This window comes from Dermacentor albipictus, chromosome 3 (genome assembly GCF_038994185.2).
Source record: "Dermacentor albipictus isolate Rhodes 1998 colony chromosome 3, USDA_Dalb.pri_finalv2, whole genome shotgun sequence".
Taxonomy (NCBI): domain Eukaryota; kingdom Metazoa; phylum Arthropoda; class Arachnida; order Ixodida; family Ixodidae; genus Dermacentor; species Dermacentor albipictus.
In genome coordinates, this window is record NC_091823.1 from 96,218,677 (window position 1) to 96,362,855 (window position 144,179).

The 144,179-nt window shown below is 47.4% G+C and overlaps 1 protein-coding gene and 5 non-coding genes across 8 annotated transcripts; 5 read left to right on the forward strand and 1 right to left on the reverse strand.

The window, feature by feature from the left end:
* Positions 1-369: 369 nt before the first annotated feature.
* Positions 370-95,683, reverse strand: LOC135901298 (proton-coupled zinc antiporter SLC30A2-like). 3 transcript variants are annotated; one of them, XM_065431036.1, is made up of 9 exons: positions 95,082-95,683; positions 34,107-34,163; positions 26,209-26,374; positions 15,255-15,372; positions 14,531-14,677; positions 10,166-10,319; positions 6,170-6,440; positions 3,422-3,662; positions 370-2,403 (listed from the first exon to the last, which is right to left on the reverse strand). In XM_065431036.1, exons 2-9 carry the CDS (start codon positions 34,133-34,135, stop codon positions 2,258-2,260), a joined length of 1,272 nt encoding a protein of 423 aa, XP_065287108.1. In that variant the 5' UTR covers positions 34,136-34,163; positions 95,082-95,683; the 3' UTR covers positions 370-2,257. The 3 variants fall into 3 exon arrangements, with proteins under 3 accessions (XP_065287108.1, XP_065287107.1, XP_065287109.1); XM_065431035.1 differs by lacking the exons at positions 34,107-34,163; positions 95,082-95,683 and having other exon boundaries at positions 26,209-26,683; XM_065431037.1 differs by lacking the exons at positions 26,209-26,374; positions 34,107-34,163; positions 95,082-95,683 and adding an exon at positions 23,717-24,035.
* A 19,261-nt stretch (positions 95,684-114,944) lies between these two features.
* On the forward strand, positions 114,945-115,061 carry TRNAL-CAA (transfer RNA leucine (anticodon CAA)). The gene is made up of 2 exons: positions 114,945-114,982; positions 115,016-115,061. It is a non-coding gene; the product is annotated as a tRNA-Leu (tRNA).
* Positions 115,062-120,240: 5,179 nt separating this feature from the next.
* TRNAL-CAA (transfer RNA leucine (anticodon CAA)) lies at positions 120,241-120,357 on the forward strand. The gene is made up of 2 exons: positions 120,241-120,278; positions 120,312-120,357. It is a non-coding gene; the product is annotated as a tRNA-Leu (tRNA).
* A 4,948-nt stretch (positions 120,358-125,305) lies between these two features.
* Positions 125,306-125,422, forward strand: TRNAL-CAA (transfer RNA leucine (anticodon CAA)). The gene is made up of 2 exons: positions 125,306-125,343; positions 125,377-125,422. It is a non-coding gene; the product is annotated as a tRNA-Leu (tRNA).
* A 4,187-nt stretch (positions 125,423-129,609) lies between these two features.
* On the forward strand, positions 129,610-129,726 carry TRNAL-CAA (transfer RNA leucine (anticodon CAA)). Its single transcript has 2 exons — positions 129,610-129,647; positions 129,681-129,726. It is a non-coding gene; the product is annotated as a tRNA-Leu (tRNA).
* Positions 129,727-133,867: 4,141 nt separating this feature from the next.
* On the forward strand, positions 133,868-133,984 carry TRNAL-CAA (transfer RNA leucine (anticodon CAA)). The gene is made up of 2 exons: positions 133,868-133,905; positions 133,939-133,984. It is a non-coding gene; the product is annotated as a tRNA-Leu (tRNA).
* The last annotated feature ends 10,195 nt before the right edge of the window (positions 133,985-144,179 follow it).

The window sequence follows — 144,179 nt, forward strand, 5'->3', positions numbered from 1 at the left end:
CTATTGCGGTAATTAATCATGCACCGACTATAGCCCAGAAACGTGTTTTATGTAACCATAAGATGTGTTTCTTTAGGCTGGCGCAATACAATAAAGGCTTACCTCAGGCAACGGTTTGCTCGCTGTATGTATGAATTACGCTAGTATGGAAAAAGTAGGGCATCGCGACACGTCAGGTACTCGCAAGTTAGAATTTTGAACACGCGCTACATGTCCGCTTTCGGCATCTTGTCTTTGTTGCGCTGCAAACAAAAGCGAATGTCAACCAGATTACCGAACGTTCCACCTTGTATGGAAGTACCATTTCAGTGGTGCAGTTAAGTTTGAACAGCGCTGAACGGTGCGAGTTCATGACAATGACGCAGACAATGATAAAAAAAGAACCTTTATATCAATTTATGTACAAAGACACATAATGTAAACACGGCGAATATATACAGGAGGATGCACGCCCTCGCTACACACGGATGCAAGGCATTCTTGCATTGATTCAACATAGTTTGCAGTGCAGTAACAAGTGAACAATAATCTTCGGGGCACAATCACAGTTCACATGCCTAAGCGATCACAACCCATCGTCACACGTCGAAGCGTTCGTTTTTGTTGCTTTCCTGTGGCTTTTATGCGAGAAATAGAGCGATGGTGCTTCTTCGCGAACTTCAAATCCTAAGTAGTCACGGCAAATATGATGCTAGAAAAGAATATAAGCCACAGCTAAACCGTAAACGAAAGCCCACACTTCAAAGCAGGCACGAAAACACGAAACGAATTGTGACAAGGATCGTCTCGAGACTTCAGGGATTTGGTCTCACGCCAGCTGTGTATATGCAAACACCGTAAGCCTTCACAAGGGGTACAAGGCTGTAGTCGTACGGAGTAAAAATCAAGCTAGACCGCGGGGGTCGTGGATCAGAATTTCACACACGCGAAATGGCAAGCAACCTATATGACCTTAACAGCAGTAACTATACTGGCAGGACTTACGCTCTGCGTCGGTCTTCAACTAGAGCCTGAGTGTACAACGAGACTGGAACAGCGACTTTCTGACACTGACTACGACGTAATGGCTCAAACTAGGCATGCATTGTTAATCTATGAATCAATCATTTTTTGCATTTCGGAGATAAAAAAGCTAATTCCAGGAGTATTCAAGTTTTACTAGGATAAACATCGCGTCCTAATCCCAATGACCAAAAAAAGTTCACTGCACAGCTGGTCATGTAACTGGAACTGCCGTCTCGACAGTACAGTACTGCAGCCCACAGCTTATGACAAATACTGAGAAATGCAGGGAACGCTTCTACTTTTAGGATATCACAATGAGCGCGCAGCTGTATAAAAACAGAAAAAAAAAAGCCCGACGAAACTATTTATACTTTTATTCTAGCCTTTTATACCGTTCACTTAGCACGGAGCAGACTTCCATTAGCAGATAGAGTATGCTTCAAGTTTGACGCAGTGCCTGCAGCAAATTATGTGGGTATATAGAACTTTTCTAGGTGCACCACGATTTTATTTCTGTAACGAGTAAGCTCAAGCCGCAACATCTATCACATTAAGACCCAGCTTCGTTTTATCGTAAGCTGACACGATCCAGATAACTGGCGCACACACAGACCAAGTTATACAAAAGCCTCGCACATCATGAATAACTTTTGATAGCATGGAAGGGCTAATGACTGCTGCAAAGCAGTGCTCGAAATGCCATGGTAAGGCACAGCGACCTTCAAGCTCCCCTCCTTGCCTTGTGACATGACTGGCCTTAGCAGCCCAGGAAGGACAAAGCTACACGCTGTGCCCTGTGAAACTAGCTTCGCAGAACAAAGGGAACAAGAAGCGCACGAAACAGTCCGTGCATCATTGCGTCCTGTCTCCTTTTCGTTCAGGTTCCGCGCTTTTAGCGTTGGTTACTACGTCCCAATCCTGAAATAAGTACCAACCGTCTTATTCGCTAGCTCTACCACCCGCCGCAGTGCCAAGGCCAGGTTTCGCGAAACTCGAACAACAGCGATGAATTATCCAACAACGTTGCGATTTTAAAAATATATAAAACACCTAAACACATCGCGTAAGCCACACTGAACTTTGTGAACATTCTTCTGGTCCGCACTTTTTTCCATCCGTGCTCGAAGATGGCACTTTTAGAAGCGGTGCACTGCCGTACCAGTCCAGCGTCGCCGGCGCATCTCTTTGATCGCTACCCGCAAAAGAGGTATTGGCGAAGAACGCCCGGGATTTGGGCGAGAGTATGAACGCTTCAGTTCCGCAGGTCGTTGCACTTGGCGCAATCGTCCATGACCTCGTGGTACTCCTCGATCTGCAGTGTCAGCTCGAAGATGTCGTAATTGGAGCGGATCATGCGAGAGCACGACTTCAGCACTTGCATGGCGTCTTCGTTCGGCCCTGCACGGGTGGAAACGAAAAAGAGGTGCAACAGAGGCACACAGCGTGCGTTCTGAGGAAAACTGTGACAATCTGAAGACTAATGAAAGATTGACAGGCTTGTTTTACTTATTTATGAAATGGTGGAAGTTGTACAGGTAAAGCAGGGAGCAACAGGAAAATGCGCAAGTAAATACAAATAGAGGCGCATTCAGCCATGCCGCAGTGGATGCTGAAAAGACCTCAAATAGTAGATGACGCGCATGTGCGCGCAATGTGGTGCCTATGCTTTATGACAACTGGGCATTACAGTAGAGTTTAGTGATAAGTGCATAGTTTTGTAACCTTTAATAACGAAAACAACGATGTTCAATTATATGTTGTTAACAGAGCTTTTATTTTAATCATTACTGAATAATCAGTGAGGTTTAACGCCCAAAAGTAGCATCCCAATGAGAGACGCCGTAGTGAAATTGAATTGAATTCTGTGGTGTTACGCGCCAAAACCACGATTTGATTACGAGGCACGCACAAGGAGGGAGGGGGGGGGGTGATTCCGGATTCATCTTGACCACCTGGGGATCTCTAACATACGTCTTAGAGGTGGGCTTTGAATTAGCTTCCGTGAGCTGTGCTTTTCTTAAAGCAGCCAGAAAACCTCATCACGTGGGTGTTATGTATTCGGCCCCCAACGGAATGCAGTCGCCGTGGCCAGGAGTCCATTCCCCAACCTCGTGTCGAGTGGATGAACGTCCTATAGACGGTGAGCCCCCCGTGACAGGTTACTTGATCTTGATTAAAAAGCTTATCTCTTGTTCTACCCGCGCCTTTTAACCTGGCGGAATGAGTACTAAAACGACACGCGCATATTTTTTTTTACGGAAGTGCTCTTGCTTCCTCTGCTTGGCTACTCGTATACATATGCACAGTTGCACGCAACGTTAATAAGGCATGTGTATCCTTTCTACATATGTGCACATAGCGAAAGCTATCAGCATGGCGATATCGTGACGCGCGAGTCGAGGATAAGTATACTCACGGATGACGATGTGCGCGGAGAGCGCGATCTTGTCCATGGACAGGGCCCAGATGCGCAGGTTGTGCACCATGTGCACTCCGGGCTGCTGGGCGAGCAGCGTGAGCACCTGGCGGAAGTCGATGCCGCTCGGCTTGCCCTCCATGAGCACGGTCAGGGCTTCGCGCAGGATCGCCATCGTCGACAACAGCACCAGCACCGAGAACAGGAACGTGCACAGCGGGTCCGCGATGCGGTAGTCGGGCTGCGCAAGCACATTCAGCGCTTAGCTGGCTGGTACGATATATCCAAGGTAAAAGGGGTAAGCGCATCCACGCCGGGCAACCCGTCGGAGAGAGGGGTTCTTTCGAATTGTCGGAAGCAAGTGAAAAAACTGGCTGTGGCTTAGCTAAGGTTAAGCCCAGGATACGAAGCATACTAGCCTTTATTTTAACGCGACAGCGTTAAGAAGCTCGTGTCGCAGAAAAGCCGGTGTCATCGGCGTCGGCTCAGGCGTGCGTCGCTTGCTCAGGCGCCCATTTCGTTGTCGCGCCGAACGCTGCGTTGCTCGACGCTCACCGCGTCCGATGCGGGGCGCGTAGTCGCTGCGCCGTAGCAAAGCCACCTAGAAACAGTCTCTGTAGCACGCCGCAACCTTCGCTTCTCATTCCAACGAGCAGCTCTGTCTCCAGGAGGCATCTCACCTCGTGAGTGTCTAGCAGAGGCAAGCGCTGCTGCTTATATACCACCGCGACGCCGCGAGCGACGGCGCGAGTTGGAGCCCCGTTTCTCCTCTGTCGTGACGTCACGGTGTCACGTGGTCAGCCTTGAAGGCGACGCCGCGAGCGACGGCGCGAGTTGGAGCCCCGTTTCTCCTCTGTCGTGACGTCACGGTGTCACGTGGTATTGAAGGCGACACCGCCGCGCCTGAGGAGCTGGGTTGAGCTCTAGTAATATGCTTCGCATAAATTTTTTCTCTAGAAGCTTGGTGGGTATCTCGTTGGTATAATACGACCAGATATGAACGACGAATCGGGCGATTTCGGCGTACCGCGCGGACCACTGTTAACGGGAACACACACGTGTCGATTGGCCCCGGCTTTGCAGCAGGTGACTTGTGGTTGGAGGCACCAGCACCTTTCTCCGCCCCTGTGCAGTGAGTGCACTGACATAATTTCGGCCAGTACTTGCAGCTAGAGCACAAACTAAGTGAGAACCGCGCAAGAATGGTCCCATTAACAGCGGCCAGGACTGTACGTGTGGTTTTCCGAGGCATAGCAACGAGGCATAGCACGAATGAAGGAGACAGAGGAAGAACGCACTACACCCAGCGCGTGTTCCGTTTGCGTCACTGTTCTGGGTCCTTTGGTTTTCCAGCGTTCGCTGCTACGAGTTTGTTCGGCGGATCGTAGTTTTCACGTTGCGTCATACTGCAAATAACAGAGTTACCGAACTGAGATCCAGATGCTCAACGAAATGAAATAGTGCGGCTTCCCCACGCAAACGAACACAGATAAAGAAAACAGCATTTCGTGTCTGTCGTTAGAAGCTGAAAACAACACATTTGTAGACTAATAGCAAAGTGCGACAGAAACCAATAGCTTGGCGGCCGATAAACCATACGGTCTCAATGTTTCCGTGTACTTTAGTTTTGAGAGCATTTCTTTGTTTCCATGCCTCATCAAGCGTCAATTTCCACGTCGTGTGGCATGCATTCATTAATCTGTCATACTCCATGCCTACACGTTGATACCATCCACGAATATGTAGTGTTTATGCGTAATTAATCGCGCAGCACGCAGGATCGAGTTAAAGTTAGGAAAAGTTGTCGCCTGCGTAGTACTAATTCCCGACAAATATTTTAAGTATCCAGCACAGCGAAATAATGAATACGCTGCTCCGAGTCGATCCCGGCGATTCATTATTAGGAACATAAATGCTGGCAAGCTTCGTCCACCCAACCATCTTGCGATAAGTTACAGAACGTGAAGGCAAAACCCTGCACGAGCTAATCTCCGAAACAGATGAGATAGAATACAATGCACAACGCGAGCAACATGCGTTCGCTTCGTTTCACCTCGCTTCGTTTACACTGTTTCAGTGAAAGAAGCGTCTTTCTCCTTGGCATTATGACATTGCCATTCACAAAATACTAAATGGGCGGACACATTCAGAGTTGGTACATTCCGCCTGCTCGTTTGGTATACTACTTAGGCGTAACATTTGACGATCTCTAAATTTACTTCAACTTATATATACGTCGACAAAGTACTATCTTGACCCAAACCAACCAAACAACCACACAGTCTCCTCCGTGAAACGAGGGAAGAAAAATGGCTGTGGCTTAGCTAAGGTTAAGCCCAGGATGCGAAGCATACTAGCCTTCATTTTAGTTGTTGAACCACTGTTTAGCCTGGTGAACTGCTGTTGCTTGGCTATATTTGGTTCGGCTAGACGAAGAAACAACTCATACAGGCGAGCGCACAAGCTGAGACCCGGCTATGTAGCTACGCGGCCGCAAGCGAGCGCACGAGTTGAGCCTCCGCTTTTGCAGCTGTTATGACGTCATATGGTAGCTACGCGGCCGCGCGCGGCGCAGCAAGGAAGAGTTAGCGTGGTTGTGCGGCTAGTATGCTTCGCATAAAATGTCTGACGTTATAGAACAGAAATCAGAGCTGCGTGTGCTTGTGCACTTTCCTGTGGGCCGCTGGCGTCCTTCCGCTTGCCCATGGAGCACGCCTCATCACGGGCGCCCCCACGTGGTGCACTCACCCTGAAGAAGATGATGAGCGCGGCCACGAAGACGCCCAGACTCTGCAGGAAGTCGCCGATGACGTGGATGAGCGCCGCGCGGACGTTGATGTTGCCCGAGCCGCGGCCCGCGGTGCCGGGCGAGCTGGGACGCGAGCCGCCGTTCTCGATGACGGCCACGCCGTTGGCGCGGTGCTTCAGGTGGGCGTCGTCGTCGACGTCGTCGGTCGCGTGGTGCGTGCCGTGCGAGTGGCCGTGCGGCACGCCGCCCACTTGCAGCGCCACGCCCATGCTGCGTGGAGAAGGCGAACAATTAATTGGCCCGTGCAGTGGATGCACAACCACACGGAGCGTATTTACAACGTAATTTCGGCGTCCTATGGCGTCGGCGCGTACAGTTCTGGCCGTGCGACGGCCGCGCTGTTACCGACCCAAAAATGCGTGTTGCATACATTGTGCACGCGTTAATCGGTAGTCTAACGGCTAACGAATTTCGGCCTGCATAGACAACGCGGTCGCCGAAAAGCGTAGATAATGCGCGCGCTTATACATAAGGTGATGCCACCGTGTCGAAAGTGCGTCGCAAATACGTTCCATTGTGGTTTGACGTTTAATGAGGTCACTGGCGCGCTTGCAAAAGTTGTTATAAGTAAGCCGCCGTGCTATTCACAAAACCTCTGGGTCATGTTACGATGTATCACTATGACGTGAGAAGAAAAGAAACCTCGATGGGTTGAAGAGAACGACGTTTGGTTCGCGGGCTTTTAGTTATCTCGCTATAGAAAAGAGGTCAGAACACTTTTGACCACGCTGCAGATGCATACCGTTTACACCACAGAGCTCAAACAAGCGTGCCCCCTCTGGACTATTTTGTAACCAGCTACAGAATGCTATACTGCTATAACCCGTCCAATATGGTTTCCAGCAGGTGCTCAAGACGCCCAGTAGGGCTGTCTCGGAAAATGCTGTAGACTAAAATTTTACTCTCTAACCGGCGTTTACAGCAAAAGCACTCAATCTCGACTCCATAATCATCATCATCTGGCCTCGCGATCGAGCGCGCAGGGATTGTGGGCTCAATGGCACGGCGCAGCCGACAACAAAGCCATGACAAGCGAACGCTGCGACGGCAAACACGCGAAAGGAACAGGTTGAGCGCGATCTCGGCCACTCGGCCATCTGTTCCACCATTTCCCACAGTGCACCCGGCAAAATATGGCTACCACCTAAGAGGACCGCAGATTATCTTCTAGGGACGCCCACCCCTATAAAAAAAAAATTTTAATTGGGTCTTAACGTCCCGACACTGCATAGTGGGGCAGCCGCGACCGGGAATCGAACCCTCAACTTCGTGCTCAGCAGCGTTACGTCATAACCACTTGTGTGTGTGCCCACACGGCGGGTACACACACCACAAGGTCAGCTGTTGTTATGGCGCAGCAACGCCAGCAGCTGCAGAGAATGCGCTGCGGCGGCGAAAACAAACTGCCGAGCGATGCAAGGTGCGAAGAATATAGAAATGTACCCCGCGTTCTTTCCGCCAAGCGTGCAACGAACCGTGGCTGGCAGGCGACGCAGCTTGTGCCGTTGCGCGTGCTCTCGACTGTTTGCATTTCATTTGCGCTCCGAGTCTGTCAGCTAGGCTGCATGTCTGTGTGCTTTCCTGTGGTCGCGTTAAAAAAACCACGCGGCCTTGGCGTTGACGAAATCATCAGTGGTAGCTGGCACACGTGGTTACGGGAGGGTAGCTGACTTCGGCATGTGATGTGGGTTTTTTTTTTTTTTTTTTAGAAAAGCTAGTTCGCCTCACTCACCTCCAGCGTACCGGAATCTTGGAAGAACGCTAACATAATCTTAATCCATAAGAAAGGGGACGCCAAAGACTTGAAAAATTATAGACCGATCAGCTTACTGTCCGTTGCCTACAAAGTATTTACTAAGGTAATCGCAAATAGAATCAGGAACACCTTAGACTTCTGTCAACCGAAGGACCAGGTAGGATTCCGTAAAAGCTACTCAACAATAGACCATATTCACACTATCAATCAAGTGATAGAGAAATGTGCAGAATATAACCAACCCTTATATATAGCTTTCATTGATTACGAGAAAGCGTTTGATTCAGTCGAAACCTCAGCAGTCATGGAGGCATTACGGAATCAGGGTGTACATGAGCCATATGTAAAAATACTGGAAGATATCTATGGCGGCTCCACAGCCACCGTAGTCCTCCACAAAGAAAGCAACAAAATCCCTATAAATAAAGGCGTCAGACAGGGAGATACGATTTCTCCAATGCTATCACAGCATGTTTAGAGGAGGTATTCAGAGGCCTGGAGTGGGAAGAATTGGGGATAAAAGTTGGAGAATACCTTAGCAACCTGCGATTCGCTGATGATATTGCCTTGCTTAGTAACTCAGGAGACCAATTGCAATGCATTGTCACTGACCTGGAGAGACAAAGCAGAAGGGTGGGCCTGAAAATTAATCTGCAGAAAACTAAAGTATTGTTTAACAGTCTCGGAAGAAAACAGCAGTTTACGATAGGTAGCGAAGCACTGGAAGTGGTAAGGGAATACATCTACTTAGGGCAGGTAGTGACCACGGATCCGGATCACGAGTGAAATAACCAGAAGAATAAGAATGGGCTGGGGTGCGTTTGGCAGGCATTCTCAAATCATGAAAGTGTATATAAAAAGGAAAGTGTATACAGCTGTGTGTTACTAGTACTCACATATGGGGCAGAAACCTGGAGGCTTACGAAAAGGGTTCTGCTGAAATTGAGGACGACGCAACGAGCAATGGAAAGAAGAATGATGGGTGTAACGTTAAGGGATAAGACAAGAGCAGATTGGGTGAGGCAACAAACGCGGGTAAACGAAATCTTAGCTGAAATCAAGAAAAAGAAATGGGCATGGGCCGGACATGTAATGAGGAGGGAAGATGACCGATGGTCACTAAGGGTTACGGACTGGATTCCAAGGGAAGGGAAGCGTAGCAGGGGGCGGCAGAAAGTTAGGTGGGCGGATGACATTAAGACGTTTGCAGGGACAACATGGCCACAATTAGTACCTGACCGGGGTAGTTGGAGAAGTATGGGAGAGGCCTTTGCCCTGCAGTGGGCGTAACTAGGCTGATGATGATGATGATGATGATGATGATGATGATGATGATGATGATGATGATGATGATGATGATGATGATGATGATGATGACAGTCATTCAAACGCCTTTTGAAGTAACGGACCACGAAGCTGTGCTTCGAATGTGATTCTACATAGGAAAACATAGCACAGCTGTGCATCGCAGGAGCGAAAATACAGATATTGCATTAAGCAAAAAAATCATTTTCTATAATTATCTTTGTTTTATTCACTTTGTAATAAGCATACTACATTCTGTAGGTTATCTTTGCGACAACTGTCAGTTTTCATCCTGATAGTAGCTCAAATTCTCAGTATATTATGCGTTACATGGCGTCTTTACTCTTTTCTTTTTCCCTCTGAGTGACAAGTCGTACAGTGACAACCTCTTCAACACACCCTACAGAATATCTCGAGCTCGTTGGTACATGTGTGTTACTGCGTACACTTTCAGCCTGTGGCCACGACATGCACAAGGGAATCGGGACACAAATAGTTCATGACACGGGCATATACACAGAGAAACTGGCTCGGAAATACAATTATATTTCATACAACGGAACAAAAAATAATGGCTGACGGCATGGGAAGCCATAACATGTTTTGATGTTCATCATTGAGCGCATTTAGACGCTGACGAGAGAAAGAATGTGCTGTCAAAGCACCATTCCCTTTCTCACCCTTGACATTCATTTCACATTCCTATCTGCATGTTATGTGCCCTGCCTTTATTAAGGTTTGGATTGCCGGCGATATGCCGTTGTCATATTCCGTACCTTGAGCGTCAAACTATAGGCATATGCTGCACACCGAAATAGTTGGAATTGCGGTTGCTAAACGCTTTTGCACGGGGACAGGCCTTGCGCCGACTCACATGATGTTGACGAGTATTCCGATGCCGGCAGTGATGAGCATAATGGTGGCGTTGATCTCGTACTCCTGCAGGACTATTCGCTGCACGGCCATGTAGACGAGAACGCCGGTCACCACCCAGATAAGGAGCACTGACGTCACCGCACCGATCACCTCTGCGCGGAGAGGAGGTGACAACAAGAGAAGGTTATCACGATCGCCCCGAGCTCTGAAATTATGGGGTTTTACGTGCCAAAACCACTTTCTGATTATGAGGCACGCCGTAGTGGAGGACTCCGGAAATTTCGACCACCTGGGGTTCTTTAACGTGCACCTAAATCCAAGTACACGGGTGTTTTCGCATTTCGCCCCCATCGAAATGCGGCCGCCGTGGCCGGGATTCGATCCCGCGACCTCGTGCTCAGAAGCCTAACACCATAGTCACTGAGCAACCACGACGGGTGCCCCGAGCTCTCCTCTCCACAGACTTCAGAGCGCTACAAGCAGCTATTACAAAGGGGAAAACTGGACAAGCTCTCACTAGCAGCTAATACCTCGTCAGAAACGTGCACCATGTATGTATCGATTTAAAAGAAATGTAAGAACGCGAGGACGCTGCCACGTCCGTGGTTTATTTTTTGTCACAAAAGAGAAAGGACACGTCTCGTCGGGCAGAGAAAAAATAAATCAGGGGGGTCGCACCTGCGCGACTCAAGTTGTTAAAATTATTGGGTCGAGAAGAACACCTCAGAACTAGCTCAGCAAAGGTCTCCTTAATTGACGCAGAATGTCATACTCGTAGATGGCAGGCTACCAGGGCATCCGATAACGCGTTTACCTTCATGTCGTCCTAGTGGATTACAATATTCAAGCACATTTCTTTTTTTTTCATTATAGCGTTGGTATTAGGAGTGTCGAAGGGTAAAAAAGTATCTGTGTGAAGTGTGGGAAGCCAGTCACGTGGTAGAATAATCATATTTGAGTGAGTGAGTGAGTGAGTGAGTGAGTGAGTGAGTGAGTGAGTGAGTGAGTGAGTGAGTGAGTGAGTGAGTGAGTGAGTGAGTGAGTGAGTGAGTGAGTGAGTGAGTGAGTGAGTGAGTGAGTGAGTGAGTGAGTGAGTGAGTGAGTGAGTGAGTGAGTGAGTGAGTGAGTGAGTGAGTGAGTGAGTGAGTGAGTGAGTGAGTGAGTGAGTGAGTGAGTGAGTGAGTGAGTGAGTGAGTGAGTGAGTGAGTGAGTGAGTGAGTGAGTGAGTGAGTGAGTGAGTGAGTGAGTGAGTGAGTGAGTGAGTGAGTGAGTGAGTGAGTGAGTGAGTGAGTGAGTGAGTGAGTGAGTGAGTGAGTGAGTGAGTGAGTGAGTGAGTGAGTGAGTGAGTGAGTGAGTGAGTGAGTGAGTGAGTGAGTGAGTGAGTGAGTGAGTGAGTGAGTGAGTGAGTGAGTGAGTGAGTGAGTGAGTGAGTGAGTGAGTGAGTGAGTGAGTGAGTGAGTGAGTGAGTGAGTGAGTGAGTGAGTGAGTGAGTGAGTGAGTGAGTGAGTGAGTGAGTGAGTGAGTGAGTGAGTGAGTGAGTGAGTGAGTGAGTGAGTGAGTGAGTGAGTGAGTGAGTGAGTGAGTGAGTGAGTGAGTGAGTGAGTGATGCAAATGACGGTAGTCTGCTCAGGCCCACCGTCAGTTACACTTTGGGCCTCGAAGAGGAAGGAAGTGCGTCGAGCGAGCTCCTGAATAACATTTCCCATGGTTTCGCATGGTTATACTGCGCTTAGTTTTAGTTTTAAACAGGACAGGACGTGGACGTTTTTACTTAATATCGTCACTGTAAAACTAAGCGCAATATAACTATGAACGTTCACCAACTAGCCCCTACTGCTTTACTAAATTTACCCTATTGCTTTACTAAATATTATTCCCAATGTGGTGAATGTGGTTTAAGTCATGCATCCGACACCTCAAACCGGTGCAACGAAATGCTCACGCATTTCTCTCGTTTTTACCGTTAAATTTCTAGTAACAATTTATTTATTTATTTATTTATTTACATAGAGAAGCGCACCGACTTGGCTTCTCTTTCTTTTTCACGTTTAACAAACCCTCCCAATTTTTTTTTTTCATGAGACTTAATGCTTATGCTGTACCTACTCTATCCCATAGCAATGAAAAGCGAACGTGGAAAAAATTAAAATAAGTAAGTCCAGTGGAACAGCTCTCGCCATGAGTTATTTGAAACTTCCACGCATATACGTTGGCATAATTGGTGCCCTACACAGTGCCACGCAGGCACTGGTGGCCAATTACAAAGTGCGACCATGGCAACACTGTTGTCCTGAAGATATATGAATGAACGTAAATGAACACCTCCGACGTCGAACATGGCGACAAATGTGGAAAGAAAAATAAATGTGCTAGGTTCATCCGTCGGCGTGCAGTACTTTGCAATTAATGAACGTGAACTTCAACAGACCTTCAAGTTCACTGTATCTCTGCAGATGAATTTGGTAAATTTTGGTATCCTTTATCAGCGTCTACAGCAATATTTTCATGGAAGCAAGTCCCTAATGCGACGGGTAGCACTGAGAACGAAAAGACATGACCTCCTCAGGTTGTGCAAATACCTTAAATTTACGCAGGCGCCATTAGAGGCTGCGCCAGAACTGTTGAGGAGATAAGAAGTCTGTTCAATAATTTATGTGGTTGAAAGTTCCAAAAGTGAAATTACGAAACACGTCACGTTGCAGAGGTCATGATTTCTGCCGAGCGTAATACCATTGCTCGATAGCAGGAGGAATGAGGACATGCCCAACTGCCTTTTTGATTTATTGTTCACCATGCTCGGCGGAACACCCAAGCGTGTACTGTTAGGATCTCGAGTAATTACGTTTCGGGGAGCTGTAAATTGGTCAGGGGCGTTACGCAAGCACGCGAACCGGCAGAACGCTGTCTTTTGCCTGTCTTGTTGTCTTTCGCTCATTTCGTCCTCCGCACTACGCGAATGTTGTTCCTAAACGATGCCACCGAGCTTCATAGCCGAGTTGCGGACTTTAGTGATTCATGACAACGCGAAATGTTAGGTAAATGAATCAGTCCGTTTTAAATCCCCAACACCCGCCGTGGCTGCTTAGTGACTGATGAAATCCCAGCCGTGGCAGCGGCGTTTAGATGGGAGCGAAATGCAACATCGCCCGTGGGCTGTGCATTGGGTACATGTCAAAGTCCCCCGGAGTCCGGAGTCCCGGAGTCCGGGGGACTTTGACCCGGACTTTTTATTCCGGAGTCCCCCCACTACGACCTGCCTCACAATCGATACTCGTGGCTTTGGCACGCAAGGCCACATTATCTTTTTTTTTATCCCCAAGATAAAGGAATACTGATGAAACAATTGTCTTCCAGTCGAAAGTAGCCTAATTGTACTACTACGCGAAGTTTCGTAGTAGCACGAAGCTACTTTTCTTTTCAATGTCTTCGATTCACTTCGAGAATTTCTGCAGTGCAGACTTTTTATAGTGTGTTCGCGCTTAAATCTCTCGGTTGAACTGACCGCCTGCTGTTATATGCTAGCCTGCTGGTTAGTTTAGATGGTAGAGCAACGGCGCTATAGTGGCGGGCTCGATCACCTCGGAGAAGGACGGATTTTGATGCGACTGCAAAGCTTTCTGTCCGAAACACCCGTCGGCCTTTGTGATTCTTTCTAGCCCGGGGCTACTGAAGGGTGGGGTTCTTTTAACGCGACAGCGTTAAGGGTCTAGTGTCGCAGAAAATCCGGTGTCGGCGGAGTTGTCCGTGGGCAAAGATTTTCGTATACGTTTAGCTATATGAGTACGCCACGCCTTGCTGTATGACATGGGGTACACGCGGGTTATATTGCCGCACCATTCTATGACTAAAGTTGCTCACACCTTTTCTTACATTCTATACAAAGTTGTTTCTCGTAATTTTGAGTATGACAGCCCACAAACAAATATCATGAAACAAAACACCGACAACGCATGCCTTTTATGTTAAATCTCCTAAGACTTAAAAGTGCGAAACAACAACAGAAACCTGAAAATGATGTAATATTGTCCGGCGTGCGCTGTGCACTACCACAGGGATCGTCACGCGCAAGAGGCCGCGTTTCTACCACAGAGCTCGCTGTGCATAGCGTTCGCCGTCAGCGTTTAGCGGTAAGCATTATGATTACATAAGCTGCATTTGCCGGGAAGCGTGAGAAGCAGTCAGGGATCGTTGAACGTTATCGCGTATACCACTCTTAAAGGCGAAGCTTAGACGTCCTGCAATTTCTTTTTTTTTCGTGAACGATGAATGTTAAGACAGCTTGCGGACCACCACTAGCCCGTTGAAGGTCACACTACCACAAAGACCAGAGAATTACAAACAAATTTTCGCGAGAAATACGCACCCGCTCGGTACCAGCCGAAGCTCATGCGCTTGGTGGGCGGCCGGTGCGCCAGCCAGATGGAGAACAGGCTGATCATGAAGCTGGCGAAGTCTGTGAGCAGGTGCGCCGCGTCGGTCGCCACGGCCAAGCTGTTGGCCAGAAGGCCGCCTGCGGCAAGCACGCGAGACATTGCGAAACGGCGACGGTTATCCGCGAGCCGCGACTGCATAACAGTTATAGGCGGAGCGAAGAGTACCAGCGTTCGCTTACAGCTAAGTATTCGCAAAGCAAGGTAGTTTCTCCCGCAACTGAAGCAGCGTGAAATTACGAAAGTTATTCTCCGCTTCGTGCTTTTTTTTTTTTCTGTGGTAAGTGTTGCAGGAAAGCGTGCTTTATCGTGTGTTTAATGCACGCGACGCCACCTTTTTCTTAAGTTCTTAATACAGAACGCGAAACATGAAGCGCAGTTTCTCATGCATTGTAATATAGGTAATTTATATAACTGCGATCAGCTGCAAACGATAAGTACTGGCTATCTGCAGGTTTCTGCATGCTGCGACCTGCATGCTTAACTTCGTAGGCTATTTCAATGGACATATTCGTGAACGGCGAAAGGTTTTTGTCTGGCTGATGCCGAATCGTGGCGGTGCCATAAAGAAAGCTATGTTGATTGACGCATTCACTCACTCGTCTCATTTCCCTCTTACCCCCACATTCCCTCCTCGAACGGTCCGCGCCTACCCACCTACGATTTCGAGGATCATGAAGACTAGGCAGAGGATGCTGGCGAAGATGAGCTTCTTTCGTGCCAGGTGGTCGACCTCGACGCCATCCGGTGAGTGACAGTGTTCCTCCTGGCTCGCCTGTGAAGCAACAGAAATCTAAACTCCTGAAACAAACTGTCGCGGACAGAGTGACTGGCACATCGCAGCCATGAGGCACTGTCATAGAAGATGCCACAACACCCGCCGTGGTTGCTCAGTGGCTATGGTGTTAGGCTGCTGAGCACGAGGTCGCGGGATCGAATCCCGGCCACGGCGGCCGCATTTCGATGGGGGCGAAATGCGAAAATACCCTTGTACTTAGATTTAGGTGCACGTTAAAGAACCCCAGGTGGTCAAAATTTCCGGAGTCCCCCACTACAGCGTGCCTCATAATCAGAAAGTGGTTTTGGCACGTAAATCCCCGTATATTATTATTAAGATGCCACAACTGCTCATCATCATCATCAGCCTGGCTACGCCCGCTGCAGGGCAAAAGCCTCTCCAATACTGCTCCAACTACCCCGGTCATGTACTAATTGTGGCCATGTTGTCCCTGCAAACTTCTTAATCTCATCCGCCCACCTAACTTTCTGCCGCTCCCTGCTACGCTTCCGTTCCCTTGGAATCCAGTCCGTAACCCTTATTGAACATCGGTTATCTTCCCTCCTCATTACATGTCCTGCAAATGCCCATTTCTTTTTCTTGATTTCAACTAAGATGTCATTAAATCGCGTTTGTTCCCTCACCCAATCTGCTCTTTTCGTATCCGTTAACGTTACACCCATCATTCTTCTTTCCATAGCTCGTTGCGTCGTCCTCAATTTAAGCAGAACCCTTTCCGTAAGCCTCGACGTCATCCTCCTCGTCAGTAAAGCTTTAATATTGTAATATGTATGTTATATGATGGGCATCTCCAGACAATACCTGACCAAACGGAACAAAAATACCATAAAGAAGCACTTTAAAGCAACTTCAGCCATTTCGGTTTCATTGCTATGGCGAATCATAAGTACACTCCAGGCTCATTTCTGCCGCCGTCGTGGCCATCGGCGTCGCCGTGATGTTCCGTGTAAAGTCAAAGTGCGATAACACCGTAGCCGCGCGCCTTACGCTGTAGGTGCGAGCGAAAGCGTGCGAGGGTGAGGCCATAATAGTGGCTTGATCTCGCGCGTGCAAATGGAGGAAGGCGGGGAGGAAGCACAACGTCTTCCACCGCGCGCAAGACACCGGAGTGCAGGGGAGAGGGGGGGGGGGGTCACGTTCTACTACGGCGTCGGCTGCGTATGACGCGGTCTGAAAGCGACCTGCGATGAGCACAGAGTCTACAGGTGCGCCGAGGACTCATAGCTCCGTGCGCGCGGTGTCCTCGCCGCTTAGTTCGCGTTGAAGCGAGAGGCAGCGGAAAGGTCAGTTCGCTCGCTGCTGCTGCTTCTCTTCCTCACGCCAGCGTTTTGACAGCGAGTGTCCGCGGTCATCGAGTGAGATGTGTTCCTGCTTTACCTGTGCCTGCGTGACGCCATGCTAATGAGCTTAGTTAGTAAGCGAACGTTTACGAGTTGATACGGCCGACAAAACTATATTTACTGCGTATAGTTGTCTGCTGATTCGTTATTGCAATCGATGCTTCGCCTTTCGGGCGAAACTGCGACATTTTTTTTTAAAGCTGCGCCGCAAACGCGGAACGCGGGCTCTCACTTATGGTTTTCTTCGTTGCGCACCACACCGCCTCCATGACGATGCAACTGCCGCATTCGGGAGTCGAACCTGCGGTCGCGCCGTCTGTAGTAGAATTGCTCAGCTACTCTGGCGAGCATACTGTCGAGCCTAATTATGCGATTAAATTATCTTAAAATCACAGATGCGCGTGCTCTTAGAAATGGTCGCTGCGTGAGGTCGGTGGATGCACATTGTAATGCCTCCAGTGAGAATACTTGCACGGGACAGCAAGAAAGGACACGCACGACACACTGCAGGTGATGGTTTAATATTCGTTTCGACACACAATGTAGCCGAAAATGACCAATGCTGTGCCATTATTGCTTGTAACGCTGCAGTCTGTTTCTTAACCTAACCAGCTAGTTTGCACAGGTCTACTTTTTTTTCTGTTAGTAGAACCGATGCATGGTTGTGCACTCCCGTCAATGACCATGGGTTCTCGGATTTCGCCCGTCAGCTTGCTTATGTTCTAAAAACATTGACGTCTTCAAATTGCACAGTGCAGAGGAAAAACGGCCTCGATAAAAAGCGAGATGCCCGGCGAGAAGGCCATGTAAAAAAGATGTGCGTTCTCCGGTCCTGTTCTTTAGATCACCTGCCTGTTTGTCCGGTGGATCGCCGGCAGCATGATGCTGCAGCTACATCGTAAGTCGCCCCTTCTTGCAGGCAACTCTCTTGTAATTTTGTGTGCATTGGTCGCTTTTATTGGCATTAATGAGCCGCGCACACACTGATTAATCATTGTTTGGTGTCGCTGCGGCTGCCTGTGCCATAGTTTGTAGCGTAACTGTAACTCAGCGTTCTTTTCTGAACCTTTTTTGCAAATATGTTTTTTTAGCGTTCTTGAACATGGAAAAAAGTACCTATGCCTCGAATATAGCGTTTAATCCGTATTCGAGCTCTAGGGAACGTTGAACGCATAGACACGGTTGCTAAAAAACTGCCGCTAAATAGAGCGACGAAAAGCAGAGCAAGTTGGTAAAATGATTTAGGCTTTGAAAGAGTAGCCGTAGAAAATGCGGAAACACAGGGAACCATGGGGGTATTGTCAGGAGCGAGCTGGGTATCTGTCGACAGAGCACGTGTGTTCGTGACTGACGGGTTGGCGGCCCTGCTTTCGCCAGACCATGCACACATAGACTTCCTATTTTTGTGCATCTGTGCTTTAGTTCTTTTCCGAAGCCTTTGTGCGACCTTCCAAGTTGATAGAGGGCGTTTGCGTTATTCTTTCGACGCCTATTTTCTACACGTGGCTTTTCCACACCACGAAGCCGTTTGCTCAAAGTATGCATTGTAAACACCGAAAAAACAGGGTGGGACGAATTAAAACCACACAAAAAAGCACACTAAGCAGAGCAAACGACAGGACAGAGCGCTTACTCAATTCAACTTTATCGAAAAAAAAAAACAGATATAGCGCTTCAACCATGTCATCTAACGGTTAGAAAGCAAACCGAGAAAGTGCAAACAAGGCCGAAATTCATATCTACTCCAGGACAAACCATGTGTCCACATTGTCGCATATCGTCAAGATTTATGTCCACAAGAAAACTAAGAGGTAAGATATTTGCTTACTTGCTAATGTGATATGCTATATGCGTAACAACAGTCTTTTTGAAAGGACGCACCGTTAATGTCATCATTCTCACGGCCCAAGCCGATGCGAGGGGGTTTTGAGAGGTCAGTGAATTGGTTAGAAAGCGAACACGGGTTTACAACTCTGTTTAATTTGGGCGCTTGACTCGACCTAATTCGATCCAATGATGTCCCCTCCGGTCACGGTGTGCACATTTGCGTAAGCCATTTGTTTCTGCCAGTTCAGTTCAGTCGTAGCAAGAAAAAGAAGAACGAAGGGCATTAAGCTGAAACATCTTTCCAAATTCCGCTTTTAACTAAACATTGTGAAGAATATACGCTGCCACACGACTTCCTTACCGATATTACTATCGCTAAAGGATTTACAGGAAGTTCACCAATAATTAGCTTGCGCGGTTGCTTTTAACGTATCGTTCTATTCCTTTTATGAAGAAAAACTGTACACTTGATCAACATTTAATGCTGTAATCACGAAGACTCACTATAAACAAAACAAAAAATCCTACCACCTTGACTTTCAGTGTGCTCTGCAGCATCTTGGGACAAAATAATGTAACTGACACATTTCCCGGAGAGCCCATCATAATTCCCGACTGAAAAAGACGTATTAAAATCTGACGTCGTTCGCCGCAAGTTTCACCTAGCGCAAGCGGTACGTGCAAAACCCGATGCACGCGCTTTGTGTGTGTATTGCGCTAGCACACAGCAACGTGACTGCCGCTAGGTTCGAAACACAATCAAGTTGTATACATAAGAGCCCCGTACGTTAGTTCAGTGTTGCACATACGGTTCCTCAACCTAGCCCCAGGCCGGCGTTTCTCATTTCACGTGTGCAGAAAAGTGGCGAGTGGCTGTTGCTATGCAGATATCACCGCGCTAAACCACGTCGACTGTTTGCAGGTAAACACGAAAACAGGCACTGCGCGATTCTGACCATTTTGTGGAAGAAACTCGAAGGATCGCCCTCGTGGTGGGACACGGCGTAAGCAAATGCGCAGGTTTCGCTCCACTAATGTGCGACGCGCAGACATTCTTGTTTTCCTTTTTTTTTTCTTTTTACCTTCGATACGTCGCGCGCGGAATCAACAGCTTTTTATAGTGGCGCCTTGTACCATTGTCATTACGCGCGTGTAGGAACACGCGCGCAATGACTAATTGCGATCCAAACCACTAATTGCGATCCGCGCACCGTGATACACCTGACTGCGAGGCCTCACTACGGAGTTTCCAGAGCTGGTCCCCGCACGGCCAAAACCGATGAGGCATTGGCCCATTTTTTTTTTTTTCAATTAAGGATTCTTGGCGCGTACTCCGGACCCGGACAGTCGGCCAATGGAAACTAACGTTGGCAACGTGCAATACACGAACGCTCGCGAGTGAAGCTAGCTGAGCAGGACTCTGAGGAATTACCAGCCATTGTTTGCGTCATCATTTGCCTTAGTGAAGTTACAGGAACTGGTGAGGCTTATACTGTGCCTACTAACGGCAACGTCCTCCGCTATAGAGGCCTCCCAAATAAGAAGAAATACGGGATAGGATTCCTAATCCATAAGGACATAGCGGGCAACATTGACGAGTTCTACAGCATTAATGAGAGGGTAGCAGTTGCCATAATAAAGCTAAATAAGAGGTATAGAATAAATATAGTACAAGCCTGCGCTCCAACCTCCAGTCACGATGGTGATGAAGCGGAGCAGTTTTACGAAGATGTTCAATTAGCGATGAGATAAGGGCAAACTCAGTATACTGTATTCATGCGCGACTTCAATGTAAAAGTGGGGGGAAAGCAGGCTGGTGAACAAGCAATTGGCAACTATGGTGTCGATTCTAGGAACGCTAGAGGAGAGATGTTGGTAGAATTTGTGGAAAGGAATAAGCTGCAAATAATGAACGCCTTCTTCAGGAAGCGTAGCACAACAGAAAGTAGACCTGGAAAAGTCCTAATAGTGAACCAAGAAATGAAATAGATTTCATACTTTCTGCAGATGCCAGCATAGTGCAGGATGTGGAAATGTTAGGTGGGGTAAAATACCGCGATCATAGACAGGTTAGTGAAGTCAGGATTTACCTCAATTTGAAGTGAGAAAGAGTGAAATTGTTCAAGAAGAAACAGGTCAACCTAGAAGTAGTAAGGGTAAAAGCAGACAAATTCAGGCTGGTATTTTGCAAACAAATAGGCAGCCTTAGAACAGAGAGATCAAGATGACATAGAAGTAATGAATGGAACACTAACTAGGCTGGCTTCAGAGGCAGCTATTGAAGTGGGAGGCAAGGCTCCTAGGCAAACAGTAGGCGAGCTCTCCCAAGTAACAAAGGACCTAATAAAGAAACGACAAAGAATGAGAGTGGCCAACTCAAGAGATAAGATAGAATTTGCGGAACTGTCAAAACTGATCACCAAGGAGAAAGTAAGGGATATTCGAAATTATAACGTAAGAAAGACTGACGAAGCAGTAAAAAAAAAAGGACGCAGCATGAAGTCAGTGAGAAGTAAACTTGGAATAGGACAAGCCAAGATGTATGCACTGAAAGATAAGCAGGGTGATATCAGTAGCAATTTCGAAGATGCAGTAAAAGCAGCGGAAGAATTCTTTACTGACCTGTTCAGTACCCCAAGCAGCCACGATACCTCCCTTCGAAGTAGCAATGAACACGTTAGAGAGGCTCCTTCTATAACTAGCGATGAAGTTAAAACACGGAAAATACACTGGAATTAGAATTAAAAAGGCATTGCAAGACATGAAACGGGGAAAGGCGGCAGAAGAAGATGGAATAAGAGTCGATTTAATGAAAGTTGGAAGAGACATCGTGCTTGAAAAGCTAGCGTCCCTTTATACGAAATGTCTCACGACTTCAAGGGTTCCAGAGAACTGGAGGAATGCCAACATTATGCTAATCCACAAAAAGGGAGACGTTATAGAAATGAAAAATTATAGGCCCATTAGCTTACTTCCAGTATTGTATAATATATTCACTGAGATAATTTCCAATAGCATAAGGGCAACACTTCACTTCAGCCAACCAAGAGATGAGACTGCCTTCAGGAACGGACACTGTACAATGGATTTAATTCACGTCATCAATCAGGTAATCGAAAAATCTGCAGAGAACAATCAGTCTCTCTATATGGCTTCCATAGATTACGAAAATGCATTTGATTCAGTTGAGATACCAGCAGTCATAGCGGCCTTACGCAATCAAGGAGTACAGAACGCTTACGTAAATACTTTGGAAAATATCTACAGAGGTTCTACAGCTACCTTAATTCTACACAAGGCAGGAAAATACCTATAAAGAAAGGGGTCAGGCAAGGAGACAATCTCTGCACTGCGTGCTTGGGAGAAGTAGTCAAGCTTTTAAACTGGGGATGCTCAGGAGTGAGGATCAACGGCGAATATATCAGTAACCTTCGGTTTGGAGATGACATTGTCCTGTTCAGCAACACTAGGGACCAGTTGCAACAAATGATTGAGGACCTTAATAGAGAGAGTACAAGAATGGCATTGAAGATTAATATGAAGAAAACAAAGATAATGATCAATAGCCTGGCAAGGAAACAAGAGTTCAGGATCGCCAGTCAGCCTCTAGAGTCTGTGAAGGAGTACGTTTACCTAGGTCAACTAATCACAAGGAACCCTGATCATGAGAAGGAAATTCATAGGAGAATAAAAATGGGTTGGTTCGCATACGGCAGACATTGCTAGCTCCTTACTGGAAGCTTATCATTATCATTGAAAGGTAAGGTGTACAATCAGTGCATTTACCGGTGCTGACATATGGGGCAAAGACTTGGAGATTGACAAACAAGCTTGAGACCAAGTTAAGGACCGCGCAAAGAGCGATGGAACGAATGATACTAGGCATAACGTTAAGAGAGGGAAAGAGAGCAGTTTGGATCAGACAGCAAACGGGTATAGCCGATATTCTAATTGACGTTGAAAAAAATAAAGAAGGTGGGCAGGTCACGTAATGCGCAGGTTAGATAACCATTGGAACATTAGGGTTACAAAATGGGTACCAAGAGAAGGGAAACGCAGTCGAGGACGGCAGAAGACTGGGTGGAGCGATGAAATTAGGAAATTCGCGGGCGCTAGTTGGAATCGGTTGGCGCAGGGCAGGGCTAGTGGGAGATCGCAGGGAGAGGCCTTCGTCCTGTGGTGAACATAAAATAGGCTCATGATCATGATGATGATAAGAACTACGATATCTGCCACAGGCACCTCTCAAAAATTATATCTCATGTAAAAAATAAACCCACCCGTTACATGTTCTTCTGTCTGTTTCTTCTCTTTTCTTTTTTTTTCAGCTAAGCTTAGTTGCAAATCAGCGCTTTGGTCGTCTTCTTCTGTCCGGTATTTAACCATGTTGCTCTGAGCATTACTTTCACAGCAAATTATAGGCCTCGTTCAGCGAAACATTCTGCAGACCAGAGGACTCCGGTCTTGGCCTATACAGATAGCCCTATTCGCGACGAGATACCGCGACTTCGGCAACCTCAGCCCTGCGTCACAAGGCATGCCGGAGTGGCTCAACCAATCGGGCGCTTTCTAGTTTGCGGAGAATTCCTTCGAAGAAAATGGAGAAGAACACGCAAACAGCTTCCAAGACGCCATGGTGACTAAACGAACACGCCCCGCATAAAAGTGTTCATCCAGACTTTATAAAAAAAATTTCCGCGGGAAAGGCCACTTGCGACGTATTTACATGTCATATTAGAATCCACACATCACGAGAAATCGTTGGTTATTCCCTCAAACGCCCACTGCATATTTTTTTTTTTTTTTGCGCTGAGCTGGCTACCTTAAAATGCTGCTTTAAGAGCAGGAATTTTACGCAAGACCCATATAGTAGCATTTCGGACACACTGAAGCAGAGCTTCAGTTGGGCAGAGTGCACGAAACCAACTACTCCCTAATTAATTCGCACGCTAATTAAGTTTTGACCAACAAACTTTTATGATTTTGGTACCAAAACAAGTTGAACGAGTTTGGTGTAATCTTCATTTCTGTGAAGGGGCGCGTCGGGCTTCTGGGGTTCAACTAAATTCGATGTTCCCTCTTACACTGCCAACGACTTTACACAGTCGGGTAGCAAAGAAAAACAGACGACGGAAATAGCAAAGTGGACTCACGGCAGTCATGGTCGCTATACCGACGGTCGGCTTCCGGGCCGAAGACAAATCGCAGTTGATTCCGCGAGGCAAAAAAAAAAAAAATGAAATTGCTGACGCAACAGCCTACAGTGCAGAAACGCACCGTTTCGCAAAACTACGGACTCTCCGTCGGGTCGAGACGGGAAGTTACACAAAACTACGGCGTGGCAGCGTCCCAGACCCCTTCCTCGTCCCTTCGGTCTCGAAGCATCTATGAGGCCGGAGTCGCGCACGGAGCCGTTCTCCGGTCCACGTCCGTCGCCCGATGTGACGCACGGCAACGCGATGCCTCCGGTGCGGGCGCTATGCGCGGCCGAGCATGTGAAGGGACCCGCGCCGGCGAAACGGGACACGCCGTCATTGTGTGCGCTCGCACGCGTGCACCGTTACGCGACACCGCCCTCTCCCTCCCTCCCTCCCTCCCTCCCTCTCTCTCTCTCTCTCTCTCTCTCTCTCCATGCACGAGGACATTGCAGTTCCTTATTGAATTCACTAGAGCAAACTAGAAGGCGCTACGATTAGTAAGCTCCCATGGAAAGGGTGGTTAGTACAGCTGGATGCCTCTATAACGAAGTGCTTTGGACCTGCAGAATCATTCGTTACATAGGTCGCTTCGTTGAAAAAAGAAATCGCACACCGTGCTGCTCACTACAGAGCAGGCTAAGTAGGTTATACGAGAACAATTGTTTGCCGTGAACTTTGCAGACGAAGTAAATTGAGCAGGGTTTCTTTTTCCTTTCTTTTTTTTTTTTTCGCGCGCACTTCATCCGACGAAATGTGCGACTGCAGGAGACCTTCTTGCACCGAGATATCACGGCGTGCTCCGCAGCCAAACGTGGCAGCGACGCAAGGTAGAGCTGCAGACCGTCGAATGCCGCTATCGCCTCGTTTGCCGTCGGAAGTCTTGGTTCGTCTCTATCATCGGTCATTGGTCCTCTCTATCATCGTTGCCTCATCGCTGATAATTTGCGTCTTTTCCGCTTTGTAGATGGCTCTTTAGGACGTCGTTAGTAGTCTTATTATACACCGTCATCAAGTCGTCATTACGGTGACGCATTGGTCAGCCGTCGGTGCCTGCTGCTGTGTGACAACCAGCACATACGAGTTCAGCGCTTCCTGGAGCAGTGCAGGAGGACTGCGACGCTCACTGACATCTGAACATGTTCGTCAAGTGTGTCGCTAGCGCAGCTCAATGGCACCTGCAAAGGGCAGTGGTATCGCAGCTATATAGGTATACGCATAGAGTTCGTTGCTTTATGAAGCAACAAATCAGTTGGCAGGCAACTTCGTTGCAGGCGCCTTGGTTATAGAGGCTCACACAATGCATATGAATACATGAATTATGCCGGGAAATAATTAGTCCTTCGTTATACATGTCTTTTTTTTTATGTAGGCGTCCGTTGTAGAGGTGTTTGACTGTACATGGATGTGTCTGGTCATCGTGGCTTTGTTTAGTATACGCTTTATCTGTCTTTATGGGCCTAAATTTCGAAGCAATCCTACTTTTCTAAGTGCTGAAGGCAAAAAAGTTCTGTTCAGGTATACTACATAAGGAAGTAGAATAGTGGTGCCATAACGCAATGTCTTGCTAAATGTGATCACGTTGCACTATTGCAAATCTCCTTGAAGCTAGAACAGCAAAATTCAACCATATGCTTGCAGCTCTTACAGAAGCTAGTGCCAGAGTTTCCTGTAGTAATTTTTGCAGGAAACTGTATGCATAAGACGGTCTTCTCCACCATCTTACGTGGTCGGCCACGTATTTGCGTTCCAGACACGCACCAAGGAGCACCGGACCGAAGTGAAACGCGTCTTATGTTTCACCTATTCTCGTTCAGGCTTTTCTTTTTTTTCTTTTTTTTTTTTGCTTCCGCGTTTACATATATGACATTCTGCAACGCACGAAACTCCGCTATAGCACGAAGTGGCTTCCGCCGAGGTCCATAAACCTATCGCCAATTGGGCGGACCAGCACAAAAGCACGTTTACCTACACAGCGGCAGCAGACCATACGGAACACGAGGGAAAGACGACGAGCGCGCCTTATGTTCCGATTTGCTCGCGCTTCTCCATAGGCAAACATGGCATAGCACAGAGTCAGCGTTGCGTTTTACGAATGGGCGATTGAAGCAAACGAAAACCCACAAGAAGTGCCTTTGCGTGCGCAGGTGTACACGTCTCCTTTCGTCTCTATTGTGGCGCTGTCCGTCGCAAAGATGCTACACCGATCCGCGCCCAAGCTTCGACATTTATGAAGTTCTAAACGCAAGGAAGCCCGCAGACCGTGCACACGCTTCGTGCCAGCCCTGCGCAAGCATGCACGCTCCCACACGCGCAGCGCAAGCTTAATATCGTTCCACGTAGGTTTAACGAAACAAGCGAAACATCGTGCAGACGTGTCCCATTCTCTTAGCGGAACATACACGTGGAACGATATCGAAGGCACTGCAGAGAGTGCGCGAGCATCTGACCTGCGAGCCGGAGTTGACGGGGATGTGTACGGACGGCTGTCCCGCGCCAGGCTCATCGCGGCCGCCGCGGGCCGAGCAGTAGATGATGGACGAGCCGGCGTTGACGATGGACTCGTAGTGCCGCGGCGCTCCGGCGGTGCCCAGGGTGGCGGTCGGCTGGTGCTTCCTGCACGACGGCAAAGGCGCGTAGCCGGCTGAGGACGAGGAAACGGAGCTGCGCCCGCGGCTCGAATTGCAAGGAGACGCCGCACCACCGGCGACTGCAGCCGCCAGGTCGCGCCCCAGCCATCGCACGCACAAATCGTCCCACGACCCGAACGGCATCGTCCAAGCCGTCGTGGCGTGGGACGACTTCGAGCGGCGCGGTCGGCTGCGCTTCGGCGGCGGCGACTGGAGAGCGCGTCACACCGTGAACAACCCCGCGGCCCTCGCAGGGGCCCGGGGCCCCTTCTGTGCGATGATGCCAATTTTTACTATTATTATGATGATGACAATGACCTCGAATACAATGGCGCATACCCACTAAGGGGGACGTTGGTGCGCCCCGGCCACAACATTCGGCGCTGCTTCCTGTATCGTATTGACATCAGAACAAAAAGTTGCCAGGCCGCGGGTGCTCCAAAACAAGCTCCGCGCAGAAGGTTTAATTCGCGCTCCTCAGAGTCTCGAGGTCTATGGACCTTCATGACATATAGACTCCGCCCGCTACCGCTCTGTAGTGCACATGGTTACTTGGTGGTTCGTGATCGTCTCTCTCTCTCTCTCTCTCTCTCTCTCTCTCTATCTCTCTCTCTCTCTCTCTCTCTCTCTCTCTCCTTCCGCTCTTTCTCTTTTTATCTCCCCTAGTCTTTCCCCAGTGCAGGGTAGACAACCGGTGCTACCTCTGCTTGTTAACCTACCTACCTCTCTATTCACCATTTATCTTTCTATTCTTTGTTGTCCTTTCATTTTTTCTATATTTAGTGTTCTGATATTTCTTTACTATATATAATGTTTAGTTATTCACTTCATATCTGTACCACTAAAGCTTTATTTCACAATTCTGCTTTACTAATTTTCTTTGAAATTTGTCTCAAAGTTTTCCTTTCCTTGGGCCGTTGTACCACCCGATTTATGGCAGATACTGGACAATGGTTTGCGCCAACTCATTGAGGAATAACCAACCAAAAGAAGTTGCAAGGAATGCTGCCCATGTTACCATATAACGTTTCAAATTAAGGCAATGTGATGAAAATGTGGCTCTGCGGTCATTAAATCTCCAGGGGTATCGTTACTAGCACAGGTTACTGCACGATCTGGCTCGGTTATACACTGAGAAAACAAATCGCGACTTCCTTTGTTCTCCCGTCTGGTTCAGTTCTATTGAATGTCAATCTTGCAGCATTAATTTTCCTACAATGAGCAAGTGTGCATGACATTCAACGCTAATTCAATTCATCGCGTCGTTATAGTTAAGTACACGAAGAGAACCGCACGTCAACACCATCGGGATCCTGCCTAGGCACTCCATAAAAAATGTTCTATACTTACGCTTTGTAAGTGAGCAACAGACGATGAAAAAAAAAAACGCATGACTATAGCATGAAGGACATATACGTGTCGTTCTTTATTACAGATGTCAAGCTCTTTGTGCTCATTCCACTACTCCGTTTGCGAGCTTTATTGGCTTATTTTCCCTAATGTTGCTGCAAACGTTGCTCACATTCCTTTTGGTATTATCAACAAAAGAGATATTAGTCATCGTCTTGGGGTGAGCAACACCCCGAGAACGTATTTCCAGAACGTGACTCAACCAGACGCGATTATCGACCCCGCCGCTTAGAAAGCCTTCATAAACACCGTCCACGTGCCAAGAGTTTCTACATCCGGGGTGAAGAGAAGCGTTGTACCTAAAGTGATGGGCCATGGCGATTGAATAAAGCTCCTCGAGGATTTATGAGGCAAAACATTGTAACCGAACACTCTCGACAGCCTACTCGAAAGCGCTGATTTCCATAGATGTTTCTCAAGCAATCTCTCCTCGCGGAAATCGCCGGCCGACGAGCGTTGTGTTAAGAAAGATAAAGAAAGGTACACCACACACCGTTGCTTTCTTTCTGTTGCCCGTCTTCTCCACGTTGCTCACGGTGCAAGTACAAATGTCATTCCAGCGCGATATCGCGGGGCACACGCAACTCTTGTATCTATGATCACAAATAGCAACTAAGTGCATTATATACTATGCGATGAAACGAAGTGCCTGTCTATATACGACATATATGTGCTTACTATGCTTCACGGTGTTAGAGATCGGGATAGTTGGTATCCCACGATGTAACTTCGTAGCACGGCAACAAAGGACGAGACAGGAGGGAATGGCATACTCTGCTTGCACGAGAGAAACTAAGCAGGTATTACGCGCTTGTAACAAGCTTTCTTTTTAAGGGAGGGGGTAAAGGGAGGGGGACTTCGTTTATAGGTGATAGCCCGCCATGTGTGGGTCCAGACACACAGGTAATAGCGTTGCCCGATATCGCATCTGCCTCCAGTCACTCAGGCACAGCAGGCGTTCTTCTCGTATACAGCAGAAAGAGCCGCATTCCTCCTCGCGCATCTCTGTGTCCTTGTGCTACAACTAACAAGGTCGCGCGTGCGTTTCTACGCAGTTTAAATGAAATCTGTATCGAAGCCGAATGACATAGGCAAGAGTACCAACATGTCGGACAAAGGTATAAAGAATCACCAGGTGACCTATAACAACTGTACGACTCCATATATGATGACTGTCCAGTCCGAATGCCTTTGACTTTGTGGCACCGTTCGGCACGTGCACAGGTGTTCACCCTCCTCGCTTTCTGGCCTCCTTATTCACCCGATGCTTTAACCCTGCGTGAAGGCGACAAAACAGAACTCAAAAGCTTGACATCCCTTTCTTCTCTCTCTCCTATCCTCCTCTCTCACGGCATTTCTTATGGCGTAAGCTGAGTTTTGAGAAGCTTCACAAATAATTCGATCCTCCAACTACATTCTTTTAGAATAACTCAACAGACTTAAGAACTCCATTACGTGAGTCCCTCAAAACGCTTCGAAGTGCAGGTACATCTAAGGGTAGGCTGATTAGCCTTAGCATACCAAAACTGCGTATCCGTCGATACGAACGTCTCTTCTGACAAATTCTATGTTAGCAATGTGCGATACATTAGAACTAGATTTCATCCCGAATGAGATGTGCTTACCGACGTCACGTGAAGATATTCAAGATGGGAGCAGGGCGTCGACTTCATCTATATATAGGATTTAGAAAACAGGTGCATCGTGGTGGTAGTGGTGGTGATGTTATTACAGGCGGTTTTTAGCCTAGCAGACGAGGCTGGCAATTGTCCGCCTGTGGCGCCTCTTTCTGGAAACAGCTGCGCTGCGTCATCTACACAAGTGCACGCCAGCAAATATCGTACGCGTTCGTCGTTTCATTCTCAATGCCTGCAGCAGCTGGCGAGGTCAACAAGCAAACTTAAATTCAAACGAGCGTCTATCACGTTGCCTCCAGAAACTCCTGCCAGCCTGGTTGGAAATCCCACTCGTTTACACGGCTATCACATTTGTTGCTAATGAACTGCTCTGGTGCAACACATGCGCGAGTTACTAATAAAGAACGACATGCGCGAGATGGGTTGAAGCACCTTTTTCACTAGCTCGCTCACAGGTCACCCTGCCGGTCTCCTAGAAAACAAGCTCATAATCAATGCAGTCCGTCACTACTAACTCATACTTGCAATAGTAGAGAGATAACGAAGAAAATTCAGACGAATGTCGCAACGAGACAGGCAGACACCGCGTGTATGCATGGTTTAGAACAAAGCGCGTGTTGCCGATGTCTTAAGCGATATGAAGCACAGTGTGTGGGGTGGGGCAGGCCATGTAAGGCGTCTTATGAAATCTCTATTAACAGTGCAAGAAAACACTCGCACAAACGCACGCACTAACAAGCACAAAGGCAAATTAGCCACGCGAGACGCACGTAGGATATAGGAATGCGGTGAGGCTGGCCATGTTGACGTGTTACAAACATGTTTTGGTTCCCAGCACAACGGAAGCTCGCTTTGCTTTCTGAACTGTTCGCCCGTCAGTCACTCGTCGAGGGCACGCGACAGTCTGCAAGGGTACACAGGCAAACGGAATGCTTGTTTTGCTTTGCCCTTCTACGACCTCGTATACGAATTTGTATACAGTACGCTATAGAGTCAAGGGTGCGCGGCCTCGCGTGCGCTGCATAACGCCATAGGAAATCGGATATTGTTTGCTGGCGCGCTGATGCATTCTTGTTAGGAGTGTTACAGCGCGTACAAACTAAGGAAAAGCACAAGAAGGGACCTTTGTCCTGACCCCCTTGGTTTTGTTTTTTCACTTTTTGTGCGTGCTCTAAACACTGCTACGTAAAACGTGAGGTATTCGCTGCAACGATCCGTTGTTCCGAAAGCCATTCCAGCTGTATGCAGCGAAGGAACGTACTACTTTTTTTTTTCAACATGAACACAAGAGCGCGTGGCTTCAGTGCTATCAGCGCAGCCTGACGGCCCCTCAGAATGATTGTACGCATGTGCGGCAAGACTTCATCTGCGATCATAACGTCATCGGAGCGCTCCCATGTCGTCTGCTAGGCGGCTTTTCTTTCTTTTCAGCGCAGGTCAGTTAGCTAACAAGCGACGCTAGGCTGCTGCAAGCTAAAAAAGTAACAGTGTGTTCCTTGCCATTCGTATCTGGGCCCATATCGTGGGGCCCAAATCGTGGACTCACTCTTCGCTGTCATCTCTGCCTGATGTTGTATTCATTTATTGATATTTAGTTAATATCGCAATTAAATATATTGACTCGCCCTCCCGGCCCTGCGGAAGTGGATCTCCAGCGAAGCTGTTGAAAATCCTCGTTACAACTGCTGACGGCGGTACGCACAGCTTTATTGATTTAAAGTAATGACAGTAATGGGAGTAATGGTTTTTCGACAGCACGCCGCCGCTGGTCGTACTGTAGCCTATTTTTCCCTTTGCCGCTCCTCGTGTTCACGCTGCTCCTCCGGAGTCCTAACTATGCGTGGCATATACCATAGTGGTGCTGCAGCAACAATGAAATCAGTTGCTAGGCTGGTTTATATATGAAAGGCCAGTGACGTCATTCCCACGTCGCAAGCTGCCGTCGCCGGGGCAGCTTGAGCGATCAAGGCAGAAAGCTGGGCTAGTTGGTGTGTCATCATTATTCAAAAGACTAGCGCAAAATAGCAGGGACAAAGACAGAGAGGACGACAGGACGAGCGCTAAACATCAACTGGTTTTTTACTGTGAGCGAAGGTACATATATACATTTCGTTGGTGCATGCGCACACAGTTAAAATAGTACAATCTCATTCTAATCAAAATGTGGCAGACTGTTCTGTAAGTACATTTTTTCTTTTTTTGGACAAGGCAAGTGAAGCCATGCTGACACAGCTTTCACCCTCCCTGTCAATGTGATATGCCTCACAAATCTCGCGCCCCCACCTTGTGCTTCCCCTACCAAGCACACACGTGGCGTCAAACGCAGGCACGCACCCGCATCACTTACAGTGCATGGCCAAATGGCCGCCCCCCGCTAATGAATCTACCAGCGTTCGGTGCTCTCGTAGCCGTTCATTTAGGCAGCGGCCAGTCTGCCCCACGTAGCATCCGCCGCATGAAAGAGGTATGCGGTATACGACCCCAACAATGCAAGGTACAAACTTGCATGCATGTTTTATGTCGCAGACCGGTTTTTTCTTCTCGTTTACGGCTTTGCACATGCGCACCAGCTTTTCGGGGGCAGTGAACATCACGTCCACGCCGCACTTCTCACCAACTTTTCTCAGCCGGTGCGATAGCTGGTGCACGTACGGTATAGCTGTACGTTTCAGCTTCTTGCAGCTTTTTTCGGCTGCTATGCCAGCTTGCGCGCATTATCAGGAGCGCCTTATAACTTATGCGGTTCGGTGTTTGTTTTACGCTTGCTCTTCACTGAAATAACTGCTGTTCTATATGCTGTACGTGTGATTCCAAAGAATGCATGCACTTTTAATTCGCTTCACTTTACTGAGTGCGGGAAGTCTGTTTCACCGCCGCCACGGGTCGGCCCGGTACTGCACAACTGCCGGGATCGGCCTACATTTTCGCCCACGAACGACGACACGAAAAATGCCGACCAAAGAGAGGCTAACAGTTCGCCGTAAAAGATGAGCGGCGTCAAAGAAGTGGCAAAACATTTTGGTCACGCTTGGCCAAATATTTGAGGCGCCCTTATGGGCCCTCAATAGCTGCTAACTACCATTTACCGCTGCTAAAGTTGCAATGAATACTCGGTCATACATGCTTCTGCCGCAGCCACTGCTACCATTCTAGACGGCAGTTAATTGTAGAAATCGGGCGCCAAGTTTACGCCTTCTATCGGATTCACCCGCTCTTTGCAAACATATGCTCGTCGCTCGCTCGCAGTGGCAGCGTAAATTCACTTTTCACCCTGGCTGCATTCGTGCGCCGCTGTAAAATCTCCAGTCGCAACCGCAAAAGGTTTCCGACTAGCAAAGGCGCAAGAAAAAGTTCGCGCTGCTTCTCAGTTATCTTGCAACTTAGGGGCGTGACGTAGCGGCCTCATATAGAAGTGTACGCATGCTTCCACTTTCGATGCACTAGATGCCGCAATACTTGATCCTTTCAGAAAACATTTGTACCTAAAGGAAGGTTAAACTGACCGAGTTTATATACGTATTCATGTGGAAATTTCATCGCCAATATAAGCCAGGACGAAATGGCTTCTACACTACACGAGTGCGGACGGACGAAGCGCCTCGTCTGTCCGCGTCCTTGTTCCCTTCCTTGATTTTTTTTTTTTTTTTTTGCCGGCGTAAAACTCAGCGCAACGCAATCATGAATGCAACCTTTACTTGAATGGATGGGTTAAGTTAAAGGTTGTAATTTTTTTTTTACTTTATCCCATCTTTTGAAGTAAGCGCTCAGTTGCTAGGCGGCGCTCCTGTCGCGTGGTGGTCTCCCTTTCGCCATTGTTTATTATTCTTGGCGTTGAAACTTCGTCGCTCTCAAGAAGCACACCATAGCGTTTTTTTTTTTTTTGCAATCCCTCTTCGAAGGAATGCAAAATCCATGGCTGACAATGAAACCTGCGACCTCGCACAGATCGCTTGAGCGCAGAGGAAGAGAGATCCTGCTGCAAAGGCGGGACACGATATCTGACTAGCTAGGCTAAGAGCACTTTGTACAGGTTGTTTCACGTAACTTGAGCCAATGATTGAAAAAAAAGTGGTTAACCGCAGCTGGGTGAATGCAACGACGGATCGTTTACCGTCATGTGGCGCTCCTCAAAACATTTTTTTTTATACTCTGCTTAATTAGTTAATTAACTGAGATCAATTAGTCAACCTATTTAGTATTCACTTTAGGGACAAGTGCGTTTCGTTACGTTGTAGAGGCTGTTCAGAAACGACCGATCCAACTTTTTGTGGCAACATACAGGCTGCTTGGTGATTTTTTGGGGGGAGGGGGGGGGGATGAAAAGAAGTCCTCGAAATATGAAATAAAACCACGTGACTGCGCTCATGCCCTAACTTATTGCAGCGCTTTAAACCGTCCTTCGAGCCCATCGCTTGTCAGGGACGACAGGGCTTCCTTTCCGTGCGCCACCGTCAGAGATGCTTCCGCAGTATGAAGGCAGTGAAGGCAGTGCGAAGGTGCGGTGTGACGTCACACAGAGTCGCGGCGGCTCACTTCGCCCCAGTCTGCGCGCGCGGTTCTTTTGCTCCAATCACGGTTGAGAACGCTGCAATACAATAGCGTATGAGCGCAGTCACGTGGTTTTAGTTCATATTTCGCGGGCTCTTGAAGAGCGAAGAAACAACTACTCACAGCAGCACCTTTTCGTCGTCCGCAACCATGGCAACGTGCGGAGGGTTCGGTGCGCTCCTGCAAAAGTGGAGAGAAAACAGCGAACACGAACGTCAGCTTACGAGCGCGTATACAGCCCCCTCACGATAAAACAATTGCTACAACTACAGATTAACTCGACAGAAAAGCAACAGACTTCGATTTTCAGAACGTTGTTCGGAGACCGACTGCTCGGGGCTTGTGCACTTAGACCTAAATGAACATAAAACAGTGCAGCAGTGCTGCTGGTTAACCATGACGTCCTTGCTTGGTTTTTGCCAAGATCGCACTATGGTTAACCATGATTTCCTTGATTTCTTTCTGGTGGTGCATAGCCCGCTCAGCGAACATCGGCTTCGAAATAGTCCCACCCTTTAAAGCTGGCTTGTCCACGGTAACGGGTTCCGCTGGGAGAAGACCACTTTTTTTTATTTCCCTTGGTTTTATAGCCGATAACGATAATATTGAGAGTATTTATTTAGTTGCGATGGTGCTACGGTGACAACAGTAAACGCTGTCGTAAATTAAAATTTTAAAAAATAACAAGTACAGATGTGTCAGTTGAATTGGAACCTGAGCCTCTCTCGACTTCGACACTGGCGGTCCACCGAGTGCGCCACGTTAGTTTGAGGGCTGTTCCACTGCGGTGACGAAAACGAGGGCACACTGCCAACGCAGACATCTTTTTTTCTTTTCCGGCACTTCTGAACTGAACGGTATACCTTCCAACTGACACGCTCTCCAGCAATGCATTTGAGTTAATTTATTACCATTCAGCAATGATATAAAATAAAAGGCAGAAGGAAAAAGATGCCGGCGATTATTAAGAGCGAATGTATTTTTTTCTTTTCTTTCCTGATGGCAAGGAACACAGCCACTTGACTACGGTATCTCAGCCATTGTACTTAGTCAGCCACCTAAGCATTGTACATATTAAAATTACCCCGTGCTGCTAAGTAACAACCGGTTTGCGTTAGCTTCTGAGCATCCATTACTGAGAAAGCCATGGGGGAACCGCGGCGTTGAACTCTTGCGCCTTTTCCACCGGTGCGTTAACTACGTTTGGTTACGAACTTCCGCACCCCGAATACAATGAAAATTGACGCCCTCTATGTCTATTACAGATGTCTATAGCTACTTATGTGTGCGGGTTCCCCAGCATGTCAGTGTTAATCATTCGTTTGCAGATATCAAACCTAAACCACTTGTAATGGGACAGTCAAACAGAGTAAAGACCAAAGACCATCGGCTTGCATGACGCCTACTCATATCTGCTTGGTCCAGTTCAGACTACCCGAGTGTCAGAAACCGTGAATAAAGGCCCAAAAGCGGTTCGCGATTGGCTACGAGGCTGTATGACATATGTCACTACTGTCAGAGCTGCGCTCCTCCGCGCTGTACTCACTCTTCATTTCGTCGTACCTCCGCACGCCATATGTCATAAAAAGGTACACGAACAAGAGAGGCGAGCCATTTCCTTGATCCAACTGCAGCGCGCCAAGTTACAGCGCATCACGCAAATCTCCTCAGTGACCGCGGAGACTTCCGCATGAAAAGGGAGCAGAGTAAGGGCGGATTTACGCGCGAGCCGCCCATCGCCGCAAGCCGCACCGCACGCTTGCGGTCGCGCGAAAAATTGCACGTATCCAGCACTTGTGCACAAATTACCATTTACACTTTGTGCACAGTGTATACCTTACACATTGTGAACCGAAATTTGAGCACAAGTGTTTGATATGTGCAATCTTTCGCGCTACCGCAAGCGTGCGGTGCGGCTTGCGGCGATGGGCGGCTCGAGCGTAAATCGGCCCGAAGGGGTACATCTCGAGACGCAAAGGATGCCCATGACTGGGGCAGGGAAGAGTTCAATGAGCTCCTCTGGCTATGCAAACCGATTAAAGGGCACCCCTCGTCTTACCTCAGCGAGAGAAATGGACTGAACACTTTCAAATGGTGTGCTCAAGTGCGCCGCCTGTGTCTAATGCAATGAAAGGGGACGTCACGCTGCAGTGCACTCATCCATGCGAATGAGATGCGGACAAAGGAGTTTTGAACTATATATACTCGAAACACAAAACAGACAAACTGACTTCATCTATAAGAAAAGAACACGACGACTTTTTTTCAGAAGTTAGGAAGAATACAAAAGAACAAACGCCTCAGTTGTTCTTCCAAGCGTTCATAAAGACCAAAAGTATACTAAACGACTGCTCCGATAAGCTACTTGATTCCGATGACGCACGACAGCTATATAGAGCAGCTTCATCCGCTTCTTCCATCCAGCATGCAGCTGCGCAGACATTGTGGGCCACTGCAAACACGACCTGATAACCTATGCAGTTGACGGAAGTTTTACGGTGCACATCAGCGACAGTTCTCACAAAGGCTGCGTCGATCGACGTCTTGGTTGATATATACGGCTTACGGACCCGGTCGGATCGTCGAGAAGGTTCACAAACGTATCTTTCGACACCTTTATAGGAAACGAATGTTCTCCGGTTTCTAAATGATAACGTTCAGCTCACTGGTGATCATCGCCGTGATGAACGAGCCGATGTTTCTGAAAGAAATGGCGATGCGAGACGCCTTGCGAGAAACGCCGAAGCCGCTTTCGTTCGACAAATAGCGCGTTGTCTGCGGGCGGCAAATTTGGTGATTTGCGTACAAAAACCAGTTGAATAATAACAAGCATGTCCTTTGACGACGGCGGCAACGCGCTCAAACGGACCCTAATATCATTTTGACGATTGTGTCCAAAGTTACTGAGTCTACAGGGTAGGTATTTCTTATCATTTAGAGACATACGTGAGCGCTCCACGTAAAGCGTGTAATTTATTGTAAGGTTTTAAAAATGTGCGTCGCTGCCGATCGCCGCGGCGCCGCTACCCCGAATTTTGAGCCGCCCCTTCTGACGCTACGTAGCGCGGGTGTGTGATGTCACTCGGGCGAGCGATCCGATTGGCTACTCACGCATCGTCATCCGCAGTGCTAGGAACATGTAGCTTAATTAAAGTTCTTTTTAATACAATACGTATGTTAAGCCGCCCATCTCTCAAACGTGCAGAGTAGGCGACATGGCGCACTAAACTATGCAAGCACTCTCTCGGCTCCCTCCTTACCCCTGAATGCGGGAGCGTTGACACCGTCACCAAAGATAGAGGGGGAGGCGAGGGAAGGGGGGGGGGCGAGAGGGTAGGGGCTATGATTTCGCACGCCCCTTTTGCCAGGTCGAAATGCCTACGGCAAAGAATCCAAATGGCCAAGCACTTTTCACTCGGTCTACGACCTGCGCGGAGACAGGGCCGAGGAAACAGCCAAGTCGTCGAAAGCTCATAGAGGCCAGCATAGTGACAGCGTAGCATTTGATAAAAACGCTCCTGAAAGAAGGACTGCTTGTAAACTTCCGGTGCGCGTGTCACTTCTGGCATTCTACGAGAACGGCACCTGCGGACAAATTACGCAGAAACGTGGTGGCAGAAATTAGAGGCACTCGTGCAGCGAGGAATCACTAAGCGCGTAGAAATAGGAGAGAGAGATAGAGTCATGATGGGAAAGAGTGATGGATGCTTGCCTAAACCCTGACAACTGTGCTGAACAGATTAGGCCCAACCCAGTAGGTGGTGGCTTAAGTTCAGTTGTAACCTCATTGGATAGGGGAATGACGAGGCGGGCCAGTAGTTGCACCCTCCCCTTTCCATTTGTTTCCTAAAATTTATTTAAAGGTTGTATGGAACCCATTCCTTTCAGTCTATGCTGTAATCACTAAACTGATATATCAGTAAGACTCGTTACGATACAATGCTAGTCTGGGCCGTAACGACTTGGTGATCGCACATTAAGCTCAATCAGTCGTATGTAAGGACAGTAGTCCTACAGGCTCCAAATTAGAAAAAGCAGAAGAGTAAGGCGCTGTTTACTTATGTGTTTATCAGTGTCCTTCCGGAAACTCTGCATTTGATTGTAAATATTTTCGGTGCAATATATCCAAATTTGCTACCTTCAACCTGCCTCCTGCTTCATCAACGCCGATTATCACTTTCAAGAGACTTGATCAATTTCAAGGAGAAAGAACAGCCTTAACTACGTGTTCATAGTGATTCGCGTAATCGTAAAAATAAGTACACAAAGGTAATAAATCTAGGAGCTTCCTCAAACCAATGGTTCACTTCCGTCTGAAAACATGGATCGTTTGCTACAGCTCAGGCAATAGGGCAGCCGACGAGGCACGGAGGGTTCCTTGCATGAAAACAGGAGCAGCAAAGTCTTCGTTGGCGGCAAAAACATGAATGGTACCAGCGCTTCATTTCGCTGCTCTATCTTAGAATGTGAGAAAACTTCCGCCAGAAAGTCGCCGTCTTGAGTTAGACATTAGTTGGTAAGGTCTGTCTTCAACTAAAAAATGTCGGCTCGATTCACACTTTTTTTTTATTATAGAATAAATGAAACTTCATAAAATAGTTCATTTTAACCCATTCACACGTTAGCAGCTGCTCTAGCCTAGCTGTGGCAGCGCTTTTTCTTTTCTCTCTTTGTTTTTTTGCCGCTGAAGGTTACAAAGATGTCTTACGAGCATAATACATAGAGAATGGTAAACGAACGTGTTTAATATTTGCATGGTATTAGGCTATTATCAAACCGAAATAATAATAAACGCTGCGGCTTGAGGGGAGGGAACTGTTTATCCACTCGTACCTGGGTTATTAGAGCACGCTGCAAGGAAATGCTTGAGAAAACATTCTTTGAGAGATTCTCTCGGTGTCTAGGCGGGAGACAAAAACAGTTTAAAGGACCCTTTAACAAACGGGCGCTGTATACCTCCTACGGCGCTATGCGGTGTTTAGCATTTGTGCGCCGGGTTAATCAATACAGCCATGAAATGAATTAATACAGTGCTCGCTAACACAAAGCCAGCCATATAGCTTAAGTAAGCAAGGTATTTGCGATTAACAAATCGGCCAGAAGGCTTCCTTTATTTCTCTTCCGCGTGCAGCCATCTATGCCGTCTGTCATTATTTAGAATGAACATATTTTTTTTTTCTTTTTTAAGTCGCACAGAGCATGCATCGCAATTTGGTCTGTTTAATTGGGCTACCTGAAGAGGGGGACGTTCCTTGCGCAACATGTTGCAATGTACAGGTGGCTAATTAAAGAATATTCACTGATTAAATTTTTTATTGGTTCACTTTGGACACACGTTCCAATGGCGAGATTTATACCGAGCAGTAGTGGAGCCAGGTCTGCTTCGCAGAAATCTTTACATAAGCGCTACATACGATATATATACCTAGCCAAAACGTACTACAAGTTCATTTGCGCGACTGATTACGATAATCCCGAACTGCTCTGCACGCGGTTTCGGGAAACTGTTAGCAGGGACGGCAACACATCTTTGTAGCACACTTTCAGGCCGCATATCTCGAAAATTGTGCTTCCCTTGTGATTTCCGTTTTTTTTTTTTAATGACGTCTAGCAATCTACGTTCTAGACGAAAATTGTGTGCGATGTAGACTAGTGCACGTCGTCTTCCTGCGCGGAAGGTGGCCCTTCCCGATACAAACGGAAAGGAGCAGGGCTTCTTTTTCTTTCATATTCTGCCTTTCGCTTCTTACCGTTGTATTCGTTTAAGTTCTTGCAACTCGGTGCTCCTTTAAATATTAGTTGCTCAGCGTGACGTCAGACGATCATCGCTCTAGGAGTGCACTGTTCTTTTCTGTTGCATAGCATCGGCAGAAGCGCAAAATCATGAGCAAAAAGTGTCGCCGAGTTCCCGAGTGGTATTGGCCGAAGTAAACAGTAACAGATGCGCGCAGTGCAACCTCCTGTCGACAACAAAAAGAAAAATTATTCGTTGTGAAAGTTCCGTAATTCATCTATTCATTCCTTCATTTTATTCTTTCATTAAGTTTTTTTAACCCAGAAATTTATTATCGCTTCACATTTCTGCATTCGTTTCTTTTTTCCCTCAAACCCACGCTCTATTTAGTTTTATTTCCGTTAAAATATTATTAAAAGCGCTTGCAATCCCCCGCTGTGAGTGCACGATATTGTTGAGAAACAACAAGTAGCATTCCCCGGTGGTAGAAGAACAAAAGAAAAGAGAGAGAGAGAGAGAGAGAAAAATTTGTTTGCAGAAAGGCAGATAAGTCGGCCTGATCCACAGCGGTTTTTTCTGGTGATAGATGTAGCCCCCCGATGTGAGATACGAATACATGTTGAAAAGCGCTCGCCGTAGTCGCTGCTGAGTCACTCGACAAGATCGCGACGCACTCCCTATGTAGGTGTCATCAGCGTACAGCACGATACGTACCCCAGTTGGTGGACTCTTATTCAAATGAACGAGAGTGATGTTGAATAGCAAAGGGTTAAGGACTGCCTCTTGTGGAACTCCTTTTTCAACAGCATAGCAAGATGTCAGAACTTCTGCAGTTACTCTACAAACCTGCCGTCCTTCGAGATATTTGGATAGCCATGTATAAAGGCATCCTCCAAGGCCTACAGCGTCAAAGGCCTACAGCGTCAAAGGCCTCAATAACTGAGTGATGTAAAACCGACTCAAAGGGGGCTTTGATGTCAAGGAAGATGACGATTGGAATATGTCTAGTAGTTAGATGCTCTCTACGGTGGAAGTCAGGGATATTACATTGTCCAGTGCTGAGCTATTCGGCCGAAAGCCATTCATTTCTTTGGGATAGATGCCACGCGTTTGAAGAAACCATGTCATTCGCTTATGAATCATTTTTTTCCATTAGTTTCCCAGCACAGCTAAGTAGGGCGATAGGTCGGAAAGTTGCGTAGCTGGTCGGCTGTTTCCCAGGCTTGATGACAAGTGCAACTTTAGCGAGTTTCCATATGGCAGGCACTGACTGTACCACTTGTCCACGAAGTATTGTACTTCCAGCAGTTGGAGACGGCAGTGGTGGGAAAGGTGCGCTATAGCTAGATAGATAACTTCGTCGAGGCCGGGAGAAGACGTTTTGTTGGTGTCAGCCATAGCCGCTGAAAGTTCTTCCGTGGCGAAGGGCAGCTCCATTGCATCCGTAGACGTTCTCGAAGGTTGTCTATCAGCTGGAGACACGTTGCATGTACCGCGATGCCCAGATTCTGATATAAGCCTACAGTATTCTTCTGCAGTTTATTTCACGGTTAGTCCTTCGTGTAACGAGAGCGCGATGAAAGGGTATAACTGCTGGGCTGGCATGCGCAATCGTGTGGTGACATGCCAGATAATAGCCACGGGTTCACGTACATCCAGCGTCGCGCAGAAATCTCTTCACCGTTGTCGACACAATTTCATAAGATAGCGTCTTATTCGACGCTGTGCTTGTCGAGAAGCACGCAGCTCTTCAAGGTCCTTAGTACGCAGTGCTTTTCGCTCCGCACGTCTTCGGATAGCGCGAATTAGGGTGCTCATATTCTTCATCATTAGCAGCAATATCTGCGTACCGAAATGTAGTACGTGATGTTTTCTTCATGCAATTGGTTATTGTCGGTACAAGTTCACTGTCTCGAATTGCAGCTGTAATAGCTCGGCTAGAGGTATCTCTACAAGCATTCCAGTTTGTGCATTTCGTCTTTACGTTTAGTGAAGGCATTTGCAAACCATAAGCCGATATCAGAATCGGGTAGCGGTCACTGCCCCTTGTCTCTAAGTCACTTCACCAGCTAAACCTTTGAACAAAAGATCTTGACACAAAGGATAGATCAATGCAGCTGGTGACTCGTGGCCCCCTTCAGGTAAGTAATGCTACCATCGTTCAATGGTTCAATGCGATGGTCCGCGAGCAAATTACCCAGCCTATATCCTCGCCTACATGTGCGCATGCGGCCTCAAATTATGTTATGGGCGTCAAAATCGCCACAGATAATTAAATTTTCCAATCTTGGCACATCAAATACTGCCCTGGCTCCAAGTAGGCAGCTATTAGAGTAAATGTCTACTTGCCAATGATTGTCACTGCGCAGATGTACTCACCCGTGTTACTAAAAAATTAAATTATGTGGTTTTACGTGCCAAAACCACTTTCTGATTATGAGCCACGCCGTAGTGGAGGACTCCGGAAATTTCGACCTCCTGGGGTTCTTTAGCGTGCACCTAAATCTAAGTACACGGGTGTTTTTGGCATTTCGCCCCGATCGAAATGAGGCCGCCGTGGCCGGGATTCGATCCCACGACCTCGTGCTCAGCAGCCCAACACCATAGCCACTGACACTCGTGTTATGTGGGGAGACAACAGTCTCGGCTAAAGGAACGTCGTTGCGGAAGCCGACCAGCAGACAGCTGATACCATTCGTCCGCTGCGAATGGAGGAAATGATAACGACTTATCCGGAAGGTCTGGTCTACACGGGGCTCGTATATTACCACAAAAGGAAATTTGTAGGTACGTATAAGGTTCTGAAAATCAGAGTTTCGAACGCAGACCTCGGGCATTCCACTAAAAGATAATACACGATTTTAGATTATTGTTTGTGGTAACCGCTGGCCTTGAGGCACCCGAAGAAGTAATTGTTGGTTCAAGGAAGATAATAATAATGGGGTTTTACGTGCCAAAATCAATTTCTGATTATGAGGCACGCCGTAGTGGAGGGCTCCGGAAATTTCGACCACCTGGGGTTCGTTAACGTGCACCTAAATTCAAGTACACGGGTGTTTTCGCATTTCGCCCCCATCGAAATGCGGCCGCAGTGGCCGGGATTCGATCCCGCGACCTCGTGCTCAGCAGCTTAACATCATAGCCACTGAGCAACCACGGCGGGTAGTTCAACGAAGAAATGTGGTTTGACGAGTAAGAGGCTGTCACTAAGAGCTCAAGAGCCATGACAGCCTCAACCTCAGAGAGATTACTAACTGCAGGATTAGCACGAAGAAGAGCTTTGATTGCACCGAATAGCATAGGTACAATCAAATTTGCGATATTAATTTCACTTGTTGTCGAGGGCGAAGCATGTATATGAACTACCCTGGTGTTCCGTAGTGTGGTGGTAGGTTGACTAGATGTTAGGCTTTGTGAAGTCACGTGCACTGACTTGGTAGGTTCTCGGGATTCCCGAATAGATGAAGCATAGATCATTTTTGGCGTTTATCCACGTTGTGGTGTGTAAGAATCGACAAAGCTCTTTTTCGGTGTCGCTCCGCGGTGGGAAGCGTTATGGTCGACAGACGTCGGGCTCATAAATACCAGCTCTGGATTCGATGGGGGCTCTCGCAGCGATGGGGGTTTTCCTGGTACTTGTTCAACTGCATGTGCAAGTGTAGCTGCCGTTTTCTTCGGGCACCGCCCGTACAACGCCGGATGAAATCCACCGCAGTTAACATATCGTGGTTGAGCTCGAGAAACGTAATCTTCGCGTGAATGGGGTCCAGCACATACCCTGCAGCGTATAGTATCTTTGCGGTAATTTGCAATGTGACCATGCCTTTGGCAGTTGTAACATTGCGTTGCAGATTCCATGTACTCAGTCACAGGGTAGCTGCTGAGTCCAAGTAACACGTTTTGGCATGGGAGAATCCTTGGTGAATTCTAGAATCACTGATCTACGTGTTTCTGTGATGATTTCTTCCTCATTGGGGATGTAGGAAACTTGCCTACGAGCTGGCAGGATGCCTTGTCCCGAGAGGTATTCCTGCAACTCTTTGTCAGATTACTCAACAGAGACTCCTTGAATACGTCCATAAGTGGCCGAGTACGAAGATGGGACGCGAGTTTGCACGGCGGTCCCTCCTAACGTAGTGACAGTGAGAAGGCGATTAGCGGCGGTGAGCGACGACACTCTCACCATGAGGCTGCCGTCCTTATTGAGGTCGATAACACGATCGATGATGCTAGAATCTTCGGGTTTACTTTACACAGCGTACACTAAAGTACACGAGGATCCAGGGCTCTAATTCTATTCCTAATCTTTGTGTGTTGGACCCGGCTATACGCTGGCTTCAATAAAGCGCCTCATCCTGTCTTATCTCTTCGTTCTCGTCTTTGTGTACTTTCACAGTTACAAGACCCTAAGGAGACTCGTCTGATAGGGCCTCTTATCGACGTTTGCGATGCAAAAGACCAGTTTCCATCGTTCTCGCGCGGAGGTGGGACAAATGCAAAATATGTGATCAGCTTCGCTTTAAAGTATGTCAACACGGAACGAAGCATGTCCGGCAGAAATGCCCTGTAAGGACGCAGCGACCAGGACCATGTAGTTTGCCGTGAGACATGGAATGAATGCAGACGAAGACGTCGTGGAGCTTTGGACTGGCTTGATGCGATACAAATGTACCCGAAGCCGTCTCCACGGGCGAGCGGAGACAGATGCTATGACGCTAGCTGCCCGCTCACAACCCCAAACAGGCGGCCTGCCGAAAGACTTGTGATAACATCACGCCTATCAAATAACTCGCTTCCCCACTGTCCCTGTCCGTTAAGTCCTTCCATAAATATCTAGGAGCTACGTTGTTCAGTGAGAGCGAAACCAGCATTCCGTATACAGCAGGTGTTTCGAGAAGGGCAGAGTCAATGCGAGACAAAGGAGAAAAATAAAGAGGGAAAAAGAGAGACACAGAGAGAGAGAGAGAACTCCCACCTAACCTTGCGCTCTATTCATGGCCCTAATCAAAGTACAAAAAGAGAGGTAACCAAAAAACAAAAGCTGAATGACGCAGCATACGTTCACATTTACGAACGGTGTTGATCCGTTGGTTTCGCGCAGTTGTGAGCTTTGTTTGTGACAGAGTTTCAACATCCTGGCCACGTTTATGGCACTGAAGTGCACACCGAGTAGTTCTACCTTCTGACTTCGTACATTCGCATAGAAGCTATGCTGTTATGCTCTGCAGAATGCCTCAAGAATACCACGCAAACATGCAGAATATCGAGCTGTACGTTAAAAAGAAAAAACGCAGTTCCGCCCGAAAGGCGAAGCACCGATTGTGATAGCAAGTTAGCAGATAGCTGAACAAAGTAAGGATAGTAGTTTTATCGGCCGTATAAACTTGTAAACATTTGCTTACTAACTAAATTAACAATTATAGAATCTGTAAATGTGACTAAACGAGGACGTAGAAAGAAACAGGCACATAAAGACAACGCTGTCTTTGCGTTTCTGCTTCTTTCTACGTGCTTGTTCAGTCGTGCTTACCCATTCTATCATTGGTTCAAACCAACTAGCCCGTTAACGTGTTTTAACTAAATTAACCAGCATGGCGTCACGCGCGCACGGGCAAACATGAACACATCTCGCTCGATGATAGCGGAAACTGTCTGTGAAAACGCTGGAGTTATGAATCGCGGCAGGAGCCGCGAGCCAATTGACCTCCATGCATCTGCCGCTTCAACGCGAACAAAATGTCGAAAGCACTGCGCATACGAAGCTACTGGCACTACGCGCACTGTGCAAACATCGCGGATCGCTTTTAAGAATAGGCCTACGCGGGCGCGCACTTTGGCCACGTCTCAGATTGCTTTACAGACACACTAGTGCCTGCAACGCGTCCCTATGGCGTCCGCGATTCGTGTGGCCAACGCCGTAGTAGACGCTGCAGTTGCATCCACTCTATACGGAGCGGCAGGCGACGAGGACATCGAAGCACCGTAGCAGCCACGGGAGAAGAACGCCCTAGCTCCTCCTTCACCTCACCCCCTGACTCGCGCCCCACAGGAGAGGGCACGTAACCGGGCCGCGTTCCTCGCTCGCGCATGCGAGATTGAACCAGCGGACGTATTCTGAAACGTTCCCCGCCGCGAAAGTTTCGCCCCGGCCACGCCTCCACCGTTGCGGCGCGCGCTGAATGGCTGCATTGACAAAACCGAAAATTCACTTGCGCCACCTGAATTTCCGGTTTTGTCAAAGCAGCCATTCAGAGCGCGCCGCAACGGCGGAGGCGTGGCCAGGGCGAAACTTTCGCGGCGGCGAACGTTTCAGAATACGTCCCCAGGTTCGCCGTCTCACCCTCGCACGCTTTCCCTCATACCGAACGTCACGGCGACGGCAGAAATCCTCCTGGAATGTCCATATTATGCGAAGCATATTACGAGAGCTCAACCCAGCTCCTCAGGCGCGGCGGTGTCGCCTTCAATACCACGTGACACCGTGACGTCACGACAGAGGAGAAGTGGCTTTGGCTCAACTCTTGCAAGATGGGCTGGGTGGGAATCGAACCAGGGTCTCCGGAGTGTGAGACGGAGACGCTACCACTGAGCCACGAGTACGATGATTCAAAGCGGTACAAAAGCGCCTCTAGTGAATGCGGTGTTGCCTTAGAAACGAGCTGTTTCTAAGGCTCAGGCGTGCGTCGCTTGCTCAGGCGCACATTTCGTTGCCGCGCCGAACGCTGCGTTGCTCGACGCTCACCGCGTCCAATGCGGGGCGCGTAGTCGCTGCGCCGTAGCTCATTGTCTTAGCGGGAGAACATTGTCTTGGCGGGTCGACGGGAACGCTGTCACGTTCCACTCTTGAAGGCGAAGCAGAGTAACGCATGAGTTGTTTCTTCGTCTAGCCGAACCAAATATAGCCAAGCAACAGCAGTTCACCAGGCTAAACAGTGGTTCAACAACTAAAATAAAGGATAGTATGCTTCGCATCCTGGGCTTAACCTTACCTAAGCCACAGCCATTTTTTTTAATTGTTATCGCAATAAAAAATTACCGACGATTACGTTACTTCCTAATGCGAAATTTGAGCGCAGCAAATAAGCTGTTTCACCTTTTCGATAGATTGATGCAAAGAAATCGAGCAACACATGTATGCGCTATCGCAGAATTTTTTTTTTATTTTTCACACGTATTCCTTTAACAAAGACTCCACTAACAGTTCTTGACAGTCATGAAGGAAGCTTTGTGGTCGGAGAAATAGACTGATATATGTTCGACTTGGTACACCAATGCTTGATTCTCAAAGACGAGATCTATACAAGTGCCTCGCGAGGTTGTCACAGCCGTGGGACGCGTTACGAGCGAGAGGAACGGGATGTTCTCCCGCATAAGTGTTAGGAAATTGCTGTTTGTCTTTATGTCAACATTAAGGTCCCCCACTACTAACATCGGTGTGGATCGATGGACGGTTAATGCGAGTTGCAGGAAGTGCACGACGTCTTTCGTGAGTGCGGTAGGGGCGAAGTAGGCAGCTACTACCAGCAAGCCGTTGGGCAACTTTGCGGCGCACAGTTCGCCAACTTCAAAGTTCGAGCCGGCGCTTTGACAACCGGAGACTCGCAGGAAGAGGTGGGAGGGGGGCGGCGTGTACACCCAGCGGCAAACGATGGGGGCAGAAGCGCGTGCAGCAAGCGGACAACACGATAAAGGGAGGAGGGAAGAGATAGCAGCGACTGACTGATGCCGCTGACGCCGATAGTGAGTCAACCCCAGCTGCGGAGTTGGTTTCAGGGACAACGCCGCCGATGCCGACACAAACTATACGATACCCTCGCTTCCGCAGCGCTAAGAACCAGGGGGGGGGGACCCTTTCCTCCTCTTTCTGCATGGCGGCGACGGTGTTCTATGCAGTCACGTTATCTTGACTCTCTAGCGGCGTCAGCGGCATCCAGCGGTATCAGTCGGTCGCTGCTAGCGCTGGGGGGATGAAAGGGGGGCGGAGCTGGTTACGAGGCCGACGACAACGCCGACGACGACGCGAAACCCAGGAACGGACGCCAAAGAGCTGCGCTCTAAAAAGAAAAGCGCACTGTGCACTGCAGGACTGAAGGCGGAGATAGCATACCTGTAGCACTGCGTGAGGTCGACATTCGCAGATATGTTAAACTGTTACAACTTTAGTACTACGACGAGAACAGTATTGTTGTTGTTGCGCACACATGCGAAGCAGCAACAAAGGTAGTTATAGCGCAATGTCAAATGGAATAAAACTTGTGATACTTTGCGCAGTATCCGTTACATAAAACATCGGAAGCGCCACGTAAACAACCTCTTGATGATGGAGCTGTGGCTTGGTACTTGATCAGCAACAAGTTTTAGAGAACTACAGCTTTAGTTTCGTCTCTTCTCCCATCCTGCCTCTCACTTCGTTCCGCAGTCCTAGCTTTAGTTATATGCTAGATCGCTGTACTGGTGAATTTCACTAGAGTAGTAGAAGAGAGGCCGAATGGTCAGCCCAGCCTATACTTGTTGGATCGGAATCCGTTTTGTGGCACAGGTATGTCCCCTTGGTCAGCTCCTGCTCCTCCACACGGGATGCCTTTCAGATATCCCTGCCGAGCGACGTGCCTTTGATTCCAGTTGCTCTGGCACACACCAAGCAGTTGAGAACCAGATGAAAAGTTCAACGTGCTACGCCGGCTTGGTGAAAGCGATTATTCCTCCTCACTTAGTTTCAGCAAAAGGACGTTTCAGTGTTCAAGTGGGCACTTCAACGGGCACTTCTGAACTGCTTGAGAGATTTTTTAAAAGCAGGAAGGGAATGGGGCGGGGGATAGGCGGGGCACTGTTGTTTATTGCCGAACATCGCATATTCTAGACAAATGAGCTCAACGAGAGAATGATTGGCTCGTTTGCAGGGACCGCTTGTAAAGATCGACTATCAGTGAGAAAGTGCTTGCGTAGAGATGTACCCTATGGTTGTGCGTACGATATATAATTTTGGTATTCCTTTTTAGAAATGCTTGTTTTGCACGAATTCAAGAGAGAAAGCTGGAAAGGCAGGAATGTTAACCAGATGACGCGTCCGGTATGCTACCCTGCACTGGCTGGATGGGGATATAGGGACGAAAAGAGAGTGAAGGAGAGAAAGAACACTAGTTATGCGCACACTTGAAAGTGCTCAGCGAGTGCATAAGCAACGAAGGTCGCAGAGGTCTCCAGGAACTGGAACAAATAAATAGTTGACGTACGATGCGCCCGGTTGTGGTTCAAGGATCTCTCGTTTCCGTAAATGTTCTTGCGTCCAGGCTACAGTTAAAAAATTGGAGGACGCTTAAGCTTCGCCTTCAAGAGTGGGACGCGACAGCGTTCCCGTCGACCCGCCAAGGGGTATAAGACAATGCGCTACGGCACAGCGATCACTTACGATGCGCCCCGCATCGGACTTAGCGCCCACCTATCACGCGGTGAGCGTCGAGCAACGCAGCGTTCGCCGCGGCAACGAAACGTGCGCCTGAGCGAAAGAAACGAACCAAAGAACTCGGTGTCTCGGAGGGGCCAAACGTCGTCTCAGCCAAACGTCGTGATCGGCACGGGCAGAGAGATAGATAGTAATCTAAAGCGGGAGCACGGCGAAGCGTCGTCAGGGGAGAGGGAGTCCCGCGACGCGCCTGGCAGCGGTCCCAATGCGCGCGCGGCGCGCCTCCTGTCGGGGCAGCGCCGTACATTGAGAGGAGGGGGTCTTCTGTGTTTGCCGCAAGATGGCTCTGCGTGTGCGGAAAGCGAACCAGCAGAAATGCGAACCAGGAGAAATGCAGCGGAAACGCACTTCGCAACTCGTGTAATTGTGACTTCTGTACGTTACATGTTCATAATTACCGATATACACCGCAGTATAACTTTCCACGGCTCGTTTCAAAGGCAACACCGCATTCACTAGAGGCGCGTTTGCACCGCTTGGAAGCATCGAACTCGTGGCTGAGTGGTAGCGTCTCCGTCTCACACTCCGGAGACCTGGGTTCGATTCCCACCGGGCCAATCTTGGAAATTGCTTTTTATTTATGAAGCGCCTGCCGTGATTTATCGCTCACGGTCAACGCCGCCGACGCCGACGCCGACGACACCGGCTTTTCTGCGACACGAGCTCCTTAACGCTATCGCGTTAAAACATGGTCAATGAATGTAAGCCGCGCCAATGAGCCGTGTAAGGAAGAAGTATAAGAAGAAATACAACGCCAACATCGGCGCTCGATTAGGCGTTGGACTAAAATTCACTGTTGGGCAAAATACGCCCATGTGTGGAAGACGCTGCGAGCACGTTTATTCGGAAACGTTGCGAACCGTGTTTTGTTTCGAATTTCGTATTCTACTTTTAGGATCTTTTCCAGGCTGGATACTTCCAAGCTTAAAGGGCACGGTCAAAAACGATGCTACGTCAGGTAATTTTTCCCGGTGTTTACTTGATGCGTAGTGTTCCTAACGTTCCGGTTATACTTATAAACTATGCTAACTAATGGCATTTTGGTAGGGTTGATACTTCCCGCTCTAAATGCTTTGTTCATTGTTTTTCTTATTGATATCGTGGATGCCAGCAGCCAATCGCAGAAGTAGGGAACGGAGAGCATTGAAATTTGCTGCTTGCATTCTTTCTGGGAAGTTCCCTACCAAATTTTTCTAACAATTGCAAACAGTCGAAAAATAAGGGCTTCGGACAGTACACCAATCATTTATTTTGCTTTTTGAAAGTTAATGCAATGCAAGAAGGTGTACAAAATGAATAATTATTTGAAGAAACGCTGCACTAGTCAGAAGCCTTCGACAGAGCGTCTTGCATGTGGCCCCAAAATGAACATTCACCTCAGCTCCTGGTTGGCTTACGGCGGACTCTTCCTACGAAGCCACTCCGCAGTAAAGAAGCCAATAAAGGATACGTTTTCTATAAAATGTCTTTGCTGACTGCAGCCATTGTGCACAAAGTTCCGGTGGATCCACCCGTCGAAGTGCGAAGTTCATGACATCGATAGCGCGCAGGGGCATGGGCCCAAGAACATACACCTTCTGTAATTTCTGGTCGAGCCACTTCAATTCGTGGCCGCAATAATGTGAGGCTTAGGCAGTTTGACTATATATCCCAAAATAGTTCGCCCGCGGCCTGTTGCTGCGTTTCTTTCAGTGTGCTAAGAGTGTGCAGGGCACAATAAACAGGACATGAAGGAACACAAAGCACGTCGTTTGTGCCGCTGCAAAGTTTGCGTCGTTGTGTGTTGCTTCATGTACTGTTTGTCTTGCGCTGCGCAAACTTAGTACGGAAATAAACGCCGTGTTACGTTTCGCCTATGACGCCCGGTGTAGCCTGCGCGGATGCAACGGACGCCGGGGCTTCATTCAAAGCGGCGGACATTTTGGCCCGTTCGGAGCGGCCGCGACGCATCCCCGCCGAGCGCGTCCCGGCATGTTCAGTGCCACGTGTCTTTGTGTGTGCGTGTGTGTGTGTGTGCCCACGCTTGTCAAAGCGCGGCAGCTGGGGAGAGGAGCTCCCCCGGTGTGAAGCGAGGAGGTCTGACCGGCGCCGGCCCGGCTGATGCGTCACCTCCTTGTCTCTACATGTCTCTCAGTCCGTCCGTGCCTCGCTGTCACGTGGTGTCATCTCGTGACCTTCCTTCTTGCCCGCGACGCCAAGAGTATAAAAGCAGCTGCACCCGGACGCCAAGAGAGAGGTTCCGATTTCATCTGTAGAGCTATGTGCTCTCCCGTCTCTCCACTTCGGTCGACCTGACCGGCCGCTCTTTTGCGATACTAGAATAAACAAGTTGTTCTGTTAGCAGTCGACTCATGCTTTGCCGAGACCTTCGGATGCTTCCAGTGTGCCCCAGGCCGCCAGGCCAACGCTACCCTTGGGGCTTGCGACCCATTTGCAACAACGGGTGTCAGCACTGAGGTTCCAACAGCCGGTGCCACCGGTGAGGTTCCAACAGCCGGTGCCATCGGTGGGATTCCAACAGCCGATATACGAGGTCTAAAGGTAACGGCAGGCACCTATACCACGTCATAAATCCTGCATGAGGTCTATTAGGAAAAGTCTAAAAAAAAGAAACACCGGGTCTTTGTAGCAATATGAGCCTCAGTGCAGCCACCACTGACAAGAAATTTTGAATGAAGATAGCCGCAACACTGTTTCTCGAAGAACCTTCCAAAGTTAATAAAAAAGCTCCTCTACTAAAGTTTGGCAATATATGAACTCCAAAAAACACCAGACAGCCCAAAAAACGCGTGAAGAAAGTGCGAATTATGCGAATACGTTAACTACTTCGTTTGTACTGCAGACGAGGGAAATCCGCCGAACGTCAAAAACGGGGTGAAAAACTGGATCAAACTGCTAGCAGAGGCTGGAGTACTATACCTATACTTTTGAACTTCGATAGTTATAAAATCCCCGGACCAGACAACAAACCTAACGCGTTAATTAAGTCATATGCAGAATGAATTTCTCAATGCATGTGCTTGCTATTTACCAAATCATTTTTTTACTGTGCACCATTCCAAAATATTGAAAGGTAGCTAAAGTAACACCTCTACAAAAGTCGGGAAGTAAAGGCCCAGCCTTCGAATTACAGATCGATCTCATTAAATAGCCCAGTCGGCAAGATCCTCGTGCACATAATCTTAAAACGCATAACGAACCGTCTTGAAGAAAAGCAAATTTTAACGCCATTTCAAAATGGTTTCCGTCACTGCATGTACGTATTTGGTAACTCGACTCGCACACGTGCTCTGGGAGTGCAGAAACGCGCCGCCCGGCTCTACCTCGGACAAGATGTGATTATCAGAGAAGACCCTACGAAGCCCGCTCCTACAAGACCAGCAACGGGCCGTCCAGCAGGCTCGCGCAGCGGCCGCCAGGTACTCCCTGTCGGTCCCTGCGTAGGAGATGCCCACTGCGCCCTGACGTGCGTCCTGCAGGACCTTCATTAAAGTTTGTCCAATCCAATCGACTCTGACTTAGTCCATTACCTCACATCAAGCACCGATCATCAAGGGAAAGTCGAGCTTATTCTGCTGGACTTTTCCAAAGCCTTTCACCGGGTCTCGCATAAAAAAACATTAAAAAAAACTAAGTTACGCGGAGTGAGAGATCAGTTTCTAGATTGGATGTGTAACTTCCTCAAAGGCAGAACTGAATTCGTAGAAATAAACCAAGTGAGGTCCTTAGTCCTACCAGTGGCTTCAGGAGTACCACAAGGGAGTATTGTGGTACCGGTGTTATCTTTACGTTTTGTCAACAATCTGCCCTAAAATATCAGTTAATTGCGCGTTATTCGCAAGCGACTGTCTTTTGTACGAAGAAAGAAATTCCCGCGATGACCATGCCACAATAAACACGGCTTTGGAAGCAGTTTTCAGACTGTATACTGCTTGGCAAATGGACACAAATATTAAGAAACCCGTTTTGTTAATTGCAGCCAGAAAAGAGAACACCCATCCGACTTCAAAAATTCTGTTGATTCAATTGCCCTGGCTAAACTTAAGGAGCACAAATACCTTGGAGTAGTATCGCAAGACTTGACATGGGATTCTCACATGCAGCTTTTATTAGATCGTTCGCGTTGAAGAAATCACTCTTTTCGAAAAGACGCTCGCAAGTAACACCACCGGATACAATGTTACTTGCCTATAACACTTTAGATTCATCCTGTATTATCCCGACATTGTTTGGCTTCCCTTCACTAAAGATCTAACCAACAAGCTCGAAAAAGTTCGAAGTGTTATGCCCCTGTCACACGGGCGCCCACGAACTCCATTTAACTCCTTCGTCTTTACGTCAATGGGGTTGCGCTCTGCGTCACACGGTCTCCCTTGCGCCAAGGAGAGTTTAAGACCACTTCTTGCTGGACAAGTTGCTGGGCAAGCGAGTTCGGCAATAACCCCGTAGCTCGCAGGACCTTTCACTAAAGTTATTCCATGCATCCATCCATCCATCCATCCATCCATCACGGCTGGATGGAGTACTCTCGTTCCCAGACAGGTACAGCTGCGAAGAAAGCCACGCTACTGAAATCATCGTAACCAGCTGACTCACATATTTTAACATTATTATTGTTTGGCTTGGCTTATACGCCACACAATGAAAGTTCGTCATTTGTTTTTAATGGCATAGCGCCTGTACCCTCTACACCAACGCTTCGCCATGTCGCATGGGGGCATGTCGTTCCGCCATTTCGTTTGTTCATGTGCTTCGTCAGTCACCTGGAAGCAGTTGAGCTCACCGCGACCACACGCACGATTACACAGCGCAGAATCGCATCTCGAAGCGCACCGGTCGAACAACGTGACCCACGCTGCCCACGCACGAAAGCAAGAGCGCAGTGCGGCCAGCATCGCTTTCAACTTCCCTATGCTAGGGGAAAACAAGTCTTGCGGTAACGTGCAGCAATCTTTCTCGCTGTGATTTTGTCAGACTACATACTGGGCTAAAAAAAAAGAAGAAATGAACTGCCTTTAACGGCGACTTTATAAGTGAGCAGTAGCACGCAAAAGTAAGCGCAGCAGCGCCGTTTCTGTCCCATGCGGCCCCCGTCTAAAGCTCGTCCTGTGCCCTGTAGCACGGCCGCAGGGGCGACAGGGGTGTGAGAGTTATTTCCAACAAGTACAACCCAATATATTCCACCAAAGAATTATCATAGAACGCTCGATTTCTTACCATAAAGGATAGGGCGAAATTGACGTGCCTAAGCGTTCTGCACAAATTACAACATAACCAGTTAAAAATATACATATCTTTATATTGCAATATATGAATCATGACCCACGCCCTAGAAAAACACTCCCATGTTCTTATTCTTTATACCCGTTCAACATGAATGCGTTCAAATGCAAGTTTTCTTCGTCTATATATTTTTTATTTGGTGGCCCGAGAATGGAACGATCTGACTTCCTGCACTGTCCGTAGCGCGTCTTTAGACTTCTCTTCGATAGTTGAAACTGATTTTCTAGCCTTGCAATTTTAAACTGCTATGTTGGACTCGTTTCTTCTTTGTTGTCATTTATATATATCCAGTTTACTGCAAGCGACAGTAACTATTTTATCCTTGTTTGTAAATGAGTTCATTGCCTGGCTACCAGCCGGAAATTGGCGGCCCTTTTCCATGTAACGTTTTCCCGGCTTCATCCTAGTTTTTATGTTACAGCTTTGACTATCATATTACTCTCTACACTTATAGAAAACGTTTCTGTTCGTGCCGACTTAACTGCACCGCTTATCGTAGAATGCAGTCATTGACATTCTATTTTTGTTGTTGTTGTTGTTCGCCCTCGTGTTACAATGTGCATTTCAGTGACGAATTCAGTGCCATTCCACTGTGCAGGTGGTCGACCAGCCAAGTTGTTTATAGTGATGACTATATTGTGCAAGGATTGCGGGCTCAATCCCACCGTTCGTAACCCGTTGTCAAGATTGCAGTCGGGCATGAATTAGATGGTAGCTGGCCCATGCCGTCGCACAACTTATCCACGCTGACGACGTTGTTGAAGGCAAGGACTGCTTCTCATCGAGAACGAGGAATGTAGGTTTATTTACAGTATCTACATAAGGATGTTGAAGTTCATCAGTCTAGCATGACTGCGAGAGAAAAGTGCCTGAGCAGCCGCACAACAGCGGTTGTAAACACTCGGTCCTCCCTCCATCCTGAGGTGAGGGAAACGTTCGACCAGTCATCGTAAACAAGCCGCCTCTCTGCGCGAGGGATTACACACACACACACTTCTTTGCGCGAGGTTCACGGCCCTCAACCGACGTCAGACGAACCTCGTAGAACTCGGGGTTTACTTCAGGAAAGGCACCTTTTATTCCCCGAGCTGACCCCCGCAGCGCGCCGCCAGGCGCCCATTTGTCTTGCGTTTTGAACGGCACGTGGGAAGGGTCCTCGAAATACGTTCCCTCGGGCACTCCCCCGCTCGCGGCGTACCGGGTAGGCGGTGTCGTGTTCCGGCACAAAGCCTGCTTCGTCGAACTCATCTTGGCTCCAGCGACGGAGATCCGAGGACGCGCGCATTGTTCTCCACGCACAGTCGACTTAGCGACGCCCTGGCTAGAGGTTTGCGGTGGCATTCCAGGAAATATGCTTCAATAAAACTTGGTGCTGGGCTAGTTGGTGATGATCCTTTAAAACTGAAGGCAGCGCTAAAAAGGACGAACACACGCTGAAAAGACGACACACCGACGAAGAAACGCCACTGACAACTGGTTCGTTTTTTGAAAAGGGTTCAATATTTAAGAGAATCACAACACATGCGCACAACCGAACTGCGCCACCCTTCTTTGTCGCAATATCGCAAACAGTTAAGGGAAGTGAAAAAAAATGATAGAATACCTAAGCAGCAATAAGTGAGCACATGACCAATTGAAGAAAAGCCATATGTTACAATTTTTCAAATCTCTCCAGAAGTGTGCGCTCAGCCGAGTACAAATTTATTAAAGCATCGCTGATGCGCAGACCCGCCTTTTTTTGTATGTGGAAAGCTTCCAGCAACACTCTAGCTTTTGCGCTTGCACTTCTTCCCCTCACCCCCCCCCCACATTGCTGTCCTGGCTCTACCAAGGAACCGAATAAGCAGAGCTAGATAGATTTCTTGGCCTACGTGAACCTCTTCTACGCACGCAGAAAAAAAAAGAGCGGAAACCTAGCCATACACAGCTTCGCTGTAATAAATAAATATATCTAATCAGGAAAAATAGAAATCAGGAGCGTCTTACGCATCTCTACTCTTTTCCGTTTCGTCGCCCAGGCACCTGTCTTGCGAAGACGAACAAGCCGGTCCTGGGTCAGACATCGACGAAAGGCGCCCGCAGCTCGTGTGTGTCAGCAAACGCGTCGCGGTTGGCACGGACGAAAACTTCGGTGTCGAAAACACGCTTTGGTCAGGGCGCGTACAACAGGGCCCGTGCGGCCGTGCGATTCTCAAGTGGTTCGATAGAAGGGCGGGTGGGCGGGCGGGGCGGTACCGCACGGGACGCACAGTAAAAAACAGGACTCAACAAATGCGACAGAATATAATAGCGGTCCGAGCGAGCAATCAGCGGGCTATTCAGGCCAGGTAGAAGCGTACGGAGGTATGTAAACGGTTTGTAGATGCGCCGGCTGCTCCGGCATACAGCTGGACGCTGCGCACGACACTACACACATTGCGCCACTCCGCCGCCGGAAACGAGCGGACGAACCAATGCGGGGGAGGGGGGGGGGGGGGAGGGATTTGGATTGTGGAGGGACGAGTGTGCGTGTCTGCTTTCTTCACTTCTGCACGAGAGCCCATTGCGTGCACTACGGGCATATAATTGCCCGAGTCCGCTCTCTATACAAACGAGTGATATGAAGTTTATTACGCATGCTTAGTATATAGCACAACCGTAAATACACTGCGAGTTTAAAGCCGCAAACACAGGTATGTAGTGTAACGTCACCGTGCTGGCAGCTGTGCCTTGCTGTGACCTCTGCGTGCACATGCCACCTACGCTCCCCCCCCCCTTCTCTCTCTGTCTCCTTGTGATTCGGCATACCGCTGCACACGGCACGCCCCAGAGGTGCTGACGCGACTGCTTTACATGCCGCGCAGCCTAGTTTTCTTGTTTTGCCTCGTTCGATATTATGTGCCCTTCGTTGTTAGCTCCTAAAAACAGCGAAATATGCGATGTCATAAAAGGAGCGGATCGACAGGCCCGGACTGTTGTGGAGGTAGCTATAAGTAAGCGATTTCCTCGAGAGAGCAATAAAACAAAGGGTGAAAACGCTAAGGCGAGGCTATATAGACTTCCCTTAGTTTGAGTTGCGATGAACGTGTGGAATGCGGCGAACTTGTTATTCGCCGAATTGGTACACATTTGCGAAGAAAAGAGATAATTAACGCTAATGAAAAGCATGGCTCAGCCATGCGTGAGGGTCAATGGTGGTGATCATAAAATAAAAATCAAGGAACCATAGGAAACTACACTTTCTTAACCCACCGGTCAAGCCTGCCTCGCGCACAAACCCTCATAAAGAGGTCATAGTTCGCCAAGCGCCGGCCTGAGGGGCTGGTGTACGTTGTCCATGCCCCCGGTGAGGCAATGCCGCGTCCCTTGTGTCAGGGAGGCAAAGAAATACATAGAACTGGAGCAGGATAAAGGGCTCCAGGGCTGTTCCTCGAGCAGCCTTTCCACGAGCGATTAGCGCGTGCATATATCGTCATCTTATACACCGGCGGCGAAGCGTTCACCTCCCCTGTGGTTTCTGCGCAGCCTCAAGTGAAACCTACTATTCCCGGGTTCACAAAGAAGGCGAATCATCCGTTGCCGGCTCTGAAGCAACTGACGCTCCTATTATTGCACCACACATACCATGACCGCACACTGTCTGTGCCACGTAACTTTACCCAAACATTAAAAATGTGCAAATGCCACGTAGCTGGACAGAACCAACGTAATGTTGTTTGCCGTCGCTTCTAGATACTAACATCTTTTTTTTTGCATTCCGCCTAATCGCATAATCATTCTTGATGATTCAACTTCTCAAGTATTATAATTAGATGAAAAGTTTCAATGAGAAAATTGTAGAGCAACTCGAAAAACTCCCGATACAGCTTTCTGACGGTCAATACGGGCTACATAAAAGTTTTTCCGAGCGGGAAAGAAGCCCGCGAATACTCGTAAAACTGCCGCGTGACTGGCTCCTCGGTGCACTCAGGGCAAACAGTTCTTTGGTATTTGAAGAAAAAAGTGAAACAAAAAAAATGGATATACGACAGCGAGAGAAAAGGCGGGCACGACCGGTCGCGATGTGATAAAGTCAACTGCAAATACGATTGTAGCATATATGCCAGGCCTTTCGCTAGGCTAACGTCTCAAGCTATTATTAAACTTTCACTGTATCTCTCGCGCTCTCTCTCTATAAGTGATGAGGCTGTTCGTAGAAGTAGTTCAACGATCTCGCGTCTTAGAAAACACGTACGCAGACAATTCTTAGTGGGCGAAAGAGTCACTGACTTCGACTCTCTGTATCAGTCAGTTGAGAAATTAAATTTTACAGAGCCCCTCAGAGTCTTGCGCGTCCGAAGGAGCGGTAGCTGGCTAGAGGGTAAAGGCGATGGCAACGAGCATGACGACGAGCATGATGGCAGCACAATGACCGCAACGTGGGAGCAGCACGACGTTGTCATGACAACGACGCTCCGAAATCATCAAGAATGCTCGCACGCTGCGGACCCAGGAAAGAACATTGGGTACGGACAAATTTGCCGGCGGCTTCTTTGGTAAACATTAAAGTGGCCTTCTTTTACGTGTTCACTGGCGTGAACTTCCTGCGCTGCCTGCAGTGTCTGTCATTGCGGTGTTCATCTCCGTCGCTTCCGTCAGGATGACGGGCTGGTATTTGACATAACCGCCCTATCACCAATATCCCGTCCTAACGAGCTTCGCGATCCTACGTGTGTGACCCCACGAAAGGCAGAGCGACTGCAAGGAACACCTGTGCTTCCAAAGATGCCAATTTCCGCTTCAGGCGGAAAGCCGCGACCCAGGACCGACACGCTCTAACAGCGACGAGGTTAACGAGGCTGATGGCGCTGTTGTGCTTGGCTTGTTGCGACAATAAGATGCCCAATGTAGGAATGTGGCTTAGTAAGACGTTTTCTTGGGCGACTTGGTTCACGATGAAGTAGGATAACACAGCAGCGCGGAATAAACGAGGCCGAGACGAGTCCACAGAAGTGACGCTTATCTGATTCTCGGCCTCGTTCAATCCGCGCTGCTGTGTTATCCTACTTCGTTGCGAACCAACTCGCCCAAGAATTATTTTTTATCCATATTAACTTTGTGAAGAGTCTACATTCCTTGCAAGAAATTGGAATGACAAAAGCCGCGGATCACCACACCGTCAACAGCGTGATAGAAGAATCTCCAACTGTATTAAGCTTGCTAGGCCGTAGGTACACTTATAAGAAGTTCCATATCTCACAAAACTATCGAATTATCTGCTCCTTCTCACTGCGTTTACTTCAAATCCGCACTCACTCTCCTAGTCTGAACAGGGCAATTCCAACGAATTACGCGCTTCAGATGATGGCCTGGCAGACTTAAAATTTCAATTGTTTATTTCATCCACTTGAAGAAGATGAAAAGCGGCGGCCTTTTTACGAACTGTGTATCGACTTGAAGGGTTCCAGAGAAGTGGAAGAATGTCAACATTGTACTAATCCATATAAAGGGACGCATTAAAGAACTGAAAAATTATAGGCCCATTAGCTTACTTCCAGTACTATATAAAATATTCCCCAAGATAATTTCCAATAGAGTAGGTGCAAAAGTGGACTTCAGTCAAATAACGGAACAGGCTGGCTTCAGGAAGGAACACTCTACAATGGATTACATCCATGTCATCAATTAGGTAATCGAGAGATCAGTAGAGTACAATCAGCCTCATTATATGGCTTTCATAAATTACGAAAAGGCATTTGATTAAGTATATATACCAGCGTTCATAGAGGCATTAAGTAATGAAGGATTACAGGACGCTTACCTAAATATCTTGGAAGATATCTACAGATTCCACAGCTACCCTAATTCTCCACAAGTAGGAAGATACCTGTAAAGAAAGGGGTCAGACAAGAATACAACCTTTCCAATGCTACTCATTGCGTAGCTGGAAGAGGTATTCAAGCTATTAAACTGGAAGGGCTTAGGAGTGAGGATCGACGGCGAATATCTCTGCAATCTTTGGTTTGCGGATGACATTGTCCTGTTCAGCAACTCTGGGGACGAGTTACAACGAACGATTGAGGTCCTTAACACAGAGATTGTAAGAGTGAGGTTGAAGATTTGTATGCATAAGACAAAGATAATAATCATTAGCCGGACAATGGAACGAGAATTCAGGATTGCCAGTCAGCTTCCAAAGTCTTTGAAGGAGCACGTTTACATAGGTCAATTACAGGGGAATGTGTACAATCAGTGCATTTTATCGGTGCTAACATATGAGGCAGAAACTTGGAGACAAAGAAGCTTGAGAACAAGTTAAGTACTGTGCAAAGAGCAATGGAACGAAGAATGTCAGGCGTATTTATAACGTTAAGAGACAGAAAGAGAGCGGTGTGCATCAGAGAGCGAAGAGGGATAGCTGATATCCTAACTAACATTAAGAGAAAAAAAATGGAGTTGTTCAGGTTATTTAATGCGTGGATTAGATAACCTGCGCACCATTATGGTTGCGTAGTAGGTGCGAAGATAAAAGAAGCGCATTCGAGGACGGCAGAAGACTAGGTCATGCGATGAAATTAGCAATTTCGCAGGCGCTAGTTGGAATCGATTGGCGCAAGACAGGGGTAATTGGAGATCGCAGGGAGAGGCCTTCGTCCTGCAGTGTACATAAAATATGATGATGAGGATGACTTAATCCAAAATCACACTGCCTATTGCAAAACTCACTCATAGAGAGACAAGTCGGGGCAAATCGAGCGGCTAGATTTTTGGTAACGTCCATATGAGGCCGTGGAATCCCACTGTAAATTACCCTCCTTTAATGCAAACTTTGTCTGCTATACGTTGAAGGGCCTGGCGTGGGCATGCGTGTGTATATTTCTCTCCGAGTAGAAAGCGGTACTGTGGCGAGGCAAACGAGTCGGTTTGTATAGATGGTTTGCACTGACGTCATCGTCACCGTCATGCTGGTGCGCCGGCGCGGTGATAAGCTGAGTCCGTAACGTGACGCGAAAGCTACCAATAAGATGGCTTGCACTGACATCATCATAGCCGCCACGCAGATGTGATGGGACGGTGATAAGCTGGGTCCCTAACGTCAGGTAAACGCTCTCGGTACCACTCGATATAGTGGCCCTACAAGAGGGGCCGGTGATCAGATCAATTCTCTACGGAACGGCGCAGCGAAGCAGCAAACGGTACCTCACTGCAACAACTGTGCACCTTCGAGCACATTAATTCCTTCATTGAAACGAAGCTTTCTTCGACTACATCACCGTGGTTTGGTGTAGCTGCTGTGTAGGTTCCTTGCCGGGTAAATTATGTGGACCATACAGGCAGTACAATAGTAAATGGGCCATGTCTCGGAGGCACAGCAATGGCAGACTGTGCCGATCCCCGGGACTAATCAACAGTTACGTGTATGCCGTGTGTCGCGAAAGCATAGATAAGGATGAGCACGCAAAAAAAAAACATTGCGAAAGTGTGTCATTTGCACCTCGCGTCGTGGGGCCGAAGCGCATTCTAAGAGCTAAGAAGAAGCGCCTTGTAGAGCAGGAACATGTTCGCCTGTGCTTCAAAACGCGGTTCGGAAAACGAAGTGTTTCGTGAGCCTGCACCGCGAAGGCACATGACGCATTTAACGCAAGCGATGGGAGAACGTGGGCAGTTAGCTGCACGGAGTTGAAAATAAGATTGCAAGCATCGTGTGTACTTGCCTAGAATTTATTTCAGTGTTTCAAAAATGCTTCACTTAGCCCAGATTGCAAAAAAAAAAAAAAATGTGCGTTGGACCCGACATATATTTCTTACTTAAAAAACGGTTGAATATGAATCAGGCTTGCATTGGTAATAAATTGCATATTCTTAAACAAGAAGTGGAAATAAAGCCGTAAGAAAGGCTGCTGTAACTTTTATTTCCCCCTTTTTCTCGTTAAGAATCGTGAAGTAATTATTAAGCAAATCTGGGCCTCATTCACATGCAATTCTACACTCGCAGTTAAGGAAGGAACACAAAAGGTGAAAGGCAGATAGGTTAACCACTTTAAGTATGCTAATTAACCTATATGTGCTTCTCTCGGCTTCATATGAAAATTATACTTTGCCGCTTTCTAGGGTTGCCTATAATTCTTTTGGCTGATAAAAAAAAATGCGAACTTCTTTTATGACTTCTTTGGCTACACGGTGTGTTGGATTCATGCAGAAATCAGTTTGCTTTACATTTGGCCACCTCAATTTTTGAAGCCTCGACTTACTCGCTCAGAAGGGGCTGTGCTGTTGCGAACTTGGCACGTTCCAGCGAAGACCCGCGACAAACAGCTGCGCACTCGGAAGGAACGCATACGGCGATGCTGAGCGGCACGGTACACTTCGCCAGCCACGAAACACCCAGCATGCGTCGTCCCATGGCGCGGATGGGGTCGTAGTGCATGTCGCGCCGTGAAGTCGCCATTCACCGTCTCCCGACCCCGTGTCACCGGCCTCTGCTCCGATTTCGGTGCGTTTGATAGTCGGCGCAAATCGAGGAGAGAAAAAAAAAGAAAAAAGCTGCGACGCGGCTGACTCAGCTGCGAACGTGTCCGATGCTGCGGAAGAGCATTGTCCAGGCGGGCGAACCTTTGAATAGGAGGCCGGGCACAAATAGGAAGCGAAGGATTCATGTACGCGCTGGACAATAACTGCGTGGCGATTTTTTTTTTTTTTGCCGCTATATAGCTCCAGCTGCTTTAGCTGTGCTAACGACATCTGTGCTGACTATCCACACAGAAAGAGAGGGCTTTGCCTCATACTTACGTGAAAGTTGCGAAAGGAGCATGAGGCGAACACAATTGTGACGAAAAAAAAAATCTTTAGGGAATGGCACTGTGCAACGAGAGGCGTTGTGTCCGCAGCTTCTTGCTCAGTTCATTATCTTGCAATGTTCTTGTTTGGTCTTCTAATCCGTTTTGCGTCACATTGAGGTGAGCTTAGGTCAAGTTGCACACGTATGTGCGTCCAGTCATCACAGGTCTTGCCCTGTCGATATTAGGGAGCCGCGATGGGCTCCCTCTCGCCGCACATGTAGCGGGGGAGGAGGAACGTGGCGAGGCATCTTATAAGTCTTTATGCATCCTGCTTATGTAATTCCCTTTAGGGTGCAGTCTCTGCGTCGTTATTTCAAACAGAAAGATTTGTGAGAGCGCAGTTACCGTCTCCGTCTGCATGCACAGCTGCACTCGCTTAGAAATTTTCAATGCAGCGCTCGTTCGTGCCAGGTTCTAATGCAGATGCCGACCGTTCTCGCTCATTTCATTTGCATCAAAAATGAGCCGCGGTGTCACTGCAGACGTCACTGCAGTGTCACTGTCACTAGACGTCACTGCAGTGTGACATGGAAAGTTAGCGTCCACGTTCACTTTTGTACATTTACCATAACTCGGCTAACAAAATTCAAATTAGAACCTGAAACTAGCATACAGCTACGAAAGGAACCGATACATCATTTCTCAGATAATTAAGCTTCGCAGTTATACAGCATTTGTTCTGGTTCGGGAGTATAAGGACTGGTTGCGCTGAATTTGCGGGGCCATCACCTTAAACAAAAGTAACCTAGAGACTAGCACATAGCACGGCAACAGCAAGGTAATTCACAGTGTGCGGCAAGATAATATTCAATAACCAAAGGAGTTCCATGGAAAACATTTCTGAACCGCCGAGTATTTTGAAAGCCAGTACCCGTATTGAACTTCTTAGAGCTGCAATAAATTACCCAGTTACTTGATTGAAACGACAACTATTACGGACTAGAAGAACCGATAACTTCCGCTGCACAAAGGGTTACCTACTAATGAAAATAACTGCGACGTCATTTTAGGCAAACCTGTCGAATTGCGCGTTAGCTTATTACGCGTGAACGCATGTTTAAAATGCCTCCACGGACGAAACATTGTATCCCTAATACTACACGCGACCTTGTTGCGGTGCTGGGATGACACTAAAGGCAATTGATTACTGGCGCTTCCTTAATGCTGGACGTAAATTATTGCGATGACGATGGTTCGCTGTTCTTCCCCCACTCTCGACTTCCGGGACGCAATGGCCTTGCACAGGCTGGTTAACGGGTGACACCGGTTCGAAGGGCGCAGACGCTGATGTATGGACGATGAAAGCTTGTATTTTCGAATACTTTACAAAGCTTGGTTACCTGATTGCATGGTTGCAATGTTACATCTGTCACAAAGAGTTACAACATTGGTTCGGGCAGCATAGGACAACCCTATGTCAGCAGAGCCGATGGTGCTTAGCACTCGAAGTCAGATCCACAACGACGAATCGGAACGCTGGCGCCGCATTTTCTAGACCCAAAGCTCCGCCCCAGATGTTTATTGACGAATCAATGTTATTGATTTTATGACTGCACAGTCCGTTCAGCAACTCTTAGGTTTGTTAAAACATCAGTGCCTGATTGGTCGGTGCGTGATATACGTGTTCGCAGCGTGCGCAAATAATTCTGTACACAACCCTCGGAAAAAACCTTGCTCTCCAATTCGTCGTTGGCGTAGATATAAAGGGGAAAACGTGAATTTCAAGAGAAGGCTTCGGAAACATGCTAATGGATGCAACGAAGAAGAAAATGTCGTCTAACGCTCTTGCAGAGCATGCTGCGGCTACTGGGCGTGTGATCAACTGGGACGACGCGTGCATCATCACCGCCGAAAGAAAACTGGTGTCCCGTGCTGGCAGTTGGGATCATTAGTCATTCAAACTACTAAGCTGGCGCGCTCAATATGGATAGTGGCACTTTGATCCCCCGGCCTTGTGCTTAGCAGCGCAACACCACAGCCTCTAAGCCACCGCGGCGGGTGTCGCATCCCGAATCACTCGCAGTAAGATTAAAATGAACCACTGCAACCTATAATGCTGCCTGTCGCCTTAGTCCACATGCAGAAAATTGGTATGTTCGGTAACGCGTCCCCGTACGGACTATGAACCTCGAACCCTTCGTTTCCATCTTCCAAATGTACACACAACACAACGAGAATTTACGTGTTCTGTCTAAAACTGCGTTATTTAAAAGCGAGGTCATAGAACCAGTGAAGGTGCGCCGTAACGTAGCTTTTTTTTTTTCTCCCAATAGGCCCACGCACTTTTGTAGATTTACTTCTTCGTGTACCACATGGTTAAATAAACTCAAATTCAGACTACGTTCTTCTTGTAATGCTACTAGCGTATTATGAAGTAGGCGAATACCATTAAGCCGTTGTATGCATTCAGCTGCAAATACCCGGTTACTGCGCAGGCCTTGTGCGTATCTACTACGAGGCCGTAGATTCAATAGCTTGCGTGCCTCGGGAGCCGCAGTTCAATGGCGACAGGTCGAAACAAAAAAGGAAATACGTATATAGAGAGAAAGCGCACAGCTGCGACCAACAACGTCAATCTCCGAAACAAATCAGTTACGCTGCCAGTAGTAAATTACCCTAACACTTATCACTCTCGAGAAGAAGTCACAACAGCTTTCAGGTGTGTCCGGTTTTCTGTACTGTCAAGGAAAAATAAATTATAAGGTTTTATGTGCTGGAACGACGAGTTGAAGAGTCAAGAAACGCGGTAGTGTGCCGATTTATGACGCACTGGTGCAAGCCCGCCTGCGGAAACAATGGCCGGTCCCTCTGGGAATTGTTCCACGATTTGCACTACTGCATCGAGGATGAGCGATCACGAAGCTCCGACGGCGCATAACCGTTTGTGCCCGGTCTCTCTGCCGTTCCTATAGACTAAACACAGCGTGGGCCTTTGTAGTGCATAAACGAGAATGCACAAAGCGTGATTTGAGAAGGAAATGAACCAGGGAGCTGCGACAAGGTCATATATGCCCTAGAGAGAAAACGAACTGCAGTACGTGCTGCCACCAACAGTATAGTTTAAGGCACTACGGACAAATACGAAGTTATAAAAACTTCACAGCACCCCTTGTCGTGCGTAAAAAGGTCACAGTTGACAATTACTAATGTCCGGAAACACTGGTACGATATTTTAACACTGAAGTTGTCTCGAAATGCCGGGCCTGGCGTCATCGACACCGTGCTGACGTCAAGACAGAGCAAAATTTTGGTTTTGTGGACGTGGTTTAAGAACAGCGCTTTGTACGGTGGCACTGCTTATAAAAAAATAAGAAAGAAAAAATTAATCTACTGCGTGCGTTCACCGTTACTGGGCACGCGTGTGGTGGACGCAGCGGTCACAGGAACGAAAGCAGCTAATGTATCGTGACGTCAAAACGCATACGAATGCCGGGCACTGAAACAGATACTGGTTAGTGTAAACAAGTATTTTAGTAAATTGGTTAGGGCATTCGGCGCTTGACGGTACCGTTCTTTGAGGTTTACAGCGTTTCGACCTTTATGTGACACCCGCCGTGGTTGCTCAGTGGCCATGGTGTTAGGCTGCTGAGCACGAGGTCGCGGGATCGAATGCCGGCCACGGCGGCCGCATTTCGATGGGGGCGAAATGCGAAAACACCCGTGTACTTAGATTTAGGTGCACGTTAAAGAACCCCAGGTGGTCGAAATTTCCTGAGTCCTCCACTACGGCGTGCCTCATAATCAAAAAGTGATTTTGGCACGTAAAACCCCATAATTTAATTTTAATTTTTTAACCTTTATGTGACGCAAAAAATATGACGTCAGAAATGTCATGTCAATAATGCTTCAAGCCGACAAGTTTTGCCCAAATGGACCCGACCAACACCTCGTGTCGTCGTTCCTCTATGAAATCTTAAGAAGCGCTATATTGAACATCCGGTATCTCCGACAGTGGATAACACTTCAACTCATAGGAAGAAAAGAAGAAAAGACCGCAGCGATATACCGGGACAAATACAATGCCCGCGCAGTGTGGAGAACGCTTCGGGCGCGTAATTTTTCGCGTTTAAAAAACACGCTTTTGTGACTTCACACATGAATAGCGGAAATTTAGAGCTATCTAATGATATATCACGTATATTTTTAGCCGACCACCAAAGCTACTTTTTTTAACCTTGAAAACGAAGCTCACTGCAAAAAAAAAAAAGGTTTAAAACTTTACAGCTCTTTTTCAGGCGATCTACTGCACCTTCAAGCTTTAAATATTTTTCGGCTAAAGACCTTTTCATCGGGCGAGGACGATGAGGCGCGCGGAGAACCTTTCCTCCTCTCTGGCTTGGGCGATCCGGCGCGGCGCTGCTTGGAAGTATTGTTGTCGCGTGCTGCGGAACAATTTCGAGATGTTTTAGATGGTACTTTGTGAAATTTACGCCATGTCCGTTCATATAAGGTCGTCGGGGAATCCTTTCGGTGCATCGGTAACTACAGCAGGCGGAAATATCTCTTGGGGGAGCAAAAATGTGACGCGCTTTATAAGCCGCGGTGTACGCACATTATCAGTCGCGGTGTGTGTATGTGTTGTGAACTATTTTGCTTATATCGGTTTTAATTCAATAAAGAAAGGTGTGTCTGTATTTGCAGCATGAAATGGTAAATCTTATCGCTTGGCGTAGGGAGTAAAACACAAAGCATAAGAGCGCATGCTCGTGCACAGCCAACCTAAGGCAACCACGAAACATCTAAGCGGCAGGCGCTGTCAAATATTTGTGATGCACCGGCATCGTTCTCGCGCATTTCAAGTATAGTAGGCTTAAAATTACCATATGTCTACGCTAGCCTTCCTGCATGAGGCCGATGGCGCTGCTCAACACAGATCACTGCAGTTGGTGAATCAGCACGATACATATGTAAGCTGTGCGCTTCGGCATTGCCCTTTTGGCCTGTATACAGCCATAATATATGAGAGGGATCGCATAAAAAGAATGCGATGCCTATATTTTAGGACAAAATTTCCTTAATAAGTGAGTGCGTCGTAGAGAACGGAATGAACACAACCGAAAAAAAAATTCGGTTATCAGCCTCTTTCTCGAAAAAGCAAGAGAAAACGGGCTAACGCCCCAGTACGACCTCGCATAGTCACGCTGCGCAACGTTTATAAATATATAACCGCCGAAGCCGTATGCTTTTACCATGTGGTATATAGAACAGATATCTGTAATCCAGCACCTACCACTGCTTAGGACGCTCGCGCAGTTCGTAAACAGTCCCTTTGCTGGACAAGCTTAATTCAGACTGTAAGGTATGCTGCTATTACTTGCCAAAACTATTTTATTGAGGAGAGGAAATCTCATCCATCGAACCAAATAGTCACGCAATGTAACCTGCAGCGAACAGTTTGAACGCTTGTCAAAGTATAACGTCACAGCTCCTATCGTAGCTGAACGGTACCCACGCTGTTACGATCGTCGCGTATGTTTCGTGGCTCCTAAACCACAGCTTAGAAATAGAGGATAATACTGCAATAAGGTCACATTAGTGATTGGAATATTCAGAAATACATCTCCGAGACTGATTGTAGGCACAAATATGCGCGCACATCACGCTGCTTGTTCCGTCCACCTCAACGCCAGCCGAAATTCCAGCCATGAAGCATTGAACCACTTCAGCACGTCTCACAGAAACGTTTACCACGTAGACGACGCACGTCATACTAAACAGACCGCACGACCGCGAAAACAAACGCCAGAACCTACCGCCGAGCGTATACCTGCCATGCAAAAGACCGCTTTCACCCAAGCCAGTATGGCGCTGCTCATAGGCGGCGCCACTGCGTTCACAATATGGCGGCGCCTACGAAAAAACGGTCTATACTAAGTCAACCGGGATACCATCCTATTTTACTTTGTGGCGTCTGGATTTTCCCGCGTTCCGATAAAAACGGAATACCTTGCGATTTTACCGGCTTCTCCTGGTGCCAAAAGCGCTCGAAGAATTCTAGTACCCGAAATATTGGTTATTTTGACAGTCGCATCACTTCATTGCCTTCCCATACACAGCATTTCAATGAATTAATCATAGAACTGCCTTTAACAAAAAGGTTTGATGCCTTCTGGCTCAGCTGCGCAGGAAAAGTAAGCCTGTCGCCAAAATACTAGAAAATTTTTGGTAAAAAGAAACGCGTAGACGAGTTCTGAATTCCAAGAAACATGTGTAAATTTTTTTTCAGCGCGCTGAGTCGCGTACCTCAGGACCTTATTAAAGTTCTGCATCCATCCATCCATCCATATCTGAAATGTTCGAAAAAAAGAAACGCTGGTTGATTTTGCGTGGAATGACCGTGAGGCGAGATCGAAGTATCTTGCGTTGCCCGTGTTTGTTACATCCCCACTTGAACGTGTGGAAGAAGAATTATCAGCAACGAGCCCTTGACCGCGTTATCGTTTCAATACTCGTGGTCAGGGCCCTCTGTGGCTGTACTGTCGTCTGCGAGAAGGCAACACGAACGCCGACAGAGTTCCTTGCATCACCTGGTTGAAGCATAGGCATCAGAGCCCCTTATCTTGTGCTGAAACCTGCTGAAAACACGGGCTTGCCTCGCTTGCTATCGCGCGTGCAATTAGCCCTCGTCGCGAGTATCGTACGCTGCAGAGTTAGCTGGTGTGAACGCGTAATCCAATGCATAACAAAAGAATTACTCGAACCGTAAAAACAAGTTCGCTTCATGTACGGAAATCGAGGTCCTGGTAGCCTGCTTTTTCCGCTCATCAGCAGCCCCATACAGCCCCTTGAGCACTTATGCAGTAACTAAACGGCAATGAAATTCCTCAGCTCTGCAAGGGTCCTGCTCTGCAAAGCTCCGTTGATCCCAAAAATCTCTTGCCGGAGTTATCGGAGTAAAATGCTGTTGCGGCTGTCACGCTATCTCCGGTGTATATATTGGTTTTTTTTTATTTCTGCACGCGTACTACGAAAATGGGGTGCTGTCGCGGCTTCGTGGTGTTTGCCACTTCGAGGCAGCATTTCCCAGGGACGAGGTTGTAGCTAATGTTTTACGCGCTCATTAGAAAAGCGTACAGAACAGCACTGGGTCTCCCCCAATACACAAGAAACGAAAGGTTACTACAACTCGGGGTGCATAACACGCTGGAGGAGATCGCAGAAGCACAGAGAATAGCGCAACTTGAAAGACTCTCCGGAACCAAGGCGGGCAGAGAAATCATGGAAAAGATCGGCATAAACTACCACGGAATGAACGGCCCCAAGATGCAGATTCACCCAGACGTCCGAGCCGCAATTAACACGGAAAATATCCCGAAGAACATGCACCCCGTGCACAATGTCGAGAGAAGAAAATGCCGCACGAAAACGATTCTCAAAAATCACGGCGCGCGGGAGGGGGTGCTCTTCGTAGACGCCGCGCGGTACCCCCGAAACAGGGACGACAATGATGGTGTCGGCACTGACAAAGGTAACTCCCTCTTCGCAATGGCGGTCGTATGCACGAAAGGAAAGACCGTGACTGCGGGCTCCGTAAGGACTAGATCGTCGGAGGCAGCGGAAGAAACGGCAATCGCATTGGCTATAATCAGCGGTCGGCAACAATACAGAACAATAATCAGCGACTCGAAGACGGCTATTAGGAATTTCACAAAGGGCTGGGTCTCCACCGAGGCGGCCAAAATCCTGAACCACAGAGCAGAAGACTTTAAGAACGGCACAATTACACCCAAATACCTCAAATGGATCCCGGCACATATGGGAGAAGTTACCATGAATGCCCCTCCCAACCTCAACGAGAAGGCCCACCGAGTCGCGCGAACACTAACCCACCGCGGCACGGACAGTGACGGCCCAACACCCCGCAACCCTTGGGGAAGAGGAAAGGACTGCGGCGGAGGCGATGGAGAAGACGGAGGAGGCGAGGACGACGAAGAAGCGATAAAAGACGACAGGGACAGACTGGTCACGTACCACGACATACTGACACACTACACGAAACAAAGAGAAGCATACCCACAACCCCACAAACAACTCGACAGGTCTCAAGAAACAGATTGGAGAAGATTGCAAACCAGAACGTTCCGAAACCCAGTACACTTAAACAGAATAAATTCAACACAATATCCAGACGCAAGCTGCAAGCTCTGCAAACACGAACACGCAGACATGGCACACATCTTGTGGAAGTGCACACAGATCGGTTCAGTATACGTAGAGGACAAGATAGAACCGGATCTTCTCGAGGAGCGATGGCTAAGCGCTCTGACTAGCTCAGAACTACACGACCAATTATGGGCTATCCAGCGGGCCCGGGCAGTGGTCGAAAGGCTATGCCTCACCGCACACAATGCCCGGGTGGCCTGAGCCCGGGCTAGCAACCTCGCAGGTCCTTTTTCCATTAAAGTTTTTTCCGTCCGTCCGTAATGTTTTCCGTTCAAGCGATCCCACCACAAAGCGTGAGCAAGGCAGCCAGCGACGGTTCAGAGCTCAAAGGGGCCAAAACGCAACAGCACACACTTTTCGCTTTCAATGCACAAAGTGGCCTTGCGGGCGAGGGCGTCTGGGCGACTGCGGAGCTCTGCGGGGCGGCCGAATTACAGAGATGGGGAAATGTCCACTGAGCGTCCAGCATATGCGATCAGTCTAAACTCCTGTCTCTTTCGCTTCTTCATCCCCTTGCCGGTAGCCAAACTGACAGTCCATAGCGTGTGACATGTTAAGACTAACTTCCCCACAAGTATATAGCGTAGCCAAAAGGCCAGTCTATAGACTGGCATGCTAAGAGTGCCGGACAGGATTCTTCTAGGGAAGTGTGATGAGCCTCACCTCCGCCCCTTTAAGACACGCAGTTCATTCCCAAATGCCATAAACATGGAAAGGAATCATCCCAGTTGCTTAGCAATAGCGAGAGTGCCACATATGCGAACATTCAAAGTTGTCAGTGGAAAAGAAGAGCACAGATCTCAGCACGGCCATGTTTTCAACAAGAACAACAAAATAATAATAACGGGAGAGATCTGTCCAAAGTACTTGCTCGCCTTCCCTGTGTTCTGTGCGTGGACTGCCGAAGCGGTGCACCATGAAAGAAACAGCTCGATTGCTCGTTTCGTGGGTTGCGTAGCTGGCGTGCATGCAAAGTAGGTACTCGTCAAAAAAAAAAATCCTTAAGCAAATGCCCGATGGCGTTATATGCGGACAAAGTTGCAAACGGGCGAGGCATATGAGAGCAATGTTTTAAAATGTGTCGTTTAATTACAGGAGCAACTGAAGTTTTCAATAAGGCTGCTCGAAAGTAACAGTTTCGGTAGAAATTGAGCTGTGGTTCTTCAGACTTGCAACAGTCTGAGGTCTTTCTTTTTCCCGGAGTGACAGTGCCTCTTTCTTTCTCTTTGTATTCTTTTCTAATTAGTAGGTCCTGAAATGATGTTTTTATATTTGCTTAGGGCCGCAGCACTCAAACTTTCTCGTTGTTTTTCTTTAGTCCTTAAAATCTATAATCATCTTCCTTCGATATCCTCCTTACTTCCCTTCTTCAATTTAGGTTTTTATATCGTCCTTTCTGGAAAGTGGGCAGGCACTGTAACCTTTTCGCTGGCAGTTGGCTGGCCGCTACTGACTTGCCGCTCTGTGCGCTGTGTATGTCTTTTTTTTTTCGAATAATATTCTAATGCAACTAGCCTTCTTTATATACTTCCAGCCCTTTTCGCTCCGCCGCTGTCAAACCGAAAATAACGGTCAATCACGATGGTAATGCATTCTGAAAATGTTGGCTTAACTTCTTTCTCGGTGCTATTCAATGAAAAAAGGAATCCATTAAAATTTATCCAGTGTTCCATGGGCGGGAAAGAGCACGTGTCACACGGGGTCCTCAAGCACCGCAATCCTACGCTTTATCGCGCTGCGCTACGAATGCCAGCGGGGACGGAGTAATTCATCCGCAATGTTAGCACGCCCCAGCGCGTCACACATCTCGGAGACCATGCGAAGGCTTAGCGGTCACGCCGCTAAATACATAGTGCAGCGTGTCCATAGGGAAACGCGAGAGAGAGGCATTCTGCAACGCACCTCTCATACGCTCTAGCGCCCCACCGGTGCAATCTCGGAGGCCACGCAGAAGGCTTGGCGGCGGCGGCGCTAGATGGCGCACCGAGCTCAGATGGAAGCGCGAGAGAGGAGCCCGCCTGCAGTACGCGGCTCATACACGAAGCGTATCGGCGGTGACAATACGGTGTGTCGCTACACCGCATAGCATTAACTTCGACATTCACAGTGAGATGAGTTCTGCGTTGTTATTATTACTGTTGTTATCATTACCATCATAGTAATTATCATTACCATTACTATCACTATCCACCCTCACTCACATTCTCACTCTCGGACCAATCAACGCTGCTCCTGCTGAGTGGCACTGCGGCCGTTTTCCCGTTCTTTTCTCGCTGCATGCTCTCAGCCGCCCTGCATAGGCGGCCGGCCTTGCCTCCTCAGGCAGCGCGCACCATTATGGGCGAGCGTCGATATACCCAAAATATCCCGCACATCCTAGCTGCACCTGCCACCTTGTTCCAACAGCAACGGCATCGGCCCGTGCTACGAACCGCGTGCCCTTGAGCGTGTCTCAACGCTAGTCACAGGAACACCTGTGCGCCTCGGATACATTCAATGGGCCCTGATGGGATGACTTCCCAGCAGGTTGCTTAGCTCAATACATTCTGTAACAACAGCATAACAGCGAGCCCATGCTGGGGGCCCTAATGTCGCCGCCACAGCTGCGTAGAGCTCCCGTTGTTGCGAATCGGTTGTTTTGCGTTTCTTCAGGGCGCCGGTGAACAAAGGGACATTTGTTTTGCTCTTCATTCAGGGACCGATTGATCGATGGAGTTTAGCTTTGGTACCAAAGTGACACAAGGGGGATGCGAGAAAACCATAGTGAAGTGTTTCGGGTTAATTTATAAACCTTCTCTGATTGTTGAACGGGCAGTCGTAGCTCAGTACACGAGCGCGTTCCGCCTCCATCGAAATGCGGCCACCACATTTAGAAATAAATCCTGTCTTCGCGCTTAGCTACAAGACGTCATTGCTACTTAGCCAACATGTACTTCACTAACATGCCAGCTTCTTCGAACGGTATTACCATTTTGTCCTGTTACCGGTTGGCTTCGTCTGTAACCCCACCAAACGTTGAATTTGATTTGTCAGTCTATCATTTGTGAACCTATATACATATATATATACAAATGAAATTATCATCTATCTATTATATATCGACTTACGTGCCCACATATTCTTGCAGAGTGTGTAGCAACTCCATAGCGGTGCCGTCAGCGTTCGAGCCACGTGAACCAGGCGGTGAATGCCCGATGAGCAACAAGCCTCGCTGCAATCTTGAAACGAGGACTCTTATCTTCGGCCTACCGTTGTCCGCGTCCGTGACCACATGAAAGGCCCTCGTTGCACTTTGACTTATTGCTCCGAGCTCCTTCGGTAAATGAAGGAGCTTGGACTGAAATCCTTTGAGACAGATCCTTTGAAAACCGCCCCTGCGCGCACTGAATACCGGACAGAACGCGGACGCGGCCGAAGCGTTCGTGAGGTGTAACAACAGCTGACGCTGCAATAGACGACTACGTGTAGCCGGCCGGCATCGAGGTGACGCGAGCGGGGACATTCGTTTCAGCCGGCAATATAGCACGACCCTGAAATGTGCGCGCTGTCCAGATGTGCGGAAACTATAGCCAGGAACAGCTGGATCGAATATAGCTCCGAGGCTACATGGAAAATGCCGTTTTCTCGAAAAGTTCACGTGCACTTTTTTTTTTCATGCGAACATCGGTAACAGCGTCCACAGGAGGCGAGACTCACGTGGGGAGAAAGTACCTATGTATTACCGCTGAAAGCAACCATTATCTTTTTCTAACAAAAAAAAGCAATGCCGCATTTGCCGACTTAACCACCGAACGCCAATCTTAATTCGCGACCGAAGGAGCCGAGCTTAGTTGCGCACGGTGAAAAAGAAAATTGCGCGAGTTGGTGCTTACCTGAGAAGACCAAGCGAAACAGCTCCTTAACGGAGTTGAATTAAATTAAATTCCGTGATTTTACGTTCGGAAACAACTATCTGATTATGAGGCACGCCGTATTGTTCGAGGCTCCGTATTAATTTTGAACAACCGGTGTTCTTTAACGGACACCCAATGTACGATGCAACCCGCCGTGGTTGCTCAGTGGCTATGGTGTTGGGCTGCTGAGCACGAGGTCGCGGGATCGAATCCCGGCCACGGCGGCCGCATTTCGATGGGGGCGAAATGCGAACACACCCGTGTACTTGGATTTAGGTGCACGTTAAAGAACCTCAGGTGGTCGAAACTTCCGGAGTCCTCCACTACGGCGTGCCTCATAATCAGACAGTTGTTTTGGCACTTAAAACCCCCTAATTAATTAATGCACGGGTGCCTTTTTTTACTTTTTCTTGCATTTCGCACCTCCCCCATCAAAAGCCTCCGTGGTCGGCAATCGAACCCTCGACCTCGCGTGCTTAGCAGCAGCACGTTTCAAGTCACTGAGCCACCGCGGCGGGTTAAACCGAAACAAGTCCAAAAGCGATTACCTTTGCAGCCGGCTCGATGAGGACGCTGTTTTGAGTTTCATAGCCAGTGTGGCTCACGGCCCTGCAAACGTCTTAACAGGAGCACGGGGCACAGAATATCGTCGAGTGCACCGCCAGCTGCCTTTCTGTTTATGTAACTGGTATTCAGCGACGTCTTCATAGCTACGCGAAACGCAATCAACGTGATCTCCAGCTGCGCTGAATATATATATATATATATATATATATATATATATATATATATATATATATATATATATATGTGTGTGTGTGTGTGTGAGTATGTGTGTGTGTGTGTGAGTATGTGTGTGTGTGTGAGTATGTGTGTGTGTGTGTATGTATATGTGTGTATGTATATGTGTGTGTGTATATATGTGTGTGTATATGTGTATATGTATATGTATATGTATATGTATATGTATATATGTGCGTGTGCGTGTGCGCGCGCGCGCGCGTGTGTGCGCGTGCGCGTGCGTGTGCGTGCGCGTGCGCGTGTGTGTGTGTGTGTGTGTGTGTGTGTGTGTGTGTGCCGCGGCAGCGAGGGAATCAGCGGCATGGTCGCTGACCGCTGCCCGAGACATGTGTCGTGTATCCGACCTTTCGGTGAGGTTTCAAGCCGCGTAAGACGGAGACCGTACGACCTACAGCCGCATTTGTCGTGGTGTCAAGTCGAGCGATGGGCGCAATTTCCTTAAGGCATCGGGAGGAAAGCTGAGTTTAACAAGCCGAATAAAACGTCAGAGTCCCTTCGTTGAAAAATGTCGGTGTTTGGAAAGTGTCAATGAGAAAACTGCGGAGCGACGTGAATAACTCCCGATACAGCTTTCTGTTGCTCAGTACACGCTGCATAAAAGTCTTTTTTCCGAGAGTGCCCGCGAATACACGCAAAGTGCCTCGAGCGGCAATTTCGCGTGCATTTGCGGGCTTCTATCACGCTCGGAAAAACACCTCTATGTAGCACGTATGGAGCAACAGAAAGCTGTATCGGGAGTTTTTTCATGTCGCTCTACAATCTTCAAGTTTGACACTTTTCATCTAAATATAATATTTGAGAAGTTGATTCATCACGACTATCTCATTAGGCGGAATAAAAATGATTTCAGTATCTCCAAGAGACGGCAAACAACATTACCTTTGTTCTGTCCAGCTACGTGGCATTTGCGTCTTTTAAATTCTGGTTAAAGTTAGCTGGGACACCCCGTATAGTTACTTTCTTCACAGTGTTGTTTTCAGGTATTTACGCGATAAATGCTGCCTTAAATGCAATAGGCAATACTTGACATTTCTATTAGCGGCATAAGCATCGAATGACACTTGTTTCTTGTGCAGCTCTTCCGGTTCACCTCTCGAGAGGACCGGGGACAAAATCCAAAATAAATCAGAAAAAAAAAAATGTAAAACATACAACAGTACAAAATTCACGGGTTTCATTATAGATATGATATCAGAGCATAAGTTTAGTTACGAGTTCAGTTACTTAAGTGTCTGGAATAATTAGAATTAACTAGAAATCACTGATGACTGCACAGCAAAGCACGGAATCGTAAACTAGAGACTCGCCACATGAGCATGACTGGCGAAATTCCTGGAAACCCGGAAGTAGAAAGCGGACGTAATGACGGCACACACAAAAAGGGGTGGCATGATATTTAATCAGCCAATTCGTGGAAAACAGTTGGCTGGCATAGACCCATCGTCTGCCGAGCAGGGCGGATGTGACGTCACTCCCTCCTCTCTCTCCTCTCGCGGCGCTCACGTGCGCGCGCTGCAAATGGAACGCTTTTCCTCCTTGGCTCCCGCGGACGGGCCGCAGTACTCGATGGAGGCGCGTGATTTTGGGCCATTTGTGCGCGCCAGTGGTGTAGAAAATTTTGAAAATGGTGATAACTGCATCGAGAAAGCTGAAGGTAACGTTTATGGGGATGTTAGGATGGATAGTTGGGCGTGTTGGTTAAGCATGACCTGAAGTGAAGGTGCGACAACGACGTTGGACGAAGAGGGAACACACACACAAGGCGCCACTTCCAACAATGTTTAATCTGGAAAAAACGCCACTATTTTATACAGGAAGCGCAATCGCAGTTCCTCAGTGCGCATTCACGTTCAGGTAAAGCAGTTCTTTGCGTGATAGTGATATTGATGCAACACTTTCGCACTTATCACCTGCTTCAATGATCTTTTCGGCCTCAATTATTAATCGAACCCATTTGTCATTTCTTCTGGCAACCACAGCACATGCGTGGAAGTCTGGCTTGCATTTGCAATTTCTGCAATGAATTGACAGGCGCCGTGTGTGTGTGTGTGTGTGCGCGTGTGCGTGTGTGTGCGTGTGCGTGTGCGTGTGTGCGTGTGCGTGTGCGTGTGCGTGCGCGCGCGTGTGTGTGCGCGCGCGTGTGTGTGCGTGTGCGTGCGCGCGCGTGTGTGTGTGCGCGCGTGTGTGTGTGCGCGCGTGTGTGTGTGCGCGCGTGTGTGTGTGCGCGCGTGTGTGTGTGCGCGCGTGTGTGTGCGCGCGCGTGTGTGTGTGTGTGCGTGTGTGTGCGCGTGTGTGTGTGCGCGTGTGCGTGTGTGTGTGTGTGCGTGTGCGCGCGTGTGTGTGTGTGTGTGCGTGCGTGTGTGTGTGTGTGTGGGCGCGTGTGTGTGTGGGCGCGTGTGTGTGTGTGCGTGCGTGCGTGTGCGTGCGTGCGTGCGTGTGCGTGCGTGCGTGCGTGTGCGTGCGTGTGTGTGCGTGTGTGTGTGCGCCTTCCTCGTCCACCATCATTGGCGCGCCTTCACTTCAGATCATGTTTATGCGGAGGTTGGTTTGTTCTTAAAGCCGTATGAAAGGGGCATACTGATGTAAAAGGAGCTTTGAGGCGAGCTCTATACTCCAGACATTTTTTCAGCCACATAATACGATGCTTTACTTTGTGGATATGGTCTAATATTGCTCGTGGCACATCCCTGTGTTTCTGGCTTTTCTTTTTTTCTTGCCTGCGCGCGCTTGTGCACCGCAGCTATTATATTCAGCGTGCTTTCTTATAATGAATTCGTCGCGAGTGCGTCGTCCGTCCTTATGTTTGTCTTCTCATAGTGAAAGTAGCTTTCGCGCTGTGATCTCTAAACTAAATAGGACGGTTGCGCCATTTCAGTGTGAACAAGCGTGCGCGATCATGTGAATACACCCTGCACATTGCCTGTATCCGTGAGAAAGCCAAATAATAATCGTCACCCACTCATGCATGTGCGGCGGCCCAATTCAAAGCAAATTCAATAGCTAAAGAACAATGCGGAAACTCTACTGAAGTTGTCTAAGTATGCGTAAGCGTACCTCGGTATCTCAGTTAGCCCACCCCCAAATGTAAGTTGGACCACGCCCAAATTTCAACTTGGCTTATCCCCTAATTTAATTTGGCCAACCACCAAATTTCAACTTGGCCAAACCACAAACTTCAAGTTGACCCACCCACAAATTTCAATTGGCCCATCCATACTATAAGCTTCCCCATGCAAGTATCTTTTTTTCTTTATTTGTGGGGGGGGGGGGGTGTTTAAATTGTTCCTTATCGTTTATGGAGCTACCAGTCATCTACATTTACACTATCATAACGATTGAATGTCCTAACTGTGTAAATTGCGCATTTTTGAGCAGATACAAGGCATTACACTCATTGCATGACGGGGCCGGAGTACTCGCCAAAGAATGCTTAAGCATTAAAAAAGCAATGTATAGACTAGCTGGCATTCGTCACCCGCGATGTAAAGGGTATACTTGCCACTAAATTTTTCAGGGCCTGCATTCATTGTATCTAAGTGAATGACGCACACATCGAAACAAGCTGCAAAGAAAGCTCCTCTACCAGCCGCTATTTTGATTTTCAGTAATACAGGCAACGAGTCCTACCAATCACAAGTGCGATCGAGAGGCCGTATATTCGCGCATAATTTTTACAGCGGGAAGAGAACCCATAGTGCTGCATTTTCGACTGAATTACAGTTGATAACATGCAAGGTGATGAGTCCCAGGAGAACATTCAGCATACTGAGGACACCCCCATTTTTGTGTAACGTACAAATTGTCGCGGTAAAACGCTGATGAGCCAGCCGGAAAAATGAAAAAGTGAAGCGTTAGGGGATGCTTTGATACGATCAATAAGAAAGGCGCCTTGCCTCGCAAACAACGCTGTTCTTTGTCAGAACAAAGTTGTTTTGGCCAATGTTGTGCAGCGACTGCTTCTTGCGCAAGCCATCACGCTTTCCTTGTGGCATCATAGAAACTCCATAACCGTCTGCAGGGCTCTTGCTGTAGTTATATGCGGAACAGCACGGCATAGCGCTAGCACAGAGAGCAGGAAGCACAGCGTAAAACATTCGATATGCCAAGCTAAAGAGCCGAGCCAGCGCCTTTAATTTTTTTGCTGAGATAAGGAGAAAAATGGTGCGAACGAAAAAGGAAAGCAAGCAAAATGCAAAATCCACGCGTTTCCAACGGCAACGGCAAGGAGACCAATTGTCATGCTGGGTGGCGTGAGACGGGGAGGGCTACGCTTGTTTGCGGCGTGATTTGCTGAAGTCAGTCCACGGTACCAGCGTGTGTGACGGGGATCGCTGCTCTTGCAAGGGACGATGGCGAGCAGCTACGAGCGAGGCTCGATGTGACGCTCCCTTGGGTGTCGTCGCCGCTGACACTAGTGGCAAGATTTCACCGCGACGAAGGGCCGTTCTCGTCGTTGGCGGAATTAAAGCGCGCGAAGAAAAACGTAGTGCCGCGCAAGACGGGCTGTGCGGCGACGATGGCTACGATATGGCGCAGAATAGCACGCGTCGTCGGTATGGAAACAAAGCGCTGTATGGCGGCTGCTGTGAATCGCGCCCATGCGTTGGATTCGAGATAGATTATCCGCACCAGTCAATAGAGACTTTTAGCTCAGCGGGTTTACGTTTCGCTCCGCTCGCGGTCTCCACCGTTGCGCCAGCGGAGCGGCTCGCGAAAAAAGAATTTTAGCCCGGCGGATCACTCACCCGCTCGAGCGGGGCGCTCTGCTGCCCCACCTAGTGGTCCGAATAGGAGTTACTGAGAAATGAATTTGAATTGCGCTTGCTTTTATAATGCAAGAAATGTTGAATAAAGATATATTACATGTTCTCAGTACATTATTTGTTAATAATATACTGAGTACAAATGTACGGGTCAGCGCCGCAGTCACAGTCGTCGATGCAGAACTGCCGGCGTTCATGTTCGCGGCTGCCGTCTTGCATTTCCCATACACGCCCGCGCGCGCTTACGCACGCTCGCGCGCTGCGTATACGCTCCGCTGGGGAGTGCTTTCCAGCGGGCGTAAACGCTGCTGCGTAAAACCGCTGGCCGCCTCAGCGTCGTGCGCATGCGCAGTCGTGTCTCCGCTCGCCCGCTCCGCTCCGCTGGCCGTAAACCCGCTGGGCTAAAACTCTCTAATATATCGCGAAATGAAATTACGCGCCCGATAGTGGAATCGAAGCTCTGGCCCCCAGCACAGCAGCTCGATGCCATAACTATTAGGCCACAATCGCACGTATACTTCTGTCGTGCTAATTAACGACTATTATAGCTATTTAAGATAATCGCCACGTGTGTCACATCGCGTATAGCAGGGCTGCTGAGAAGCACATGCGCCTGCGCCAGTTTGCTTTAAGCCGAAGACGCAGGAACGAAATGGCCAGACTTATAGCAATTGATTATAGCCGCTTCAAGTGAGTGAGTGAGTCCACAATCGTCGGTGATATTTTAATCCCAATGTTATGAACGCGGCTACTACTAAATGTGTGCGAAATTAAAAATAATATAGAAAGGTGTCGCATCTGTTTCGGAGCCTCGAAGGGCTCGAAGCGGGAAAATAATACTACATTGGCAAGCAGCCGTCAAATGTGAGCTTTCACAATTGCTTTATTAATGCCCATTGCATGCCCTTAGGGCTCTAACGTGTGATCAATGAAAGTCACCATACACGTCAATGCGAAATAAAAAGTTCTTGCGTGGAAAGCGAAAGAATGAACAGAAAGGCCCATTCGATAACGTGCACAATTTTTAAAGAAAGAAAGGAAGGAAGGAAGACGCGCTTAAACTATCGTACGCCCAAATAAAACTTAATCACCATACATATACGCTGCGCGTGTTAAATACTGAATCTGGAGCGAATCAATGAGAACGCTCAAATTGCTATGAACAAATGCAGGAAGTGCGATCGCTCGCACCGAAAACAAAGTTCAGCCCGGGGGCACTGGTGAAGCGGGAGTCTTCGCATCGCCTCATTGACTGCGTTTAAAGTTTACTACCAGCCTTTGTAGGCACTGTTATTTACAGGGAGGAAAACGTCACTCCGTTCTTTTTTTTTTTCTTTTTGAAGCGAAGTTTTGCTAATCTCGCCGGGTTTCCTGACCGCAGCTGCGGCCTAGCTATTTATAACCTTGCCGAATAGGCCAACCAGTCCCAGCGGGGTAGGCGATCCGCGTGCGCCGCTGGTTTCCTTGCAACACCCCCAGATGGCGCAAGCCTCCTCGCGTCCGTGGCTGCCCGGTAATGAGGAAGTAAACGCATCTTGCGGACAGAATGGATTAGAATGGCGCCACGTACGTATGTGCATGCTGCCTCTGAAACCATGATGCGTTCAAGGCGTCCGTCGTACTCGCTATACCGCTCAACAAAAGGTTCGGTATAATTTGTGCGCAACCAGGCTTGTGGGTGTGCTCGTGCTTGCTCTCGTGTTTCGACTCTTCATGCACTCACACACACCTTCGCTGTATAAAGATTCCAACTCGTGGGATCTTCTGTTTTTTTTTTCTCTTGAAGGTATACTAAAGGAAGAATGAGAAGTTTGATACATCATGTTCTTTTTTTTTTGCATAAGGAGTGCTACCATTGTCATTGTGATAGGAAACTTGGTAAGACAGTAAATATGCAAAAAAGGAAAAGAAAAATTATGCAGATCCCATGCACTGTGGGAATCGATGTAAGCGAAGCTTTCTGGGCTGTTTGCTTTGATTGACGATAATTGGCGGTGATGTTGACGGCGAACGTTTAATTTCGTCAACGTTTTGTCCAACACGAGAGCTGTGAGTTGAGGTTAAACGTTACCTTGCGCGCACCACTGCTGTTTGTCCGCGAAGTACGCAAAACAAAAGGGAGAGGAGGTGTTTGCTTGAGGCGTTGATGTGCGCTGTATTTCATAGCCTCTCAGAGGGTTGAGCATTGTCATTGCCTCACATGGCACATCGCATCGTGGCAGAATGATTCAACTTGAATTGGATCATGGGGCTATATACATGTCAAACCCACAGTCGAATTATGAGGCAGGCCGTAGTGGCGCACTCCGCATAAATTTTCGTACCATGGTGTTCTTTAACCTGTCCCTAAATCTAAGCGTGCGAGAGTTTATTTCGCTCTCGTCAAAATGTGGCTGTCTCGTTCAAATGCGTGATCTCGAGCAATGCCATAGCTGCAAAACTATGGGGGTGGGCGCAGAAGCGTTGATTTGACGTGCGACCTCTTCCGTTGTGTCGCCTAGACCCTGCGGTGTGCTTTAAGTAATGCGGCTCTGCTTTTGCACGCCTTGCGTAAGTTGTTCGCTAAACATATTTGCATGGCTTTATTTTTCAGAAATAGCGGGAATCCTACCTTGAACTTAAGTATGTCCAGCGTTTCTTTGCTTTCTCACGTCACAGTTTCCCTATCACCCCCCCCCACCCCTGTATTTATATGGGAACTGCGAGAAAAGAGTGGCAAGGCTGTTAATCATTTGTTTCGAGACTGCGTCGGTTCTACCCATTCTCTACCTCGTCTCCCTCTCCTCTCTTCCATTCTATCTAGCTTCCCTCTGGACTAACACGTTGGCAGAAAGGTAAGCGCTTGCGGGGGGGGGGGGGGGGGGTTGATAATTACAGCTGTCAAGAGACTAATGTGGCGACGACCTGGGAGCACCAGAGGGTATTGGGCACATTCGACGCGATGCGGTCCAAACGAGTTTGTCCTGTCTCTTCTCTGCCACGCTCTGAACCACCCACAGGACGCGGTGGGCCGGAGAGCAGCAGTAGTGGGAAAGTCGAAGGGCAAAGAAAGCTTCGCTTTAAAACTGGTGGTGACGCTGCTTAAGCGCCCGCAACAGCTCGTCATGACGTCGCTGATTTTTTCCAGCGTCTGCCGGGTTCTGCCGATAGTTCATCGTCCAGAAAAGAAATCTGTGACGCCATGCTGACGTACCCGCGCCGAGATGTTCGGCGCAAAAAAAGAAAGAAACAAACCATGCACTTATTTTTTTCTCCTTGCGATAAGTCCTTGTCTGTCAAATAAATAAAAATATAGTTCAACAATGCATTACCGGTCTAAACTGATCTATTGTAGCTTGTTAGTGTCCCTTTGAATTGTAGAAGAAGCATTGCAGGGTGTCGGCTGCTAGAGCCCCACTGTTCACTTTCACTTAAAAGATTACTGACATGACAACTACTTTGTTTATTGTTTTAAATGAAGGTTTTTGGCTTCAAAGCTCTACAGAAATACAGCGAAAGCTCGGCGCGCCCTATATAAATTACCTTAATCATTTTTCTCGAACCACTTCCGGTTTCGTTTCCTAGGAGGCGTATGTGGTATGACGTCATGATGAGAAGGTGGTCACGTGAGTGCGGAACATCGCGACGATTTAGCACTCCCTACAGCTCGCGCGGTGGGCCTCGCAACAAATATCGATCAGCACAGGAGATAAGCGAGGTTGCGCCAAAACGCCACAATGTCGATCACCACCTCATGACGTCATACCACATACACATGCGCCTCCTATAGGAAACGAAACCAAAATGCATAAAAGCTATTATGGTAAATTATTTAGGACACTGAGACTTGTCAGAACTTTTTTTCTGGAGTTTCGTCCTGAATAGCTTTAATTTCAAGCAAAAAAAAAGTAACATTTTAAGAAATTTACGTCAGTATTCCTTCAACGGGCTATGAAATCTCGAGATAATTTTGTTGAAAACGAATATTCAAAGTATTCACAGCATAGGAGTAAGGCTAGTAACCACGCAGATTTACAAGTGGCAGAGTTCTAATTGCATCCTAACAGACTATATGGGCACCTGCCACGGTGTGCCGCGTAGCTACACCGTTGCAAATACACGATGGGGCGGATATGACCTTAATCCCTGCTACGCACGTTACGCAGTGGGAGCTGTCCCTATGGATATCTTACCCTTGGCATACAAGCTAGTTGTCCCACGTAACTCGAGCCAAACTTTGAAAATATGCAAATGCCACGCAGCTGGACAGAACCAAGGTGATGTTATTTGCCGTCGCTTAGAGATACTCAGATTATTGTATTTTTTTGCATTCCGACTAACTACATTATTAGTCTTAATGAATTATTGAACTTCTCAAATATTATGGTATGAAAAGAGCCAATTAGATACTTATAGATGAACATGAAAAACTCCCGATACAGCATTCAGCATACGCGCTACATAAGAACGTTTCTCCAAGCGTGAGAGAAGGCCGCCAGTACACGAAAATTGCCGCGTTACTGGCCGCTCGAGGCACTTTGCATTTGATTCGTGGTCTCTTTTTGCGGTATTCGCGGTTAGTTAGTTATTACAATATATAATTGAAAATTTGCTTAATTAAGTAAGACTAATTATATAGCCAGGCGGTACGCAAAAAATAACCTTTCTCCTAGCGACGGCAAACGACAATACCTTGGTTTTGTCCAGCTACGTGGCATTAGCATATTGTTTTTAAGTTTGGCTCAAGTTACGTGCGACACCCCATATAAGAGAACGCCTTGCAAATGCAGCCGCACAGTGTGGACCTTGCGTGCGAAGCAACGGGCAGGCACTTCAGTTCAGGTCAGGCAATGCTAGGGTTCTCTGCTACACTTCCGGCCCACTGTAATGGCGCCAGGTCTTAACGCAAAAGCATTACACGCCCCATAATGCGCAAATCCGGCTCTGTAGTCTGTGGCGTGACCGAATGATCGTATTAAAAATGGCCGACGGATAAGAGTAAAAACGCGTCAAAAAGTATGCTTGGATTGACCTCAGATTTCTGAAGGCGGTCCCTGTAAACAAAGTAAGCCTATGCCGTTGTAAAGAACACTAGGTGAACTTCGGTTTCTTGGTGGGAATTCGACGAACCCCCGAGGCACCAGGGTGCGAGACGAGCCCGCTTCGGAAACCCGCCATGGTTGCTCAGTGGCTATGGTGTTGGGCTGCTGAGCACGAGGTCGCGGGATCGAATCCCGGTCACGGCGGCCGCATTTCGATGGGGGCGAAATGCGAAAACACCCGTGTACTTAGACTTAGGTGCACGTTAAAGAACCCCAAGTGGTCGAAATTTCCGTAGTCCTCCACTACGGCATGCCTCATAATCAGAAAGTGGTTTTGGCACGAAAAGCCCCATAATTAATTAGCCGGCTTCCGCGTTGTCACGGCACCTCCACGGTTCTGGCTGACTAAAGGTGTGCCGCCTACGTCATTGGGCACGTAGCGGTTCAGCCAATGGGTAGGAAGTGGCGCCACGTCATGAGTGTACAAAATAAAAAAAAAGCATTGATGTCCAATCGAATGCCCCTGAGCTGTCCTTCCAATTGTTAGCTCCTCGCAGGCAAGCGAGCTCGCTGAGATGCTTGGCGCTTCTTCATGTGGCCTTACCGGGGCGCGATTAAAACGCAGGCGAGAGCTCGTGCAGAGAAGGAAAGTAGATGATGATGATGAAAACGTTTTATTTAAAGGGAAAAAAGGGAGAGGGGAGTTAGGATAAGGGTGGTCGGATTCCTATTCCGGAATTCCGTTGGCTAAGGCCGCCACCCTAGCTCTTTCCACGATGGCTCGCTGGTCCTTGAGGGTTGAGCTGGACAGGGCTGCCTCCCATCCTTCCCACGTTGGCTGTTTTATAATTTCTAAAGCACTATTAGCCTGGCAGGCCCATACCATATGGTAGAGATCTGCTTTTTGCCCGCAGAATTTACATTCGGCTGAAAAAGATTGTAGCTCAATAGCATGCAGCTTCACTGGATTATTAAATGACAGGGTTTGTAACCTTCGTAAATGGCATTCCTCCGATTTGTCCAATCCCTTAGCTGGGCCCGGGTATTTTCGTCGCGATAAGCGCAAGTGTTGTAATACGTCTGCATAAGTTATTAATGGCACTGGGAAGTCCGAGTCTTCGGGGAGGGAGGAGGAGGGACCCCGGGGGAGAAAAGCTCGGGCGGCAGCGTGTGCACGCTCGTTTCCCTCTACACCCTCATGACCTGGCACCCAGATCAGCTCTTTGCGCGAAGCGAAGACCCCAGATTGTTTGAGGATCCTGCAAGCTAGCGGTGCAATTCGGCCCCGCGTGTAATTTCTATAGGCAGTTTGCGAGTCTGTAATGATGTATTCTGAACTAGGATGCGAAGCCGCCATAGCGATCGCCGCCTCTTCCAATTCTGCAATTTCCCCGTGCCGAACAGAAAGTCCATTGACCGTCTGTCCTTGATGCACCACCGATATTGTGGAGACTCCTCCCACCGGACCTGCAGCATCCACGAAGAAGGCCCCCTCTAATTTAGAATAGATCTGGTCCGTCTTTTTGGCTCTTGCCCTCCTCCTTGCTTGATGATATTCTGGGTGCATGTTTTTAGGAAGGGGCAGGGTCGCGAATTTGCACCTCCACTCTTTCGGAATGTCTTGTCGTGTTGCCGTATAGTAAGGACAGCCGATATTTAGGTCCTCTAGTACCTTGCGTCCTGTTTTTGTTCCTGCCAATCTGGCATATTGACTTGATAGGTGGGCCTCAATTATCTCATCTATTGTATTGTGCACCCCCAACTGCAATAAGCGCTCTGTAGATGTTTTTACCGACAGTCCTAGTGCCTTCTTATATGCTGTTCTGATCATGACATCGAAATGTTTTAAATCGCACCTCCTCATCCGAAGGTACGGAGCTACGTACACAATTCTGCTGAGTATAAAGGCTTTGACCAACCGAAGAGTGTCGTTCTCCATCATCCCTCTCGTTTTATTGGTGATACGTGTGATCATTCGTAGTACTTGTTCGCATGATGTACGGAGTTGAGTGATCATTGCTGCGTTGACACCCTTGTTGTTAACCAATAATCCCAGGATACGCACCGTCTCCACCTCAGGGATCGCAGCGTCGTGCACCCTAATTTTGACCGGGGCTTCATCTTCTCGTCTGCGCATGATTAGAAGTGCCGATTTTTCCGGAGAGCAGCGCAGTCCGCACTCCTCGGCATATTTTTGGACTGTCAAAGCAGCCTCTTGGAGCGCCTCTTCCATCTGCCCCAGACTGCCCTTCGTCACCCAGACCGTGATGTCATCTGCATAGAGGGCGTGACGAATTCCCTCTATGCGATCGAGTTGCTCAGGCAAATTTATAAGAGCAATATTGAAGAGCAGAGGGGAGAGGACGGCTCCTTGTGGCGTACCCCTGGTGCCCATAGGGATTGGCTGGGACCTAAAATCTCCAATTTTTACATGAGACTGTCTGTCTAGTAGGAAGTCTCTGAAGTATTCAAAAGTCCTTCTTCCACACTGTGTCTTCCGCAGGTTCTCCAGGATCTTTGAGTGCTTCACATTATCGAAAGCGCCCTTGAGATCTAGGGCTAAGATGGCTCTGCTACTGCGTTTGTTGGGTGGGTCAATAACTTCCATCTTGAGCTGCAGCAGTACGTCTTGCGTGGATAGGCGCTCTCTGAAGCCAAACATGGTGTGGGGCGTGTAATCGTTTTCCTCCAAATACGCTGAAAGTCTGGCATGCACTGCTTTCTCCATCAGCTTGCCGGCACATGACGTGAGTGAAATAGGACGGAGGTTGTTAATATTTACCTCTTTGCCCGGCTTAGGGATAAAGCTGACGTCTGCCGATTTCCACGCCAGGGGCAGCTTGCCAGCTCTCCAGCACTCATTGATATAATCCGTCAGCTGGCCTAGCATTTTCTTGTTCATGTTGGCGAGCAAGCCGACTGTAACTTTGTCCTGTCCTGGCGTCGTACCTCTTCTCATGGTTAGTAGCGCCGCCTGTATTTCTTCTACTTCGAAGTCTCTGTCGAGTTCTGGATTATCTTTGCCTTCATAGTGCAACACAGGCTCGTCATCTTTGGTCGTACAGAGGTATTTGCTCGTCAGGGCTGCCACCAGCTGCTCATCCGTACCCTCATAGCCGTGGAGGGCTCTCTTGAGGTTCCGCTGCTGCTCTCCACTCGTCTTGCTGGGTTCGATGAGGCATCGCAGTAGGCTCCACGTAGACTTGACGCCAAGCCCACCTCTTAATGAGTCGCACTTGATTAGCCAGTTGTTTTTGGCTAAGGTCCACGCGTATTCCTCCGCTTGTCGTGTAATTTCAGCAATCTTGATTTTAAGCTTGCGATTGTGTTTTTGCTTTTTCCACCTTCTGGTGAGGCCTCTCCTGGCCTCCCAGAGGTGGAGAAGGTGGTTGTCGACTGCCGAGACATCTTCTGAGGTGTGCAGCGTTCTCGTGACTTTCTCTCTGGCAGCTAGAAGTGACTCAGCCCATTGCTCATAATCCTCAATAGGCGAGTCGAGCTGAGGACCCTCGAACTCTCGAAAAAGCGACCAATTCGTAAGCCGAGCTTGTCCCCTGTGTTTACGATGCTTGTTGTGGTCTAGGCAAATTCGGAGTATATAATGATCACTGCCTAAGGTTTCGTGCGTATTTTGCCACTCGCAATTTTTAACATTTTTGACTAGCGTTAAATCTGGGCATGTGTCCCTTGAAACGCTATTGCCTATTCTTGTAGGATGCTGCGGGTCCGTCAGAATAGTAAGAGCCATATCCGATATTGCTGCTGCCAGTTTCCTGCCTTTTACGTTTTCGTTGTTGTAACCCCAAAGAAAGCTGTGCGCGTTAAAATCCCCCACTATAATGAGAGGCGCAGTTTTTGCAGCCTGCATTGCTTTTCGAAAAATTTCGTCAAAGACTGCTGTCCTGTGTTTAGGGCGGCTGTATATGTTAAGTACGTACGCCCCTTTACTGAAACGAGTGTTAGGGAGGATACGAATAAACACATGTTCTATTTCAGCATTAAGTTCGAGGTCTACAGTTGAAGCCGTACTGTCTTTATGTACAAGTATGCAAGTCGAAGTGTTAGTTTTATGTGTACTGTACGATCTGAGTTTAACTGCGGCATTAACGTCCTGTAACGCGATTACATCCGGTCTCTCATCTAGACAGTCCACATAGTGTTGCAGAGATTCCCGCTTACGTTTAAAACCCCTGCAGTTCCATTGTAATATTGTTAACTTAGTTTGACGAGCCATATTGCAAACTGGAAGAGGTCAGTCCTTGTTCTTTACTCAGGTCAAGCGCATCATCAGACGCAATCTGCCTGGTGCCCATTTTTCCTGTCAATCTGGGTGTCTTAGTGCGCGAGCATTCAGCGAATTCTTGTAACTTACGGTCAATCCTAATCTCGTAAGCATGGAGTTTTGAGAGATGCGGCTCTAACATTTTTTGAATTGTCTGCTCTGTCATTCCTTGTAAGTTCTGCTCAATTTTTTTGCTTAGCGTCTCTTCAATTCTTTCTACGCTAGCCTGTAGGCTTGGTAGCATGCGACATTCCATTTTCTCGATTTCCTCTCGCATGCGCTTTTCCATGCTTTCCATCCATGAACTGAATTTATTTGTAATTGCGTCCACATCTGCGCGTGTGGTACACTCCTCTGTCGAGGGTGCAGCCGCCAACGCTACGCTGCCGCCCGACGCTCCTCGGCCGAATTCTGACATACGAGGGGGTGACTTAGTCGCACTACCTGACGGCAGCGGGGGAGGGTTGTCCTCCTCCATCGCCTGAGCTGAGGGTACCTGAAGTGCTCTAGAGTTTCCTGTATCGTTCGCTGCCGTCTTCTCTCTAAGTTGTTGTATTTCTTGTTTGAGCCTTTCGTTCTCAGCCCTAAGTCTCTCATTAGCCAACGTGAGGGGAGGGGAGGCAACCACACTGGCCCAGCTCACCTTGTTGCTGCTCGTTTTGTTCCCGGGACTGTGTTCTGGCTCTGGCCCATCGTGCTTGTCTGCTGGACGACCGCCTCCTTTGGGGCCTCCTCTGAAGGCTCCTGCATGCGGTCGAGGCGAAGGGGTCGCCCCCTGCGTCCGAGCTTGCAGGTCGGGGGCTTCGCTCCCTCCAGCATTCCTGGAGTGATGTTGTTGACTGGCTTTTCCATGGACGGGCTTCCGCTTGGTCCCAGTTCCAGCACCGCCTCTCCTGTACTTTTGCGTGCACTGAATTGATCCCGTGGCATGAGGGCCCCCGCAAATGAGGCAGCTGGGTTGACACTCGTGGCCCTCTTCTAGATCCGTCTCGCCGCAAGCCTGGCATCGACCGGCCTGTGGATTAGGGCAAACATCGGCGCGATGTCCGATCGTGCCGCAGCGGGGACAGGCTGGCGTCGTCTTGCGGTAGAGGCGAACCGGCACAGCTTCGCCCCAATAATAAACGTTGAAAGGCACCCTCCGGCCCTCGAACGTGATCGCTGCTACGTTGGTCTTTCCTAATTTTCGGACTCCTACTACTGGAGCCTCTGGCGAATAAATGGCTTGAGTAATATCCGCTTCAGTGGCTGTGGGGTCCACTTGAATAACACCACGGCTTGTGTTGTCCGATGACTTGAGGTAGGCTTGAACCGCTCGGGCCTGTCCTCCGAGTTGGATCTGTCCGATCGCAAGGACCTGACGAATAAGTTGGGCGTTCTTGATGCCAATAATAATTATATTCTGGTCCCAGGCCAGCCAAATTGCGAGATCCTGCGACGCCCGCGGAACGCCGGCAGCAGCGTACGTTGCTTCCCCGATCTGGTTGCTGCCCTTAAATTGTGCGAGGTTCAGCGTTCCCTTTGGCTTGATGACGACTACAGCGTCTTCCGCTCCGAATTTCGGCATGACTTGTGGCTTCCAGCGTTTACTTTGAGCGTGCTTGCCAAGAGCCAGAGTGTTGACGTGGCCGTCACTGCCGCCACCGTGGCTGCGTTGATGTTCGGAACGGGCGCGCGTCGAGGTTGCTCGCTCCCATTGTTCTAACTTTTTCTGGATGGTATACTCCGTAGTTTCATCAAAAACTGGCGTCTCCGCGGTCGAAAGCTCCATTTCTCGCATGCTGTCTGGGTCATAGCCCCGTACGAGAGCCATGGAGGCCGCGTCTGGTGCCGCGTCCGCGGCTACCGCGCCTACGGCGTTCGCGTGGTTGAAGAAGAGAGTCCCGTAGAACTGCCAAAAATTGGCCCACCTGGATAATAACGATGTTCACGGGTTCCTGGCGACTTCACGGATCTAGTCCAACTGGTTTCGGGCGGTGCAGAACAAATTTTTGGCGGCAGGACATCGATTCGACGGAGCCGACGTGAAATGCGTCCACTCTCCTTGACAGCTCGCAGCGCCCCTCAAGGAAAGTAGAGAAACATTTCACCAGAAGTATAATGCTTTCGCATTCCCACACGTAACCAGTCATACGTGTACCCCTGCCGCATTTTTTTTTCTTCTTCTTTCAGTTGCGCTGCGCAAATGATCGATATTTGCAAGTTGTTTCTGACGCAACCGTGAAAATGTCACGCATATAATTTTGCACGGGCATGTATTTTTGCGCGATGCAAAATTTCGCTGCCCTTGACCTTGGTAAATGTGGGCAATTATCTTTGATCGATCAGCTGATCCGTACCTACAATAAAGTTTATTCACTCATTCACTCACTCAAAGATCAGCTGATTAAATAGGCCATTGCGAAAATCGTTTGACCACTTCATGTTTACCATCCATCAAATTCTCTCTACACATGCGATTTTACCACAAGATAAAGTCACCGTGGTCAAGAATCAGATGCGTGACTTCGCGATTGGTCGATAAGCCCCCACGGTAAGTCACATCCTCGGGCACAGTTCAAATTATAAACATCTTAACAGGTAAGAACTGTTAGGACCGTCGAAGGCAGATTAAATTTTTTCGACGATATTTATTGTTCTAAAACAGGGATAAACCGCGAACAATATATCCAGGCACCATACTATATATTAAAGCGATTGAACCACTCTTTTGAAGGTCAGGGAATAATTCTTGTACGGTTGACGTCTTGCCTTAATTCTTTTTTGTTAGAACTGTTCGAGGTTGGAACGGTATGATATCGTGCATTGGTATATATCACATCAAATGATGCCTTTTTCCACGCATTGAAATAACTGTTCATGTACCTATAGCAAAGTCTGTAACCTCCCTGATGTAATGCCCTACGAAGCGATACAGGTAACCTATAAATAAATAAATAAATAAATAAATAAATAAATAAATACTAGTAGACGAGTGTTCTTTTACGTGACTCAGTCGAGGCTATATGGTATACAGTGCTGCGACTGGGACTCGTTGATAAGCGATCATTTCATAAACCGCTTCTTTACAGAGGGGGAAAAAATCAAGAAATGTCTACTAAGAAGACGATACGTTCAAGATACAATGCGTGCTCAATTGTTTATTTTCTTTCAGACTATGTCGTATATGAACAAATAACAGAAAGACAAATGTATATTTGACAGGTGGAATTGCATAGGCTGTATCGTGGACCATGAAAAGCTTTCATTCAAATATTGGGATGCCACAATTTTTCCCGGCACACAAGCGAACACAATAGGTTTGCAGGGTTCTTTTGCATTTTTGGGCACGTTGGGCTGTTTTCATTGCCATCTACAGATGCAGGTCGGTTCTTTTAACGATAAGGTCTATCTGCGCCTTCACAGGGTCATTCAGGGAGCGCTTGCTTCACAATCAGTTTATCACCGAGACATGCTTCGACCTCTCCGAATTTTCCACTGATCGGTAAAGCTGCGTTGTCACCCGATTAGATCAGACATGCGAGGCTCGGACCAGCCATCCGGTTCTCTTATCCGATCGCAGGACCGCCCAGAGAACGATAGCTTATCTGCACTATACGCTAAAGAGTGCGGCCACCTCGAGCATTACCGCGCGTTGGGCAACCTCCCGTCAGACGAAGTGTCAGGGGGAAAGGAAACGGTCATGCAACGCAGAAATGGGAAACATCTATTACACATATGTTCTGCGTGCTACTTCTGCGGTTCAAACGTCTCAGAGCGCGGTGTCAACCAAATGCCCGCTACAAGCTCATCTGCACGGGAAGGGGCCCTCGTCGATCGCTTCATACAGGAAACCAGGATAATAGCGCAGAGCTGGACACACGTGGGAAGAGGGATTCTGCAAGCTTTCAGCGTCTCAGGAGTAACCTCAGCTTCGACAGAAGAGGCAGGAAGCACATCGAGCTCGAAGCATTTGCGCAACGTGCTGAATGCGCAAATATACGGAGTAAAGGAGGACACTGATGTGTTAGCAAAGCAAATAGCTCAAAGTAATTCACCGAACTTTCATCATTCTTCAAGATAGGCCAGCTTGGTAGCTGCGGTAATAAAAGTTATCGCTGCAAGAATCCGGCTCGTAATCCGGCACCTTAACGACCTATATAGCTGCACCCACAGAACCAAGCGCACACGCAATCATTAATTGCGCCTTCCAGACCCCGACAGATTGCTAGTAAATATGTTGGCCCTCGTGAGTCAACTGCTGCACCTCTAAGGCAGGATGAAGAAAAAAGAAAAAAAAAGAAGCTTATCTTGAGATGTGGCAAGTTGGTCGTACTAAGATGCAGGAAAGCGGCAAGGCACGTTATCGGGTCCGCAACATTTTCGTGCCGTGCGCATGGACGTATATCTCACAAGAGAACAAGCAGAGCAAGGGTGACAGAAAGGCCGTATATCTGCCGCAAGGTGGAAACCGCAGGCCCATTCAAATATCCCACCTAATATCACCCGGGGACGACACCCTTGCTCCCGTGCTCGTAGCAATACGCGAGCTGCTAGTCTCTCCAGGTCGCGGCACGCTCTGCATGCTTGCAGACATTTGCCACGACCTCGCAAAGGCAAACGCTTCTCCCACCGACGTTGCTCTTGACGCTGTCTCGACGCTTTGTCACAGAGAAGCGCGCTACACAGCAAGCGACTGGATATCGGCCCCGATAAATGGCGTGGCGTGCTCGCTCAGCGCCAGAGGCGCCGAACACAGAGAGAGACCTTTCTTTTTCCCCCTTTAACCGCACCAACGATCGGAACGCGTTGTTTTCCGGGATATTGTTGTTGTTTTTTTCTCCTCATATGCGGCGCGCGGCAGCTGTCACGTCGGCTAGATGCAGACATGCAGACAAAGGAAGCAGAATGCTCTCACCAGCTGCGAGTCGCCGATCCCTCTCTGCCAGAGCCCCGCTTCGAATCAGCGGCGGCGTCTCGTCGTTGGGCCACGGTGGAGCAGGGAGTACGGGGCTACGACGCCGCCGGCCGTTATGGCCGATGAATTCGAGGGAGGTGTAGCACTACGGAGCGTCGGCGAACTCGGTGAAGTAGCGGAGCAACGACGGCCGGTTGGCTTGGTTCGCTACTATGCTCAACCGCGCCGTGTCTCAGCAGATAAGTGCGCTGCTGCACACGGGACTCAGGTCGCTGCACCCGGCTCCCAAGGAGCTCTCGCACGGAGGCCGCAGCGACGAGCGCCGTCGTGGACGTCTCGCAATCGCCGGGCGGGTCACAGCGAGGGCGTGCCAGCCCTTTGCGCACGGGCTGGTGGCTGCGCACGGTTCACGGCGCGGTTACAGTTGGTTTCAGTCAACCATGTGTGTCTGGACGGGCGACGATGCAGACGGCAGGGAAAGGGCACCGGTGAACGGCTGGATGTCCGCTGTTGCTGCTGCTGCACCCCAAGGTGCAGCGCTGCGAAAGAAATGCGAGGAGGGAAGAGTAGAGGAGGAAGGAGTGCGCCAGGCGCAGTAGCAACAGCTGCACGCGAAAAAAAAAACGACCAGACGCCTGCTCTCCCTCCTCACCGTTCACGTGCATGCGCAGCAGAAAGGACGCGAACACGGCAATGCCAATCGAGAGCAGCTTGACACGTCTGTGAATGATGCGCTGTCTGGGGAGTACGCGGCAGTGGCTTTGTTTTGCTTGTGCGCAAGCGGTGTTGAAACATGAACGTAACGTGGAAGCTGAAGATCGAAATGATTGCGCGACTTCGCGGAATCTGGGCGACGCGCTTTGTTCGGGAGTGAGAGACAGACAGACAGACAGACAAAGAACTTTACTAATGGTCCTGAACCCGCCGTGGTTGCTCAGTGGCTATGGTGTTAGGCTGCTGAGCACGAGGTCGCGGGTTCGAATCCCGGCCACGGCGGCCGCATTTCGATGGGGGCGAAATGCGAAAACACCCGTGTACTTAGATTTAGGTGCACGTTAAAGAACCCCAGGTGGTCTAAATTTCCGGAGTCCTCCACTACGGCGTGCCTCATAATCAGAAAGTGGTTTTGGCACGTCAAACCCCATATATTAAATTATTATTAATGGTCCTGAGGAACAGCGTTAGGGTACCTCCCTTTTCAGGGAGTCAAGATCGTGGTCCTCCGCCCTGTCGCAGGCCCTCTGGACAGCCCGTAGTTGCTCTGAGAGGTCGCCGCTTTTAAGGGCCGCCTCCCAGTCGGTTAGAGTGGTTAGCGATGAGCTGCGTAACGCAGGGCATTGCCAGAGCATATGGGATAAGGAGCAGTACGCCTCCCCACAGACTGGACAGTGGGGTTCTACATTAGGCGCAAAGTGACTGAATCGGCATCTACGAGCTTGTTACGCCGTGAAAGGCCAAAGTCGCTAGTGGCGGAAGTTCTTGCGAACGAAAGGCTTTGTGAATTTGGCCCCTTAGTTAGTTAGTTAGTTACTGCGTGAGCAATTAAGCGGACACACTATAGGTGTGTTCACTCCACCGCCACGCTGTCCCGGGTGCGACGACGCATGTACTGCCCGCAAGACGTGTGTTAGGGGTCACGTGATCTGCTGCAGTGCCAAGCCGATCCTAGTAGAAGGCTGGTATCTTGATGCAATCCCAGTGTTGGTGGTCACGTGATGCGATGAGTCTCGAAGGAACGCAAAGTTGAAACTGTAAAAGGGAGCGGCAGCGTGGAACGTTCGCTTCGGTACAAGTACGTGTGCTCCTCTGTCGGTGTTCCCCATCACGCCAGCGCTTCGACCATCAATACCTGCACGAAGCTTTCAGGTGAATCAAAGGGCGCATGCAAGCGCAGTACTTGACCTGTACATTAAACATCACGCAATTGCCATCACCGTGGTAACACTAGACTACACGATAGCTTGTCACTACTTTAGTTTCGGCTATGTAAAAATTATGGGGTTTTACGTGCCAAAACCACTTTCTGATTATGAGGCACGCCGTAGTGGAGGACTCCGGAAATTTTGACTACCTGGGGTTCTTTAACGTGCACCTAAATCTAAGCACACGGGTGTTTTCGCATTTCGCCCCCATCGAAATGCGGCCGCCGTGGCCGGGATTCGATCCCGCGACCTCGTGCTCAGCAGCCCAACACCATAGCCACTGAGCAACCACGGCGGGTTTTTTCGGCTATGTACTCTAATCTAATGTGCACACCACTTGTTAAGTAAGGTAACACGGAAAAAAGTACTCATTAGAATGGAGTAAGCATGGTGATTAGCAATCATTATTAATTGATTGATTATATAATCCCTAATTACCCCACATTTAGTGACGTCTGGCCACCGCCACGGGTAATGCCCCGGCGAAATACGGCACAGCGTTTAAATATTTTAGCTCTGTCCCATTTGGCGCACATGGTGTGCTACACATTACGATGTGCGGTACGCGCGCAACGACAAACACAACACTAACGCGCCGTTGTATCTTATTAAGCGGGGCGCTAACTATACGGTGCGCGGCCTAATCGGTGCCCCTGTGATCTACACCGAGAATCTAACGAGGCAGCTACGAAAGCGCGCCTAATCGCACCTGTGCACACACAGACATGTGAAGGGCAGGCATGCACACGTACGCGAACGCACTTCTGACAAGACAACGTGTCCTGCACACCCGCCTAGCCATTCGTTCGATATCCACAAGTACGCTTCGGAACAACGCGCGACTGAGCGCGTGTCTCCGACATTAGTTCTCCCTTCACGAGCGCCAAGAACTAAAAATCTTGCAAAGATAATGTGGAGCAAGTACCGTTCCGTGCTGGAAGAATATGTCTAGCCACGTTTTCTTTCTTTCTTCTTTTTTTATTGCACTGGATTTGCAGTTTTACAATAACGCAGGCTTTCAGCTCCGACAGCCACTGTTTTCTAAATAAATTATTAAAGTGAAAGCCGTCTGTGCACACCACCGGTAAATTTACTCTTTATCACTCGAGAAACCCCAGACTCATGCACGCCATGTATCCAGATATGTACACAAAGAGATACGCATCGTGTGGCGAGGTTTCCACACTTATTCACATGTTATGGGAGTGTCAGGAGTTAACAAACAGGTCGGGGAGTGCCGACCCCTCCGTCTCTTCCACCGCCAGCCTCCGCTCGCGCTGGAAGTCCGCAATGCTTAGCTCGAACCTGACAGCACAACTCTGGGCCGTCCAGCGAGCCGAGGAAGCCGCTTCGAGAGAAGATCTCGGAACCGCGTCCGCGGTGGGTGCTCAGACCCACCAAAACACGCCGAAGTCAAATCTTATTGATTTGAAAAATAAAGTTTACGCTCTCTCTTATTGTGAACCTAGACGAACATTTGAAGTATAACATAGGAGCTGGTGGCGTAGCCAGAAATTTCGTTCCGGGGGGGGGGGGGGGGGGTTGAGGCTCACATTGCAGCTCCGCCTCCTCCTCATATTTGTCGAGGGATCAAATTGATGAAAAATAACTGCATTGGCATTGCCAAAGATGCTTCAAACAATTTCTTGAACGCAACGCACTGTCAAGACAAGTACACTATGTAATTTTTTTATAAAAGAATGTACTCGTGTGTCTCAAAAATTCTGGCCAAAATAACTGATATCAAAAATAAGTAAAATAATTATCACACGACCTTTAGAACTATATAAGTTTGAAACTGGCAAAGCAGTGCATGCCGCTGATATCAAAATGAACAGGTTCAGGACAAATATTTTAATGAAGCTTTGTCATTCAAGAACCTTGTTTACATTTTGCTACATACGCAACGGCCAGGGAAAACTCTCAATGACCATGTCTTTTGTTACAATGTATTGCGCAGGAGCAGTTGTGACTAGCCGTGTATTGTGAGTAATTGCACCGAAATTATAGTCGTAACAAAGAACACATATAAAAAGCAGAAGTTCTGCAAAATTTACGAGGGCGAGTCAAATGAAAGTTAGCCAATCCGAATATATGAAAAACAGGGTACTTTATTTTAATATTGTCTCCATGAGCATTTAGACATTTGTCCCCCTGACTAACGAGTCGTGCGATTCCCGTCTCGTAAAATTCCTTGGGTTGTTGCATCAAAAAGTCTGTAACTGACTCTTTCGCGTCATCGTCCTACACGAATCTGGTTCCCTTGAGCTGTTTCTTCAAATGCCCCAAAATGTGGAAGTCTCAAGGCGACAAGTCTGGGCTGTATGGTGGATGTTGCAGCGTTTCCCACTTGAGCTTTGCCAGTTTTGTATTAATTACATCAGAGATGTGGGGACGGGCATTGTCGTGGAGCAAGATGATCCAATTCTTCAATTTTCCACGTCGTTAGTTTTTGATTGCGACACGCACCAATCCGGCGCTTCACAATATCGGAAAAGATTGATAGTCTCTCCAGGTTTAGCAAATTTGATCGATAGTGGCCCCTGACGATCGAAAAAAAAAATCAACAACACCTTTCCGACAGAAATGACGGGCTTTGATTTCTTTGGGGGTGGTGAATTCAAACGTTTCCGCTGTAAGCTTGCCGCCATGTTTCAGGCTCGTAGTAGTGGCACCATGATTCGACCCCGGTCACAATTGCAGGCAAACAGTCATCACCCTCATTGTGGTACCGGATTAGATGAGTCAAGGCAGCGCCGAACCTATCCGTCTCCTGGTGGTGGTTCAAAATCTAGGGCAACCATTGCGCACCCAAGAGCCGATAACCGAGATGTTCGTGAATTATGATGTGACCCGAACTGGGTCTGATGTTCACACGCCCTGCCAATTCATCGATGCTTGTCTTCCCTTCTCGTCTAACCAGCTAACCAGCCTTAGCAGTCGTGGTGGGGGTGACTGTACGGTGGCTTTGGTCCGGGCTTGGATCGTCTTTGCAACTTTGACGTCCTTATTTGAACTGTTTCCTCCAACGTTTTACAGTGGCCAATGAAATGCAATGTTCAACGTACACGGCAGCCATACGGCGACTAATTTCCTATTGGAAAACACCTTCAGCTGTCAAAGACCTCACGACACCACGCTGTTCAACTTTTGGAACCTTCATTATGTCATGGAACCACGTTCAACCCAGTGTATTAAAGAACATTTATCATGTTTGGAATACCGCAATCTTTTCCGTGGTAATGTTTAGTAACGTCTGCTGCCGGACTAGTTGGTACAGGGCATTTAGAAATGGTTTTAGGCGCAAGAAATAGGACACAGAATGCAGAATAAAAGGCATGGATTTCAAAACATAGGACACGGATAACAAAATAAGAGACACGGGTTCAACAAATACCGACTGACCAGTACTCTACGGCATCTTTTTTTTTTTTGTCGATTAGTCTTGAAGAGCTGTTTTACTCTATACCTCACAGGGAGGTCTTTATCGCTGTGCGCTCATGTATTGAAAAAGAAAGGGGAACATGTCCTTTCAGAACAAGGCTGAAGTTCCGGTAGAAAGCAGCTCTTTTGAAGTTTTATCTTGGGGCAACGTTCATTTCTTTTGAAGATGAGCTGTTTGTGCAGAGGAATGGTATATGTATAGGGTGATGTGCGGTACCTGTGTTATGCGACATTTTTCTTGCGAACATTGACCACGACTTGGAAACCGCTTTGTTAAAGGACAAGGCTTTGCAGATCTTTAGGCATGTAGGTGACTTTTTGATTGTTTTGGACAAACGCCAGGATTGTGCCTACACAGAGTGTGTTAAGGACGTATTAGATGCTTTTAAAGTGCTTGGACAAGGGCTCAAGATTAACCATGAACTTCCTACATTTGACAAGCTGCAATTTTTCAGACCTTCATCTCACCCTTCATAAAACCCATGTTTATGTGATATACCGACCCCGTGCACATAAAGCATTCTAGCCGTTTCATTCTGCCCATTCGAAGACAGTAAAACGAGCTATTGCCATTACTAGCTTACAGTTGTCTATAGGTCTTGCCCCCACGTGATTCAGGAAAGCTTTAATTTGCAGGTGTCTAGGCTTGGCTCGGCGGGCTTCCCTGCTTCTTTGTTAGTTTCAGTGAGCGAAGCTTTGTTGAAGCAATTTAGGCTTGAGCCTAACAATGCTCAGAAAGTTTGGTGACCAGTGTATCAGCTTTCCTTCATTGTCTGTTCTCGAGAATGAGTTTAGTTTCCTGGCTGATAGGATATGATTGGGTTTGGTTTCTATCTCATGTGACCTCACCTGTGTATCTTCTTGTTCGCATGCCTGAGGGTATATAAGTGAAGCACCGGGGAAAATAAAAATCAGTTGCGAGTGTGCGCCTGTCCGTGTCTATTATTATGTTGTCTGTGTCCTGTTTTCTTGCGCCTATGGCCATTTCTAAAATTCCATGTTAATCAAGCAGCAACACGGAAAATCGACGTTGGCATCTTATTTCACAGCTAACCAGGCCGGCTAACAGCTAACCAGGCGAAAGTAAAGGTGGCGAAGGATACAGTGCCAAAGGATGGTTTCTTGAGGCTGCGCAATTCTTCTAAAATCTCGCGTCCCGCTGTCGCCGCTATAGGCCCTAGAGGGATCCCCAGAACGTGTTTTTTTTTTCGGGATCCCAAAGCCGGGCAAATCGTGTTATATCTACACATCCCTGCTCATTACCGACATCATTTGCCTGCCCATCGTCGTTTTTGATCTGCGGCAACTGAGTATTATGTATTTTAGGACCGTTAGCGATATTTGTTTCGTTATCTCTACGCCCCACCCCTTATGTTATGCCCACTTTTTAGGGGGTCCTCAAGGTAATAAAATGAACTGAAATAAAATTCCCAATGTCAAGTCCTGGCAGCCGAGTCTAGCGCTGCATACGCGCCGTACACGGAGGTCAAACCCTGCTGGGGGACTCACTCAGCAGCACGAGATTTCTTCCACGGAAGACGCCACCCGCCATATTGGTATCCCGATCGCCGCTGTTCTTCGGGCGGTTACGTGGAAAACCCGTCCTTATTTGTATTACTGTTTACCTCTTAATCTGCTTTATGACTTCTTCATCGCCACCACAAGAACACGTTCAGTCCAAGTAGGCAGTCAACAATATATGTACATTGTGGTCTACTGTTAAAGGTAACATTCATTTAGTATTTCACTACAAATTATGCCTGTATTATTAACCTATGCGTATGGAGTCGTCCTACACGAGCCATAGTATAGCATTTTCTATATATATATATATATATATATATATATATATATATATATATATATATATATATATATATATATATATATATATATATATATATATGTATGTATGTATGTGTGTGTTTCGGTCATACTGTCGTTATTACCTGCTACAACCAAGATCCTTTTACGAAGTAATTTTATGTTGCATTCGCATTGGGCACACATACATTACTCACAACTTTTTTTATTATTGAGAAATGAAGAAAAACTGGTGCGTAATGCATGCGAGCATTCCCTGGCCGTGAATCACATTCTAATAACATGTCAAGCTTTGGAGAGGAAAATACAGAATCACTTTCACGAATTTCGCAGAGCACTAACACCACTGCATTACGCTGTGATGCCATTTGAAAACGCTCTTGTGTCCCCCTGACGATGTTCTGAAAGTTTTAGAGGCAACGGTTTTCTTGAACAAACTGCGACAATCATTTGTTTGAGACTGATTGATTTATAAATAACTGTGCTGTTGCACAACTTCGAGAAGTTGACTACATTTATCACGAAATCTAATTTTGTTGCGGAGCTATGAATCCCTTCGAATATTAGCATTAAAACCTGCCCTTCGGCTTCACCCGGTGGAGGTCATAATTGCATTTTTGCAAGTCATTTCCAGCGTTGCTGAACAGGGCAATGTCATCTGCAAACAGTAAGTCACTGACATATCTCCCGTTGATCCCTGCACCTGATATTTGCCACACTAAATGTTTGCATATTTATGTATGGCATTGTAGAGATTGTGTCTCCTTCTTTGATCGAGATCCTTCTTTACGTACTGATAAGCGAAATACAGCAAATACGGTGAGTACTCTGCCACTGTTTGCCACTGTTTGCCTCACATGTAGGGCCAGCTTTACCATATCAATCCTACTGATCGTTGCGAACGGAGCGAAAGTACAATCCCTTGAGGAGACTAAGTTACACGCGTCTTCGTTTGCATCATTCTTGATTATCGTCCAGCTCCGGCGTCCCTTCTTAGCCGAGCCGCGCCGCTTATCACGCCTCTCGAAGATACTTCCCACTATTGCCAAACACACACGACTGGCGATAGACACATCTTGGCAAGAGATGTCGGCCAGCAGGGAAATCGATATCAAAGGTGCGGACTACAATTCTCACTATCCATTCCATTCGATCGCGTTCTGTCCAACACTACACGACTTTGGGAATTGATGTTATGCGAAGCAGTGCATGTGCGGGAAGCCTACCAAGTTAACGAAACGACCATGGGAGCACCAAGACTTAGGCGGCTGTTTCATGACACTCATGACACGCATGCCATGACATTCATGTCATGACCTACCATTTATGTTCGTAATACAGCCTTGTCATAATATGCAAATTTTTGTACATGCCAAGACGTAGGCGGCTGTTTCATCCCCTACATGACACGCATGTCGTCACCTATCATCTTCCGTCGTACATTCTTGTCATACTATGCTAATTTTCGTACATACCAACACGTAGGCGGCTGTTTCATGAACTACATGATACGCATGTCATGATATTCCTCCGATGACATATCGTTCATGTTCGCCATACACTCTTGTCATAGTATGAAAATTTTGGTACATTTCAAGCCGAGCGGCAGACTACACCGTTCTTCAGCCCCCGACAGACCGACGAGCCACCCACGAGTTAACCACAAGTCAACAAATACTACAGGACCAACGCCTCGAAAGAACACAATACGCTCCCCCACACAAAGCTCTCAGTAAACACCAGGCAAGGGACTGGCCCCGCCTGCAAACGAACACATACCCACACTTGTCTCGTCTACACGTAATCTCCCCAGACAAATATACGTCCCGGACATGTCCCTCGTGTAGCAACCACACAGCGACACTCGCACACATAACACACGAATGCACCGACCGGTCGGGCGACGCAATTTCGCCACGAGTCACAACACACACACTCACTACGTGCTCTTCGGAGGCGAGACTCTCCGAACTGGACCTGGGAAGCCAACTGGCGACCCTCGACCAGGCCCGACAAGCCGTGATAGCCAGTCCCTGTCAGAGGGAAGCACCCAGGAATAAACCGCGCAACGGTTTCTGCAATAATAGAGTTCCGTCCACCTCCTCCAAGTTAACAAATCGACCATAAGAGCACCAATACGTATGCGGCTAGAGAGATAATGTCAAAGTGTCAACGTTTGCCAAGAAATGATTCGCATTCAAAAAGAAAAAAAAAAGAGAATTGCAGTTTCGCTTGTAATGCGAATCAGTGAAACGATAGCTGGCGGGCTATTGCGCGCAGCAAGTCCCTGACTGTTTCGTGTGATATTGTGCGTCTGAAGTCTTTATCTCTTTCGGCAGACCGCGAGATGCAGCTTCTCGCTGATTTACTTCGCGATGCCCCTCTAATGAAATGTGTGCGCAGGTGGCGTTTTGTTTCATGCGTTATAGCTCCTATTAATATCCAGCTGTTAGACAGCGCTCATCCTGTGCCCATATATCCTGCCGGTTGTCGTTATTTTCTTTTTTCTGCGGCATGCCATGCACACATGCATCCTTTCCAACTAGCCCAGCTTTCTACCTACACGTAACTACGACAAGATGTCGACGAGTCCAGTCATATAGAAGTCAGTCAAGAAACTAGAACGTCCATCGCTGGGAAAGCGAAAGATAGTGCCTATGAGGAAAGTGCTACGTAACAAGATTACAGAGGTCAAGAAAAGTATGCCTGCAGCGTGAATCCGACGCAGTGTTTTTCTTTTTTTTTTCTATGCCACTCAGCGCACGCTCCCCCGAAAAGACGAGTGCGGCTGACGCACTCGCATGTTGCAACGAATGCATGTACACCCATGAGAAAAAGTATACGAACCACAGGGAGGTCGCCGAAGAAACAGAATTTCTTCGTAATTAACAGGCATAAACGGAAACCGACGAGTGCACTAGAAAATCTGAAACTCCAATTTTGCACTGTTGTCTTTAATTTCAAGTTACACTCGCAGGCAAAGGAGAAAACCAGGTTTATCGCGTAATTCCTGGTCCGTGTACTTTTGCTGACGAGTGCACATAATTATTTTATTTATAGTTGCTGCTATCCCAATGTACTGGGACATTGCAGGAGCGTGCACAGTTTATAGAACACAACAGCGCAGCAATAATTTGGCATCGTTGGCATTACCTACGCGCACAATGCGATTACTTCGTTATACAGGCCGACAAAAATTCACGAGAAAATAAAGTTAACAACGAATGTGGTTATTACAGAATGCGAGTACCTTATAATATGCAATCTTTTGCTATAAGATCACGGGAATAAATTTAGCAATGAAAGAGGTTAGGAACATCTCACACAAGTTCTACATAAGGCAATGAGCCGTCAAATCTATTCCAAAATTCAACAGTAAACGGCAAAAAAAATGTTTGAAGCAGTTTTAGAAAAGCATATACGGCCTGTTATTCACCGGATGAGTGCAACGTGTAGCTCTGGCTGAAAGTAGCAGTTTCTTTTTCTTTTATTCTGTCCTTTCTTTTTTTTATGATGACCGTTTACAAACAGTTGACCTTTCTATTCTGTTTCAGAGGAACAGAATGGTAATGAGTTCGCTCAGTTTATCTTTGGCTGAATGGTCTCGAACGCACTTGCAAACGGCTTTTACCTGAGTGAAATTCGTGTGCATATTTATCAGGATCATACATAACGACCTTCTTTTTTTTCGAAATAATTATGATTGGAATGTCCGTTGATAGCCTTATAGAGCTAGCGAGACATCGTCCTCCTTTTGGCGCTTGCATTGCGACACATTGGTATTTGTTTTTGTTTTGTTTTGGATATTTTGTTGCAGTATAACACGTACAATACTCGGATGCCCCTCCATAAGCCAAATGAATATCCGTGCTGCGTAATCAAGGATAACGACAAGGAGAACGTGAAGCGCATGTAAGAAATGAAACTGTGGTGGCCTGTAAATTTATACGCGACTGATTAGACTCGAGAAGGCGCACTACCTTTACCGACGTGTAGAGCAGGCGACTACAATATGGATCTTTGCATGACTTAAATCCACGGAGTGCCTAATTCGTTATTCCGTTCAACCAAGCACGCACGCACAATACATACATACATACATACATACATGCATACATACATACATACATACATACATACATACATACATACATACATACATACATACATGCATGCATACATACATACATACATACATACATACATACATACATACATACATACATACATACATACATACATACATACATACATACATACATACATACATACATACATACATACATACATACATACATACATACATACATACATACATACATACATACATACATACATACATACATACATACATACATACATACATACATACATACATACATACATACATACATACATACATACATACATACATACATACATACATACATACATACATACATACATACATACATACATACATACATACATACATACATACATACATACATACATACATACATACATACCTACGTACGTACGTACGTACATACATACATACATACATACATACGTACGTACGTACGTACGTACGTACATACATACATACATACATACATACATACATACATACATACATACATACATACATACATACATACATACATACATACATACATACATACATACATACATACATACATACATACATACATACATACATACATACATACATACATACATACATACATACATACATACATACATACATACATACATACATTGATAATAACGATAATTTGCGGATTGCATGTTGTGTATTGGGTCTTAATACAAGAAGCCTCACAAACAAATAGTCGAGCTTTACTTTGGTTTCGTCACATTCTCTGCAAGTAATTGGCGTCACTGGTTGCACAGTGCTAGCTATAACTGCGAAACCACCCTCTCTCCCCTCCCATTATGTAACGTTGTGAGAGCAGAACAGAAAGTGGGCAGAGGTGGAGATGTTGCTATGCTTTTCTGCTCAGTTATATTATTCTGTAGTACAGGCTCCTACCGAAATAAAACCGACCTGCTGAAAGATGCACACTGCCAAAAAGTTTTATTAGCGTGTTTTATCACCCCTCGCATGAACTAGTAATCCCTAATACGTTTATAGAAGAGTTTGGCTTTTACTCTGCAAATTTAATCTGTATGGGCGATTTCACTGCACCTGGCATTTCGTGGCCCTCATTATCAGCGACTGGTCACGGCGCTTCGCTTTGCAGAGAGTTGCTTGAATTTTCACTAATCCCTCGACTGAAACAAATTGTATCTGACCCTACTAGGGAATCCACTACACTAGACTTGATTTTTCTAAGTGCACCACTCTTCACAAATGGCTTCAAACGTGAAGTTACCGACGGCATCTCCGACAACAAAGCAGTTCTAGTTTCTGTTCGTTCTTCAATTCCAAAGCACCTCTATGAATACACAAGAGAGAGAGATAGAGAGGCAGGGAGGTTAACCAGAGGTTGTTCCGGTTGGCTACCCTGCACGGGGGAAGGGTTAATGGGGATAAAAAAAGAAAGACATTGGAAGGGGAAGATAGAGATAAAGAGAGAAAGAGAGATGAGCACGAACAAACCTCGTACACTATAGAGCAGTAGGGGGCGGCGTTCTTAGAGTATATCGTGAAGCCCAGTAGACCGCAGGAACCTTAATAGCGCAAGGCCTTCAGAGCGGATGTTCTTTGGGAGCACTGACCTAAAGCTTTGAGTTCTGATAGTGATACTGGACCAGTCCAACTGGTCCACTACTCTGCACATCACTTGTCTCTGGGCACTATATCGCGAGCAGACACAGATACTATGTGTGTTGTTAGATATGGAGCTGTTTCCTGCGATTACTTCGAGTTCCCCAGACCACATCGGATCGCAGCACAGCTAATTGAAGATTGCAGAAGCAGGAAAGCGCATTCCAGAGAAGCGGCCGAGCAAACAAGTTTAAGGCAACAAGTTCACGTGCCAACAAGTTCGTGCGTCGCCGGGATTAGCAGGTGGGCCTCCAACAATGGAGCATGAGCACCCCCCTCCTTCTCCTCGTTGGAAGTGCATTGCCAGTCTGCGAGGCAAGACCACAGAGAGCCGCCAGGTGCGACACCGCGACACGGGCGCCTACCATTGGCTGAAAGTGGCGTCATCGGAGCGGACTCTCCCATTGGTCAAACATGACGTGACTTGCAGTGCTCGAAGGGTTTATAAGAAGCCTTCCAGAGAGACCTGAGCATGCTGGGACATGCCCTGATTCCCTGATTCACCTCTCTCGAACTTCTTGCCGCGGGCCGCAGCGTCCGAGTTGCTGCCGGCCCGTAATGACTGTACGCCTGTTACTTGTCGCTCACCCCTCTGTACATAATGTAGAATAAATCCTCCCAAGTTTTGGGCTTTCATCCGCGAAGTCCCGTCCTTCAACCCCTACATCTGGTGGCAGCGGTGGGATCAACCTTCGTCGAGAGAGATCGTAAGGAACCGGGAAGAGCGAAGAAGAGAGAGCCTTCGTCGAAAGAGGTCCGAAGAAACTGGGAGTAGCGAAGAAGGAGCGAGCCTTCGACCCAGGGAGTCCGGAGGAACCGGAAACAGCGGACAAATGAACCGGATGGCAGGGTGCTGCAACCGTAAGTGAGCGCGTGGTTTTTTTCCTTATGATTCGCCAGACTCAAAGGTTGTGTGTTCAATTTTGATAGTTCTGGGAATCGGGAGTTTGATGCATTGTGTGTTTGCACAAATTAATTAAGGAAAACAGTTTTAACCACCTGTCGGGGCAGCTGCCATGGATCTTAGAAGGTTGACGAGGTTAGACTTGTTGTTGGTGTGCGACGATTTGGGAGTTGAGGCGGACGAACGGATGGAAACGCCAGCTATCATAAAGGCGATTCAAGATAGTGGCAATGATGGCAAAAGCATTGAGCTTGCTTGGGAAGTGATACAGGAGCCACGGGAGCGTGTGCGTCGTGTACGTTTGCGAGAGCGTCGTGAGCTTAGGAGTGAGCGTCAGCGTGAAGAACGCGAGAATGAACGGAAGCAGGAGCTTCAAGAACTTACTCTTAGGTGTCAGCGTCACGAACGTGAGAATGAACGCAAACGTGAGCTTGAGCTTGAACAAAAGTATGAGAGAGAGAAGGCAGCACTGATCAAAGAGATACAGCATTGTGATCAGTTATTGGCACAGAGACAACGGCTGTCTGAGAATTCTGTAGGTAGTACAGAGCGAAAGAATGAGGAAGTGTCTAGCGGACTTTCGCCAGAAGCCGACGAAAAGAGTAGTGCCTGTGAGATTGGCTGCAGATTCTTAAGTGAAGGGAAAAGGCTAGCTGCTAACGATGCCTTAGTGGCAACAGAGGCCGTTAAAGGCCGTAGGGAGAGCGACGAGGTGCTGTGCCAACAGATGACTGTAGAGACAGCTAGGCCAGCTGCGAACAAATTGGCACAGTTACCGAGCGTGTGCGTCGCTGGTAATGTTAGCGAGGTTGCTAGCGAAGGAAAGGGTACTGTTGACGCGACAGACGCGAGCACCCATGTAGAGCCAGATCTGCGTGCAGAAGTGAAGTGCGAGCTGAGCGATGCAGTTGAGAGTAGTTCTCGGGATGGCGAGCTCCGTAGTCCACGAGAGAACAACTGCATTGTTCAGGGATCGGTGCGGCTCTCCGCCAGTCTAGATAGCCTAGATAGGGATGATTCAGTTAATCATTCGGACTGTGCGCGTGAGACAGCGATCGATACCGACGGGCTGTGTGCCGATGCACAGCGTGCGCTGGGCAATGTAGTAGAGGGCAGTTCGCAAGAGTGCGAGTTGTCTTACTCGAGTAAAGCCTGCTGCATTGTGCCAGAGTCGGTTGAGCTGTCCGCCAGTCGAGGCAGAGAGAGAGTAGATTTAAGTGAGAATCACTCAGACTGTGCGGGTAAGAGACCGATCCGGGCCGACGAAATGTGTACCGGCCAGCACGAGGCACGAGGCGACATGAAAGCGAGTGCAAAGAGAAAGCGCCGTAAAAAGAAGCGCGGTAAAGACCGAAAGTCGGTAAATAATGTAGCGCCGCCAAAAATGGCGAGAAACCCAAATGGGCAGGGCGCGAGGAGAAGAAAGGTGCGGTCGTCACTGACGATGTTGACGCATCCTAAACGTTCGAGCCACAGGTCAAAGGGGGACCGCGAAGAATGTTCTGCACGGACGCGGACAAAGGGCACGAGGCAGTTAAGCTCCTCGTCGTTCCGTAGTTCTTTTCACAGCTCAGCGTGCAGTTCGAAGAAACGCAAGGTGGCAGGACGAGACCAGGTGGGGAGTAGCGACGCGGTCAATCGAGTTCGTGTTGAAAGCGGGGCGCCAGGACGCAAATTGGCAGGAGACCGTAACGTCTTGGGGGAGCTGATAGTGAATCAGCCCTTTTGTTGTCTCTCGGCAGCCAGAGTAGCTTTGAAACTTCGCCCACCGCGGGTCAGGCTGAAAGTATGAGTCAGTCGTAAGCAATCGGGAACGGGAGGCCAAGAGCGCTTCCGTAGAAATGAAGTGTTTGTTTTTTATTTTTGAGCATCGGAAAATTTCGCGATTTGAGACTAGAGTTTCTTTCAATGTGTAAGGTTTGAGCTTTGTTTATGTTTTGGTTTGAGAAAGCTCCGAGATTTGAAAGATGCGTTTTATGTAAACATGTAGTCTCGCGAGATGCTCATTAATAAGTAGATAGGCTTTTTTTTGCGTGTGTGCGAGTAACCTGAAGGTCAAGGTTATCGTCGAAAGGCCTATGGTAACGCGCGTGTGTGTTATTTAACCTTCTTTCTTTTTAAGTGTTGAATTTTCTAAGGTTAAGCGCGTAGATTTTCAGTGAGTGCATGAGTTGCACTGAGAGGCGTTCTTAGTTCCATTAGCGCATGTCCTGTGTGGACGGAAGGAAGCAGTTTTATGACTGGGTTGCTCGTGTGTGTTGAGGGCAGCCGTATTCTGACTTCTATTATAAGTACGCGTGGAACGAGTTATTAAAAGACGCATTAGTTTAAGGGTTCTGCGGAGTGTGTAAGTCCCGCAATTTTAATTGTTCGTTTACGTCACGTGTCCTGTAGGACTTTCAGGGAAGAAACGTGAGTAAGCGTAAATGAAAAGTTTGCCTACAAAGCAAGTACGCGTTCTGGATAGTGACCACAAGGCTAGCGCGCTTGTGATTACGCACTTGTGAGCTTGACCAGATTGTTCAGTGGCACCAATACGTGCGATAAGTATGCCATTGCGATAGATTGGAAACATGCTGTTCGTGTGGTTAGGCCACTTAAGTTATGTTCGGCTGTTTTCATTTGTTGTTTGCATCGTCAACGACCCTTTTGTTTTGCAACAACAATAGTACTCTGGTCTTGTGGGCAATCGAGGAGAAATGGATAGCTGTTTGGAAGGGTGGTTGGAACTGTTTTGTCAAAATTGGGGAAATAAAAGATCAGGGTTGATTTTGACTCAGTAATAGCCTGGCGAGTCAGGGGTGAAGAGCCTGCGCTTACGCGTGGTGCAGCGCTGTGTTGTTTGGTTTGTTTGACGTATGTTCTCCAGGGTCCAGAATCCCGAGGGTTGTCAAACGAGGCTCGACCCCAGTACCCTGCAGCTTCTTTCAGCGTTCCTCATGGCCAGCGAATTGAGTTCACCGGCCATTCAGAACAACCGGGGCGAGGACGAGCTGTTAGATATGGAGCTGTTTCCTGCGATTACTTCGAGTTCCCCAGACCACATCGGATCGCAGCACAGCTAATTGAGGAATGCAGAAGCAGGAAAGCGCATTCCAGAGAAGCGGCCGAGCAAACAAGTTTAAGGCAACAAGTTCACGTGCCAACAAGTTCGTGCGTCGCCGGGATTAGCAGGTGGGCCTCCAACAATGGAGCATGAGCACCCCCCTCCTTCTCCTCGTTGGAAGTGCATTGCCAGTCTGCGAGGCAAGACCACAGAGAGCCGCCAGGTGCGACACCGCGACACGGGCGCCTACCATTGGCTGAAAGTGGCGTCATCGGAGCGGACTCTCCCATTGGTCAAACATGACGTGACTTGCAGTGCTCGAAGGGTTTATAAGAAGCCTTCCAGAGAGACCTGAGCATGCTGGGACATGCCCTGATTCCCTGATTCTCCTCTCTCGAACTTCTTGCCGCGGGCCGCAGCGTCCGAGTTGCTGCCGGCCCGTAATGACTGTACGCCTGTTACTTGTCGCTCACCCCTCTGTACATAATGTAGAATAAATCCTCCCAAGTTTTGGGCTTTCATCCGCGAAGTCCCGTCCTTCAACCCCTACAGTGTGCGTCTCATCGCTGTTGCATGTATCGCACGTGGGGCTGTTGGCCATTCCAATAAGCAAAACATATGAGTTCGCCAATGTAACGCCTAGCCACAAACGGTACAGCATGGTCTGTCTGTTTACGTCGTGGTAACCCAGGTGGCAGGTTCTCAAAGTTATGCATTTCCGGTGACATCAATGACATATAGTGTCCTACTTTGAGATCACTGTTCAAACAATTGCATTGAGCGCGTCGTGTCATTCAAGAGAAACATAGATCGACCCTGGATGACAAGGAATATAGTGCATTTGAAGGGTCGCGTTGCTAGAGTACGCCGGACATGACTTGATGATAAAGCAAAATTAAGAGCTCAGTTTCACTCGATTAAAGAGGTACTTCGTCAACGAATTGACGCAGCGGAGAACTTCTGTTTCCAGATCACTTTACCTATGTATAGTCTGAATAAAAACAACCCACGGAAGTTTTGGTGCTCGATTTCGCCAACCCAAGATAGCACCAAGAAATTTATTTTAAATGAATCGGAAATATAAGAGAACCTATTCTTATTGCCAAAGCATTCCACTACTATCTTCACTCAGTATTTACGCAGAACAATTACAAAATTCACCCTTGCTCTTCAGCAACTAACATTCTCTGTCAAATTTACAATGTTGTTATATCTCAGCTACATGTGCTGAACCTTATCTGAAATGCTTGACCCCAAGAAAAGGCTCTAGTACGGAAAACATCAATAATGTATTTCTTCATCGACATCCTCCTTGGACGAGCCAATTTCTGGCTTTAATTTTCGATAAAACATTGTCTACTTGCACGGTGCCTTCTTCATGGAAACGGGAAAGAGTCCTCCCTTTGTGCAAATCCGGGCAGAAACAATCATTTCTAAATTATACACTCATTTCACTAACTTCACATACATGCAAACTATTAGAACACATAATCTATAAGCACATTATGAACTTAATTGAGTCTAATAACATTTAGTGAAGCGCTCACCATGATTTTTATCGTGGCTTTAGCAACATAACTCAGATAATTGAATTCAAATATGATATGAGTATTGCTCTTGATTTAGGCCAACCAATTGGGTTGGCCTAAATCTAAATATGATATGAGTATTGCTCTTGATTTAGGTCATATCAAATATGATATGAGTATTGCTCTTGATTTAGGCTCTTGATTTAGATGCTTTATTCATAAATTTTTCACAAGCGTTCGATACTGTAACACACTTTAAGCTATTGCATAAACTCAAATTTATTCTTAATAACTCTTTTCTTGTAGAATGGGTCCGTAGTTTTCTTTACAATCACTCGCAGTATGTTTCTTTTAATTCATGCACTTCCTCGGACGCATCAGTATCTTCCGGTGTACCCCAGGATTCTGTCCTTAAACCCTTGCTTTTCTGGCTTTACATTAATGATACGTGTATGTCACACTCTGTTTCGGTAAAGAATCGCCTTTACGCTGACGACTGCGCTCCCTACAATGCCATTACCACGCCTAACGATCGTAACACTTTCAATAACTCATTTCCAGGTTTTTACAGATGGTGTGAGCTCTGGCAAATTAACATTATCTTCCAAAAAAACAGTTGTGATGCCCTTTCACAATCGCACTAATTGCCTGGTACGACCCGCTGTTTACCTTTGAAAGAATTCCTGAACGCTATTCATTGTTCCTTCTAACCACCTTATATGCTTTGTATTTTGGTGTTTTGCACGTGTTTTTATTACTTGTATCGTATGTTCATGTGTTTCCCCCACTCCCAAAATAAATAAATAAAATAAATAATTTTGACGAACAGCGGAAGCAACTAAAGTTAGGAAGAAGTAAAAAATGTGCAAAGCGTTTTGCAATATATGTATACACAAATCAGCATGACGTCATGTTGGCGTGCACAATGCCCGAAGGTACAATTGAATTGTTTACAATTAAATATATTCCTACCCATCAATTCATAGTTCTTCGAGAGTGTCCAAAATTGAGACAAAGCGTGAGGACCATTCTCCGGCCCTCTACCCATCTTGTTAGAGAGTAGTAAACTGACCAGATTACGCAAACTCATCATTTTTGCTTTATTTTAAACTTCAATATTATGATGTAGGGATCATTACACTTGGTCTATATACAGAAGTGTTTGGCGAGTGTTAGGACGAGAAAAGAAATCTGAGCTTGAAAGAGAAAAAGAAACTTCGTTTGATAAAATGTTCTCATCAACAAAAAACACACCAAACTTCAAATATATTAACACCTGCGATTGACCCGGACTACGCCCTTCACACGTTAGTTAGGCTGTCTGTCCCACACGAGGCAGATGTACACGATTAACGCACGTTATACTGCGACCAAGCGACGTCTCCTTTATCAAGACTGCTTGCAGAGCTAGTTGGCGTGCTGTCAGGATGGCCGAGCGGTCTAAGGCGCCAGACTCAAGGTTCGACCTTTCCTCTCATAGAGGACACGAGGCTTCTGGTCCACGAATGTGGGCGTGGGTTCGAATCCCACTTCTGACAGAAAATATTTTTGTTTCCGTTGTGAATTGGCACACGCAACTTTTTTTAGCACAAAGGAATTTCACCTCGTCGTGCCAAAACAACGTTGTCAGAAGTTCGAATCCCGCTTTAAACATTACTATCAAAATTTTATTCACTCTTTTTTTTTCTTGTCCTTTTTTGCATACAAAACTTCTAGGCTTGTTGCTTTATGAAAGGGTTCCGAGATGGATAGAGACACGTATCCCCACAGAAATACTGCCTATTACCTGATAATTTTCTGCCTTCGCGTACAACAAGAGGCTTTCAGATGTTGCGACTTTATCGGAAAGGTTGGTATTGGCGTTTTATTTTTCCATAGTTAGAATGAATCATAGATATTAGAAAACTGGAGTTACGCGCAAGCCTGGTATTATTGTTATTGATGAGGTGTCTGGAATCAATGAATTGGTATGAGAGCTGTTTAGTAAGTAGTTTATAAAACATAATTATTAGATGATAGTTGAACAAGTCCGTTACAACAAGGATGTTATTTTCACGAAGTAGTAGAGTAGCACTGGTGAAAAACCCACTGTTAGCGACAATGCGTATTGCTTGGTTTTGTAAGTGCTGAATAGACGAGATATGACAGTTATATGTGTTTCCCCAGGAAACAATGCCATAATTAATGTGACTGTGAATGAAGGAAAGTGTAATGCTAATAATGCGTCTTTAGAGAAATATATTCTTGATTTGATTAATGCTCTAATACCGAAGGTACACTTATGTTTAATGAAGTCAATGTGTTGAGAAAACTTAAGGTTAGAATCTAATTTGATGCCCAAAAATTATACACAGTCAGAGACGGGAATGGGGTAACCGTCTAGATTTCTCTCAGACAAACGAGGAAGTATTCTTTGGCTAGAATGGAAAATCATAAACTGAGTTTTTGAAGGATTCATAATTAAATGATTGGACGAACTCCAAGCAACAATATGGTCAAGCTCATTGCTTACTTTAAGAATTAAGGTTGTTAAACAATTGTCACGCATCGAGATAGTAGTATCGTCCGCGTATAGTACACAATGTGGCGACTGAAGACACGCGGGAATATCATTAATATAAATAGAGAATAGTAAGGGATCTAATATGTGTGGGGTTGAGCCTTGCGGTACACCTTGGTTAATAACTTTATTATCAGAATAAGCACCTCCAAAAGAAACTGTTTGTTCTGTATCATGTAGGTAACTTTTTAGGGGGTTTAGTACTGGACCGGTAACTTCCAGGGCTTCTAGCTTAGTAAAAGGTATGTTATAATTAATTGGATCAAAAGCTTTAGTGAAGTCCAAGAACACCGAAGCAACGAAGTTACCCGTATCAATCGAGTGACAAATGTAATCGGTTGGGGATATTAAAGCCAAGTTAGTCAAACTGCCACCGCGAAAACCAAATTGAGAAGATTGCAACAGATTAAACTTGTTTAAGTAATTATTTAGGCGCTTACAAAATACCTTCTCAATAGCTTTACTAATCGACGATAGAATAGAAATAGGACGATAGTTAAACACCTCTGTTTTATCATCTTTCTTATGTACAGGAACAATCTTAGCCCTTTTAAGCGAAGCGGGAAAAATAGCACATTTAAAGATGTTATTAATTATAATACAATGTGTATCAGAAATAAGCAGTGCAACAAGTTTTAGATGAAATACAGAAATATTATCTAAGCCAGGGCTAGTATTCTTTAGAGCTAATACCATGGAACATACCTCATCTGCAGTTACTGGAAAGAGAAAAAAAGAATGAGTGCAGCGATAAATTGGATAAGTAGTAGTTATATGACGACTGCTGTATATATTATAGAAGTAGTCACTCAAACTATTTGCTATGCTAGAAGAATCAGTATGAGTTTTATTGTTGTAGTTTATTTTATCAGCAGTATTACCGGACTTAGTAATTTCATGAATGCATTAAGAAGTTGCCATTGTTTTTTTAGGATTGTTCTTGTGTTTTGTACATTCATTTTCGTAATAATGTCGTTTAGACTTCTTTATCAAGTTATTCAGAATATTACAATAATTTTTATAGCGTGCAGCTAAGCGTACATTAAAAGGTTTGTTTTTTATCTTTTTGTATAGTTTTATTTTTTCTCATACTAGTCAGTAAACCTCTCGTTACCCAAGGGTTACCGGGAAATTTAAAATGTTTCTTGCATCTGACGGTAGTTGTCTCAGCGCGAACGGATTGTAAAAAGACGGAACAAAAATTTTCAAGAGCTTGATCGAGATCGTGCGGGGAGTTAATTAGAGACCAATCAGTATTTATTATAGTGTTAACAGAACTATCTCGGTCAAAATTGGATAAAAAGTAGCAAGGCTCGGACTGAGATATTTCGGACTGAAAGGAGACGAATATTGGGAAATGGTCTGTGATCTGAGTATCTGTGACACCTGAGTTTGGAGTTGGCGCAATGTTAGTTAGAGCATGGTCAAGAAGCGTGTTGGTACCATGACAAGAACACTTAGTCGGAGAGATAATTAATTATACCAGTCCGAAACCAGCAACGCAGTCAGTATAAGCCGTTACACTTCCGTGTCAAGTAAGTTGATGTTAATATCACCGACAATTAGGACTTGCTTATTTTCAAGATAATTTTTTTTTCAAAGCTATGGAGAGTTCACGAAGAAAATCAGGGATAGATGAAGAAGGGGAGCGGTACACACAACCAAGAATAAAGCTGTTATGATTATGAGAATTCAGCTGTAAGTCAGTTTCAATCCATACCGATTCACAGTGATTTACATTCAGAAAAAGATCAAGCCCAAGTTTATATTTAATATGAGGCAAAACAACTATAGCGGAACCACCGTATCGATCCGAAATACGATGGCAGTATTCTGCTTGGCATGGACAAAAACCGTGTAAATTGCTATCCGCATTATCAAGCCATGTTTCCGAAGCGCAAATAAATGAAAACGAATGATTAAGTAAGTCAGTAAATGCCAAATGGTATCATGGTTCTTGCGCAAACTTCGCGCATTGATATGAATAATAGATATATTAGAAGATGTAAGCAATTGTCTGACTTCGACTGGTGATAGCAAAGACTTAATGAAAAGAATTTGGGGACGTGTGTGCAATCAGTCCGTAGGACAGGAAATGTAGCAATAAGCAACGCCCGCGCAAAGATGCCAAAATAAGCCTCCGAGTTTATTCGGAAGACCCTGCTATCGGTTGATTTACGAGCTTTAATCTGGCAATTTTCAATCCATAAATACTGCCAACTGTTCTCTTCTTTCAGTGCAAAAGCCTTGCTGAATAAGCGTTTGTTGTCGACTGTGAGGTGTTCGTTAATGTAAATGGAACTATCTGTACCACCAGAAAGGCCAATCTGGGAGCATCGCAGACGAGCTTTGCGACCCTTGCGAAGAAATTCATTCTTGTCATGGGAACAAAAACGAACAATGATGTTCCTGTCCGACATCTTGCTGGCCACGCGATGAACTTAGTCAATGTCTCCAGAAGAAATTGGGCATTCAATTGCATCGGCAACCTTCTTTAAGATCGCAGAGCATTCCTCACCTGTGACGATGGAATGCCTTTAATTTCGATGTTACTCATTGTGCTGTACTGTTCCATGTCTGCGATTCTCTTTGTTAATGCTTGATTCTGAGAAGTTAGAGCTTTGTTAGTAGTTACCAGTTCATTGAATGTCGCTTTGAATGTGTCATACTGTTCAGTCATGAAACACACGATTTCAGCTAGAGAAGCAAGGTTGCCGATTCCCTTTTCGTCAAACCTCTTCCCAATCTTGGCAGCCAGACTGTCGACAAGTGTATCAAGCTTATCGTTAAGCAGCGATTCCAGATGCTCAGTTTCTTTAGCGAGTTCAGCTTTGGTGGGCATCGCAGAAAACAGATCAAAAACAAGAGACACACTTGTGAACAGCAGCCGCAACAATAGCATAGGACGCAATGAAAAGTATAAAAGCTAGCCTGCAGTAAAAATATCGGATGGTTAGAGTGCGTCCTGTTTCGTTGCAGTCGCTGCTGAGTAGTGAAGCCGGGGGCCGGGATGGTCCCCTATATATGGCTCTCCAGCCGAGCAAGCACAGGTGCCGTAGGTCCGAGTCCAGGAACGCACAGTCAACCTGCTGAGTGCGCGCAGTATACACTGCAAGCTAACAGGCGGGATGAGGCCGTATGCTGCTGCTTCAGAGGGGGAGGCACGCATTCCCCACGGATGCCTACAATATGCATCTTTGCACGACTTAAAGCCACGGAGTGCCTAATTCGTTATTCCAGTTGACCAAACGCATAGGCGCAATACATACATACATACATACATACATACATACATACATACATACATACATACATACATACATACATACATACATACATACATACATACATACATACATACATACATACATACATACATACATACATACATACATACATACATACATACATACATACATACATACATACATACATACATACATACATACATACATACATACATACATACATACATACATACATACATACATACATACATACATACATACATACATACATACATACATACATACATACATACATACATACATACATACATACATACATACATACATACATACATACATACATACATACATACATACATACATACATACATACATACATACATACATACATACATACATACATACATACATACATACATACATACATACATACATACATACATACATACATACATACATACATACATACATACATACATACATACATACATACATACATACATACATACAAAGCATTAGGACCATTCTCCGGCCCTCTCCCCATCTTGTTGGACAGTAGTAAAATGACCAGATTACACAAATTCATCGTTTTTGCTTTACATTAAACTTCAATTTTATGAGGGATCCTTACACCTATATACAGAAGTGTTTGGCGGCTGTTACGACGAGTAAAGAAACCTGAGCTTGAACGAGAAAAAGAAACTTCGTTTGATAAAATGTTTTCAACAACAAAAAAACATATCAAACTTGAAATATATTAAAACCTGCGATTGACCCGGATGACGCTCTTCGCACGTTGGTTCTGTTGTCTGTGCCACACGAGGCAGATGTACACGAATAACGCACTTTATACTGCGACCAAGTGACGTCTCCTTTATCATGAATGCTTGCAGGACGAGTTGGCGTGCTGTCAGGATGGCCGAGCGGTCTAAGGCGCCAGACTCAAGGTTCAACCTTTCCTCTCATAGAGGACTCGAGGCTTCTGGTCCACGAATGTGGGCGTGGGTTCGAATCCCACTTCTGACAGAAAAGTTTTTTTGTTTCCGTTGTGAATGGGCGCATGCAACTTTTGTTAGCACAAAGGAATTTCACCTCGTCGTGCCGAAACAACAATGTCAGAAGTTCGAATCCGGCTTTCAACATTACAATCAAAATTTTATTAACTTTTTTTCTTTTTTTATATACAAAGCTTCTAGGATTGTTGCTTTAGGAAATGGTTCTAAGACGCACAAATACATGTGTCCTCAAAGACATAATGCCTATTACCTGAAAGTTTTCTGCCTTCGCGTAAAGCATGAGGCTTTCAGATGTTACGAATTCATCGGAAAGGTTGGTATCGGCGTTTTATTTTAACACTTCTTTTTGACTTTCTATCACAAAAAAGTATACACTGCTAACATTTCCTGTAACAAGTTTCTCCTCCACACTTCTAGGAATGTTCACTCTGTGGTGTCTTTTTTTATGACTGTGCAAATGAAACACCTTATATATGTAGTCTAGGAAAACTTACGGAATGCAGCATCTGTTATCAGCAAGAGGGCAAAAATCAAATAGCAAAAAAACATACATACATACATACATACATACATACATACATACATACATACATACATACATACATACATACATACATACATACATACATACATACATACATACATACATACATACATACATACATACATACATACATACATACATACATACATACATACATACATACATACATACATACATACATACATACATACATACATACATACATACATACATACATACATACATACATACATACATACATACATACATACATACATACATACATACATACATACATACATACATACATACATACATACATACATACATACATACATACATACATACATACATACATACATACATACATACATACATACATACATACATACATACATACATACATACATACATACATACATACATACATACATACATACATACATACATACATACCAGGGGCGTAGCCGGGAGGGGGCCTATGGGGCTTCAGCCACTCCCCCCCACGAAATGTTTTCGTGCTGTCCATGCATTGTCGAGCAAAGCAAACCCCGGCGCCTGAAATCATTCTGGATTTTGTCTAGAATGTCTTTTTCACGCTCGAAAAGAGATTTCACCGCGAACATTGCGAACTCGGGCTGGATTTCGCGGCAACGCCCATGCACCGGGAGTCGCATAACGCAAGCAGCCCCATCCGAGCACAAAGTTTCAAGGGAGTTTTAAATGTGAACGGGCTTGCCGCGGAATCTACGGAGCGCGTGGATTTCAATTCCAAAATTTTATGGGCATAAAGTTCTCATAAACTTCTCATGCGAAACGTGCATTTACATTTCAAAGTTGTGCTTCAGATATTCAATTGCGGAAGTTTGTGGGTTTAATCTTGTTATAAACATTTGACGCCAAAGGTTCATTCACTTTTCTAAAGTCTTAGATCGGAACATACAACGAGACAAGCCAAATCAACACTACCAGACAAGTTGACAAAACACGCAGCGAGATCCGATGAGACGAAGCGTTGTGATGGTTCATTTGGGCCGTCATGTCGCATAAAAAAATGTCACCATTTTTTTTCACCTGCGCCAAAGCATCCATGCCAAGACATTAAAGCCAGCCAGGGTAACTACGTTCTTATTTATTTTTTCTACTTTGACTTTTATTCGTGCGGACACATCGGGCCTCTTAATTTGTTAAATTCTCGCTACCCTACCCGCGGGCTGACAGAGCCAGCCAGAGCGCATGCGTTTTTCTCGTGTTGCCCTGACCTGCACTTCGGTGCGCGTTTGGTTTTTCTCTGGCCGAGTGGATTTTCGCCTGGCAGAGTTTTGGACGCCTTCTGGTTAGCAGACGAGAAAAAGAAACAATTGTCGCTCGCCGCCGTCACTGTGAAAACTCGGCGGATTGCACCGCGTTCGCTTGAGCCCGACCTCTCTCCATTCCCGACCATTCCATTCCATTGTATTTTCACATTTCTGATGAACGAGGGCGAGTCAAATGAAAGTGACCTTACCCCCTCCCCCCCCGCGCGCAATAATGGTTCGGTTCATTATCTGCGTGGCATGCGCGTAGCACACAGGCATCTCTCATTTACAAAAGTGACAGGCAGGTGTGAGGATAAATATACTTTAATGCTCTGATACACTTAGTTGAACATGGTTGCCTGACGTACTGGACGCTTCAGAAGTTGAGCAGCGTGGTGCCGTTAGGTTTTCGACAGCTGAAGGTGTTTCTCAAAAAAGAAATTAGTCACCGTATGACTGCCGTGTACGTTGAACATTGCATTTCATTGGCCACTGTGAAGCGTTGGAGCAAACGGTTGAAAGGAGGACGTGAAAGTTGCAAAGACGATCCAATACCGGGCCAAAGCCATCGTGCAATCACCCCCAACAAAATTTCAAATGTTGATGAGCTGATGAGACAAGAACGGAGGATGAACGTCGATGAACTGGCAGTGCGTGTGAAAGTCAATCATGGTTCGGTTCACACCATAATTCATGAACTTATCGGTTATCGGCTCTTGCGTTTGCAATGGATGCCCAAGATTTTAAACCACCGCCAGAAGAAGGAGAAGTTCGGCGCTGCCTTGACTCATCTGATCCGGTGTCACAATGAGGGTGACGACCTCTTGTCTGTAATTGTGATCGGGGACGAACCATGGTGCCACTACTACGAGCCTGAAACATGACGGCAAAGCTTACAGTGTAAACATTCGAATTCACCACCCCAAAAGAAAGCAAAGGCCGTCATTTCCGATGGAAAGGTCTTGTTGACTTTTTTTGTTTCAATCGTCAGCGGCCATTACTGACAGAATTTGCTAAAGCTGGAGAGACTATCAACCGTTTCCGATATTGTGAAACGCCGGATCGTCTGCATGTCGCAATCAAGAGCAAACGACGTGGAAAATTGATGAATGGGGTCATCTTGTTCCACGACCTGGCTATGGTGTTGGGCTGCGGAGCACGGAGGTCGCGGAATCGAATCCCGGCCACGGCGGCCGCATTTCAATGGGGACAAAACGCGAAAACACCTGTGTACTTAGATTTAGGTGCACGTTAAAGAACCCCAGGTGGTCGAAATTTCCGGAGTCTTCCACGATGACGTGCCTCGTAATCAGAAAGTTGTTTTGGCATGTAAAACCCCAGAATTTAATTTTTAATTGTTCCACAACAATGCCCGTCCCCACGTCACTGATGTGGTTAATACAAAACTGGCAAAGTTCAAGTGGAAAACGCTGCAGCATCCCCTCTACAGCTGAGACCTATCGCCTTGCAACTTCCACATTTTGGGGCAAATGAAAAAACAGCTCAAGGGAAACAGATTCGTCTCGGACGATGACGTGAAAGAGTCAGTTGCAGAATTTTTGAAACAGCAACCCGAGGAGCTTTAGAGACAGGAATCACCCGACTCGTTAGTCAATGGGACAAGTGCCTAAATGGTCATGGACACTACTTTTAAATAAAGTACTCCGTTTGTCATATATTCGCAGTGGCTCACTTTCATTTGACTCGCCCTCGTATATTTTGCAGAACGGCTTTAAATACGTGCTCTCTGTTGGGACAATAATTTCGGCGCAATTACTCACTATGCACGACCGGTGACAGCTGCTCCTGCGTAATACCTTGAAATAAATTACAGCGCCATTGAGATTTTTCACTGGGCGTTGCATATGTACAAAAATGTAAAAAAGGTTCTTGAATGACAAAGTTTCATAAATATATTTGTCCTCAACTTGTTCATTTCATGGCCTTTACATTTTTCATATCAGTGGCATCCACTGCTTTGCTGGTTTCGAACTGATATAGTTCTAAAGATCGTGTGATATTTTCTTTACTTATTAAATAGACAAAAACATGGAAGCATTGATATCAGTTATCTTGGGCACAATTTCTGGCACATATGAGTATATATTTTTATGAAAAAATACATCTATTACTTCTTTTGACAGTGCGTAACGTTCAAGAATTCGTTTGCAGCTTCTTCGGCAATGGAAATGCAGTTAATTATTCATGTATTTTAACTCTCGACAAATTGTTTAAGAGGAAGCTTTAGCTCGGGCCCAACTCCGACGCGGCCTATGTACATGTAAAACGCAGAAACGATTTTCTGAGATAACCCCTGGATCGCTTTTAATGAAATTTGTTGCATTTGAGAGAGGAAGTTAAATTCTAGTATCTCTTGGAAGCAGAATTTCGATTTAGGACGTGAATTTTGTTAACAATTTTTTGAAAAATTCGACAGTGCGAAGAAAATAGAAGCACGACGTTTGCAAACTAATATCTCTGCATCAAGAACAGATATCGCGGTTCTTCAAACGGCAGCCCTCTCCCCATCTTCATGGACAGTAGCGACAGCCTATCTCTTGTAAAATGACCATATTGCGCAAGTTCATTATTGATTGCTTTATATCAATATTAAAGTTTACGCTCAAGTTATCTGCTTCACGTTTATTTGCACAGGAAAGGAATATATGTGCCTGAACAAAAAACGGAATCTTAATTTCCTGACATGTTCTTAACAAAGTAAAAAAAAAACGTCGCACTTGAAATCTCCTAACACATGCCATAGACCCGCATGATCCCCCTTCACACGTTAATCCGTTTGTATACACCACACGAGGCAGATGTACAGTGCTCACGGAATGAAATAGGACACAGAGCATTTAGTAGAACCCTACATATGTACAAAGTACACGAAAGCACCATGTCATGTAGCTAGGAATTTGGTCACCAAAAGTGGCGAGGACTCCGATGCAGGTGTACGCGTCAAAATTACGTCTATGTGACACGAACTTCAGCCGGCGGAAACGAAAGTATGCGAATTACTTAGCCCTAAATTGACGCGTTTCATTCCGTGAGCACTGTACACGATCACGCACGTCACACTACGAACAAGCGACGTCTCCTTTTATCATGAATGTTTCCAGGCGAGTAGGCGTGCTGTCAGGATGGCCGAGCGGTCTAAGGCGCCAGACTCAAGGTTCGACCTTTCCTCTCATAGAGGACTCGAGGCTTCTGGTCCACGAATGTGGGCGTGGGTTCGAATCCCACTTCTGACAGAAAGTATTTTTTGTTTGCCCTGTGGACGGGCACATGCAACTTTTTTCTAATACGAAGGAATTTCAGCTCGTCGATCCAAAACAACAATGTCAGAAGTTCGAATCCGGCTTTGAACATTTCGGTCGAAATTTTATGAACTCTTTTTTCCTTTCCTTTTTTTCTTTTCTTTGCATGTAGAACATTTAGAATTTTTTCTTTCTGACAGGGTTCCGAAATTCACGAAGACATGTATCCTCACAGACGTGCTGCGTACTGCCTGAAAATGTTCGGCCTTCGTGTGAAGCATGAGCCTTTCAGGTGTTGTGATTTTGTAGGAGAGACAAATTGTCGTCGTCGTTGTTGTTGTTGTCCTTAGTGGCCGTGGCACATACCCACAGTGGGGGATCGGCCAAGAATCGGGCGGTTTAATTAAGTGCCTAAAAATAATAATGATAACAAGGGAGTTAACAATTTGGGCGTGTGAGTTTAAAAGTAAACGTTTTGTGTTTGGAGAAAAAATGAAATAATCAGATGAAAACGGTATAAGATAATAATAATAATAACAATAATAATTCTTAAAAGATAAGAAATAAAAATAAAAAAGCTCGGTTTCCACTCGCATTTTATGTTACCACTTCTTTTTCTCCTTCTATCACAGAGAAGTACAAATTCTAAACATTTCCTGGAACAAGAGACACTGAACAAGATCCTCATCTACACGTTGACGAGCTTGAACTCAGATCTTTCTTTTCTTACGACTGTGTAAATAAATTGCCTTATGTACTCGTATGTACTGTCGGCAAATTTACAGAACGCATCATCTGTTGTCAGCAAGATAAGATGGTGGTAAAAAAAGGAAGAACCAGGGAGGGGAGTGGGGATAGGATAACCTGGGAAACCTTTTCCTTAGCCCTTTTTTTTTAGAACACGTTGTCACGCACAGGTTGTTCAGATGAGCACACTGTGCATACAGAAGCAGGTCATGTTCCAGGAGTCCTTTTTTACTCTCCACCCCCCCCCCCCCTTCCCGCCTGTGTAGTGCTGCGTGTCACGGATGCAGTCGGAGCCGGGTGTGGCTACCGGGTGTTCTGTTTAAGGGAATTTGCTTAGACAGTTACGCAGAATAGGAACCGTTTTTGTAATAGTTAGTATTTAGATACGACGGGAGGCAAGCATTGTTTACGTCCAAGAAAAAAAATGAGAATATATCTATGAAAAAAACAGCACAACACCAGTAGGTACAAACGGCACGCGTGTTTGATTTATGAAAGTGGGTAGGTCGGTCGGTGGAAGAACAGCCGACGACAGAAGAGGCCGGGATAGGCGAAGGAATGCTTAGGTGTTTTAAAAGGGGTCTGAGTGAGCTATTATTTATGCGGCGGGAAAGTTTTGAAATGCCGACGCCGGCGACACGGACCCGTAGAAAAGAACGCAGGACGTGGTGGGTGGGAAGGAGCTACATTCCCATGCGTGTGCCAATACCATACACATACGATAAATGTATAATGCGCGTACGTGGCCGAGACAGGCGAAACACATTTGTAACATTCCGAAACCATTTGCAATCAGCAATAAAATTCGCGTCCGTATATTAACGTGAGCGCGTAACCTTTCTGGACACAACAATGCACGTTCACAATGGCGTACTATATAAAGACAATATTGTGTAAAAAAAAAACATTTGAACAAACAACAACTCTTCGAACAGGGAGGTCGTTACCTCAGACACTGCAAACAAGGCATCCTTAAAGGTCAAGCTGCCATACTTACGTCGCATATGCCTTGAGCATAAAGATCGCACGAACGGACTCGTCCTCCTTAAAGTGAGCCTTCGCAATCAATTTGGCTTGTGAATGCTGGCTGCGTAGGATGCGATGTTCCCTCCTAGTTTATTTCTTTCCTCCATGGTATCTCTACAAGCGTCGCCACCAAATGGTGAGAGCAAGATGGCACAGTTTTCAGTTTGCACCGCAGTTTTCGCTGAGATGGCTATAGCTAGTGGTCTGGCGACAGCCGCGCTGGAAAGGTGAGGCACATTCGAACGACCGCGTGTCACTTCGTTGTCGCACGACGCTGTTGAAAGTTTGGTCTACAAAGTGAAGCGTTATTTGCCTCTTCCCGTCCTCGTCCCGTTTACTTTGCGGGTGTTAGCTGCGTCACTAGATTTATGTAACAATGGATATTTGCACTAATTCTCTGTACTTCTCGACACTGAGCGGGTGCAACTGCATTGAGGAGGCGGCGCGTTGGTACGGACGCCGCTTCTATACATCGAAACATTTGCTTCTGTGCATTACACTTACTTGAGTGAGCGCGTTGCCTATTTGCCTAAACATTTCGTTGCAATGCGTCATTAGCGTTACGTTTGTGTAAAACAGTAATGAATTTGCGTCCTGTTACGCAAACACGTGCATCATTATCGTTACATTTGCATAGCGCATTTACGGTAGCGTTACCGCCAACATCAAGAAAAGCTTCGCTGATCCCCGATTCCCACCTATGCCGATATTTTTCGTCACTCTTCGGCCACGTAACGCTGTGATTTATGTACAGGCCATTGCTGGAGCAGTTAATGCGAGTCTGGTGCAATACCGTGCAACGGGTTTGTGCAATATAAGTGCAATGTTAGGTAACTAAAGATTAGCTGAAACCACTAATTCGCCAAATTGAAAATCAAGGAGGGCAGCTTTTGTGCTAACTTACGTTGCGCTTGCTGTAGGAGAGCTGCCCGTTGATATCCAGCTTCTGGAAAGCCTCCGAGACAACCTCCTCTTGAATAAGGCACAGCAGGAATCGTGGCAAGGAAGGAGACACTGACGTATAGCGTTGGCTTTGCCAACTGTCTGCGTGAGCACGCCTTCACTTGCACTGTGTGGAAAAGAAACTTCGTGCCTTCAAGTGGTGTATTTCGGATAATGGTTCCCCCCAATTTATCTATTCTCTTTCTCTTTCTATACAGCCTTGCGTCGTGTATGTTTTGTTGCCTTCTTCTTGTATATATTGCATTCACCGCAATAAATACGACACTTGGTAGTCAGCGTTGCGTCTGTGTCCATTAATGTTCCTGCTTTCTCAGTCTTTTTTTTTTCATTTTCTTTGTTAGTTTGGGATGTGGTGGAGGGTACACCTTGCGTCCAAGCCGATAGTGTTGTAGTAGTGCTTGGTAAGTTAACGGTATTGTTTCCGTTTCCTCCGCTGATTGGTGTGGGTGGGACCTGTCTAGAATGCCGTGCGGGGAAGCCCGGTTGATGCTTGCGCAGGCCGCGGTGTGTGCCGCTTCATTCCCCTCGAGTCCCTCGTGTCCCGGAACCCACAGGCGACTCCAGAGCAATACCTTTACCCACGGAATCTTGCTGCATCATTTCCACCCGACGCTGTACAGCTACACCTGTCCACACTGCAACGTGACTGACACCCTGGCGCACCTCCTCTTGCAATGCAAGAACACCCGAGCAAGCATCACAGCTACACAATAGCAGCAGACGCAGATCCAAACCTCCTCGCTGAAACGTGGGAGGGTGCGATCTCCAAGCCTGACGTGGTCGACCAGCGCAAGCTAGTCGCCCGGGCCCGGAGGGCGATCCAAGCCAAAGGGTTCCTGGAATAAGGGACCCTCCCACCTCCATTGACAAGTCACGACTTCAAATAAAGGTCTCTCTCTCTCTCTCTCTCTCTCTCTCTCTCTCTCTCTCTCTCTCTCTCTCTCTCTCTCTCTCATTTTCTTTCCTTTCTTTTATGATGACGGCTTATTAACAGTTGGTGTTTGTATTATATGTTCTGAGGAAAAGAATGATGTACAGTTCGTTCTGTTTATATTTAATCACTGACCTCGTACGTACTTCAAACGCCTCGTCTTTTTCCTGAGCGAAGTATGTGTACTTAAAATTATCACATATCCCGCCGAATGACCTTCATTTGTTTCACATTTATGGTGATTGGAATGTATCTGCTTCGTGGTTATTTGCACAGGAGAGGAATATGTGCCTGAACAAAAAACGCAATCTTAATTTCATGACATGTTCTTAACGAAGGAAAAAAAAAAAACATCACACTTGAAATCTCCTAACAGGTGCAATAGACCCGGATGATCCCCCTTCGCACGTTAGTCCGTTCGTCTATACCGCACGAGGCAGGTGTACACAACGCACGACTGCGAACAAGCGACGTCTCCTTTGTCACGAATGCTTTCAGGGCGATCTGGCGTGCTGTCAGGATGGCCGAGCGGTCTAAGGCGCCAGACTCAAGGTTCGACCTTTCCTCTCATAGAGGACTCGAGCCTTCTGGTCCACGAATGTGGGCGTGGGTTCGAATCCCACTTCTGACAGAAAATTGTCTTTTTATTGCTCCTGGGGATGGGCACATGCAACGTTTTGTAATACGAAGGAATTTCAGCTCGTCGTTCCAAAACAACGATGTCAGAAGTTCGAATCCAGCTTCGAACATTACTATCGAAATTTTGTTAACCCTGTTTACCTTTCCTTTTTCTTTTTTTTTCTGTGTGGAGAACTTCTAGAATTTTTCTCTTTCTCCCAGGGTTCTGAGATTTGAGAGGACATGGCTCCTCACAGACGGGCTGCTACCTGAAAATGTTCGACCTTCGCGTCTAGCATGAGCCTTTCAGGTGTTGCGATTTCGTCGGAGGGGTAAATTGTCGTCGGTTGCTGCTCGCATTTTATGTTAACACTACTTTTTTTCTCATTCCATCACAGGTTAGTACAAATTGTAAATATTTCCTAGAACAAGAGCCTCGTCTACACGTCGATGAGCGTGGACTCGGAGCTTTCTTTTCTTATGACTTTGTAAATAAACTGCCTTATGTACTCGTTTGTACAGTCGGCAAGTTTACAACATCTGTTGTCAGCGAGATAATATGGCGGTAAAGAAAGGAACAACAAGGGAAGTGAGTGGGGATGGCACAACCTGGGAAGCCTTTTCCTTCGCCTTCTTTTAGGACACAGTCACACGCAGGTTGTTCAGATGAGCACATGGTGTGTACAGAAGCATGTCATGTTGCAGGAGTACTTTTGTACTCTCCCACCTTTGTAGTGTTGCGCGTCACAGATGCAGCCAGAACCAGGTGTGGCTACCGGGTGTTTTGTTTAAGGAAATTTGTTTAGGGACATACGCAGAATCGGAATTGTTTTTGTAAAGGTTAGTATTTAGATAGGACTGCAGGCAAGCATAGTTTACGTCCGAGAAAAAAAATAAGAATTTCATATCAGCGGAAAAAATCGACAGGCACATCCAATGTGCAGGAAGTGAGTTTTAAATAAATATCTATGAAAAAAAAATAAAACCACAAAACCAGTAGGTGTAAACGGCGCGCGTGTTTGACTTATGAAAGTGGGTCGGTCGTTCCGTGCAAAAAACAGCCGACGACAGAAGGAGGCGGGATAGGCGAAGGCCTAGAAGTAGTAAAAGGGGTCGGAGTGAGCTCCTCTTTATGCGGCGGGAACGTTTTGAAATGCCGACGCCGGCGACACGGGCCTGTAGGATACAACGCGGGACGTGGTAGATGGGAAGGAAGCACACCCGGCCACAAAATATGACGGACCATTAAATCTGAGAAAAAGCTGCATATCGTTCCAACCTCACAACGCGGTTTGGCATTTGCATTTCGCACCTCGATTAAAATATGCTAACACTGTCGTGTAAAGTTTTACTGGCTACTGCTACGTGCTGCTCGTGAATTGAACGTTTTCGTAGATTCCGTGGTCCGTAAACTTTTGTGGCCGGGTGTACATTCCCATACGTATGCCTATACGATACGCAGATGATAAATTTATAATACGGGTACATGGCCAAGACAGCCGAGATAAATTTGTAAAATTCCGAAAACTTTACACTCAACAATAAAGTTCACATACGAATGTTTACGTGAGCGCATAACCATTCTGGACACACCAATGTATGTTGACAATGGCGTACTATATAAAGACAACGTTGTATATATAAAAAAACATCTGGACAAACAACAACACCTCGAACAGGGAGGTCGCTACCTCAGACGCTGCAAACGAGGTATCCTTGCAGGTCAAGCCGCAAAAATTCCGTCGCATGTGCGTTAAACATCAAGATCGCATGATGGCATGAGACTCGACCTCCTCGAAGTGAGCGTTCGCAATCGATTTGGCTTGCGAATACTGGATACGTAGGACGCGATGCTCCCTCCTAGTTCATTTCTTTCCTCCGTGGTATCTCTAGTCGCGTGGCCACCAATTGGTGAGTATGGCACAGTTTTCAGTTTTCACCGCAGTTTTGACTGAGATGACTATGGCGATAGTGGTCTGACGACAGCCGCGCTGAAAAGGTGGCGCACATGCGAACCACCGCGTGTACCTTCGTTGTCTCACGACGCTGTTGAAAGTTCGTTCTTCAAAGCGAAGCTTTATTTGCCTCTTCCCGTCATCTTCCCGTTTACTGTGCGTGTGTTGGATGCGTCACTAGATTTATGTGACACTGGATATTTGCACAACTTATCTATACTTCTCTACACCGAGCGCGGGTGCAACTGCGTTGATAAGGCGGCGCGTTGGTACGGACGCCGCTTCTATGCATCGAAACATTTGCCTCGGTGCATTACACTTGAGTGAGCGCGTTACGTATTTGCCTAAACATTTCGCTGCAATGCGTCATTAGCGTTACGTTTGTGTAAAACAGTAATGAATTTGCGTCCTGTTACGCAAACACGTGCATCGTTATCGTTACATTTGCATAGCGCATTTGCGGTAGCGTTACCGCAAACATAAAAAAAAGCTTCGCTGATCCCCGATTCCCACCTATACCGATATTTTTCGTCACTCTTAGGCTACCTAACGCTGTGATTTATGTACAGGCCACATCTGGAGCAGTTAATGCGAATCTGGTGCAATGCCGTGCAACGGGTTTGTGCAATATACGTGCGATGTTAGGTAACTAAAGATTAGCTGAAACCACTAATTCGCCAAATTGAAAATCAAGGAGGGCAGCTTTTGTGCTAACTTACGTTGCGCTTGCTGTAGGAGAGCTGTCCGTTGATATCCAGCTTCTGGACAGCCTCCGAGACAACCTCCTCTTGAATAAGGCACAGCAGGAATCGTGACAAGGAAGGAGACACTGACGTATAGCGTTGGCTTTGCCAACTGTCTGCGTGAGCACGCCTTCACTTGCACTGTGTGGAAAAGAAACTTCGCGCCTTCAAGTGGTGTATTTCGGATAATGGTTCCCCCCCATTTATCTATTCTTCTTCGCTTTCTATACAGCCTCGCGTCGTGTATGTTTTGTTGCCTTCTTCTTGTATATATTGCATTCACCGCAATAAATACGACACTTGGTAGTCAGCGTTGCATCTGTGTCCATTAATGTTCCTGCTTTCTCAATCTTTTTTTTCTTTTATTTTCTTTGTTAGTTTGGGATGTGGTGGAGGGTACACCCTGCGTCCAAGCCGATAGTGTTGTAGTAGTGCTTGGTAAGTTAACTGTATTGTTTCCGTTTCCTCCGATGATTGGTGTGGGTGAGGCCTGTCTAGAATGCCGTGTGGGGAAGCCCGGTTGATGCTTGCGCGGGCGGCGGTGTGTGTCGCTTCATTCCCCTCGAGTACCTCGTGTCCCGGAATCCACAGGCGACTCCAGAGCAATACCTTTACCCACGAAATCTTGCTGCATCATTTCCACCTGACGCTATACAGCTACACCTGTCCACACTGCAACGTGCCTGACACCCTGGCGCACCTCCTACTGCAATGCAAGAACACCCGAACAAGCATCACAGCGACATAACTTATAGCAGCAAACGCAGATCCAAACCTCCTCGCTGAAGCGTGGGAGGCTGCGATCTCCAAGCCAGACCTGGTCGACCAGCGCGAACTCGTCGCCCGGGCCCGGAGGGCGATTCAAGCCAGAGGGTTCCTGGAATAAGGGACCCTCCCACCTCGACTGACAAGTCACAACTTCAAATAAAATCTCTCTCTCTCTCTCTCACTCTCTCTCTCTCTCTCTCTCTCTCAATTTCTTTGCTTTTCTTTCCTTTCTTTAATGATGACGGCTTATAAACAGTTGGTGTTTGTATTATATGTTCTGAGGAAAAGAATGATGTACAGTTCGTTCTGTTTATATTTAATCATTGTCCTCGTACGTACTTGAAACGCCTCGTCTTTATCCTGAGCGAAGTATGTGTACTTATAGTTATCACATATCCCGGCGAATGACCTTCATTTTTTCACATTTATGCTGATTGGAATGTTTATGGTGATTGGAATGTGTCTTCTTCGTGGTTATTTGCACAGGAAAGGAATATTTGCCTGAACAAAAAACGGAATTTTAATTTCATGACATGTTCTTAACGAAGGAAAAAAAAATATCACCCTTGAAATCTCTTGACAGTGAAATAGACCAGGATGACCCCCTTCGCACGTTAGTCATAACGCACGACTGCGAACAAGTGACATCTCCTTTATCATGAATGGTTGCAGGGCGAGTTGGCGTGTTGTCAGGATGGCCGAGCGGTCTAAGGCGCCAGACTCAAGGTTCGACCTTTCCTCTCACAGAGGACTCGAGGCTTCTGGTCCACGAATGTGGGCGTGGGTTCGAATCCCACTTCTGACAGAAAATGTTCTTTTTATTGCTCCTGGGGATGGGCACATGCAACTTTTTTCTAATACGAAGGAATTGCAGCTCGTCGTTCCAAAACAACAATGTCAGAAGTTCGAATCCAGCTTCGAACATCACTGTCGAAATTTCGTTAACACTGTTTACCTTTTCTTTTTTTCTGTGTGTGGAGAACTTCTAGAATTTTTCTCTTTCTGTCAGGGTTCTGAGATTTGAGTGGACATGGCTCCTCACAGACGGGCTGCGTACTACCTGAACATGTTTGACCTTCGCGTCTAGCATGAGCCTTTCAGGTGTTGGGATTTCGTCGGAGGGGTAAATTGTCGTCGGTTGCTGCTCGCATTTTATGTTAACACTACTTTTTTTTTCTCATTCCATCACAGTGAAGTACAAAATTGTACAGATTTCCTGGAACAAGAGCCTCGTCTACACGTCGACGAGCTTGGACTCGGACCTTTCTTTTTTTTACGACTGTGTAAATAAATTGCCTTATGTACTCGTATGTACTGTCGGCAAGTTTACAACATCTGTTGTCAGCGAGATAAGATGGCGGTAAAGAAAGGAACAACAAGGGAGGGGAGTGGGGATAGGATAACCTGGGAAACCTTTTCCTTAGCCTTTTTTTTTTTTAGGACACAGTCACACGCAGGTTGTTCAGATGAGCACATGGTGTGTACAGAAGCATGTCATGTTGCAGGAGTACTTTTGTACTCTCCCACCTTTGTAGTGTTGCGTGTCACAGATGCAGCCAGAACCAGGTGTGGCTACCGGGTGTTTTGTTTAAGGAAATTTGTTTAGACACATACGCAGAATCGGAATTGTTTTTGTAAAGGTTAGTATTTAGATAGGACTGCAGGCAAGCATTGTTTACGTCCGAGAAAAAAAAGTAAGAATTTCATATCAGCGGAAAAAATCGACAGGCACATCCAATGTTCAGGAAGTGAGTTTTAAAAATATATATATATGAAAAAAAAATAAAACCACAAAACCAGTAGGTGTAAACGGCACGCGTGTTTGACTTATGAAAGAGAGTCGGTCGGTCCGTGCAAAAAACAGCCGACGACAGAAGGGGGCGGGATAGGCGAAGGCCTAGAAGTAGTAAAAGGGGTCTGAGTGAGCTCATGTTTATGCGGCGGGAAAGTTTTGAAATGCCGACGCCGGCGACGCGGACCTGTAGAAAAGAACGCAGGACGTGGTGGGTGGGAAGGAAGCACACCCGGCCACAAAATATGACGGACCATTAAATCTGAGAAAAAGCTGCATATCCTTCCAACCTCACAACGCGGTTTGGCATTTGCATTTCGGGCCTCGATTAAAATATGCTAACAGCACTGTCGTGTAAAGTTTTACTGGCTACTGCTAGGTGCTTCTCGTGAATTGAACGTTTTCGGAGATTCCGTGGTCCGTAAACTTTTGTGGCCGGGTGTACATTCCCATACGTATGCCTATACGATACGCAGATGAAAAATTTATAATACGGGTACATGGCCAAGATAGTCGAGATAAATTTGTAAAATTCCGAAAACTTTACACTCAACAATAAAGTTCACATCCGAATGTTTACGTGAGCGCATAACCATTGTGGACACAACAATGCATGTTGACAATGGCGTACTATATAAAGACAACGTTGTATATATAAAAAATAACATTTGGACAAACAACAACACCTCGAACAGGGAGGTCGTTACCTCAGACGCTGCAAACGAGGTATCCTTAAAGATCAAGCCGCAAGAATTCCGTCGCATATGCATTGAACATCAAGATCGCATGAACGGACTCGACCTCCTTAAAGTGAGCCTTCGCAATCGATTTGGCTTGCGAATGCTGGCTGCGAAGGACGCGATGCTCCCTCCTAGTTTATTTCTTTCGTCCATGGCATCTCTAGTCGCGTGGCCACCAATTGGAGAGTATGGCATCGTTTTCAGTTTGCACCGCAGTTTTGACTGAGATGGCAATAGCTATTGGTCTGGCGACAGTTGCGCTGGAAAGGTGAAGCCCATTCGAACTACCGCGTGTCACTTCGTTGTCTCACGACGCTGTTGAAAGTTCGTTCTACAAAGCGAAGCGTTATTTGCCACTTCCCTTCCTCGTCCCGTTTACATTGCGGGTGTTGGATGCGTGACTAGATTTATATGACGCTGGATATTTCCACAAATTCTCTATACTTCTCTACATTGAGCGGGTGCAACTGCGTTGAGGAGGCGGCGCGTTGATACGGACGCCGCCTCTATGCATCGAAACATTTGCGTCTGTGCATTACACTTGAGTTAGCGCGTTACATTTGCGTAAACATTTCGCTGCAATGAGTCATTAGCGCTAGGTTTGTGTAAAATGGTAATGAATTTGCGTCGTGTAACGAAAGCACGTGCATCATTAGCGTTACATTTGCATAGCGCATTTGCGGTAACATTTCCGCAAACATCAAAGATGGCTTCGCTGATCACCGATTCCCACCTATGCCGATATTTTTTGTTACTCTTCGACCACCTAACGCCGTGATTTATGTACACGCCATTGCTGGCGCATTTGGTGCAATACCGTGCAATGGTGCAATAGCAACTGCAATAGTGCAATAGCAATTGGTGCCGTACCAATCTGGTGCAATATCGTACAATGGTTTTGTGCAATATACGTGCAAAGTTAGGTAACCAAAGATTAGTGGAAACCACTGATTCGCCAAATTTAAAATCAAGGAGGGCAGCTTTCGTGCTAACTTACGTTGCGCTTGCTGTAGGAGAGCTGCCAGTTACATTTGCGTAAACTTTTCGCTGCAATGCGTCATTAGCGTTACATTTTTGTAAAATAGTATTGGATTATCGTCTTGATACGCAAGCACGTGCATCATTATCGTTACATTTGCATAGCGCATTTACGGTAACGTTTCCGCAAACATCAAAAATAGCTTCACTGATCACCGATTCCCACCTATGCCGATATTTTTCGTCACTCTACGCTCACTTAACGCTGTGATCTATGTACAGGCCATTGCTGAGGCAGTTAATGCGAATCTGGTGCAATACCGTGCAATGGTTTTGTGTATTATATACATACAAAGTTAGGTAGCTAAAGATTGGCAGAAACCACTAATTCACCAAACTGAAAATCAAGGAGGGCAGCTTTTGTGCTAACTTACGTTGCGCTTGCTGTAGGAGAGCTGCCCGTTGATATCCAGCTTCTGGAAAGCCTCCGAGACAACCTCCTCTTGAATAAGGCACAGCAGGAAACGTGACAAAGGAGGAGACACTGACGTATAGCGTTGGCTTTGCCAACTGTCTGCGTGAGCACGCCTTCACTTGCGCTGTGTGGAAAAGAAACTTCGTGCCTTCAAGTGGTGTATTTCAAATAATGGTTCCCCCCAATTTATATATTCTTTTTCTCTTTCTATACAGCCTCACGTCGTGTATGTTTTGTTGCCTTGTTCTTGTGTATATTGCATTCAGCGCAATAAATACGACACTTGGTAGTCAGCGTTGTATCCGTGTCCTTTTCTGTTCCTGTCTTCTCAGTCTCCTTTTTTTTTCTTTTTCGACAGGATTCCAAAGTGCACAAGGGCACTTATCCTCACAGACGTAGTGCGTATTACCGGAGAGTTTTCAACCTTCGCATCTAACATTAGCCTTTCACGTAAGAAGGAGCAGAGAAAGGGATAAAATAAAAGTGGAGAAGATAAAGGTGTTTGGACATTGGGGCACCATAACTGCCTCGGGGGATAATAGTGAAGGGGATTAGGTATGAAAGAAATACAGGAGCTTGTTAGACAGGAAAAAGGAGAAAGAGTTCTGCGAGTCATGGTGGGCCTAAACAACTCTGTTTTGTGGTCAAAGTCCGTATCACATGCACGTGATTTCTAATTTCTCTGTGCGCACATGTGTGCAAGCTCATTGCTTTCTTGTTTATTCGTATCTGAGTTCCCGAATGTTCAATGTTAAAACAACACTTGTATTTTTTGTACTTTGTACAACCGCTGTTCCACGCTGTCATTTACCGGGGCGGCCACCCCATCAAGTTTGTTTTAGCAGCTTTTATGCGGCCACTCTTGCCTTTGTGATGAAGGAAAGATACATTCGATTCGGATATTAGATCCATCTAATCGCTTTTGAGCGCATGTTGTGGCTGACAAATTACGTGCTAGTGAGTTTTAGAGCGACATCCTTTGAATTTTGAAGCTGTAGCACCAGTTTTGAGATAGGCGCCTTAAGACTTGCGGCAAAATGCTCTGCTCCACTTACTTCGATAACAAAACGCATTTTTAAGCAGGCAGGTTAAATTTAATTTCAGAACGACCAGGAACTTCGGGAACGCATATTTCCAAACTGACGACAGCTTCGAAATTCCTTCAGAAAAAAAAAACTGGCTGTGGCTTAGCTAAGGTTAAGCCCAGGATGCGAAGCATACTAGCCTTTATTTTAACGTGACAGCGTTAAGGAGCTCGTGTCGCAGAAAAGCCGGTGTCGTCGGCGTCGGCTCAGGCGTGCGGCGCTTGCTCAGGCGCACATTTCGTTGTCGCGCCGAACGCTGCGTTGCTCGACGCTCACCGCGTCCGATGCGAGGCGCGTAGTCGCCGCGCCGTAGCAAAGCCACCTAGAAACAGTCTCTGTAGCACGCCGCAACCTTCGCTTCTCATTCCAACGAGCAGCTCTGTCCCCAGGAGGCATCTCACCTCGTGAGTGTCTAGCAGAGGATGATGATGATAGTGATCTAGGGAAAGGAAGGACGCTTGGTTCTGCAACCCGTCAGGGAGCACGGCGAAGCGTCATCAGGGGAGAGGGAATGGGTAGTGAAAGATGATAGAGAAAGAGGGAGGATGTGGCCTAATAGACTCCACTATACGCGACAGGTGGAAGTCCTCAGTAAAGTTGCCAGTGTTGTAGCGGGCGCTTATAGGGTGTCTATTCCCGTGGAACTTATAAACTCCAGCAGGCTTCGCAGCGCAGGGAGCTGTGGACACACTGGGAACAGCAGGTCAGTCTCTGTGGCCGGTGGAAGGCCGTGGCGTCTGTAAGTGTTGATCACTGTGGAGCGTTCCTGCGCCAAGGATGGGCAAGCACAGAGAAGGTGCTCCAGAGTCTCGGGGTCCCCGCACCTCTTGCAGGCAGGCGACGTGGTGCGGCCCTTGGCGCACAGCCGGGCCGCAGTCCAGGTGCAGCCAGTCCGCAAGCGCAGGAGTGTGGAATGGTCTCTTCTGGAGAGGCCGTTCTCTGGAAGTGGCTTGGGGGCTTTGCCACTAGCCACTCGGGGGTCCGGGTGAATGGAGGTGAGCAGGCACCGTAGCCGATGTCTCGTGTAGTCCGAAGCCGCTACCGCTCTGGTGACCGGGACTACATCATGATAGGCAGCTTTGGCGTAGGTATCTGCCTCCTCGTTACCGGCTACCCCGACATGTGAGGGCAGCCAGTGGAAGGATATTGGGAGTCCGGCGGTGGCTAGAGCCGTTAACTTGGCAAGCAGCAGCACCACTGTAAGTCCTGCCCGCCGAGGGTTGACGAGGGCCTGGAGCGCTGGCTTGGAGTCGCACACCACCGCCACCGGCTGCTGGGGAAGGTGCTCAGCAAGGAGGTCGGCAGCCAGGTGCAGCCCCGCGAGCTCAGCTGCAGTAGAGCTTGCTGCAAACGGGAACCTACACTGCCTGTGACAGGCGAGAGTTGGAACTGTGCATGCCGCTGCAGCCGACCCGCTGGGGAGGACTGAACCATCCGTGAACACCAGCAGGTGTCCTTCCAACTCCTCCCGGAGCTTGCAGGCTGCCGTCTGCTGCAGGGCTGCGGCTGGTGCTCTCCGCTTGGCTAACCCCCTGAGGGAGAGGTGCACATCCGGAGGTCCGTGATGGGGAGGAGGAAGAGCCACTGCCACAGGTAGTTGAGGAACTGTCTCCTCATAGAGGCGACACAGGTTGCCCATACGTGAAGCCGGCAGGCTCCGGAGCCGGTCTAGAAGAGCCTGGCCGTCTGGTGCGCGATGTAGCCTGTCAATATGCCCCAGTCCCCGTTGCAAAATGAGCAGTGACAGTGGCCATTCGCCGGCCTCAGCCAGTGTTGCGGCGATCTTGGAGTGCCTTGGAAGCCCCAGGACATTTCTGATGGCCGTCCTGTGCAGAACCTCTAGTTGTGCTTTCCTGGCACGCGTCAGGGAAACCAGCGGCAGGGCATACAACAAGGACGATGTTGCTGCAGCCTTGTTCAGGCGCAGGGCCCACTTCGTGGAGCATCCTCGGCCTCGTTGAAGGAGTCGGCCCACGGCTGCATGAACACGGCGCACCTTGGCGCTGAGGGCTTTAGTTGCCGGGATCCACGTCAGCCGGTGGTCTATGGTGAGGCCAAGGTACGTCACTGTCTGCTTCCACGGAAGGGGGTCGGTGCCGATTCTCAACTGGTGGACGCTGAGGCGGGAGGCAGCCCTCGGGTGTATCAGTAGGGCCTCCGTCTTTGCAGGAGAGACGGTTAAGCCGATGCTCCCGAGGAATGTCGTCACTGCGTCCAGGGCCCCCTGCAGTGATCTCCGGACGGCTGGAAGGCACCGCCTTGGTCCCCGGACCCAGAGCGCCACATCATCAGCGTAGATGGAGCATTGCGTGTGGTGCCGGGTGTCTGCCGGTAGAGCGGCTGGCAGACCTGCCAGGGCTGCATTGAACAGAAACGGGCTCAGCACCGATCCCTGCGGCACGCCGGTGGTGATGACTCGAGGGGTACTGAGCGCCTGGCCCACTCGTACTCGGAACGTTCTTCCCGCAAGAAAGGCAGAGACAAAGCGCCTGAGGCTGCCAGTGATGCCGAGGTTATCTAAAGAGCCCTCGATGACCTCGTGGGGCAGGCTGTCAAAGGCGCTCTGTACGTCATGCAGCACGAGAAGAGCCACGTCACCACTGTTCTTTGCATCCTCCAGGGTGGCCACGACATCTGCGATGGAGTCGGCAGTGCAGCGGTGGCGCCTGAAGCCGGTCTGCTGCTCCGGGAAGTAGTGCACCTGCGCGGCGATCCACTCCATGCGTGCCAGGACAATCCTCTCCATCACCTTACAGGCGGCAGAGGTGAAGGACACCGGCCTGTACGAGGAGGGTGCCGCCGCAGGTTTCCGTGGCTTAAGGACTGGTGCCACCACCGCGGTGAGCCAGCTGTCTGGGGGAGCCCCAGTGCTCCAAATGGTGTTGAAGTACTCCAGGAGACGGTCTTGCTCTGCACCTTGCAGGTTCCGAAGCATCTGGAACGTGATTCCATCCGCTCCTGGAGCGCTCCATCGCTTGCTTTGTCCTAGGGCGGCCTTCAGCTCGTGCACCCGGATGGGCTCGCAGCAAAGAGCATTAATCTGCTCGAGCACCCATTCCGGATGGTGACAGGTGGGGGGAAGGTGCCGAGGCCCAGTAGCTGGCGGAGGCAGGACCCGCTGTACCAGGGGCCGGGCGGTAAACCGGTCGGCTAGTAACTCCGCCAGAGTAGATGCGGAGATGCCCAGGGAAATGGCTGCTGATAGCACCTGTCGTTGTCTAGCAGAGGCAAGCGCAGCTGATTATATACCGCCGCGACACCGCGAGCGACGGCGCGAGTTGGAGCCCCGTTTCTCCTCTGTCGTGACGTCACGGTGTCACGTGGTATTGAAGGCAACACCGCCGCGCCTGAGGAGCTGGGTTGAGCTCTAGTAATATGCTTCGCATAAAAATTGGGGGCAGGAGGATGTCAGATACCTCTTGAGGAGGGTGGTGGATGAGCGTTGTGTATAAAACGCGATCGGCGACAAGTCGATGTCTGTCTGAGGTAGACCGTGTTGCAACGCTGGTCAGCGTATTCCAGAAGGTGAGAGGACCTTCGACTTCAGATCCCGTACTAGGATGACCCTGTCTCCAGTACTGACAACTTCCGCCCAACGCCTGATTAGGGTGCGCCATGACATAGCCCGTCCTTTGGCCAACCACGTGCATTCATGGAGTACGTTATATTTTGAAAGTTCTCCTAAATTTGTTGTCTTCCTGTTCTTTATCCACGTGCGGAAGCTGCTGCTCTGAATTAAAACGAGTGGGTAGACTTATTTCATGTGCACACAAAGAACCGGTACCGGAGCGTTCTTTCATTCCACCTCCTTCCCCCTCAGAATGCGGTCGAGAATCGCACATGCGACCTCGCGCTCACCAGCTCAACCCCGTAGCCACTGAGCCATCAGGGCGTGTTGCAGCTTCAGTTCAAACTCACGGTTGCTTTCCTCTCTATTGAAGCCATTCCGCTATTCCTCGCTATTGGAGCCCATTTCAGCTTGCGCCTGCACATTTCCTAATTTCATCCCACCACCTAATTTTTGGTCGTCCTTGGTTGCGCTTCTCTTTCCTTGGTACCCATTATGTAATTCTAACGGTCTATCAGTAACTACCCTACGCTTTACATGGCTCTCAATGTTTCTTTTTTCTCTTAATGTCAACTAGAATATCGGCTATTTCAGTTTGCTCTCTGATCCACATCGCTCTCTTCCTGTCACTTAAGGTTGAAGCGGTCTGCGCTGGACGCATGAAAGAAGACGAAGGAAGGTGCTAGGGGAGAAGTGAGAAGGAAGAAGTTGGAATAAAATGGCGGAAGACACCCGTCTCACTTAGATGATGTCATTTCTGTTGCCGTTCTAGTTAGGAACGCTACATTTTGGCGCAGCCGACAGTTTTCGAAGACCAGCGATGCGGGTGACGTTTTTCGTCGACCAGGCGTCATCAGAGTCTGTTGTGTTCACCCGATACCAAGTGCACGGTGAGCCAGCGACGGACCTTCCTCTTGAAGTTAGTTCTGCCGCGCTGATCAACGTGGTACTGCAACAAGCTGCAATCAGCCGCCAAGCCCTCGTGCAAACAGGATCGGTGACAGTGAATCTACAACTGCAGACACTGAGCGAACTCGTTCTGGAACCCATACGACGTGCACCCTCAAAGAGGAAACGCCTGCCGGGAAGGTGAGCCTAGACTTGAGTGTTATGGAACTGCAAAGGAACATTATACAACAGATCGAAATAATGAGAACTTTCGTCCAAGCGCTTAGTCGAGAGCAGTCAGCACGAAGTATTGTTGAACCAGATGTTTTTGAAGGAAAATCGCAAAATGCACACTACTGGCTGTGTTTTTTCGAGTACGCCTGTGACAAGAATCTGTGGCACTCCGACGACACAAAGATTTTGCATATGCGCCGCTATTTGGGCGGTATAGCCAGAAAATGGTATGACGTGCAACTCATGGATTATGGAACAACATGTTGGGAACTGTGGAAAAGCAACTTTTTAGGGGCTTTCGAAGGCAACGCAGTAGAAAGATGGGATGCGGCACTGCGGTTCAGTTATACAGGTGGCTCTCTGCTTGAGTACTGTCTTGAGAAGCGTCGCCTGTTGTATTCTGCAGAACCGAAGCTGTCGTCTTCTGCTGTTGTAGCTTTGATAACGCAAGGGTTGTGTATCGAGATCCGTTGTCATGTCCAGCTCAAAGGTCCAAGAACGTTTGATGACCTTCTGAACTTTCTACAGACCTCAGTGCCAAGAATTACATCGAGAAGACAGCCAGATGGTAGAACAGAGCAACTTGATTCCAATCTAGAGTCGTTGCCGTCAACTGAATGTGAACACAGCTTCATAAACAAATCTCTGGGAAGCGTAAATCATGACTGTGAGGATGGTGAAGAACCAATTACCGCAGTTCACGGCAACCTACTTCCACATAATCTGTCTACCGTGCATCACAAGCCCCAGAAAAAGAGCTTCAGTGAGACAGTATATTTGGTGTCGTCAAGCTTATTGTACGCCCCCATTAAGGTAGATGGCATTGAAGTGAAGGCTCTCGTTGACAGTGGAGCTTCGGTATCTATTATCAACAAGACTCGAGTGGATGCCAGTCGTCTGCACGCTGGTAGAACATTGCGTGTCCAAGCCTACGATGGGTCAGTGACCATGCATAGCGAATGGGTAACCCTGGCTATTGAATTTCAAGGAAATGCTATTACCAGTGACGTATTGGCCATTCCCAATGTCACCTACGATTTTCTTTTGTCCCGTCCAGACATGAAAAAACTTAAGATGAACCTCTATTGGGATGACAAGGTAATGGCCGAAGACACGATAAGAACAGAAGACCCTGGTGAAGAACCTAGTGTATCAAGGCTAATTTTTCACCACGAAGACATCAAGACTAAGTACCCAGAGCTTATATGCATAGGAAGCTACCCTCCAGCAATGAAATCCC

Bases quoted from the DNA above. Each gene is read 5' to 3' on its own strand.
- LOC135901298 (XM_065431035.1), bottom strand. From the start codon at position 26,532: ATGCCGTTCGGGTCGTGGGACGATTTGTGCGTGCGATGGCTGGGGCGC. The intron at 15,373-26,208 runs GTCAGATGCTCG...GTTGCTTCACAG, and splicing joins CCGTCAACTCCGGCTCGCAG to GCGAGCCAGGAGGAACACTG. The intron at 2,404-3,421 runs GTGAGTATACTT...CCACCCGTGCAG, and splicing joins CTCCGCGCACATCGTCATCC to GGCCGAACGAAGACGCCATG.